Source organism: Papilio machaon, chromosome Z (assembly GCF_912999745.1).
Source record: "Papilio machaon chromosome Z, ilPapMach1.1, whole genome shotgun sequence".
Lineage (NCBI taxonomy): Eukaryota > Metazoa > Arthropoda > Insecta > Lepidoptera > Papilionidae > Papilio > Papilio machaon.
The window spans coordinates 7,372,651-7,516,829 of record NC_060016.1 but is presented as its reverse complement, the minus strand read 5'-3'; the positions used below and the strand labels follow the sequence as shown (position 1 = coordinate 7,516,829).

The window sequence follows — 144,179 nt, the reverse complement described above, 5'->3', positions numbered from 1 at the left end:
TTGATCTGAGAAACGATAATATTTTATTTATTTTAATTTGTGAAAACATACATACCATATGTGTATGTTCCGATATTCGTGCGATACAATATATCTTAAAATATGGTTACCTCATTAAAGGTTAATGACAAGGTTACTTCGAGTACAATCATAGTGAAACCTCCTTTTATTTTACTACGCTTTACCCGATATTCTTGATGAGAAAGAATCCCGATAAGAATGATGGTTGTATTCTTTATTTCTTAAACGACTTCTGTAAAAATATACCAATCAAAATAACCCTGTCCGCAACTCCAATCGCTTTTAAGCAAATTAAAATGTTTACCCTGAAAGCAATCAATTACAGACGTTCGTTTGTTTAAGCGCGATTCACCTTTTCTTACTTCTATTCTTTTGCTTTTAATCATTGTTATCAGGCAATGTTACACTTATATGTTTACTATTTAATTTCAATTATGAACAATATTGTATGACACGTGAATATTATTTATATCATATTTACCGCAAATAGTCATCACAGTATATGTAAAATTAACTTTGACACCCAAAATTGATACAGAAAAAAGAGAAAGTTAAAATTCTGACCTGAGCGTGTTTTAATAATCTTTTAATGTTATACATCAAAAAGTTTCAGTGCAGTACATATCATAGGTAAATGAATATAAACATATAGTCAGATGTATGTATGTTACATTGCGTCGTATTCTCATATAGGTCACAGCGTTCCGAGTGAATTTCCACAGGCATTAATATGAGGCGTGATGTTAGAAGCACTACAAACTGCACAACTTAGTACGATTCAATTTGAATATCATCACATATTTATAGAGGAAAATAACTGTCAACTGAAGACTGACACACTTACGGCCGAATACTGAAATGTTCATTTGAATATATTGCAGCTTCTTCAGTGATTGAGCCTCGCTTTAAACGTTTATTGACTACAACTTGATAACTCCAGTTAAACTCCAAATTCGTACTGTAGTTTCACATTCGCACTCTCAATGTTCAATTACATACCTCAAATTTAGGTTCTATTGAAATAATACCATGCTTAAGGGCCACTCAGTCGAAATATAGAATACAGGTGATCACTACGTGCCATTATGCAGTCAAACGAACAGTAAATAAGTCAAATTAACTTAGGAATATATTGAAAATTGTTTTTGTATCCAAATTAAAAAGAAAATATAATTATATGTTATATATTCCTATCTTGATTCAAACAAACGTTACTAAAAATTGGTTTCTGATACCAACATCTTTGTATAAAGCTTATCGTCATCCCTCTCATTATCTTTGACAAAACAGAGATAACAATATGTTTTAAAGGGGGATTTAGGTCTCAGAAACCTACGGTTAGTACCTTCTTACTTAGGGTTTATTTAAATTTTACTTGAAGCATATACTACGATGTGTGGTTGTGTATATTTTTTATAAAAATAAAAATACATAAGTGTTTTTATAGCTTTGCGTTCGATAAAATATGTAATTTACGAAAGTTTATTGTAGTGTTCCGATGTAAAATATTTTCAAATTGATGGAGTGGACATATTTGTTAAGAAAATTGGCCGCCGCCCAATACTTTCAAATTTAGCAATAAACTAGTTTACGTATCACCTGGCTTTTAGAAATGTTTATAATTATGGAACATAATTTACTACATATTTGTTACACTTTGAATAACTACAGCAAACTATTAACTCAACTATTTTATAAAGGAATATTCACGGAAAATAATTGCAGATTTTTCATACCTTTAAAAAATATTAGTAGAAACCGAAATTAACTTTGCATGTATGCTTCAAAAATATCAATGTTAGTTATTAATGTAACAATAAATATTAATACGAATTAACAAAATAGCAACCGGAATGTTTATTGTTTTGTAATCTAAGATTTTAGAAAACACGGAACGTTTAAATTTCATTATATAAAATGAATTTAAAGGTCATAGCGCATCTTGATGTTTAAAAAACTTGACCTAGTTCGTAAAATGTTACAACGATTTCATAACATTAATCTGCAAATGTTCTGACGACCATAAAAAATGTACGAGTTTGTAATATTAACGTGTGATAACTTTCCAGTCTGTCCTTCAGTATGCTTACACCTGGTCAAAGACCAAGGGTTAAGTTTCTGTCTGAAATTAAAACTAAATATAATACAAGCGGTGAAGCGGACATTAAAAGCACTTAACATCAAATATTTCAATCATATACGCAGAGTACTTGTCAGTACTGACAAGTGTCAAACTAGACAACCAAAATTGTAGCGGTGGCAAATTTTTTTTCGTCAATACGTTTTGGTTTAAAATCACGATTCACTTCCAAACCCATATTGATATATACTAGTGTAAAGTGAGATATTTTTTGTTACAATTTGAAATTTTCGTTCTATTACAATGATTAGTTCAATATAGTGTATACATATAATACATTATTACACAATTGCAAAGCCTCGTCCAAATAGCTAAGGATCCAAGAATTTAATGTAAAAGTTATTGCTTAGTTATTATGAGAAACTTTATATATAATTTTCTACGCTTTGTTAGTTAGACGTTAACAAGTATCTGATTTCTCAATTACGTTTCGAGATTGTATTACATTTCATTTCAACTAAATAATTGACATTGAGAAATTTGAACAAGATACTCTGGATAGAGTTCGAGAAAGTTTTAATAATACTGAAATTGATTCCAACAATGTCAAATTAATTTATAATATTTTGTATTTGATCTAACTAACCACTTGACAAATTCACAGTAATTTAATCATAAAAGGTCAGCCTATTAAAATTATTGTTATGGATGTTATTTTATAATTTGGTGAGTAAGCCACCGGTCGATTATCGGGAGGCTAATTGAGGGTGTTGTGGTTTTAGAACAATTTAGCGGACTTCAGAAATACTGAAGTTGTTTTGATATGAATTTTGGAAAACTATTTTTATTTTTTAAGTACTAATGTTTCGTTGCGATTTTCGGAATTTAGATATTACTTGCACATTGAAATAGACCTTAAGCGAAATAGTCACAATGTTATTTGTTCGGCGCGCCTCAGTTTGTTAATTACATTGGAGTTACAACGAATGTTTCAATAGATAAACACTGAAACTCATGAAAAACTAATTTTCTGTGTTCTTTTTAATAAGTATTTTTTGGCTTTTCCAGCTTTCCAAGCACAAATTAATAGGACTAATACAAGGTATAAATTTGACCGTGTTGTATTTAGGCGGTTTTAAAGTTGCCGTTGTCATGTGGTTATACGGTATTGGAAACCTTTCAACTGATATTCAGTTTTCACTGGGTTTTAAGCCTACACAATTTTGGACTACATGCTGGGCTATGCATCCCATTCTGACGTTTGTAAGTATTCTATTTCGAACTCGAGTAAAATTTATATTTCAGAATTTCTAACGTAGAATTCGACTGTAGAGACACTTCTATTGATACATTCTATCTCGAATTTGTTAAAGAGATTGAAAGGGATGACAATATGGCTGATGATCGGTAAGCCGATTGGCTCGACGGAAAACACACGACAATATGTTTTAATAAATACATATTAACAAAATTGGAGTGTCTGTATGTTTTTGCGTTGCTCATAACGACCTTTGTATGTGTACCCGCAAAGCCACGTTTGTTCCTGGTAATCTCCGAAACGGCTGGACCGATTTTCACTGGACTTTGACGGGAATGTAGCGGATACATGAGTACACATTTTAGGCTACCTTTTTTTAAACCCTTTGCTAACGAAGTCACGGGTGACTGCTAATTTATTAATACACGATTTACTCGAGAGAAATTCTAAGGCAGTGATGCCATGTTGCTCAAATTTAATATTAAATATTGTCGTCTAATATTGATACTTAAATTGTTTAAATTTTACTCATATTTGATTTCAGTTTTTCATTGTCCATAAATTGTATGTTTTAATACATCTTACGGAAAAAGTGCAAATGATACTGGCCAGTACGTGGATCTTATTCTCTTTTTGTTTTGTGACAATAATTCAAATTAAAACAATAGCTAAATTTATTGTTCGAAATGTGAGTATAATGGTATTGGAAATTCATCATTTTGTATGACGTAAATCAAGGGTTCCCGACCTTTTCATGGTCAGGGATCACTTTTGTATTAGGCATTCTTGTAAGCAAGTATTAATATGTATGTAGGTGTAATAAAAATAAAACTCAGTAGGAAGTTTATTAGAAGTCAACTATGTAAAATGTATGGATTTTTTTTTAGGTTATGTTGTCTAATCTAATATATAAAATTCTCGTGTCACAGTTTTCGTTCCCGTACTCCTCCGAAACGGCTGGACCGATTCTCATGAAATTTTGTGAGCATATTCAGTAGGTCTGAGAATCGGCCAACATCTATTTTTATTTTATTTTTTAACTTCGCGCGGACGGAGTCGCCGGCGACAGCTAGTTTTTATATATATTTGCTAGTTCGTGAATAGTAAAAAGTTAGATAGATTCTATTTAGATCAGAAAGAAAACTATCTACTACAAAATGATTATACTTGATAACACTTGTTTCTAGAATCTGGTGGGAGTTTTAAAACCTAGACCAAAGTATGGACCTCCTGAACCTGAGGACAGGGCTCGAAGGCGAAAATTTGACGTATCTACGTTACATCAATATTGTGTTCACCGCTGTTTAATTAATGAAGTGAGTATTTAATATGGGAATCTATATATATATATATATTTATGTTTTAAAAATAAGCTCGACTAAAAAAAAACTTTTTTCGCTAATTAAAATAAGTAATTTTTGAAGTGGATAGTCAATGTTTTTAAATCTTGTTAATTCTTGCACAAATTGAGATGGGAAATGGAAAAATAATTTTTATTTAGTTCATTTGATTTTTTTTTATTCTTTGACAATTTTGCACTTTCGTCCAGAATAATATCTATAGGTATAAAAGAAAATATAAACTTTTTTAAAGAAACTTTTGCTCGTATTTTGACATTAGTTATATTGATTATTTGAAACTATTGACTTTGGAAAATACAACGCATGCTTAGTCAGATAGTATGCTATAAAAACATTGGAAAGCCATTGGAGACTTTTAAATCAATTTCACTTTAAGCCGGCTTTAAATGTGACGTCGGAGTTAAATGCGTTTGCGTGTCCGTTTTAATCTGTTTGTTTGTTTTTGTTAAAAATTTAATAAAGGTTAAAAGCAGACAACAAACAAAAATAATTAAGGTTGTAAGAGTTAATAACGGAGTTGGTTTATTAAAGTTAATGATCTGAAATCTCCGTTCCAAGCGAGAACGAAGTTTTATACAGTTCATAAAGAATTTATTAATTTTACCTTCAAATTAAAACAAATGAAAATATCTCAGAAGAGAACACGGTGATAAGGCTCATCGTACAAAGCAACGTAAATTGTCGAAACTAATATTGTATGGTTGAGTCGCGAGAATATTGTTGTGCGCGCTCCGTACACTTAACATTGAATCGTCGATGCGAGTCGTCTATTCTATCAGTACAGGTACAGGCACAGCGAATAAATGTCAACTATTGTTCCACCATCTGAAAAATTGCAGCGACTTTTCACATGACGATATTGACAAACCTTTTGCTAGTTACCTTTTGAGACTGTCTTTGATGACAGATAGAAATGTCGGCGACGACGCTCTGTGTACGAACCTGACATCGTATTGCGTGAGTCGGTGAGCGATTATTTTCTCCTGGTTTCGAAGTTTTACATTGGCTTGTGTACGAAGCGCTATACTAGTGTTGTGCTAAATTGTTGTAGAAATGTCTATTGAATATCGATAATTCGAATTTGAAACGCAAATTTTGCAAGACAAAACTTTAAACGTTAATAAAATTCATTATGGCGCATATGTCTGATATTTTCTAGTTATTCTACTCATATGTGAAAATAGTCATTCTGTTAATGTTTTTCTAATATTATTTACTTTCAGAGTTCGAACCGTGATAGCCGTAATTCAATTTTGTGTAGAACTGAAATCCTTTCACGTCAGGGCCGATCCATTTACTTATTATTGTTAAGATTTCATTTAAGTTAGAGTTTGTTACTAACCACCTTGGCTTCCAGCATCGAATTTCGCAGAATATTATGTTCGACAAGTTTTTAATGTACTGTTATTATTAAGAGGTTTGTTTGAGAATTATTAGAAAATACTCGTCCGTGTTTCGATACAAACAAAGATTTTGAAGTCAGATTCATTGAAGTAATTTTCACAGAAAACACGATGTAGAAAGAGATTATACGAAATTCTAAGAATTGGGTCTCAATTATGAGTCTGAATTGTGTATTCTAGTAATCAAAATGGAACATAAACAACCAATTTTGGTTATTTATTAGGAGTTATTATATAATTAGAATATAAAAAAAACAATTGATTAATGTAAATTATTAAATAATGTAATTATTAATATATAACAGTGGTATTAGAATGTCATCGTATAATTTATATTAAATGTAGGGGTGAAGATGCATTATTATATAAACGGTAAGCGCAAGATGTTACACGATAGCCGTTGACCTTAAACACTTGTAGTTTATAAAAATTGCATAGAGAAATCTCTACTTAACGGCGGCGTTATTACTTAATATAAAGAATTGTTGTTGCTGATAATGCAATCAAGAAACTATGGCTTAAACATTTTTCCACGATAATGTAATGTATGTTTTCAACAGAGAAAAGGATATTTATTTTTCCTCTAATACAATGTGTAAGAAGCTAAAATTTTAATGGTGGGTTAAATTCCATAAGTAAGACTAAACAAAACTCTAACGACTAATAAAATGTAGCTTACGTATTTATTAATCTACCTAAGACTCTATCGAAACAATGGTTTACCGTTGCCACTCGCTGCTCTCGGAACATGGACGGGTTCCAATGATTTTAATTAGTAAATAAAAATTGAAGACAATTTCTTGTAAAAAATAAAATAAAAAGATCTCTTCGGCGGGGAATCGAACCCCGGTCTCCCGCGTGACAGGCGGGGATACTGACCACTATACTACCGAAGACTTGATAGAACTAGTAAATAAATGAAACATATCAATTACTTCGTGATCCAAGAATGTTTCAAATTTTATTTAGGCACCGTCTTCTGTCTTTGGGTAGAATATAAACATTGTTAAAACACCTTTGCATTGGTATAATAATCTTAAAACTGTTTGAAATTTATTTTATTTTCTAGAGAAAGATGGACAACGCACAGTAACTCATCTACGTAGTAACATTTATTATTTTTTTATAGTAATTGATTAGTAAAAGATTTGAATTGATTGTAAGCGTTTCGCGGTCGAATAAGGTTTTAAAGAACTGTACCTTTTTTGCAAGACTTGAAATGCTTCAATGGCATTTTAATCTTACAACATGTATATTGTATAGATATAACACCTAAAAGATGGTTACACCGTGTAATAAAATAACTAATTCAAAATGATCATTACTTTTACCGCACCATTATAAAGGAAACAAAGAACGAATATCATATGTCCTATTATTGCTAGAACTGTTACAAAACTTTTAGCATATTTTTATTACTTTACACTTTTTTTTTTTAATTGATTGACATTCATAAAAATAGTCTATGATGAAAAAATATCAATAAGTCCGACTGACTTGAATCAATTGCACGTTTCGGAGTTATGATATATTTTTTTAAAGATATTGATACTCTTCATTTTGAGTTTAGCCCTTCGTACTTTGTTCACTATAGAAGTAACCGTAACATAAAATGTTATTGCATTTTATATGAAACAATAATATTTTTTTGCTCGATGTTCATTTTCCTTTCGCGTAAAGTTCCCGCCTAGAAGCACTCTCCGATAATGCACATCATACGTTGTAAAGGCTTTCATGACTTGGACCCTTAGACTATAAAGAAACGGATTAAGCAAAGAGCTGTCGTTGTATTAAATAAATTTGTCGCGGGAGTTGAAGTAAAAATGACTATCACACATGTGCATGTCTTGCTGGCATTTGATGTAAAATTAAAACGTGAACGCAAACTGTCTCAAAATTTAATACACACAAAATCTGCAAACAGGTACGAGCAATTAAAACATGCAAAACAAACAAGATCTCCAAAGCTCTTATGATTTTTTGTTTGTTTTAATCACACAGAGGAGAATGTGCAAGGTCCTGTCTCTTAAAAGTCAAAGTTAGGGCTAAAAAGGGCAAAACATGTTAGTATTTGTCTATCAGCTTGTTCCTACAGTCACTCGTTTCATTTTAGCCCCTGCCATGATTGCCTTTGTCGAATAGACTGACGAGTTTTTGATCAAAATTTGATTGCTTTTCATTCGATTTTTTGGGAGAACAGAGATACCATGTAACTGTGGGTTTCCATTGTCAAAACTTTGAAAAAAGATAACGTAATTTTTATTGTCATCTTTGCCGTAATTATTTTTAAAATATAATTCAAAATAAGTGTACGAACATACATGTGTTAGTATGAGAGGAGCTAATTGCTATGCCTACATTTATGTACTACAATGTTTTCACAAATTCATTCGCAAATTATACCAATAGAAATTTTTGTTCATAGATTAATTATTCCGATATTATTTTATCTGTTTGACATCAATTACGAACAAGAGCATAACAATATAAGCGCATCATTCGAGAGCTTTAAATCGATTTCATTGAAAGCCTACTTGAAATCGGGACGTCCGAGTTACATGCATTTGCATGTAAATTCAGGCGATATACGGACCGCGAACGAAATGCACTCATGTCAAAACTCAAGTGAACTGCAAACAGCCATCGCTGAGCTCTTTTCGATAGCGATCCAAAATGTTTTCGAATTGGAACATCAAATTAAACTTCAAATATTTATTTGAAAGATTTAATAATTTAATGCAAAATAATATTATAACTATTTTACGTTTCCAATAGATTCTTTATTTAAATAAAAATATAATTTTGAACAAATTGACAAGATTTATTTTTAGCGCCAACTAAGAAGACATTATCTAATTTTGGTTACACTATGTCTATTTTTAAAGTTGATATATATCCATACGAAAGTTTTATTTTTGTATATTTAGACAAAATAATGAATGTATATCGAATAAGATTTCATCAGTTATAAAACGTAATAAACGAGTAAACAAGAACAAGTTCATAAGATTCTTTAAATTCAACACAATTTAATGCAAGAACAGATTATTGTGGCACTAACGAGTCGATTCAAACGAGCAACTATTTCTCTCACATTTTCTCTGCAAAAGAAGGTAAAGCAATCGCAAACATGTTTATTTATTTTAATGAGAATCTGTATAAACTTACCGCTATTCGGTTTCAATATTACTGCAATTTAATTTAACAAATAATTCTTATTTAGCTTAACGTATGACGTAGACGAATCGGGTTAGTCCATTTATGTCCCCTGAAATATAACCCCTAGGTTTATTAGGTGTCCAAATATTCCCCCTGTGAAAATTTTAACAACCTTGTTGATTTTTACAATCGCGTCGAGACTTATTAAGTAGCTGTCGCCGGCGACTCCATCCGCGCGGAATTAAATAAAAAATGTTACTTAGTGGCCTATATATGTTCTTCTAGACTATGTTCTACATTTATGTAAATTTTATTTCAGTGAGATCCGTTTAGGAGTTCTCGAGATATAGAGAGATAAAAAAATTACATGACATATATTACCTAACTATGTACTAAGCCGACGCATGTTCGAACTCAAATTGTTTAATATATATATTTATACTAAGTGATTGATTAGAAATTTTGCACACTCGTCGAGGACCTTTGACCATAATAATATTTTGTCTTTTTTGATTTTCTATAATCATTCATCCTCATATAACATTATAAAATTATTGATATAGAAAATAATTGCAAGCGGGGAATTACGACTACAAGTCAATATTCTACAAAATACGTTTGTTAAGTTCTCTACTGTTTTTAGTTTTTCATACTAATTATAATTACAAAAATTATCTTTTTAACTTGTTTTTATTTTACAATTAAAGATATAATGTAAGGATGATTATAAATAAAAATGTAAATAACAAATTGTACTATCAAAACGGTTTCAATGATTTCGAAAACTGAAACTGACGATACTGGTCGTTCAATTGTCGAACTGCAGTGGAACTTGACCTGACTGATGTCTGTTGTATGAAAGATCGTCGGGTACCGCAGAATTGCTTTATTATTTCCAAATTGAAGACTTCAGAGCGCAGTGAAAATTTTATGGAACAAAAGCAAGATGATGAAAATTACTGGTTCATTTATTAAAGTCGTAACTGTGAGCTTCCACTGCTGCTGTAACACAATTTTTTTTCTCTGCTTTTTGAAATGTCATTCTGTTAATATTATCACCGTGGACACTCATAGATACACAACACTGGAAAATATTAGCCATCACATGACGTTTGTGAAAATTAGAGTTGGAATTCCTAATTACCTACAAAAATTTTAGTCTGCTCTTTACGTATGATGTGACGTCATACGTTTGATGTCGCGGCAATTATTATATTATTTTACTGTCAAGTCATGTCAAAAGTTGTTACGCATCAAAATATAAAATAAATTATTATCAACTGTAATACGGTATTACGATGTTCTTTTAGTTATAGTTTTGTCTTTTTTGTATGTTTATATTAGGTTAGATAAGATCATTGTGAGTCATCAAAGATGATCTTCGATGAAGTAACAATATTCATTATGATTAAAATTAACCCAATTTATTTTTGTTTCCAGGAATTCTACGAATGCAATCATATGCCATTGATGTTCAAAAGAAAGTCAAGAGTGGAGTCCATGTCTGAAACAGATACATCTCTGACGAATATTTTTGAATCAGGGGTTATAGCGAGGAAATCATCTGTCGTAATGGATAGCTCTCAAATGCACTTTAACTAAAATATATTGTACAAATTAGATAAAAGTTCTTTAAAAATAAATAGAATATATTCCCAATGGGAACTCGAAAGAGCAATTTTCTTTTCAGCAAAACGATAAGCGGCCCTTGAATATTTAAGTTTTGTGTAGGTGTTAGGCGTTTGTGTGTAGGAGTAAACGAGTAAACGCTTTCTGTATATGTACATTTTGCGATATACTAAGGTTTTAGACGTTTACATGGAAAAATACTATACTTTCATTTGTCTTTGAACCTTACGATTATTAAGTAATAAAAGCATATTTCTTACGACTAAATTCAGTGTAAAATACTTCGTTTTTCGTACGCAAAAACGTAACAAAAGACAATCGAAATTGCGAGCAAAATAATTGTTTTAAAATATAATAGTCACAGCGCTTGCTGTCTATAGAAACAACAACAGCGGCAACTGAGTTTAAAGGCCGGCAGCCAGTTTTCAAATAAAAAGTTTAACTGCAGTGTGCGGGTTCGCGCGTGATTTAATTAATTACTTTTAACTTTTGCTCCAAAATTAAATTTGATATAATAAACAGTTTTGTAACTTCTCGGCTAAGAAATAATATTAAAGAAGATTAAAGTATAATGAGTTAATTTTGCATTCCCAACTACGAATGATAAAACATTCACAATAAAGTGGAGAAATATTATGCTAACGGAATTAAGCCGTAATTTTAATTATCATGTTAACTTTTACTATTTCATCCAAAATGTTTTTAAAAAATCATCTAAAATTTAATAATTTGAAAACGACCTCTATATTAATTTTGGTAGCCCTGACGTTGTGATATTTACATATTCATATTATACAAAAAAACATAAATTCAATTATTCAACGTGTACTCAAAAAAATATATCCATACAATATATTAGAAATTGTTCTTATACCCTTTGCGACACTTAACTATCTAGAGTGAAACTGTGAGCTCTTTTCAGAGACTGGCGAAGACGGAACTTAATGACTTTTATAATTATAACCTTGAAGTTAAAATTTAAAAAGCTGTTTTAAAATTAATTTACGCTAAAAAAATAAAGATAAATAAAACATCATAAAATTTACATGACATTATGAAGTGATCTTTTGAAGAAAATAATGAATCAGTAACATTTTTCGTTAATACGAGTAAATATTCTAAAAAATCTGTGTATGAAAACCTGTTTACCGAGGAAAAGCTACACCAGCGAAAACTGCAGCTTTCAAAGGGGCTTTCAAATAATTGTAGGAGCGGAAAGTAAATATCAAAGCCACTAACATAATATGTGGATACTATTTGTTAAGGTAAAATAATTCCTCACATCTTTTTCATTAATATTGTAGTGTTAAAAAATTATTACAAATTTCAGTAATAAATAAATATATTTATGTTTTCTCGACAATATCATTGCTTAATAAGCAAGATAAAAAAACTTGTCATTACTAGTATTTTTTTTCAAAAAATTAACAATCTTTTTAAGTTTGCTTTTTAATATTACTTATATTGTATATAGGTCTGACTGATTATAGGAAAAAAAAATCGAATACGACTAAATATTGAATACGAATCGAACACCACACATTTAAAAATCGGTAAAATAGTTAAGGCAACAAACGGTTATAATGGAACGGATGGAAAAATTTACATAAATACATACTAGCTGTTGCATGCAACTTCGTCTGCTTAGATTTGAAGAAAATCAGAGTATTTCAATTTGCTCAGTTCCTGTTTAGTGAAAAGCAAAAAGCAAAACTAACCCTCAGGTACGGTACAGTTCCGGGATAAAAAAATAACAAATGCATTAATCTAGATCGAAAAGATGTATCTGTGCCAAACTTCAAATTGATACGTTTTGCTGTTTCGGAGTTACATGGCACTCTAGTGTTGGAGTTTCATGGGCATCCCATGGACGTCGATGTTCACCTCGGTGTTCCCGTCACTCATTTACCCCTTTCTACACTAACATTATAAAGAAAAAAAATTGTAGTTTTGTATGTCAATTAATTTATTATTATTTATTTATTTGTTATATGAAATGGAACAAATTTAGTCTAATTTCTAATTTTTTTTTTTAATTTCCGACTCAAACGGTCTTATACAAAAGAAAAATTTATGCAACCATTCACACAAATGAAAATGCCAAAAATAATGTGAATAAAACAGTAACGTGTTCGTGTGGCGTTCATACTGTGTCGTGTTAGCACCCAGTTATTTCTGTATGTCCGATAAACGCTCTAAACATCGCTTTGGGGTTACTACAACAGTCAGAGTATTTACACTGTAACAATCTACAAAGGCATTGCTTTCTATCGGAATGCATCGTTCGATTTACGCTTAATTGATTGACAATCACAGTCTATATGTTACAAAAGCTGGCATTTGCAGTTCAAACGTTTGAGCTACGAGTACGAGTAATACTTAGAACTGTTAAATTTATTTTCTTATGTTAATAATGACATGTGTAGTGTATGCTTCCTTTTGAAAGATATTGCTGTATATTTATATTTTCTTAGAATTTGAGAATACGTGTTTTCATTGTGAAATAACGAAGCTTTTCCACAATAAACGAAGAATAAAGGTATCTAAATATCACCTAAAAATAGTATAAGAAAAATATTACATTCAATATAAGAAAAAACAAATATAATATTAAAAATGTGCAAACAGTTCTAATATCGTTAAAAGATTTAGCGTACTTCAAATGAAGATGATTCTATAAAATATAAAACAAGTTTATGATCGATTTTTTTTTTATTTTTCCATTGAGTCTAATAAATCCTACTTGTCTTAATTATCTACTGTTATCTGATTTTATTCTTATACATATTGTTCTTTATTACGCTTATTTCTTATGAAAAATATTACAATACTAGCTGTCGTCCGCAACTCCGTCCGCGCGGAATTAAAAAAGTAATAAGTAGCCTATGTGTTCTTCTAGACTATGTTCTACATTTGTGCCGTTCCGGAGATACCTTTAAACAAACATCCATCCATCCAACTAAACTTTTGCATTTACAATATTAGTAAGAATTGAGACTTTTATAAGATAAATTATGTACTAAAATCTTAGTTAACATAGAGCCCTCTTTAATGAGTTGTGTTAAACTTAAACGTGATGAGAACTGTTGTAATTGTAGGTTTCGAGTGCCGTGACAAATAAATTCATGTGTAAAAAAGATTCAACATTATGTTTCAGGTTTCTGTATTCAATAGACCATATCAATCCGACAAGGATCTTTGGCAGTTTTTTTGGCATTGACACTACTTATTCCATTTTTTTTTTTACTTTCACGCGGACAAAGTTGACAGCCAGTTTTTTAATAACTATGTTTAGCATTAACAGATTACTAATAACGATTAGTCGCATGTTAGCTACACAATACCCAAAGGTCCAAAGTGAGACGGGATTTGTGTGAGTAAAAGAGTCATTATAGCTGAAACGCACAGTAACATAAAATCGTAAAATAATGACATTGATGGAAATTTTATCTGTGAATACGTTACATTTGGCTGTCAAGAATAATAATGAAATTAAATGAATTTCCATTCGATTTCCTTTTTTCCAGTGCGGTCGCGGAGGAATATAAATTTTCATGATAACCGATGTTCAGATACACTTTTGTGAAACAGAATTATAGTCTACTTTCTCCGGGACTTAGTCCACGCGAAATCTTAGAAAACTGAGTAGTCTCTATGCTATTTAAGACTGCAATCAATCCCTCTTCCATCAAAGTCTGTTCGACAGTTGAGGAGTTACGTGATAAGAAACAATTCCAAAATACGTTTTTGAAATATTGGTAAGATAATAACATAATAATAATAACCTATCTTTTCTCTCACAGGACACAGTTTAAAAAAATAAAGATGACAGAAAAAGAAACAAACAATAGCAGAAACTAACAAAAAACAAATAGAAGCGATAGCACATGAATGAAATATACTTTTTTAAATAGGTCACTCGTATATCCGGCAATCAATAAACGAGAGGAAAGTGAACGTAATACAAGATGTAATGGAAAGTTATCATTGTTGTTGTGTGCTAGGCACACAAAGTGGACGTTGTGTACAGACGTATTACGTTAACGGATAGACGGCCACAGACGGCGGTCTTCCTGGACAAGCTCATAGAACATTGACTTTGACCTACTTAATGTACTGTCGTATAGGGCGATGACGTTTTATTGAACGCTGTCTATTACGAGTATGACCCACTCTCGATAATTCAAAACAGATGCCGCATGTGGTGGTCTTGTTTGCGTCTGCCGTTTGCGCCTGTCATCTTGCCCACACTGGATGTTTTATTTGCTCTTGCCTAATTATTATAAGGAATCATATTGCCAAAAATTTGGTATTAACCATCTGATTTATTAAGATAAAATTATTTGTTTTAACTTAATTTTAATATAACGATTTCCGATCACGTGATTGAGGGTTCTAATCCCGCCATTCGACTATTGTCGTAAACTATATCCTACCATAAGCACAAGAAATGTTAGTAAATTCACAAAAATCTGCTTATATAAGTAACTAGCTTTTACCCGCGACTCCGTCCGCGCGGAATAAAAAATAGAAAACGGGGTAAAAATTATCCTATGTCCGTTTCCTGGTTCTAAGCTACCTGCCTACCAATTTTCATTCAAATCGATTCAGCCGTTCTTGAGTAATAAATAGTGTAACTAACACGACTTTCTTTTATATATATAGACTAGATATAGAAAACACAATAGTTTAAGAATTCATGTATTAGTAATTAATTTAATATTTAGAGATAAGGTTATAACAGAAAAAATCAAGAAAATCTAAAATATAAGTTTAAAAATACTTCAATCTATCAAGCAATTGTGAGATTATTGAAACAAAAAAGAACACGTCAGATTGCAGTTTACATTAGTTTAGGTAATACTCTACCAATATATTGTAATTCTAAAAATATTACGATTAAATTATGCATGCTTATACATAAATAATACTCATGCAATGTTAATTTAGCAAGTGAATTAATAAATTTAACATGAATATTAATTTATGATGCATGCAAAACACGCAACAAAGTTGTATTTGAACGTAGCGTTGTTATTTCAGAGCTTAGGCAACCTGACGCTAGTACTAACTTTTACCTGTGGTGCATCATACAAATTTACAAATGAAAACTATGTCACCAACGGACGCTGTTAATAGGCTTCGTACTCGTATAATGTATGTTTGAGCAAGGTTGAAAACTTTCAACACGACGAATAATTTCGTTAATATTCATAATTAATAGTAGGTTTATGAGAAATAAAATAGCAACGCAATGGTAGACTCTTTGTAGATTTTAATTTTGAAATACTTTGTTATGTTTTGTTAATTACGTGATATCTTAAGTTCTTTAACTTACGATTTATGTAACGTTTAATTATTCACGCTTTTTACCTTCTTCTAAATGATGTTTCTAACTTCAACTTTCTTACTTCGTTGTTGTTTGTTGTTTCTTCTATAAAGCAAAAGTCAACATGTGGTATGTTAAATTTTCGTCTCGAATTTGGTAAGATCTGGTCCATTCTCCTTTGTCAGTTACTTGAAGTAATTAAAAAAAATATTATCATTATCGCAGTAATTAAACTTTGAAAGTTTTGGTTTGTGTATTAGAGGACTCAAAGAAGGCTCAATACAAATGAGAGGACGTTCTTTAGTTCATAAAATAATAGCACCCGCATCGTACCACGACAAGTGCTAATTGGATGAGTGAAAGTAATTTGAAATGGCTTGGCTCCAGTTCACGGTAAAATGTTTTAATTGTTCTTTATTTCGCATATATCTACAAAGAAAAAACATATTTAAAAATGTTACGATTTCGTTTAAATTTATTAAAATTGTTTTAACCACAGAAAATCCTGTATTGTAAACCTTTCTATAAAATAAATTAAAAATATAAAACGTTCCGTAAAGATTTTTTAATAGAAATAACTTTTCATATTTAAGCAACCTAAACCTCAGTATTTTTTTTATGATTAGATTACAAAACAATTAGATAATGCACATCAGAGAAGTTTTTGCAAACATCTTGAGGAATACAATAGAACTTTCTTGCTTCGTATGTTATTTTAACGAGGCGTATTCTACAAGGCATAGTTAACTAAACAATGCTCATCAACCTTTTTTCTTGAACAATAGCCATCAAGTAAAAAATAACTAAGATTGTTAACGCAGATGTGTAATTCAGTGTTCTCAAATAAAATATGACTATGTGAATGTCGCGGATAATATGTAAATTTTACTAATATAATATTATAAATGCGAATGTTTAGATAGATGGATGTTTATTTGAAGGTATCTCCGAAACGGCTGATCGGATCTTTATGAAATTTGTCAAAGATATACTGCAATTGCAGATGCGTTGCCTACCCTCAATCGACGAAGGAGGAGACGCACAAAAAGAGAATATTTAACCTTCCTATGCATCTCTTCCTCCATTAAATCCACCTCCCCTTCCCATCCTTTCCTTATTTTTAGGAAACGGGGTGGGAAGGGAAAGAAGACTAAAATGAGGCCTCCAGCACCACACTCATCAGACGAAACGTGGAATTGCTTCCACTTCACGCCTGTCTTCTGTGTGGTCGTGGTATTTCACCGGGCGAGCCGGCCAATTCGTGCAACACATGTTATGGTTGCTGGCGTCTACCACTGTTAATGTTAACTTATTAAATAGCCTATGTGTTCTTCCAGATTATGTTCTACATCTGTACCAAATTTTATCAAGATCCGTTTAGACGTTCCGGTGATACCTTCAAATAAAAATCCATCCATCCATCCATCTATCTAAAATTTAGCATTTATAATATTAGTGAGATTAATAAAATGTTCTTTCGAAATAATGGTTTCTTATAATTTATACCAAAATATAATAGACTTGTGTTGGAATAATTGACATGTTTATTCAAGAGATCTCACAACTTTCTGTTGTGGAATACTATAGTTATATCTTATTAATATTATAAATGTCAATGTTTGGATGGATGGATGGATGTTTGCTTGAATTTATCACCAGAACGGCTCAACGAATCTCGATGAAATTTGGCACAGATAATCATAGTGTGAAGTGGTTACTAAGTTATTTTTTTGACGACGATCACGGAGTCGCGGGCGACAACTTAGTTATTTAATAATGAACGTTCATTTTTTTATTTTATACAATAACATAATATACTCGTATTATAAATTTCCAAGTGAATTCAATACAGATATTATTCACTATTACTGTCGAACATGTTATAGAAGACTACACGTGGAATCGCTATTTGCAGTCAACACTTGATTTTAATTAGTTCGGTTCCACGAAGGTTTGAAGTGAGGTTTCTAGCATATTCATATGTACATTGAATGTAATCATTCGAATACAGGAACATTGTTCTGTAATTGATTGATATTTATTTTGAGTAATATTGTTTGATTGAATTAGTATTTTAAATTGTTATTTTATTTCCAAATTTTATATATGACTAGTACCTACTGGACAGTTATTTCTAACCAAACCTTTTTAGGTTCTGTGTTGAAGAAAACACCAGCGAAAGTAAGGATGAGGCAATGGATAGCATAAAAATATTTGCTGTTTTCTGTTCACCCTTTGCATTATTTCGTTACAACCGCCGCGGAAGGCCGGGCGCTAGCAATCAGAGTCGGCGCTCTGATTGCTAGCGCCCTGCGTCCGGGAATAAGTCGGCACACAAACCCGGACGAATTCGTGTACAATACCGGCAATCAAACACAATGTGCACCCTAAATTACCTGCAGTTTTGAATGGTCGCCCGGACTCGGTCGCAGAACTTTGTGTGAAACATATTGTAACAGGATGGTATAAATTTATTAGTGCATTGGTAGCTCTAAAAACAAATACAATGTAACGGAAGTTTGACCGCGATAACTTTGAATATATCCTTAAGCCGGTTATACACCTTCGGTCCGATTATTTAGTTATGTTGGCAATAATGAGAACTGCACAGTTTAACTGACAATTACAATGTTGCCAATGATGAACAGTCGGACTGTTCCGTTAAACTGAAAGTGTGTAGCGGGCTTTACCTGCTTGGATGCATAGCCAGTTATGACCGAGGGTTTCCACTGTTGCTCATACACTGTAAAAAACCAGAGATAGTAATATGTCTTTGTTTAGATGTTTCGGAACAGGAAATTCGCGGTGATACTTTGAAATTGAAAATGCTTAATGTAAATCATTCGAAACTATATACCTACCTTTATTTACTAAAATAACTATAGTAAAAACATTTCAAATTCAGCTTTATCAAGTAGTTGGATGAACGTAGTAAACCTATTTGGAACTAAATACCATTGATTTCGTCTAGATGTAGGTTTAGATTAAGGCATTCAGTTTGTAGTCATACATTAAGCATTGGACTTGAAATACTTACCTCAAACGCTCTCACTGATCTGCTGCGGGAACCTCGACCTTGACCTTTGTTTCTCAGCAAATTATTATGTTAGAGGATTGAGAAAAGCTTTATAACGTTGAAACAAACTACTTTACTATACTCCAACGCTCTGCTCAGTGAAGATGCGGATCTTTGTACAGACTTTAATAAAATATTTTTTAATACGTAACTTACAAGAAAATGAGTTTTTGTTGTATTTTCAATTTTTATTTATAATAAAATGTTAATAAAAAACATCTATAAACTGTAACACACTTAGTAAACATAGTTACGGATTGAGACCACATTAAAATAGTTCAGTATATTTAGACTTTAGACAATACTAAAACAGACACGTACGAATATATTTTTTAAAATGTGACTTATCTTACTAATATTATAAACTAGCTTTAACCCGCGACTCCGTCCGCGCGGAATAAAAAAAAATAGAAAACGGGGTAAAAATTATCCTATGTCCGTTTCCTGGTTCTAAGCTACCTGCCCACCAATTTTCAGTCAAATCGATTCAGCCGTTCTTGAATTATAAATGGTGTAACTAACAAAACTTTCTTTTATATATATAGATGTGAATGTTTAAATGGATGTTTGTTTGAAGATATCTCAGGTACGACTCAACGGATCTTTTTATGAAATTTGGCACAGATGTAGAACATAATCTGGAAGAACACATAGGCTTACACTTATTAAGTTCTTTTTTAATTCCCCGCGGACAAAGTCGCGGGCAGCAGATAGTACAATAGAAATATACTAAAATGCTTCGGTTAATAAATTAGGTTACTATTAAGCGAAAACTGTTATTCATCCAATGCTAGAGCTATTTATAAATTCAAAATTCGAATAGGAATAATATATGGTAAATATAAAAACTCGATACAAAGAGATCGTATAATTCTTTCTACCAATTAATACCTCTACAAGGTTTAATTTTTTGCCACGGCTCAATTTTTGCCTCTAATACTGTTAATGAACGTCGTCATGGAAACTACATTGATGTTTATCATTACGTTCTTATAATGAAATACAAAGCGAGCGCTGAATTTCAGTTACAAAGATTAAGTGTTATTTTTAAATAATTTCCGATTTCATATTAAATTGCTTCGTCTACTGTTTATTGTGTACACTAAGTCTTTCGTTATTGCTTGTTCTGCTATCGCTGGGAAGGGAAAATTTCAATAAAATAGATTGTATTGTTGTACAAACATTTTCATTTATGATACGTTTCGTTTATTTAATATCTGTACAAACTTAATAAGTTATGTTTATTTATACATATTAAATTTTATGACATCATTTATATCAAAATCTTTTGTATATTAAAAACGTATTCAACACAGTCGATGTAGAAAATTATTCTCGTCAGCCTATACTTGGAGGTGACTAGGCGTTAGTAAATCACACTCGTGCAGTGCGGATTGGCTTCACACACATACTTTGATTCTTAGCTTTCGATGTTTTTCTCCTAAAATGTATTATTTATAGGTGGGAAAATTCACTAGTCCACATTCGATGTTTTTCGTTCCATTTGTTGTAACAACGTTTAGTGTTTAAAAATAAAAAGAGATCACTGACTGACTGTGCAGTTCTAACTTCAAAAAATTAAAAAAAATTATGCCCGCCGTTACAAGGTTACGTCGTCGGATTTTGATGAAGTGTCAAATGTGACCTATTAAAATGGATCACCTATAGCTAAAGTTACTCCGTTCGTATTTATTATATATCGAGAGGAAATTTAACCACGTCCACTCGAATTAAAGCCTACGAAACCTGTATCACAAACTACGAAGTAAATTCAATATTCGGCCACTATGTAATATAATATCTTCAATCAAAGCTATTCGACTTAGTTGGAATAGGTAATGGAAATGTTGGTTATACCGTTCCGTACTAGTTTCTATGAAATATGGATCTAAAGCTTAACATCTCAACTAGGAATTTGATGTTCATGTTAATATTCTATAGATTTTACACTACATAAGTTGGCACGTAATGATTAAAATATAAATAAAAAAATGTTATTGGCTGTTTATCAGGGGATTTTGGTCGATATGTAACATAACATGTTATGGTAGATAATTCTCCTATTTTCTCCATTTACGCGCAATCCTTGTATTTTTTTTTATATAAGAGAAGGGGCAAACGAGCGGCGCGAACACCAAAGTGATCATCGACGCCCATCATTGTATACTTTAATTCTAAATATAATTTATATAAGTACATATATTTTATTTTAAATTTTAAATAACTCTCAAATACTTTCTACTACCAGGTTTGGATCCAGGATCGTTTTATGGTAATGGGGGTGCTTTCTTAATTATGCGGGGTCCGCGACCTTTCTGTGCATTTTAGAAAGGTGTTTATGGAATTGATTTGCGCAATAGCACTAATTCAAAAGAAAACTTTCAAAATCACACTAGAATTATATTGATTTGTACAGGGAGTCGAGTCCCTTCTAAACTTAGTTCTGTCTGTTACTTCTGAAACCAATTCTTCTATAGGTGTACTTAGTCAACTGTATTTGTTCAATAATTATAATCAAACCGTAAAAATGTAAAATTCGGAACGGTTTTGAATTTTATGCCTGTAATTTCGTAGGTATATCATGTACATACGTAACTTCATGCCTTGGAACGCTCACGGTGTTGGCAGCGTGCCAAAAGTTCCAGAGGCCATCCAGCGTACTCCAGTTATATATGTACCAAAACTGCTGTAATTAGCCGAATAATTCTTAACTTTATTTATTTAACACGACATTTAAAAATTAAAACGTTAGTTGAAAAGGAAAATTATCTTTAAAAGCCCCGATTCGTCATACACTGGCGATAAAACCTTCGCCACTTGTTTTGGATTAAAAAAAAAAAATGGGGCAAATATTTATTAAACCTCAAAAACATTATTTTTAGATTTAGGGCACATACCGTATTTAGCTTACCGAAATTTTATCAAAATCTGTCCAGTGGTGTCACACAGAGAATAAACAAATTTATTGATAGCATTTGAATTGCTAGAATAGGTTTTTCAAGATTGCGAACGCTTAATTATAGCCACTATGCGGCCGCAATATCAAAAAAGCAACGACCGAATTCCGTGTGAAGTTAAATGCCGCTCAACTCTAAGATTGCAGTCGAGAAATCTTACTAAAGTCAGGCATCTTAGATTAAAATTGTGGGTAACTTACAAAGCATCGATCCGTTAAAAACTATCAAAGTTTTATGTTTTATTCAATTTTATGTTTCATTCAATTTAATTGTGGAATCATTATAAAAAACGAATAAACGTTAGCCATTGTTAAATAATATTTTCAAACACAAATAAAAATTTTAATCATACATGATAATTGGCAAAAACGAAAAAGTTTAGTGTTAGGTTTAGTCTATTTTATTGGAAACGAAATTGACTGCTAGTGAAACAGGAAAATCACCACGCAAAAATATTACTATATTTGTGTGAAAATTTCAGCGTGTTTCAAAAGCATTTGTGAATAAAATTTCACATTATTTTACACGCCAATATCGGCCCTTATGAATGTCATCGGCCCGTGATAAGCTTTTAAACGAGAAAAATACAAAAATAATTGTAAATTTATACCGGCACTGAAGTCATTATATAGAATAAATTAACGGAAGTCGCCCTTAAACTTTGTAAAAGTTGTTGTAGTATTTCAATCGATATTCTCGATCGATACTTTTCAGGTGCGATCGTACCGCAAGAGCGTGGGTTCCTTCGGGAAATCGAAGCAGAATGTAAATAAAAGATGATGCACGCGAAGCCGTGGTGTCGCAGTGTCAAGATGGGGTGTTTAGTGTGTTTGTCGCTCGATAAGACCACTGAGGATCTGATCGTCATGGTGGTGGCGGAAAACGGCGACTGGATTGCGGTCGATAGGTAGTCGGGCGCAAGCGCGAGCCTCGGTAGCGGCAAAGTCGGGGGTGCAGGTTAGTCCGCTGACTGTACCGCGGCTGCCGGCAGCCTGCGTCCGCCCGCCCGCTAGCGGGCGCGAAACATGCACGCGGCCCGATCGCGCAGCGTGCACACGATCCCCCTCGTCCTAGCTCTCGCCATAGCTTGGTTGCCTCACGCGGACCACGCTGCGTGAGTATGACACACTTTCACCACAAATTACACTTAGCCCGCCAAAAACCACGTTGCCACAGCGAAGCCATGTAAAGTTAAAAACTACTTAAAACACTTCAAATCATGATAAAAAATGTTTAAAAAAAAATAAAATAATTGAGACGAATTTTTGAAAATAATTCCCAATAAATTGAAAATTAAAAAAAAACTGTATCCAGTAAAAAAGATCTAAATTAAAAAAATAATCAAGTTTAAACATATTTGTCAAAACAATCAAAATGAAAAAATGGTACTTATAAATATTAGATATTAAAAAACATTACTCCAAATTTGAATTAAACACATAAAATACTTTTATTTTTTAAATAATAATTTATGTAGAATTAAAAATTTCAAATGTGAACATTTAGTAAAAAAAATCAATGCGAAAAAGTCACAAGAAAAAAAAGAAGTTATGAAAATCCGATTTTAAAAATCTGAATTATAAAAATAATCTGAAAATGTAAATTAATCGTTGAACTCTAAAATACCGCAGTGTAAAATAAATAAAAAGTTGATCAAGAAATATTTTTCACTAGAAATATTATCAAAACCCGCAAGTATCAAAAACCGCAGCACGGCTGAAAATAATCGGGATAACGGGTACAGCTTTAAAAATATTTTAAATACATTTAATCCATCATTAGTGTGTGTAAAAACAAACGTTTGATCTCCTTTTAAAAATTAAATTCTTTAACTTTAACATAATCGTAAAATTATATCAAGGGCATTAAAGAATGGAATCACACAGAGAAAAATTATATAAGGCAGCACGTTGCCAAAGCTGCTCTTTGCTACTGTATACTCTGCATTTCTATTATCGAATAACTGTAGTAGGAAATATTTCATTATGTAAACGCTTATGTTTATTTCTATATATAACATGTATGAAATGTGCACGTAATGTGCACTATTGGAGGAATTTATAATCTTGCAAAAAAAAAGAAATTAAAAATGGACTCCACTAATGTTCTAGTTATAACACTTCGTATAGTAATTTACGCTTTAACTGTAATGATATGGGCGGGAAACATGTGCAGTGAACGGTGGAATCCATTTCGTTATTACTTTGCGTGTTTCGTATAAAAATAAATCTGAAGAGATCTCGTCAAGCGATCTCTGTATCTTTGTTGGCTCTCACATTATCTAAAGAAAGTACAATGTCAGTTCCATTTCATAATTAAATGTATTAACGCTCCGCGGCTAGGTTTCCCAGAAAAATAATAGTTTTTCACAGACAATTTTTTCGCCCCACGTATATTTTTGGAAAACGTTTTCAATTTTTAGAAACATACGAAAGTTGCTTGAGTTTGATAAGATTATTCAGATTAATACATTAATCGTAGGATTTAGTTAAATTAAATATAAATCCTTGCTATTATTGATTAATAATTGTGTCCGACTCTTTAAAAAATACTGCTGTGTTAATAATGACATTGAAATCTTTAATCTTTATTATTTAAATGTAAACTCCTAGTGGAAGGGTCTTTATTAAATGTTAATTAAAATATGATAGTATCTTAAATGATTTATAAAGATAAAACAAAATCTATAAACGTTTTAACCATAAAATACCAGACGGGGCAGTCACCCGCACTCCGTTCTTAGCTAGCGATTTCAACGTCCAACACACTTGATTGATATTTGGTTTTATTTTTCAGCAATAAAAAATTTAATAATTGAGATCTCTATTTTTTTCTTATGCCTTTTTGACATATTTCGATACCATTCGATTTTGATGGTAATCGATTGACAGTGAATCGGGTATACAGTTTATGTAAATTACTTGTTTGTATACAAGTGTACTAAAAACCTTCAAAAAATCTATCTTCTAAATATATATATATATATATATATATCTATATATATATAAAAGAAAGTCGTGTTAGTTACACTATTTATAACTCAAGATCGGTCGAACTGATTTAGCTGAAAATTGATGGGGAGTTAGCTTAGAACTAGGAGACGGACATAGGAACTTTTTTATCTTGTGTGCATTTTTTTTTTATTCCGCGCGGACGGAGTCGCGGGTAAAAGCTAGTATAATATAAAACGGTGTTTCAACGGACATTTAATGTGGAAATGTGTAGCGAAAGCATCTCGAAATGCCGGTCAAAGCACTGTCTTTAAGGTGATGCGATGAAGTAAATCATAATAGAAATTGATATATAAATCTATCTCCGCCTACTCCTCTCGGTAGAGAGCATGAAGGCATATTTTATTTATTATTTTTATCTTAATTTATCTTCCTATAAAGTAAAAACTCTATCAATGCTACTCATCCGAATTCAGATGTAGTTTGAAAATGTCAATGTCAACTAGTGTTTGACTTTCATACTAAATTGTTGAAACAACATTAAAGGAGAGAAATTCAAATATTTGTTATCACATTCCGCAAAAGCGACATTGACTTTGACCATGACGAGGATGCTGCATATTATACACAAAATAGAGCTTTGAATTCTCCGGTTTTATTGAAACTAAATATTGCTGCGTTCCCGGTTTTCAACGGAACGAACACTTACGTAATTGAAGTACTATTTCTGTTAATTCCCTAGAATTGAAATATTCCAGTGCTTTGACCGGTATTCATGGTCACGGTTACACTAACAGAAATGTAAACTTCAACTTTTTAAAGGTCATGGATGAAAACTCGCACCTAGTATACGGATTTTACAGTGCTCAAAAGGTTTTATTTGACGTGTGCAAATATAAACGTATAATATTAAATTAGCGCTGGCGTTTTTTACCTTTGAATGTTGTATGCAATATCGATACGCTTATAAACTTTATATGTGAACTTGACGTCAATAACGTGTTATTTTAATAAGATCCGGATTCATTTGTCACAAGCTCTCATTGTTGTTGCTGTCTTTTTCAGGGAATGTAACGTATTAGCAGAGAAAGTTCATAACGTCAACAGAAAGAAAAAAAGACAATTATCTAACTTTTAGTTAATACGACCTCTGTACAGAGATATAACTGGGCTGCTTTAACTTAAATAAAAAAAAAAACATCCGGCGTATTAACTTAGACCAAGTAGTATAAGTCGGTAACAACAATTCAAATAATATCCGTCGGTTAATAACTACATAAAAAATATTTTATCTAATTTTATTTGGTACTAAGATGCTTACGGTAATATCGATATGACTTATCTGCGTAACAATTGTTATCCTTAAGCCTAAAATTATTTCAAACCTTTATTGTAAATAAAACCGATATGATTGCGTACGCTGAAAGACGCGGTTCACACGGATACAGCGTGCTATGCGAAGAAACACGGCGCACGTTGTAAGTATATGTCGTATGGAATATCGTGAACGCCGCGTGTATATTCTTCCAAAATTTGTTTATGCACTTTTCTGAGTAAATAGGCATAATCACGCATTCACGTTGGGTCGATGACTTATCGGCATCGGCGGTATGCATATGCAACCGTGACAACTGCCTATGAAATTCATTTATCTTATTTCTTATTAATGTTATAAATGCGAATGTTTGGATGTGTGTATGGATGGACGTTTGTCAGAAGGCTCCAGATGTGCTCCAGAACGACTGCATGGATAACGCTGAAATTTAGCATATATGTAAAACATCGTTGGGAAGAAGACAAGAGCTACTAATTAAGTTAATTTAATTCTGCGATTACGGAGTCGCGGTCGACAGCTCGTTCATATATATTGTTGAATGTAGCCAGAAGCTTTCGCGGTACAGTGACAAGAGTCTCATGTGAAGATCAAGTGGTTAAATAACGTTTTAGTGCATACTTTAGAAACAGGGTAGTTGATAAATTGTATTTTAAATCAAAATTTAAAAAATTTAAAATCTATAACTAATTCAATTAAAAAGAGAGAACAAAATTAAAATGCAATCTTCAAAGTCTCAGACGGGAATGCTGACGTGCTAAAATGCTCTTAGATAAATATCCGGAGTTACGACTTGATCTCAAAAGGCTTTAATTTTTCCATTATATTTTCTGCAAAATAAGTTCAATTTCAAAACAGCAGAGTTGCTGAAAATGGCTGTTATAAATACATCTCATGTCTGGCACTTGTAGTGAAATCCCACTACATCGTCTTTCTACTTTGCAAGTACAAGCACTTCCTTTCGATTAAAACAATTTTTATCAAAATCGGAGCACCAGGGGCGAAGCGTCGCGGTAACACAGATAAAGAAAAAACCAGTCGAATTGATAACCTCCTTCTTTTTGAAGTCGGCTAAAAAGAGGATTCTTTCTTCACTCACTTTCATAACATTCACGTCAACGCAGAAAAGAGTATTATATTGTACAAAAGCATATCGTTATACGTAAACGCTATATTATTAAAGTGATGCGTAATCCTCTCAAAATGTTACTAATTCTCAATAGATAAATAACTTGTATATTTCCATGCCTTTGAAGTTCCGACTTTGTCAGGCATCGATAATAAACAGTATTTTCTCACTTCAAAATGGGTCCAATAAACAAGTATTAAAAGCTTTTTTATCGGACTTATATTTAGAAAAGTTATTTTTTTCTTCTGAATTTATGTGCGCTGTTATCCTGTAAGATTAATTTGGCTTTTAAATTTAAACATAAATAAATTTGATTATTACAAAAATCGATTAAAAAAAAATTATTGCCTTTTTAATTTGTTACAATCGTGATTCGAAAAAGGAAACATTCATTTATAAATGATTCAACTTACGTCAATGTCGTTCCCAATACAAAAGAATCGATCCAAATTTTGTATTCATGTTCTTAACGGTTTTAAGAGGGAAATTCCGAGGTTCCTTCATTAAACGTTAGCCTTTGCAAGAGCCGACTGGGAGTGAGTGACCTTTATTCGAAAATTCCCTAAACATTCTAAGCCCCTATTTCATACAATTGGCATCATGGAAGGTTAACTATTTTTAATTAGTTTATGAAGCTTTGACAAAATAAAGTTAAGCTTAAGAATTGTTTTATAAATATTATTTTTGTAAATTTATGAACTTGTTTTAAAAAAATTAAACAATTTAATTTAAAAAAATGTGCAATGTTTCTTTGAAATTAATAATTTCAATAAGTCAACAAACATTTACAAACTGCTTAATATCATTATAACATATTGCAACACTAAAATGTTAAACAATGTGAAATTGATTCTATATACGAGTATATGTGTAACGAAAACCTTTTTATAAAATTCTGACATAAGTGAATGTATGGCACGCAATGCCAACACGGTATCTGGAGATAATACGACTAACGAACGAAATGTACATTTTTCATTTTTTAGCTTACGTTGTAGTTATTTTTAATCACGTTATGATTCCCATGGGAGATCTGAATATGGATACTAACGAATTGCACTATGCCGCATCAAAACATGGACTGAGTTACAAAATGTAATCTACATTTATTGTCAGTAGTATCATAAATAAAAATAAATAGTAAATGACCATTTTGACAGATGACAAACCTCGTAAATGAAAAACTATCACGTTTTTGTTTACTCATTGTAACATCATCGACAAAGTTTGTATTAAAATTTGTGCAGCATAATATATGTGTGTGAAGTTACATCTATTATAATTATATAGAATAGAATATATAATAGAAGAAGAATAATGAAGGTGTATCACGCACTGCACATACAGAAGGATTCTGACGTCAAAAACATTCCGTTTTTCATTTGCGGTACGACCACGAATAGAGGTACCACTTCAAAAAATATATATTCGTGTAAGTAAAAAGGAAAGAAAGAAAAGCGAATAGGAATTATTTTCCCAACTTGATTGACATTGACGGCAAGGGTTTCTTTAAGAAAGTTATATTGATATGTGACTGAAACAAAGAAAAAAATTGCCATTGCCATTGTCTAACGTCTTCAAACTTGAAGAAAACTAAGACAATAAACTAAATACAATTTTTTATCTTTGAAAAAAATCAGATGTTTTTTACTCAAAGCAATTTTTTAATATATCTTGAACACAGACCGGAGATGTTCTAAAAACCAATTTCCGACAAATATCGGAAAGCAAATTTAATAATTTGGTTCATAAATGTATTGCGGAGTTGTTCCGCAGCGATAAATATAAACTTTCCTGCTTTAAAAATGCTTGAAATTAAATATTTTCGATAGTTATAGACTTCATTTCAAAAATGTAACTAATATATTCTACTACTATATTATTTTTTTTCGTTAGTAAAATTCCTGAAAATGTATTATTATTTTACATTTATTACCAAAAATTTGGAAATTAAAAAAAATAACTATACAGATTTGTAATAAGTATTGTCACGGAACAGTTGTGATTTCAATCGATTAGTTCAAATTAACAAAAACAAAAATAAATAAATAATGTAAATTAATAATTAATTATTAAATGACTTGTTTGTAGAGAAATTTGCAATGTATAGTTGCACAGCCTTTATCAGGGAGTTTTACCATTTAAGTTGCGAAGCAAAGAGCAATTTTATTTTCTTGTTTACATTTGCGTTTGGGATAACAGTTAGTCAACTCCCACTGGAATGTACGGGAGAATCTAAAGAATATTTCTCAGTTCTCGTATGTTTTTTTACTCATTTACCAACCAACTTCAGACTTTAGAAATCTTTTTAAAAACCTTTGGAATTATATAAATACTAATTTATTAGAATTATATTTCAGTGTATAAATACAATTTTTAACTGTACAGAAATTTATTTAATAGAAATTTTTTAGACATTCATTTCTGCACTTCATTGGTTGTCACTAGTTTTTAATTGGATATTAACATTTAACTTCACGTAAATTAATAATTAAATAAGATGTTTTATTTATAATTATTAAGTAATTCTTGTATCAATATCACAGTTGGCACATATATAAGACTATTGAACATTGATCTATTTCCTTTTAGCTAATGCCGCAACGCGTAAAAGAAAGATAAGTTTTTCCAAATAAAGATCAAGTTCGAAAGTAACTCAATATTACTTAGCTCTTTTGTTGCGGGCTTTGGAGCGAAGCTTAAAAGAGAAATTGATTGTTTTTTAAGCATGATGGATTACGTGCGAACAATGTAATTTTTGCAGTAGTTTGTTACCGAGACGACATTTAACTTCAACATTAATATATACATTTAACAAAAAAAAAAAACAACAAATAGTAAATGTTAATAATTAATGTAGGCTTTATTTATTACCTAGTTTTTTTTTCGTGCGCACTAAGTTGCGGGCAACTGCTATATTAACTAAAGAAAGCTGTATCCAAACAACATGACAACCATCTTAATAACTTGATATGGATATATCACTAACAAAACATATATTTATAGCTACGTTCATCGATATAGTATATTTTAGTAAAATAATTTATTTTAATTTTAGTATATTAATCATGCATAAGCTAGCGTATACGTGTAAGCTAATGCAGCTTTGTTATTCAGAAACTGCGATCGAAACTTCACGGTCACGATGTAAGCGGATTACAAAAACCAACAACGGAAGCGCTATATGGACTCTATACAAAGAGTCTACGCTGTTTTGTTAATGTTCACTTTAAACCGTATTACTATGTATTTTCCGCGCATTGACATTGTTCTTTTTTTAAATTTCAATTAGCAAAAACGTTGTGCAAAAATATTACGAATATTATGACAACAGTTTAATGACAGGTTTTGAAGGTGTTTCATATCGATTATGAATCAAACTCAGGAATCCCGTCGTAACAGTTATATGAGATCTTCAATCAACTAGACTTTCTCAAATTATATTATCCAACTAACTTAATAATATTCATAAATTATTTGGTCTTTTATGGTAAAATTGCTATTTTTCTTATTTCTTTTTTATCAAAAGAAACTATTGGTTATAACATTCACAATCCGAAAAAAAAACACATTAGGCCGAGTTTTATTGAAAAATAACCCATAGTAACTAACACAAGCAATTATTTTCAACTTATAACGAGCAATATGCAAAAAATATTGAAATAAAATTTTTTAAACTTAAAAAGAGCTTAGTTCTTGAGATTGGCATCGAAAACAAATAACGATCTGTATTCATAAATTCAGAAGAGAAGAGAACAAGAATTTATAAGCCGGAGGCGAGTCAAATCTAAATAATATAATTAGCATTTTAACTTATTAACTGTTCCATTTAACATTTAAACTAATCCGCATCATAGGTGTTAATTGATTGGTATTACGTCGGTTCTCAATTGAGCATACGTGCTTATAACTGGCAATAATACGTTAAGGTTTAGTAGTTACAGGAATTCTATCTTAAATGCATACATCACCTATTAATGTAGAAACACGACTGGGAATATAAATTGAATACTTACTTCTGTATATGTACGGTACTTTATATGTTTAGAAACATGTATACAGTAGTCGGTAACGAATACACATAACAGTGTTAGATCAGAGTATATCGAGATATAGATTTATATGAACACTAGCTTTTACCCGCGACTTCGTCCGCGAGGAATAAAAAAAATTCACACAAGATAAAAAAGTTCCTCCCCATCAATTTTCAGCTAAATCAGTGCGACCGATCTTGAGTTATAAACATAAATAAATAAATAATAAATCCTTGAGTTTTATACATAAATCATAAGTTTAGAAATAATCAAGATGTTCGATTCTATTAAATTTATTGATATTCTCTATTATTTACCATTTACCATGTACTCCTTGAATCTGTAAACATAAATATTGGTCAAACGTCTTATGAAATTGTTAACAAACTACGTTGATCTAGGATCTTAACTTTTACGGTCAAGATAAACTTGAGTCAGCGTTAAAGTTGAATTGAACCGAGATCGTCGAAATTGAAAGTTAGGAGATTGAGTTTCCAGGTTCTTTGAGCTACCGTTTGTAGCCCGTTCTAAGCGATACCAGTTTCACACGAGGACGGATCAGTGTTTCACTAGACATACTGTAAACCGTATTTCTCTATCTCAACGTGGATTTCTAAAAGAAAAATCTCCGTATAAAACATTGTTATCTCTGTTTTGTCAAATATAATGAAAGGGATGAGGATATGTTATATACAGAGATTTTGGCCTCAGACACCAACGAACACTGCGTGCGTTCAAACAGTACGGCACTGTCTATTACTCTACTTCCATGTGCTGCCCACGTGTGAAACTCGCATTAGCGTCACAATGCTTAAATGAGATAATTTATTGAACTCAATATAGACCCATGTAATGAATAACGAGAAGATTATTTTGTTGGTTAAAATAAAATTGTTGTTAGACTAAATATTTAGTTTAATGTTTATATTTTTCTCCCAAGTGAAATCCCAACGAAGCTTGCGAGGAAGGTCGGCCGACCTTTGTACCTATGTATCAAAGCCTCTTACATCTATTAATAGATCTAAGAGGTACAAAGGATAAAAGACAAAAATACAAAGCTTAACTTAAATTTCAAAATTTTTAATAAAAAAACTGTTCTATCAAATTGCAAACACCTGATATTACTTTGATATAAAATTATGACGCGGGTATTTTTGTGACACACAGCTTAGTAAGTTTTATTTTATATACAAGTGTTTGCAAAATTGTCTGACATTCTGAAATTTCCTTTTTACCACGAATAGACTAAACCTCTTATTTACTGTGCGTTTCTCACATAATCTCCGTTTAAAACATATTGTCATCTCTGTTTTGTCAAAGATAACGACAGGGATGACGATATGTTTCAAACAGAGATTTTTATCGCAGAAAACAACTGTTAGACGGATAAAATGTACTTTAATAAGTTTCGTTAACGGAAAGAGATACTGAGGGATCACTTGTAAAAAAAAAAAAATCCTCTCATTCTGTGATAAAAATCAGGAAAAATAATATTATACTCTATAATATCAGTATGTATCGTTAGTCAGAAAAATCTACACGTTTAAAATCCACATGCTATTAAAATATTATTATTGGATGCTGGTTGGATATTATTTTTTATATATTTGCTCTAGATATAAAAAAGCACCTGAACGAAAGAAATTGATATTTGTATCCAGTATTTCAGTACGCTAGCGAATTCAGAATATTTGAATTAATGCAAATCTATTGGGTTGCAGCAAATGCAACACAAATTAATAAATTGCTCTATTAAATTTACAACTTCGCTTGAGAGTTTTCATTCGCAAGCAAGAATTTTTTTTTGTAATTATTTTTAGTATCTAAGTTTCAGTTAGATCTCATGAAATACTTCAATTTAATTAACAGTTACAGTTTCAATTACGAAAAGAAATACAGTTTTATTCATTATTTAACAATTAAATATCATCTACTAAAACCCGGTCAAAATTATTCTTCTTGCTGGAACTGTAGTTGTATATAGAACATGGCAAAACACATAGGTTACTTGTAGGGTTTTTTTCCGTGCTTTCAAATACTGTAACCTACTGAAGCCTATTTGTTTTGCCAAACTATGTTCTACATCTGTGCCAAATTTCATTGAGATCCGTTAAGCTGTACTGAAATACCTTCAACCAAACATCCATCCATTCATACATCTATCTAAATATTCGCATTTATAATATTAGTAAGATTGCCTTTGCTTTGCACGCTTTATACAAGTTTATAGGTCAAGGTTAATGAAAGGAATATAATTTTCCACCTTTGTACTATCAAGTCTAGGTTACGGAGAAAGTGAAGAGGGGTAAAGTTGCTCGGGTTTGTTGCATGAACTTGAAATACGGCACCTAACACGTGTCTTATGCAAGTCGGGCGCGTCCCTGACGTAAATATGATGCGACTGACGCTTTCAAAAGAAGTATAATGTAGCTAAAGTAATTATATTTGTACTTACAAATAAATTTATAATTAAGAAAACACTGGCAAGCTATGAATATTACTTCGTTTTTAATATTTTGTTATCCAATTAGGTATAATGACAAAAGAATTGTAACGACAATTTTTTTTTTAATTGCTTAGTTATGTTTTATTATTCTGTTAACAATTTAAAAATGACACTGGCTATTTAAATTTTCTTTTCTAATCTTTTAAAATTTATATTGAATAAAAAGTAGATGTAAAGTGTTAATAGAAATGTTAAATATAGAAAGATATAAGTAAATAACATATCTACCTATTTTATTTTACTCGCGCAGGAGATTAATACGTTGTTATTATCTACTGGAGGTTTCAACCTTGTTTCTTTGAAGTGACAACAATTCGCTGACGGCCACGTGCAAGGAACTAAGCTGTACAAAGTTTAAGTACGGGATTATGTCTTAGTTAACGTTATAAATGCGAAAGTTTGAATAGATGGAAGTTGGGCTTTGAAGAAGATGGATGCAGTTGGCTGAAATTTGGAACACATTTAGATTACAGTCTGAAATACCGTATAGGCAATAACTGTAAATAAGGTTTTCTTTTTTTTTTCATTTAATGTGATAATACTTGCGGGCGAAAGCTAGTTATAATATTCTATTACTTGATGAACTCGACAAGTACTGTAAAATTCAAAACGTCATAGCGCAAACAGAAATTTCTGTTAACACTGAGATAGTACTTTGTATTTAAGGCAGAAATCTTTTTTTACGTTCTTACAACATCCGACCGAAGTTTTATCAAAATCTGTCCAGTTGATGAACGCAGAGAGGGCAATCGTACAAACACAAATTTTTATAAAGATAATTTTTAGGTCCGTAATAAACAAGTAGCGTAGTAATGATTTTTTAAGGTAACGATACAAAGTTTTAATGTATACATTTAAAGAGTAGAACTTATTTAATTGAATAACATTACAAAATGACATTGAAATTAAATTTGAACTCGCAGTCGTAATACAATTTCAAAATAAGTAATTATGTAGCTTTAGTAATAAGGGATTTTAATTTGCCCATTAATATAAATTACGTAATCATTTCATTTTCGTGATATAGTAGTTAATCCTCTTATCTCTTGCTTGCTTGTATTTAGTCGTTAATGCTATTAAATTTTTTTTGTTATAAAGAAGGTTATCACAAACGGCAACGAAGAATTTTTTTAATGTTATTCAAATTTTTTTATATCAAAAGTTGGCAAACCAGCAAACGGCAACCTGAATTCGCCGAAATAGCGAAGCGACCGTTGCCCATAGACACCCGCAAATGCAGATGCGTTGCCTACCTTTAATCAACGGAGAAGAGGACGCACAGAAAGAGGATATTCCCCTTGCTATGCGTCCCCTCTTCCGCCAAATCCACTTCCATTTACCATCCTTTCCTAATAATAAAAGGGTAGGAAGGGAAAGAGGACTAAAATTAGGCTTAGGGTTTATTAATCAAAAATTCGTTTCCTGTGACATTGCTTCGGAAAACATTATGAACTCTTTGATTTCTAAAATACAGTAAATTGATTTGATAACTATAAATATGTTAAAAAGAAAACTAAATAATACACTTTTTCATGACTAGTTGATTGAAAACATAGTTGATACTGCCCTTGATATTATTAGCTAGAATATTCTAGTTATTAACATTTTAAGTGAAATGTTAAACTATCAAGCTGCGCATGTTCAGTTCATTATTAATTTAGTTTATCGGGACGACGACAGTTAATTTTCAATGAACGATATTGTATCCTAACGTTGCAAGTTAATGAATTAAGTTATATTTGATGATGTACGATATTTATATAAAAGCTGTGATCATCTTCGTACGTGTTGCAAAATTGTTTTGAATTTTTTTGTAATACAATCAGTTCCGTAATCATTGAAGTCATGGTTAAATATTGAGACCAAAAGATTTTAATTCATTTAAAATGGATTAATAGTAACAAAACTCCATTGTAATGGATTTACATGACCACAAATATTAAAAACGTTTGCACGAACGCTAAAGCGCGTGGTCGCAAACTCTCGCCGAGTTACTTTTCCACGTGTTCTGGATTACCGGGTTCCGTGATTAAAGCAATACTCCTGTCACGAAGTTTGAGCAACATTAACTTTTATCACGGAGCTACTAAAATCAAGCACAATGCAACTGGCAATTTATTAGGCTATGCTAATATAATTCTGTGATCGCTAGCCTTTTATTAACCTATTTGGCAACAATATCTTCACGAAGTTTCCAGCCGGCGTGTTTTAAAATAAAGAAATTCAGTTTCAAAAGAATAGTTCAGTATTTATCTTTTATAGTATTTTGTTTTGCAGCTTGTTTCGCAGTTCGGACTGTCGTATTGCAATGTCACGTAAAGTGAAAAATAGTATTAAAGCATAGTTAAAAAATTTCATTAAAAATGAAATGTCGCCTTCAGCACACCAAACTAAAGTTTCATAACTCCATAATAATCATTTAGAGATTTTCGTTGGCTCTAGTGTTAAGCTGCAGATTACAGGTCAAGTGCTTAACCCTTTGCAGGTGCAATGCGTTTTTCGCATTTCGATTTACGTACATATATCCGACGTTCCAGTGACGGAAAACATCTTGATGCAACCTTTACATATCTGCAAAGAAATTCAAATATATGTACCTATGTGTGCAGTCAGCCAACCTGCACTGGTTCAGAGTTAACTATGGCCTAGTCATTTGTAACTTAGCGTAGGTTCCGAACCACTCAGTGGAGCTACCCCGAACCCGTCTGTCCTACCTTATATTACATTTATAGTACCCACTGTACGGCGCTAATGAAGAATCATACATTATTTTTTATTTCTAATAGAAGATGGGTACCTAATTCTCTAAAAATAAACATACCACGAGCATTTATTGAGTATTATGAGTACATAAATATTGTTTGTAAAATGCGTAGAGAAATCAAATAGAGCGTGGGTAGTTTAAAATAAAAGGAAGTTAAATAAAATACCGAGACTCAAGGTGAAGGTAAAGGTAGTGGTTAAGCATGAATTATTACACTCGGTTTATTTCTTAGAGCCTCAAGCAATAGCTAGTTTAATAATAGTATAAAGTTGCTGTTACTTGAACTCAACCTTTAAACATAATAATTTTTCTCGTTCCCTTCATATATTTAAAAAAATTAAGAGATTGCATTTAATAAAAATTTATTGTTATGTTTTTGTTACAAAATAAGTTAAATTGGCATAAAGTCTATCCAGCCAGCATTATAATCACGTAGTTGTATATTTATGCATTACAAAAATAATTTAAATAAAAACTTGATGAAAATGACATTGTACTCGTAGTTATAGGAAACGGCTAAACGAATTGAAATTCTACTGGGAAATGAATGTGGAATAATTTTAATACAGTTTGACCGTGAAATAAATTGAAGTTATCGCACAAATCGGATTAGGCGTCTACAACAGATCGTGTGGATAAGTTTTAATTACGTCGAGACCGCGTTCATATGCTACGATGCACTTTCTTGATTAGTTGTTAAAACAAACCTCTCCCCCGCCACCCCGACGGGTTGTCCGGGTTAATCTCCTAAATGTCAGACGAGGCATGAGACGACTTATTTTCTATGCATAATATTTCTCCAATGATTTAATTTTTAACTGCCTTTGCACAAACTAGTAAGATTAAATTATTGTAAACTTTTTAAATGTTTGTTTAAATAAACGTACATCGTTTGTTAGTATTTGTCTTTTGTGAAAAATAGAGTATGTTTTCAAAGAATTTTAAATTTAATAAAATGTAAAAACTAAAGTAATCAACGAGCTTAAAGCTTTTAAACATTTACATATTTATAAAATACGATGCGAAATATAAAATTGTTTTTCCATTAAAAATTAAATGAAAAATATTGCATTAGCTTAATACCGTTTGAAAAAAGCTTTGATCAATACTTATTAGCAAGTAAACAGAATTAGTTTTAAAGGTTTGTTTATATAATTTTGAATACAATTTATATATAGCAAAAGATCTGTTACGTGTAAGTTTTCTATTATTGAGAGGATTTTACTTTTCCTTTACTATTTTCTCGATCTAAAAGTGCAATATTGCACAAAACCCATCCATTCAAGATGAACAAATCTAGCAAGTTACATCGGCTGTAAAAATGAGTGGATAGACGTTTTACAGTCTGTTAAATCCTATCGAGCGACTAAAAGTTTCTAGTCTGCGCGGTTTCTTAGATTTTGGTTTCAAATCACATAAAGACTGTTACTCTATACATTGGTAGAACGCATCTAATAGATTAAATATATTAATTAAATAATGATGAACGATTAATCGTTAAAAAACAATTAATTAAAAAGTTAAATATAACTGTAGGTTAGCAACTATAGTTTGAAACCAAATATTGATTTCGGTAGTAAAGGTTTAAATATATCTAATTTAAGTGATTTAGTAAATTTCAACATGTACTATAAGCGGCACGTGCCAAAGGCGGCAAGCAATCGAAAACCAGGTTAATCGAGTATCAGACTAGGCGTTTAGTTATTCCACAAGCATCGGTGGTTCTGTTAAAGTTTGTGGAATACTTGATGCTATATGAGATGGCTTTGTATAGGCGGATTTACTTTAATCAAGCTTTATATGTGATTTATGCATCGTTATAAACTTTATATTTGAATATTTTATGTTTACGTAGATATAAAGTTTATAAACCTATTTCAATCGAAGAAAATATTATTCGCAAACATTACGTTCGAACTAGACAAGGTAATGATAATGATTTTAAGAAGGAAAAAAAAATATTTATGTAAAACCAAACAGACGATGCGATGTAGTATGTTAGACTTTTCGTATCGGTAGTTGATTTAAAATTAAAAAAAATCCACGTTGTTATTAGTGCTGCATAATTTATTATTTAATCTATGAACAACTTTGACAAAAATAAGAAGGTTTTTCTAAGAATACAATTCTTCTTTCTGTGTAATATCTGTTTTATTTTATAATCGGTCGATAAAATAATGTACGCAATAAAATTTAAATTTACCTTTTATTTATTTTTTTACAGAAATATTTCATTAAATTTTAAATTAAACGGATGACTTTCAAGTGTCGGTTCAAAGTCACTAAGTGAGTCTTCACCATACTTATCGAGCTCTAAGTAAGGATGCCTGTATCGAGGGCCACTTCACATTGCAGTCGCTCCGATTAACGTTTTTTTTTACCGTTTTCGATTAAAATATTTCAAAATTTTTATAACAAGATTCAACAACTTTATTAGTCTTTTATCAATTCGTTTTTACGACCACATTGACATACAAAATTGCCGTCTGCAGACAAAGATTAAGTCATACAAGTACAAAGTATTCTTTTCCTACGAGTTTAACTTTGGAATAGTCGATTTTCATTCAACGTTTGTCGTTTCACGTAGTGGTTTATATCCGTTTGAGTGCAGACATAAAGAAATATTTAGAATTGTATCCACTTGACTGAACAGCCATTCAAAGGCTGTGAACACAAATGCACCTGTCTAAATCTTACAAAGCCTTACGCTTATGTGAGGCTTCGATATTCCCTATTCATGTATCACATATATCGAATGTAAATTCTACAAGGAGAATTTGATGTTCTCTTCATGTGGATTTTCATTATCGAAACACATGTTTAAAAACATTTCAAAAGAACAGTTATCTTTCACTCTATTTTTTTAAAACAACAATATCTTTTAATACAAGTGAAGTGGAATTAGGCAGTAGAATTTCTAGGTTGTTTTTTATTTTTACGCAGTGAATTTAGTTGGATAGATTTGTGATTCCAAAAAATATTAATGTTTTCATACATTGTATTGCGGTTACCCAATCAAAATAGACATCGTTTTGCTACAATCTTGTTTGAATATGTCTGATACAAATATAAGGTATCTAACATAGAGTTAGTAAATGCGGGTGTAAAGATTAAATGTACCAAGCGGTGCCTCTATGATTGTTGCTAGATTTATAATTTGTACAAATCTAATCCAAAACTTATCTTGTTTCAACAGAGACGTTCAAGTCAGCTAGATGAGTTTATCTTGTCAGAGAATTAAACAAAGAGCACTCTATTAGTAGTTGCACCTTTGTTATTGAACTAGTAAAACAATACAGCTTCGCATTTATGCATATAGGCTTTTAAGGAATGGCTTTTAAGCCGCATCATTTTTGCATTTATCAACAGATTCTTTTAATTTGTTTAGAAATTTAAAAAAAAACTGCTTTTTTTAATATCTAACAAATAAAAAAAATAAACTTTTTCTAAAATGTTTTACCTATTTAAATGAACAATAAGTGACAATGTAATAGTCATATGGATCTATTATCTCACTCACTCACTCATGATAGAATTGGTATTAAATTTCACTTTCATTAAGTTGATTGACGTGCAACAGAGCATAAACCGGGAACACTTTCAATGAAATTGAATCTGATGCGTTTACCGACCATTGATGAAATATTGACGTAACCCTGACCTTTGATATATTGCCATTTACAAAAGCATTGAACTTTAAATAAAAATACGTTAACGTATTTAAATCGGATTTTTGTATTTTTAATAAAAGTATCGTAAATGTGACAATAAAACTACACTTTACATTACTGTATAAACTTCACTTTTGTAAGTTTGTGTCATCATAGTTATATGTAACAAATTCTTAGGCCTTAGAATCCTTATGTAGTCTAATCTAATCTATTATGTTAATAAAATTTGAGTGTATGTTACATCGAAAAAAAAACATATTTCGTACAGATGGTGTATTTGCTTAGCTGATAACGAAAAACCAATTTTGAAAGTTTTTATCCGTCTCTTTGTATGTCTGGAAAAACTCCGGAACCGACTTTGACGGACGCTGATGTACGCAGGCTTATGGCTACTTTTTTAATTCTCCTGATGTAGTCGACCGCAAGTGTGCAAGATGATTGCCAAGTTGCCAATCAATTTCTATGATACTTTCATTTGCAAAAATGGCTTTATTAAGTAGCAATTACAATTCCAAAGGTCAGGTGTCCTACAAAGGTTACTTGCGTTCAATTAAAAACCCTATACCTGAATATTATTACTGAAAATTTAATATAAATTGTTTTATAAATAAAGTTGGAAAGACTAGATATTGAAATTAAATTGCTGGATTGACAGACGAAATAATTCATAAATATTTATTTTATTTTCATTTGTAACTTAAAATGATTTTTATGAATGTACTAGCTGTGCCCGCGACTTCGTCCGCGTGAAATACTATTTTGGGTAGCATTTTTTTTTTTGAGCTAATTATTTTATTTAACCAATGTGCTATGCTTTGATGTATGTAGAAGAACATAGAAAGAGGTGTGCCCGGACCGCGCCAAATGTAGGTCCTGGGTCTCTGCCTACCCCTCTGGGTTACGGGTCGAGAATTATGTTGTTGTTGTTTTTTTTCTTTTTTTTTACTTAAACTTATAAAAAATGCCAAAAAATATTAAACTTACAAAATATTCACATAAACATCTTCCCATCCAAATTTTCATCCCCTATTCCGTTTTGTTACATTGCAACCTTGAGGGTAAAACTTTTACAAATTTCAAATGTCATATTTATTTATATCAAATCAGCAGCCTAAAAAATAAGTTTAAAGCTTCTAACTGCAAAAATGACGATACTTCCATACAAATTTCCACCCTCACTTTCAGCCTCTTATAACCCTTTTTTCGCGTTAAAAAAGTAGGCTTTGTCCTTCCTCAGGTTCTAGACTAAATATTGGTAAGGGTAACATCAAAACATATTAAACAAAACATTCACCAAAACCTTACATATTGCCTAACAAAATTTCATCCCCTATTGTTATTTAGCACTCTTGGGGGCAAAATTTTTACAAAAATTTAATTTCCTATTTATTTATATAGAATTAGCAACCTCAAAAATAAGTTTCAAGCTTCTAACTGTAAAAATGACGATACTTTCATACAAATTTCCACCCTAACTTTCAACACCTTACAAACCCTTTTTCGCGTTGTAAAGTAGTCTTTATCCTTTCTCGGGCTCTAAACTAAATATTTGTAACGGTAACAGCAAAACATATTGAACAAAACATTCAACAAAATCTAAAATATTCCCAAACAAAATTTCATCCCTAATTGTTATTTAGCACCCTTAAGAGTAAACTTTTTTCAAATATTGAATATTAATTTCTTTATATCAAATTAGCAGCCTCAAAAATAAGTTTCAAGCTTCTAACTGTAAAAGAAGACAATACTTCCATACAATTTTCCACCCCCTCTTTCAACCCCTTTTCGCGTTAAAATGTAGCCTACGTCTTTCCTCAGGCTCTAGACTAAATATTGGCAAGGATAACAGCAAAACATATTAAACAAAACATTCACCAAAACCGAGCATATTGCCAATCAAAATTTCATCCCCTATTGTTATTTAGCATCCTTGGGGGTAAATTTTTTACAAAAATTTAATTTCATATTTATTTATATAGAATTAGCAACCTCAAAAATAAGTTTCAAGCTTCCAACTGTAAAAATGACGATAATTCCATACAAACTTTCACCCCCACGTTCAACCCCTTTCAACCCTTTTTCGCGTTAAAATGTGCCCTATGTCCTTCCTTAGGCTCTAGACTAAATATTGGTAAGGGTAATAGCAAAACATATTAAAGAAAACATTCAACAAAACCTCACATATTGCCAAACAAAATTTCATACCCTATAGTTATTTAGCACCCTTGGGGGTAAAATTTTACAAAAATTTAATTTCATATTTATCTTTATCAAATTAGCAGCCTTGAAAATAAGTTTCAACCTTCTACCTGTAAAAATGACGATAATTCCATACAAACTTTCACCCCCACTTTCAACCCCTTAAAACCCCTTTTTCGCGTTAAAATATAGCCTATGTCCATCCTCAGGCTCTAGACTATCTGTGTACAAAATTTCATTTAAATCGGTTCAGTAGTTTTTGCGTGAAAGCGAGACAGACAGACAGACAGACAGAGTTACTTTCGCATTTATAATATTAGTAAGGATTCATTTTATGTCGTTAATGAATTGAAGATGAAAATTAGAGGACAATAGCTGAAAAAGAAAACTAATAACAATGTATTTTATATAAAATCTTCCTAATTTACTTTTGATAAAAATAATTTTATATACATGAAGTTCAGAAAAAATATGTTAGATAAATTACATTTACACTTTAAAATTAAATCTTACAACCGGTATTAAAAAGGAACATTCACAATAAAAGAAATGCGAGCAGGGCCTTGAACTGCATTGCTAGTTTCACACGTGGGTGCGAGTGTAATGCTAGTTACAAAACAGTAAGGTAAAGCTACAGTGCATTAATACAAAGGATGTATGGACAATAAATTTAATTTATCCCACCTACCCTACTCGTACGTGTTCAGTACTGTCCCCACAGTATAAGTGTGCGTTTATATGATAGCAGTACTGAACTGTCCTACTGCCTTCCTATTCTGTCCCTGTGTAAACGTAGCATCGGGTATAACTGGTGATAATATTCTGTTCGCGAGCGGATTAAAATTTAAAATTCTCATTTCCCTTTACAAATGGAACAAGTTAACTTTGCCGCGCAAAAAGCTCATAATTTAAGTGATTCAGGTAAAAGAGCGGGAGTAAACTAATCATAGCTTCATTTAAAATAACATTTCGAGTAATCTTGTGTGCTATTCGCAACAAATTTATTTATGCTAGTTATCTATTTCAGCCGAGCTTAACTCCGTAAATAACGAATGGAAATTTCTTTTAAATATTTATACTAATGGAATGAGTTTTCATTTTAAGAAACTCGGTGATTTCGAGAACCGTTACTTTCTATGGTGATTCACGGTATTAAGTGATTTGTCCTATTTTTATTTATTTCTGCGTACATTTGCGTACCTGTGTTAATGACAGATTTTTATGTTTTGAGTCTACGATTCTCAATCATATTTGCCAGTAAATGGCTTTTTGCAATTTTAATATAGTATCTGAGAAAGTCAGTACATAACTATTTTTTATTATGCTTTGACTCTTATCTTCTAATCAACCGCATATAAAAGTATACACTAGTGACAACAAAAATTCACAAAGACTAGGGAAACTTGTCAATTCGTATTTTCGCGTTGTGTGCTACTGCTAATGTATTATTTTCAATAGTCTAGTGTTCGTGTGTATTATTATACAAACCGTATTCAATGTTGTCCGGGGAACAACAGTTAACATTAACCTTTAGGCCTAATGTTATATTTAGGTATACGCTATCTTACTAATATTATAAATGCGAATGTTTAGATGGATGGATGGATATTTGTTTGTAGGTATCTCCGGAACGGCTGAACGGATCTTAATGATATTTGGTATAGATGAAAAACATAGTCTAGAAAAACACATAGGCTACTTGTTAAGTTCTTTTTTAATCCCGCGCGGACGGAGTCGCAGGCGACAGCTAGTAGACTCATAAATATGTGAATCATAAATCTTTTACTACATTACTGCATAACTGTTATATTAATAAAAATATAAGAAGAAAAAACAAAAGAATCTAAAACTTTGATAATATATTCACATCCAAAAAAATTTCACCGTTTCATTTGCCAGTAGCATGGTTGTAGTTGCCGCAATAAAGCTAGTCTACTCAACTAGCATACAATAACTATCGTATAGACGTCAATATCAGCTTCGTGTTAACTATGTTGTGGATTTGCAACGCACCTCGTATTACGAGTATTTACTTTAACACGTTTCTATTCTCCTATATTAATAACTAATATAAACGTTTTAATAAATTTATAATGCAAAAGTTCTTACATAAAACATACAGGACACGTGAAGATGTTAAAATTAATCGATACTTTCATTTTTAATATGGTACAAGATATATTTGGGTAGAAATCTTTGTTTATATTTAAAGGTGCCAAATGATCGAATATAAATCAGAGAAATTATTAATAACCATTACAAAAAGCGTAATGAGAGGTAAAAAGTAAGACATTTGATTGTAAAAATGTCAGTGGGGATTTTCATTTAATTTCCCATCGACTAGTTTTTATTACTTTTTTGCAGAGACTGAGATTCCTTATCTTAAATCTTCATTAAAAAAAAAACTAGTTCCATTATCCTTTTCTTGTGACAGATTATAATTGTTCAAACTTGTCTTATAAAGATCGAATAATGGTTGATTTCAAAAATGAAATGTCTTAACTTTTTCTTATCTGTGGAAAGGCTTATTCAAAAAAGAAGAGTAGATTTTCTCGTCTAATAGATTTTAAAATATAATTGGTTTGCGCAGTTAGATCACGTTCCTTTGTCATCTTATTTCTTGTCTGCTTGGAAGGTTAATTCTCAATTAAATTTTCATTGTCACTAACTGTCCATCTGGCAATTTATAGTAAGTTATTTTCCTTAAAGATTAAAGTTGTTCCGTTAAGATGCAAGAGTCTTTATTAAATAACTTCGCATTTATATAGTCGACCATTATGAATATAATTTCAAGAAACAATACTTGAATTGGTACCTCCAAATAATGTAGATGTTTTTTTGTGTTTTGTAAACAGTCTCCAATATATAAGTACAATTTCTGAGCTTTTCTCTTTTTTTGCGTGCTTCTTTATCTTTCGGTATCGATACGATTATTTTTTTGATTGTAATTTGTTTTTTGAGATTAACTTTAAAATAAACGTTCATTTTATTTTATGAGGTTCAACTGATAGAGGTAACTAATGTTGACAGAAACTAAGGTTACAAAACTATATATAGGTATTATTGTATATTATATAAATTTTTACACTACCACTACCTTTGAATAATGGTTGAATTAAAAAATAGATAAAAGAAGATCAGTGAATTCGAGTTAAAATATAAGATTAAAATGTCTATAAGCACTAACTAAAATCTATATCGTTAAATACTTCTGCATTTTTCGCACTGACCAAGTCAGTATAAATTCCGTAAAATGTAGGTTAGTATGTTCAGTGGCATCGTCTGTTACTATCGTTAAAAGGAAATCGTGACATGTGCGGAACTAAATAAAGCTTGTATACCGACATCAAAGCTGTCTCGTAAACGACGGCCTTTTCCATGTATCCAGAAAATTTTAACAACATTTTCACTACTACTTTAAATGGTTCAATATGATTTGGACAGTATTTTTGTATTCTACAGCTGTTACAATTTATAAAGGACTAGCTGTCTCCCGCGGCTCTGTTCGCAAGGCTTTAGAAAAAACTTAAAAATTAACCTATGCGTTCTTCCAGACTATGTTCAATATCTGTGCCAAATTTTATCAAGATCCGTAGAGCCGTTCCGGAGATACCTTCAAACAAACATCCATCTAAACATTCGCATTTATAATAATTATTATGTTATAGGCGTTCATAATTAAATAAGACATGGTAAAGAAAAAAAAAACTTCTCTGATTCTGGTCTTTAAATTTCCGATGAATCCGCTATACGTAATATAATTTACTTTGTTTTTAATACAAATACTGAGAAAGGTGATTTATCTACTAAAATAACATGTACTTTACTCGATTAACAATAATTTTACAATAGGGTACAATACTCAGAACTCTAGTTAGATATATTTTATACTTCAATTCCGAGAAGACAGAAACCGAGGCAGAGTTCAATGTTGTAGTACCGACAATATCATGTTCCTATTCTATATTTTACGTTCTCATGGAATTGAAGTTGTGTACAGTACTCAAGAAACTTAATAAAAAAAGTAAAAGGGAATAGAAAGTTATAAGAAACCAATGACTTTTATATTTTTCTGAACGGGTTATAAGAGCTGGTATTTGGTGCCTAATAGATTTTTACCATTTTGACGCTGATTTTAGCGGCCGATAGTGATGTTGGAAACTCAAACTAATTAGATAGAATTAGCCTACAGTAAAAACTGATACTTAAGTTGGAACGAAGCAAAACAAGCGATAAAAACAATAGTGAACATTTATGATGTGGTGATAGTATTTTCTTCACAAAAATAATCAAGCGATCAAATCGCACAAAAGCCCGCTTCACCTTCAGTTTTTACTATATAATTCGACTTTACAGTCCGTATCAAAAGATTGTAGCGTGCTTTAGAATCCAACAATCTTAACGCATACTGTTGGTTTCCATTGCATAAACATGTAAAAAAACATGTTGTTATCCCGCTTATTATTTTAAAAAAGGAAATAATATTATAACACTCATGTTTGGAAATTTAAAAATCTACAACAACAATTTAACAAAGTCAACAATCATTAATTAAAATAATTACATAATGCAATATATTACTAAAAAATGCATTTAATTTTAATTGTATTCGACAAAGTTTAATTTGCCTACAAAATGACACCTCAATACGATTGTGAGGTAGGGAATAAATAGACAGACGCTTTCACCGTTGTTCGTGTATTTATCTCACAATTAAACATTGCGTATTCTGTTTTTCACTTAATTAAATGTATTCGCACAGAGAATTCTACTTAATTGATAGGCGGCCAAGCGTTTTACTCTATTTTTTCTTCAAATTTAACTTCTAACAATTGTTTATCTATTATTTAATATTTATTCAGTCTTATTGTGAATGTTAAGGTTTATATAATTTTTTTAATATTATTCTTTAATATTTACAATTAAATTTTTTATTTTTATTTAATATTTTTTACTTATGATCAGAATTAACGATTCTAGATTTCCAAGCGAGAAAATGTTACCTGTCTTAGCATACTTTATGCCATGTTACCTGTCTTTGCGTAAAAATCCGTGTGTAAACAACTAAGCAATGGATTCCTGTCTCCTATCAAACTATGTATGCATAACATATAACAAGCTGATACAATTCCTATTGTTAATCGCAGTGTAATGTTAATTCAATTAATATTATAATGTACGTTAATATACTAAGCGTCATTCTGGTATCGTGGTCACTTAAAGGAATACATTTGACCTAAATTGGTCAGTATAGACTTGAAATGCTTAGTAGTGCGGAACAGTATTTCATGTCAGTTCACCGCTCATAACTTTATAAGGCACAAGTTCGTTGCCACGTTTAATTTTTTTACCTCTGGATCGGGCAACCTGAACTGTAGCTTTTTCCACTTCACTTCATTCAACGTAAAGTGGCTCGATCGTTGATGGTAAAATAGTTTTCTCGTTGCATGATTTTGCATTTTCAATGCATTAATCTCGGTAAGGGTTTCGCAAAAATATTTTCGGTGATTCCGAATATGATGTTGGAATATAGTATGGTAGAATGGGATGGGATAGTCATCGTTTAAAGTGATTGTAGACGATTTTTCAAAGGTAATTCATGCTTCATAGGTTACCTGTTTATTTTTATCCATTTTACTATAGCGCATTGAGTTTTTGTACACCGTCGCACAAAACAATTGAAGATCAAAATAGAATCTATTGAACCATTAGATAAAATGTGAATTAAACAAGACAACATTTCATTGCATTTATTTAAAACTTGTTTTAAACTAAAATAAGTGATTTTGCAAGAAATTGAATTATCACTTCTAATAAAAAAGGGAATTGGAATTTTTGTACATAAATCTTCTGTCGTGAAACTTCCATTATTTCAAATTGCCATCACTTTCATTTTATTTGACAAAACAAATAAAATATGATTTATAGAAGTTCCACGGCAGTGGAATTCTACGGTTACGCTGTGAAAATTTTAATTGAAAAAGATAGAGCTTAAGAATTATTATAATGTTAAATATGATCAGTTATAGAAAACACGTTGACGAAATAAATTTAATTTAGAGTTATTTAAAATAGGCATCGTGGTGGTCGTTACCTCGTTTGGTTACTTATAACCGATAAATACAAATTTAAAAATAAATAGGACTTCGGTATGCCGTTTATAGATAATACTATTGTCTTGCAGGGGAGCTGGCGGAGGGGGAATGTTCGGAGATGTCAATATATCAGCGATTTTAGATTCACTCAGCGTCAGCTATGACAAGAGAGTGAGGCCAAATTATGGAGGTGAGTTATTATTTTTTTTAATTTAAATACTTAGACTTTTTTGAGGTTTCCTTGAATCCATTTCAAATAAGATGGAAGCTTGTGCAATTGCAAAGATATGATTCATAATAATAGTTGGACAGAATTCGAACCCACGATCGCAAGAATGGTAATCCGTACCTTTAACTAATAGTCTATAGATGAGGTATTTTTTGAAATATTTTAAAATTATTACTTTGGAGATCAGAAGGCATGAAAGAAGATCGCATGTAGCTAAGATGCGTATGCTAAGATGGATGTGTGGTGTGCCAAGAAAAGATAAAGTTAAGAATTTGTATATCAGAGGAAATTTGTAAGTAGCGAGAAATTGAGGAGCAGAAGGTTAGCGTGGTTTGGACATGTTACGCTTAGGGATGATGATCACATAGACAAAAAAGTAATGAGATTGAATGTGGATGGCTATAAAGGTAGCGGAAGATAAAAGAAATTATGGATGGATTGTGTGAAAGAGGACATGCGTTAGAAGGGAGTGAATTCAGATAAAACGGCTGATAGATATGTATGGAGGAGTAGTACACACTGTGCCGATCCTCTATAGGGATAAGAACAGGTTGATGATGTATAAAATAATATGTTACTATGTAATTAAATATTGATACCAGACAAAGAATAGTCTAATAAACAATGTGTTTTTCATATAAATTCATAGATCAACATTTTTTCATGATTCATAATAAAAATATTTGGTCTCGGAAAGCAACCTTAAGAAGCAAACATACAAATCTTTTATAAGCGATATTTAATCCTGTTTCTTTCCTGTTTCATTTCTTAAGTTGCTTTCCATCACCTTAATTAACCGTTATGTAAAAAATGAGTAACCCTTCTTTTTCTACGTGTTTGTGGTTGCGGTGTTTCCTTTCAGAAATCAAATTAAAAATAAATCAAAACAATACTTAATTAACGGCAAAATATAGGTTAATACTCGTATTGTTAATTAAAATGTATCCATATCCTAACGACTAATTAACTACTTAGACTTGATAAACACAATACACATTTTGTACAATCTCAGAAATCCCTGGTTTTCCACTTACAGAAAAATTGTCTGATTCCTTGCAACGAGAGAAACTCTCGCTTCTCCTTACAAATAACCAATTAGGTATAAGTGAGTTCCGCAAACAACGGAATAAAAAAGCACCACTGATCGACCTTTTTCATATAGACACATTTAAAAGTTGCGCTTTCTTGGTTACTGTTCCGCGTCGAGTCTCAATGTGAAACGTCAACGAACGTTACTTTTAAGGTGGAACACCGCTAGATTCCCCCATCATACTTATAGAAATTTGTAAAAATGAGATAATAACAATTAATTTGTACAGTAATTGTATACAATGATATTTATAACAAATTAATTGTTTTTTTTCGAATTACCTCAAAAACTACTAATCTAATTTAGCCACTAGAAAGATTTTTAGCAGCGAATAGTCTTGACTACCCAGGAAATCTGTAATTTGTTTATGCATCAGCCCAAGAAAAGCTAGGGTTTGTGCTCGAAATAAATATGGAAGTGTTTAAAGAACTTGTATCCTGATGTTAAATGACAAAGCAAGTAGTTGAAAAATAAACCGTTACTACTATAGTTTATATATGTCAGCTCATCTAACATGGCGGGAATCGAATAATAGACCAATAGATTACAAATCCAGTCCTTAACCACTGCGCCACCGACGCTACTACTTAGGCATCAACCTACTTATTCTTTGCTCGAACCCACGCCGTAATTGGAAGGAAGCAGAGACACCGTCAATTTAATAGGCTAGGTGAAAATTGAATTGTCATTGATTTCGATCCGATCAATGTCTGATGAAGATTTAAAGGCGATCGAATATAATTTATTTTATTATAGACAAAATTTGACCTATAAATATTTAATTTTAATATGATAAGCATATACTTCTTTATATTTAACCACTGCGCCACCGACGCTACTACTTAGGCATCAACCTACTTATTCTTTGCTCGAACCCACGCCGTAATTGGAAGGAAGCAGAGACACCGTCAATTTAATAGGCTATGTGAAAATTGAATTGTCATTGATTTCGATCCGATCAATGTCTTATGAAGATTTAAAGGCGATCGAATATAATTTATTTTATTATAGACAAAATTTGACCTATAAATATTTAATTTTAATATGATAAGCATATACTTCTTTATATTTTGGAACAATGCTACATTGCTCCAAGGAAGTAAGCAAGAGGTCTACTGTATATGAACATTTAATTTTAGTCAATTATAAGAAATAATGTAGATGTTGTTGTAATGCGATTCTAATTGCAGTGGCACATCTTCCAGTAAATTACTTTCGGCAGTAAAACAATAAAAAAATCTATATACAAGATTCAAACTTACTACTATAGATTAAATATAAACCGTATTATGGATACTTCGACTGAAGCTAAATGTTATATTTAAATTTAATGCATAAATTAACTGCGCTGTTGAGACGATAAATTGGATGGATCCGTGCATCTGAATTACAATAGAAAGTCAAAACTCAAGAGGAGAAATCTTGACGTTAAACTGTTTGAATACTTGACTAGTTTCATAATTCGATCGAAGTGAGTTCATGATAATATTATTGATAACTTACTAAAATTATAGCTTTTGACTGAATTTGCGAGTTTTTTTATTTTGTGAAGGGTAAAATAGGGCAAAAGAAAATGACTAAATAACAGTTGAGAAAGGATAGGATTCCAATAGCTACCAAGTTTTGGTCATTTGTGATACTTGACGCACGTTCTTCCCTTACTCTGTCAATTGTAGGTAGGTAACGCATTTGCAATTGCAGATCTCTTTGGGTAGCGATCACTTCGCTTTTTAGGCGTATTCAGGTGGCCGTTTGCTCGTTTGCCACCTTATGATAATAAAAAGTATATCTCGAATCAATCTAGATCACTTCTTAGAACTCGGACACAGACAGAAGGTCAGCAACAAGAAGACGGTGAGTTTAGATTACAGCCAAATCGTATTACATTGAATAAAAATGTCAAGTAGAAATAATGGGTTCAAGCAGCTTAAGTACTCTTTGGTCCAACGATGTCTTATTACTTTTTATTAACATCGTCGAGATTTCTAAAAGAACACATGACTCAAGGTCACAGTTGAGTAGTGGTTGATGTCACGGCTAAGACAAAGTTATTTACGTGTGATGTAACCGATGTAACGTTTCAGGACCGCCCGTGGATGTGGGAGTCACCATGTACGTGCTTTCCATCAGCTCCTTGTCTGAAGTTAAAATGGTATTTAAGTGAACACTTTTACGTAGATGGTCGGTTAGTGCAAGAAGCGAAGAATTTAGGATAGCTACCCTCGGTCGATCGATGGACCTTAGTGATATTAATATAACGTTGCGTAGTCCTCGTTCGATCGAGGGAGCACCGGCGCACACGTCATCGTCCTCTGGTTTGGTTTTCACGGCGCAAGGAACGAGCGCGACTCACAATTGGGCTTGATTGCAGGTCCGCCAGTGGAGGTGGGCGTCACCATGTATGTGCTCTCTATCAGCTCCGTCTCCGAAGTGCTCATGGTACTCGCCACTGTCAGCTCACGCTTGTCTCGGTCGCTGCGGTGTCCGCCGCTTGCCGCCGCCGCCGGCGCCGCCGCGACCGAGCAGCCCCAGACACGAGGCTGCGAGCATGCCGGCGTTATGGAGCAGACAGCCCGGGCGGTGCACCACTAGCTTTCATTGTCATTTATAAAATTGTATACTGGGAATATATATGCATAACTTAAAGTATAATTGGCCGCTGTGGTGCTCTACTCCGGGTGTGTCTAAAAATAAAATAACTACATAATAAAATGTATATCTTGCTAATAAGCATCTCTCCAAGCAAGACACTGTCATAAATTTGCTCCATTGTTGTTATTTTGTTTAAAGCTTTTTATGTTTTTGAGTAGGTATTTGTTGTGACTGTGGATCTTACTATTGTCTCTCAGATTGGCGTATAACACACAAACATTGCCATTCGCCTTACTGTTTCTTTTTTTTTTAAGTAGTCTTGCTATGAATGTTTTTAAATGTTTAATTGTATCGTTGTCACGAGAGTTCCGTTTCGACAAGGAAACTTCAATGTTTTGTTTTAAATTCTTCGTTTGTTTTAAAATTCATTATTAATTTTGATAGTTTTAGGGACGTTTCATAACTTTCAAAAGATTCCCGGCAGAATTTATACCGTCGCGTAAGAAATAAATTATGGGTAAATTTTAACTAAGGTGTGTTAAAATCAGTTGACGCGGAGATACCCTTGATACCGGGTTCCAAATCATTATTTTACGACCAGGGTGTATGACCCCTAGTGGAAACCAAATCAAGGGGACTTTTAAAGTCACTTCAAGACGTGACCGGACAATAGGAAATAATATATAATAATAAATAAGATTTAGTTAGTATCCATGCAATTCTCATATACGATCTTTATTGCTACTGAGCCATATAATATTTGGATTTAACATATATTATATGTATGTATTCGTATGTACAAATAAAAGATTTAAGCATCCAGACAGCCCTGAATAAGTTTATTAATACAATAGAAATGAAATTCATTTTTATTTTGAAGTTTTTTTGTTTTCATTGTTTGATTGCCCTAGGCCCCGGGTCAATAGCAACTTGATCCGCAATAATAACTGACATCATGAATGAAAATAATTTAATTGTTATAAAATTTAACAATCAATTATTTTATTTACAGAATTGAAAGACTTTGATTGGACGTTTTTTGTTTTATATTTTACAGTATGAAGTCAGATATTTTTTTGTAACATTTCAATTAATTCAAATATGGGCTCGTCTATTTACTTAAATCATATCTAATAATAAAAAATAACATTAATTCTGCTTAACTCTTAATGTTGCCATGTTTTAACTAAAAATTTTTTTATTTCATAAAAGAATATTTTTTTAGGATTTCACCTTGGACTTCTATTTCCGTCAATTTTGGACCGACCCGAGGCTGGCGTATAAGAAGAGACCCGGAGTTGAGACACTCTCTGTCGGATCGGAGTTTATACGCAACATTTGGGTTCCGGATACTTTCTTCGTGAACGAGAAACAATCTTACTTCCACATTGCAACTACTAGCAACGAATTCATTCGCATTCATCATTCTGGATCTATCACTCGAAGCATAAGGTATATATGATTATAGAAAAAACAATATGCTAAAGCCATCACTACTAAAAATAACACTACTGGATTTAAGTAGTCTATCTTTTGTTTGTATTCGGCTAAATTAAACTTACATTTTAATTTTACTTCAGCATTCTATTTTGTGTTCTTTTCAGACTGACTATCACCGCTTCTTGTCCAATGGATTTGCAGTATTTCCCTATGGATCGCCAGTTGTGCAACATTGAGATCGAAAGCTGTAAGTTATTAGTGAAAATGAGCGACAAAAATATTCAATATAAGTTGGCTTAACTTAGTTAATTTTTTTTAGTCATTCAAATTTTTAATTTAGTACTGGCTTGATAAGACAATATTAAAATTGTTTATACCATGATTCAATTCTATATACCATATTATGACCCAATCCGCTTTTATTTTATGTAGACCAAATTCAAATCAAATTGAAATGCTTGTTGTTTTTAATGTACAATTGCGATGCTATCATTTTACACATCACATTTAGTAGTTGAAAGAGTATTTCACTGTTACGGATATTATTAAAAACCCAGTGCGATGGGTGCTTATTTTATCGTTCCATATATCTGCATGGTACAGTCGGCTACACCATGCGGGACATCCGATATAAGTGGAACGAGGGGCCCAACTCAGTGGGTGTTTCGAGCGAGGTGTCACTACCGCAGTTCAAGGTGCTCGGTCATCGGCAGCGAGCAATGGAGATCTCCCTTACCACAGGTATCAAGCACCGATGCAAATATCATAAGCCTATAAATAACTCAGCTAACGTCATGGGTACGTGTGTTCGCGTGATTTAACTTGCATGCAACTCACAAGCTTATCGGCAAGTCAATCTAGAAATTAACTACTGGTTGAGTTCGTTAATCGACTCGTTAGAGTAACATTATTAACTTTAATGTTTTTCTTTTATAGGAAACTACTCTCGTTTGGCTTGCGAGATTCAGTTTGTTCGTTCCATGGGCTACTACTTGATTCAGATCTACATTCCGTCTGGCCTTATCGTCATTATATCTTGGGTGTCATTCTGGTTGAATCGGAACGCAACTCCGGCTCGTGTTTCTCTTGGTGTCACCACCGTCTTGACCATGACTACGCTGATGTCGTCTACGAATGCTGCCCTACCTAAGATCTCATACGTCAAATCTATTGACGTATACCTTGGAACCTGTTTCGTCATGGTCTTCGCCAGTCTTCTAGGTAACAATAGAGGAATAATGGTTTAATTGTGTATTGTTAATATAATGGTTTAAATTTTATATGTCATGTTTAATAGTTAAATTGTATCAATGTCACTGAATCGTGATGACTTTTTTTACGATGATAGACAAGTACATATTTTGTTATCTTAAGCGCATTATGCCTGGTTTATATTGTGCCATTACAGTAGGAGAGTAGTGATGGACAGGCATGGACTTGTATGGGCTCACTGGCGCCAGTAAGTGTTTAAGTTCTGCCAGTGGTATGGTGGTTCTTCTCTACTGGCATAAATTAAACCAGGCAATATTTTTTTTATTAAAAATGCATTGTAACTTCCGTATATTGAAAATAATGGAGCGTTACTTTTTACATTAATTTAATGTGTTACCTATATTTCTATTAGATATTGTCACATATTATTGAATAGAAATAATGCTTTGCGCTCTTGAGTGTCAAGTCAAATTTTAAAAATTATTTTCGTTACAGAGTACGCCACTGTCGGCTACATGGCTAAAAGGATACAGATGAGGAAGCAACGATTCACAGCTGTTCAGAAAATGGCTGCCGAAAAAAAGATGGCAATAGACGGACCCCCTGGACCATCTGAGCCGCTGCCACCGCCGAGGACGAGCACTCTAACCCGCCCGTTGCCCCCGAGTCGCTCTTCGGTGAGAACTTGTTTCAAATAGTCCATCACTTTTTCGTACCAAAGAACATAAAACTACCTAAATTTTAGTCTTACAACCCCCATACGCAGGAAGTCCGGTTCAAGGTGCATGATCCTAAGGCGTATTCTAAAGGAGGTACCCTCGAAAATACCATCAATGGCGCTCGCGGCCCCGCTCCGGTTCCACCACCACCGCAACCTGAGGAAGAGCCTGTCCCACCTCCGCACCTGGTGCACGCTTCAAAGGTTTGTATATATATCTTACTTTGTATATATGCATATAATGAGCGAGGATTAAATTACATCATATATATTGCGGTGCGAGCTTGTATGTAGTAACCGCAATGCGATGGTTTAATTAACTGCCTCTAGCGAATTTTGTGGGAAATAGCTTGACGCGCTGTAATGTTACATTAATTATAGAAGTCAAGGTAAACAAATTTTACAGGGTATCAACAAACTACTGGGCACCACGCCATCGGATATCGACAAGTACTCGCGCATCGTGTTCCCCGTATGCTTCGTATGCTTTAATCTCATGTATTGGATAATTTACCTGCACGTTTCTGATGTAGTGGCTGACGATTTGGTATTACTCGGCGAAGAAAATTAAATACAAGTACTGTCAATCGATCCGGCGATTCCAGCATGTTACGATATTAGGATTTTAGATCAATCTATATCTTGTATTAGAAGAAACTGCTTTTTGTTGATAAATAAATAGAAAAACGCAAAGTTTTCTTTTCACGTAGAATGAATAAATATTAATAATCCTTTTTCTAAAATAAATGGCAATTGAAAAAAAAAAACAAAAATATGAAATGATGTGTTCTATTCTACAATTTTAAAATACGTTTATTATTATATAAATCTGTTTTTTTTAATAACGTTTATTTATATTGGAGATAGTTAAGAACACTTTAAACTACAATTCCTTTGACAGAATTAATTTTTAGTAACATTTCTTTTTTGTATATAAGTGTTTCTTTTTATTAAAACAAAGACTTAATAAGTGTAATTTCTATATTGAAAATAAATCTATACTGTAGTTTATATGTTAATGTATTTAGATATTTAGGTCAATATTATTTCTCTTGACATTATTAAGAAAAATAGGTAGAATTAAGTCTATTGTAAATCTTTGTCATCTATTTTTAATGGAACTACTAATCATTAACTTAACTTCTATAGTGCGTTTCAATCATAATTTCAAATACGTTAACTCAAGAATTGTTTTCTAGAAACCAAAAAGAAATAATGCCAGTAACAGTATCGTAATAATTCGATTATATATATTATCAAAAGATTCCTAACTAGAAAATTAGTGAAACATCAGAAAACATTTCAACAAACATTTAATCATTTTCCTTCCCAAATGTAGTATACATTATTTGTATATAGACTCGTACGTGTGTAACTTGGTAGAAGATTGACGACCATGGGTACATAAGTAAGGTTCTATTGTAAATACATATTTATATAGCAAATTTAGAATAAACTAACATTACCCTAGTTATATAAAATATTTCGTTCAATATGACATGTATACACGGGTATATCACTATTCAATATAAAATTTAGTGCACTGAACACCTTTTCTACCTATGTATTGATAATTCAAACGTTTATATATTTATTAAAACAAAAACATACCTAACTATCAACTTGATATTCACTGTTTTAATGATTATATAATAATAATTTATATTACATTATGTAAACATTAGTATGGACTATTAGATAAAAAAGAAGATAATTAATTCACATTTCATAGATTCATATTGTATATCAATGTATGTTACGAGAAATAGTATGTGTGTGTTATTTGTTTAACATTTATCATTTCAATATTTGAACGAATATAACAATAATAATCTACGAATAGTAATGTGACCTTCTTTAGGACTTCTGAGTGTTAAGATATCATTTATATTGGCCATGTCTAATCTAAATAATAGCGCAAGTAAACTACTAATCAGAAATGACCGAATAATATACTTTTTAGCAAAAAAAATGAAACAAATTTTTAAATTACTAACTTTCAAATGGAAAAAGATTTAGTTGAATTTAAAGTAGTTATATTAGTAACAATTTAATAAACATATAAATTACAATTGGTACTAGGAATGAAACTTCTTCTTCAGATCTTGCTCAATGATATATAAAGTATTAGAAAGTGTAAGATGTGCAAAAAAGTAACTGTTTAGAATTTGTAAAAGTTAGAGTAGGTACATACTTTAAGAAACATTTATTATTTAAATCTTATTTTGAAAGGACAAAATATAAAGAAACTAAGAATTTACCTGCGAATTATTTTTCTAATAATATTGATTGTCTCTTAAATGAGATTATAAATCGATTGGTGTTAAAAGTGGTAAAAAATTCTTAAGTTTCAACGTTGTGTCCTTACATGATAAATAATAATGTAAAAAATGACCTTTCTAATCAAATTTACTTTTTTTTTTGCTTATATAACATTGAATCAAATATACCGTGAGTTTTCACGTGTGTCTTTAACATATTATGTTTTTTACTCTCTGTACGAAAAAGGAGATAACTATACTATTGTGTACAAGTGTTTCTTTAGTTGCCACTTACAGTTACTTATTCCAATCCTAAGCTTAATACAAACATCTGAAGAAGATCCCAGACCACTTCTTAATTTCAGAATATCCCTGTATAATATTAAATTCAGAATTTTGTAATTTTTAATTTATGTGTTTGATAACATACTAGCATATGTAGATGTTTTTTAACTTCAACCCGACCCAATCAAATGTTGACCCTGTTATTTTGCTCTCAAGTGTAGTTGATCTTAAGAATATCAATAGTTAAATTTGTGTGCAATATAATGTGATCAAAAATATTTCGGGCTCTTGGACAGTGTTCCAGTGAAACTTGGGGCTAGTTTCTTCACAGATTTAATCTGGAAATAAGCTAAACAGCATTTTATGGACTGCTCAAAAGATAGAAAAACATAATGTTGTGTTGAATAGCTGTGATGGAACATCAAAGTTGATACTTCAATATTTTCAAAAATACTTAGAGTGTAGATACGTTGTCTGGATGGATTTGTCAAACCACAAATGGTCGAAAGCCAGAAATAGTATTGTTATATCCATGTTAAGTTTGTGTTTTGAGAAGAGAAGATTTAAATATTGTTACATATTAGTATGCAGAGTAATGGGCCCTGAAAGGATTTTATTTTTGGGTTATTATTGTTGAAATCATGTAAGCTATTTATAAATAAATATAAAGAGTGACGTGTTATTTTAACATTTGGATTCGTGTTATATCGCACCTAGTTAGTAAGTAGTTGTGTAGTGTAGCTAACGTGGGAGCGGACGGAAAGCGTCAAACAATAAAATCCGGGATTCAAAGTTAATGAAAAGAAATCTCGTATCCATACTACACGCTTATCGTCCGTAAACCTCGCTGGCGAAACCAAATTCTAAATCACACTTAAATAAAATCTAGTAACATTTGAACTAATTATATTGTGAAGTAAATAAAAACTAGAGAAACTAATATAATTAATTAAAATAAGTATTTAAATAATTGAAATCAATATTAATATATACCACATTTCGTAAATAAAAACTCGTAAGAATGGAGTGAACGCGAAACTTTTTTATAAAGATTAGATGAAATACTGAGGAGAGGCATGTCTTGACGGTTTTAAAAACATAATAAACAAATATATAAAAGCCGTATTGATATAATAAATCTAAACAAACGTCGATTAAATACCATTGCCCTTTTAAACATTTTCGACAGTAAATGTATGGTGTTATGTACATAATCCCTATTGAAACCACGTAGCGCATTCCTTGCAATAAAGCATTCTAATAAAATATTACTTTTCTAGAATTATAACGTCTGCATCAGCACACTATCATGCCAGATTAAGTGTAAGTTATTATTTTTAATCATAAACTCTATCTATAATATATTCAAGAATGTAGACTATGTTATTGTACTGTGAGAGTGAGTATGGAAATATATACGTTAATTTTTATTATACTGTATGTTTATTAATGTAAAATATTCTTTAACCTATATGGTGCCAAAATTTTGGGCTTTACGTTTTTGTAACGTTTTAATTCTTGTTACTCTTAATATGTACTGTTTTTAAGATTTTTTTCGAGTTTATATATGTTTAGCGTTATAAAAAAATTACTCGAAAACTTTTATTGTATTTGTGTCGTCCATAAAAAAATTATATACATTTGAATGTTTGTTAATTAAATACTAAGCATATATTATGGTTTCAGGTTGTGTATGTAATAACAGTATTAATTTTAAAAATAAGCGTTTATTATTATTATTAAATTATTTAAAAAATTATGCTCGCATGTTATGTTAAGAAATAGTTTATTGTGTCATAGAACCTATTTCAACACGAATTATTTCGATAACTTTGTTATAATTGTAGCGAGAAGAGATTCAGATATAACGTACATTACTCTAGTATTTCCCGTAACGTTGCACTGATGAGGCGTGTTCCGATACTATCGCAACGGAGAGATGGAATCGCGCAACAACTCGAGCGATTTGTTGGTCGATATTTACCATCGAAAGTAAAAGTAAATTTTCCGCTTGAAATCGAGGTCGCACCACGCTGCTTTCAGCATCTTATTGACCTGTGCGAGCGAAACAGAGATACATATAAACTTACTGACGGAATCGTAGACGATGTTGTAGTATACTGGAATCGTTTTAATGTCTATCAAATATTTATATATCAAAATGGGATTATGTGAAATATTGACGATACTTCGTACATTAAAGTCGCTTTTACATATGGAAAAATAATAACATTGGATTTTACAAGGACCCCTGAAAGTATAATATAATTTTATGCACATTTTTTTTGTAATAGCATCGAATACCAAAGAAACAGGATAAAGGATAAAATGATTATATCACCAAAAATAAGTTTAGACGTCGATTGCAGTTTTTAGAAATAGCCTTGATATTTTATACTTGCTTTTCTGTAAAGTTCAAAAGTGGTTACTATTAACGTGTCCTGTAATTTACAGACGACCTTTAAAATGCGTCTCTTACCGAGTAGCTTTAACTAAGTACATAAATAAATACACTAGTATTTATAATTAATTTGAAGTACAAACTCAGTTCAAAATATTTTAATACGCATCGCATATATAATATATAGAGTCATATTTATGTAATAAAAATTTTCATCCAATTTTTGTAGTGCAATTGCTTTCATTATTTGTAGAACGGTTTTAAATGTCTATAAATCTAATGGTATAATTTTTCACGATATTAACTTTTCCTTAAAAAAGAAGTATCATCAGTATGCTATGTATTATCCAATAGAAGTCGTAATTAAAAGTGCAAAATATATAGAAGAGAAAAACATATTTTATATTGAATTTACGTATGTACCTTTGATGAGAATTTTTTCTTTATAATTGTCAAGTTGTGTGTGCACTTGTTTAAATGAATTTTTACTTGAATGTCAAAAGTTATGTTTAAAAAGGTAACTGTCTGTAGTATCTCATACTTTCTTGAATCAAAATTTTGTGGTATTGGTGTGATTAATGATGTTGCTCAAACTGATTAACTTTAAAACATTGTAGAAACATTGTACGAAATTTAGTTCTGTGATCCAATAAATTATATGATCAATAATAATGTTTCATTTAAATATAAAAAAACAATTTTTAGCTATAAGTGCTGCCATATATTTAGTTTTAAGAAAGCAAAATGGTAGCCGTAACATTTGCAGTCGCACTAAAAATGCTGCAGACAGCACACCAACTTCTCGACGCTATCGCTGTCTAATGCTTGAAGGTATCCGCATACCGTATCTCTTAGTATACTAACTACTAGAATAATAATTGAAATAAACTAAATTCTGTGTCGTTGTTATCCTTGTGTTTCCTAACTTCAAGACTTTCAAGCTTAGTCATTGCATCAATGTGGAATTAAAAGTTTGTCAATTATGATATGCAAATGTGCAAAAATGTCAATGAATTCAGTTCACATCTGAATTTAGCTATCAGCAAAATTTTAATACCCGGCTGAACTCCGCAAAAATGATAGATCTATTGTAAGATATATATATTTAACGTTTATCATTTAACTATTGTATATTTCAATAATACAAAGATAGTTTTCGACAAATTACATCGACTAGCGGATCACGCGCTGTCAACTCATTGAAGCGAGACAATGTTTATCGAAAACATATTTCTATCTCACAAAGTACTTCGTTGGACTGGATTGGACGTTATCCAAAATTTGATGAAGGATTGGTGGATTAACGATTACTTTAATGTTACTTATTTCGCTCGGTAGAAGTTTTTTTAAGTTTATTATGCGTTTAATTACTTGCATTGGTGTAGGTAACATTTGTATAAAATATTGATGAGTACCGCACATTGAAGAGTATAGAACAAACGGCCCACAAAGCTTAAGGTTGGCAGAGTAATAGGTGATACATAGAGGCGGCAAATTTTTTATAAACGGATATATTTTGACTCAGTGATTAAAAGTCCTTTTCTTCATGGTTATAAATAAGTACATAAAGTTATTACTAATTTGTATCCTCTATTCAAATAACTCGTAAACACTATGTAATGTTGCTTTTGTTACCTTTGAATAACAACCTACTTTCTAAGCGTTGTTTGTAAGTTTCAAATAACAAATCCGAAAGAAGGTAAAGTAAAACAATATGTGAACACATTCCCTTATAAAGAATTCACTAACGTTGAGAAGAAGTACGTACTCGGTATTTCAAGTCTCAGTTATTGCTCCCTTTATTGTAACGTTTTGGTACATTTTATTTATTTTTTGACCTAATTTCGAAATCTCAATGTCTTTGTGCCTGCTTTAAATAAAACCTATTAGAGCCTACCAAAAATAACATACTTTGCAAATATAATTTTGGTGAGATACGAGGGGAGGTCCAAAAGTTCGCGGAATGAAAGGGTTGTCAATGAAATATAACAATAAATTTATTTTTCCTTTTCAATATAATCACCCTTAAGTCTAATACATTTATTCGATCTATGAATTAATTTTTCTAAACCATCGAAAAAATATTTTTTGTCTTTGGCCTCAAAATGGGCCGAAATTGCCTCCTTCACTTCATTATCGTCGGAAAATTTCCTTCCCCTTAGCTCTTTTTTTAAATTTGGAAATAAATAAAAATCGCTAGGAGCCAGGTCTGGACTGTAGGGTGGGTGAACAAGTGGTTCGAACCCATGTGTGTGCAGAGCAGCCATGGCAACTCGGCTCTTGTGAACCGGCGCGTTGTCTTGCAAAAGCAACACACCCTTGGCCAATTTTCCTCGACGTTTTTCTTTAATTGACTCCTTTAACTTTTCTAATATGAGTGCGTAGTATTCTCCGGTTATAGTGGTACCTTTTTCTTTATAATCAATGAGTAATATTCCCTTACAATCCCAAAAAACAGTGGCCATCAACTTTCCCGCCGATTCTGACACCTTGAATTTTTTGGGAGGTGGTGTACCCTTTTTGTGCCATTGCATGGACTCCTGTTTGGACTCAGGTTCAAAGTGATGAACCCATGTTTCATCTCCAGTAACAATCCGCTCCAAAATCTGCACGGGCTCGTCTCCACACAACTCCAAAAAGTGCTTAGACGCGTCGACGCGCTGCTGTTTTTGAAGCGGCGTGAGCATTCTCGGCACCCATCTTGCACTGACTTTTGTCATGCCCAGGTGGTCGTGCAGGATACGCAAAATAGTTGTATCTGATACTCCAACAAATGCAGATAATTGTTTCTTCTTCAAACGTGTGTCTTCGAGTACAAGTTTTTCGACTTTTTCGACGATGTATGATGTGGTGGCGTCAGCTGGCCGCCCAGAGCGAGAGTCGTCTTCAATTGAATCTCGACCATGTTTAAAAAGACCATGCCACTTATAAACCATTGTTTTACCAGGGCACTGATCTCCATAAACGGCTTCCATTTCATTTAAAATGGTTTGAACGTTTTTTCCTTGCTTGGTAAGGAATTTTATCACAGCGCGATGTTCAATTTTCTCCATAGTTGCAGTTTGCTTCCGGATTGACTTGTTCAGCAGGCGAGTACTCGTAAACGAATGGCACTATAGGGTTGAAATGTTATATATATACTAATTATGAGTGCCCAATTAGTATGACACTAAGCGAGCTACCCTATCCCCACTCCATCCCCTCCATTCCGCGAACTTTTGGACCTCCCCTCGTAATATTTGCTAAGAGTCAATAAAATAAGCCATCGTTTTAGTAATGACTAGCTACGGAAAAATTAGTTGCCTATGTGTTCTTAACCCTAGAACCGTACCCATATCAGAATTTCATTAACAGTACCCTGGGGTACAGATGCACCCCAAAAAAAAAACGCATTTACTAAAGGATAATAAACTTTTATTACAAAAATCAACATACATATGGTTTTTTACATTAATTGAGTCTTTTTTATCACAATTGAGGTAAACTAAATAGGAACCGTTAAATAATTTTGGCATATTTTGCTTTGGTGCTCATTACAAATGAAAGATTTGCACGTAGCACATTGTGTGCGCGTTTTCCAGTCCTTGGACCGTGGACAAAAGGAACACCTTGCAAATTTTGAATTTGAAGGAGTTGCCACAGCTACTGGTCATTTTTTTCCTAAAATACCTCCAATACTTATTTGTAGGGACGTTGGCAAAGTTTGGTACTGAAATCTTTCTTCCAGGTGAGGTTTGATGAGATTAAAAGCGAGAGTCTTCAGGTAAGTGCGCCTATTTCTGAAATCTTGCTAATTAGTGGCAACTGAAGAATGCAGCAATATCATGGAATTAATTCCCACAGTATAAAGAATTCCATAGAATACACAAAGGCTCCAACGCCGAGTTTTGCGGGATACGCTGTATGTATGACAAATCTGGTCAATGGATCAACGCCACCCTTTGTTTGATTATAAAAACTTATGATTTCTGGCAAATTCAAAGCCTTGTCTTTATCTGCCTCGAAGTGCATGGTGGAAAGCATGAGGACGTTTTTCTTTTTACCTTTGCTAAGCTTTGGAGGAATATATGAAAGCAGAGTGAGTTCATCATGAAAAGCAAACGAAAATCTTCAATAATTTCATCTAGTTCATCTTCTAGCTTCTCGCCTAGAACAACACCTTCCCCATCTTCCGTCGCCAATAAGATATTTTCAATTTCGTTTTCATTTAGAATACGCCGTGACGCCATCTGAAAAAATAATGATAACAGCTATGCGAAAAAAATTGTAACTAAGAAAGAAAATATCTATGTAAAACAAAAAAACACCAACTTTTAGCATATATGAAGTATCTACATTACGTTGTGATTTTTTTTACACTAATTCACATCCAAAACAATAAAAAAAACAAAATTATAAAAAAAACATATATAATCAAATACTTACGTTAATAGTACTCTGGGGTACTGGTGTACCCCACAAGCAGCGTCCAAAGACTTGTCCCTATCAAAACCGCTGTCCAACTGAAGCATCCACGCTTCTTCCCGCCCTGCGTAAATACCCCGGCGCGCGAAGCAAACAGTCGAATAGAAAAAAAGTTATAAACGATTTAAAAAAAATAAATCGATTTGTACCCCAGGGTACGGTTCTAGGGTTAAGGACTGTGTTCTACATCTATACCAAATTTCATCGAGATCCATGCAGCTGTTCTGGAGTCACTTTGTAACAAACCATGCAAACATTGGCATTTATAATTTTATAAGTCTATAGTGTGTCTATACTATCTTCGTAATATTTAAAAAAAATTACAGACTACGTAAAAAATTTCAAGTGAGCTTAAACTGGTTCTTTTTTTTATAAAAATAGACTATTACTCTACATGTAGATTACTTATTAAAAATAATTGCTAATTATAACGCTCAAGTAAATTAAAATAATTTTCATATTAAGTTAATTATGATGGTTGAATTATTTAATAACGAGCGTCCCGCCTCGGTTCGTCCGGGTGGCAAAGTACATAAGTTTGTTCTATTTTTTGTCAACATAATTAGTACGTATTCCGGTGATGTCCCGTCTATTAAGACGAAAAAACAAGAGTAAATTTCGATTCCGCCTATTGTTTGTTATCGTGATATCTTCTTAACTATTTGGAATTATATTCTATAAATCTATCAACAACAACTTTAATCTACATTGAATTCTCCTAATCTAAAGTATTTTAATTTGCATGACATTAAAACCAAAAAATACAAATTAAAGCCAAAAATGAAAATTTTTAAACCTTTTACAAATACGCGCCTTTATACTAAATTTAAATTTAATATATAGGCAAACAAACCGATATAAATAATCATGATGACTAAAACCATATGTTAATCCGCTTCAAAGAGATCTGAGTACGAGACAACCATATCTAGGTTTCACTACGTCACTATGCGGTAGTACTTTGTCAAAAGTTGTCAGATTTGTGTTGCGGTGAAGTTGCGCAAAGTTGAATTTCAGGGACAACCACGTGCTCGTTTAGCTTAAAACTACATGGTAGCGACATCTATTAATAAAATAATTCAAATTTGTAAAAGCGCCATCTAGTTCTTCCTCATGTAAACATTTATTCATACATGTATGAATAATGTTTATGTATGTCCAATGTACATACATTGGGCAAATAAGCGAGACCCATGAACAATCTTTGCAACTTCATAAATGATTGATTTTAAGCAGTATCATTGGTTTTAGAAAACCACTGAAATTTTCGGAAGCAGACTGCACAAATCATATGCAATGCGAACGGTTAGGTATTGATGGAGTTGAAAGTGTCACGCTTTAGGATCCCTTAATCACACTACCTTCTACATCACACTATCGTTAAGCTGTATGGAAAACAACGATCATCATCATCATCCTTCTCTTTTCCATGAAGAAGATACGAATGATAACGATATGAATTTTAAATATCTAAGTGTAATCTTTTAACATCAATTTAAACCATCTTTTTTAGCTACCAAAGTGAAATGGTTTGCCGTGATAAACAATAAATTTGAATTTTGTACAGTGACTAAAAAATATCAATCGAATTGAGAACCTCCTCTTTCGAAGTCCACCATTTACCACCGATACCATGCATTTACATTCATTATATACTTTTATATTTCTGAATGATTACATTGATAGAATGTTGTTAGGTTGTAGGTATAAATAAAACAATTTAAAATTCCATGTAATACAGAATAACTTTAATACTATTCTATGTTAAATAGGTAGACAGTACTGGAAAAATAAATATTACTCTCATGCTTTGTTATGAGTCACAGCATCTTCTGCTTTGCCCAAATTTCGCTGTGGATCTTTAAATGATTTATATTTACAAAATACACAATTTAACAACACCGTGTTTATATCAATAAATGTGTCATGTTCTTAATTTTGTAACAACTATGAATTTTTATTTACTTACGATATTTTAATATGATGCTTTTATAATCAGGTATGTTAATTTGCAATCTTAATGGGCATTTTATTAGCTATTTACAAATATGTAAAGCATTAAATTCGTATGAACTTTATTGTGAAGTTGCTTAATTTGTAATTGAAGTGATCGGTGTAGATATTAAACATCAAAACCATCAAAAAAACATTCAAAATAATAACATCAAATAGTCTAAAGACAAACGATTTTACATAATTATTGTTAGTTACAACTATTATTGTTACTATATGTAAGATTCTTTATAATATTTGTCTTGTTGATAAGCATTACCTAACAGTGATTGATACAATGCGTTATAACTCACGCGGTGTTTATTTATCTTTTATCATGGTGGAACCTCACCTACAATCCATAATTGGAGACATGTAAAAGTATATCTAATTCAAAAATCAAAATTATTTATATCACAGTATAAGAGATTCGTTTGATATTTTCTTAAGAAAATTTGTACCACTTTACTGTTTTTATTACACGAATAGCCAATCGATATAACGTCCTTACCGTTTGAGGTACTTCTTAACTAAGAATCAGAAGCTTACATAAAATTATATTTTAAATAAACTAAAATAATAAAAGTAATATATTTCACTGTTTTCCTTAATTTTATTTATATCTAAATTTACAGAATAACCTCAGCAAGCAAGGCGCAGCGCAAGGCATCGATTACAATGATGTACTTCCTCTTTAATACAAACCACGTCCTTTTTAATAACAAACATTAATGTAAATGTGATTGCTTTTTACTTAAGAAAATATCCTTAGAAGGCATATTTATCGACACCGAGATAAAGATACATTTCTTAAAGCCCATGATATTCACAGATATTTGTCTGAATGGTTATTTCAGCTATGTGATAACCAGATACCATTACTCAGTACATATATGTAACTTTAAACGTACATAATTTTATTCAAATGTAATATAAATACCTACTTATGTTGTCTTTATCTTTAGTCTTCGGCAAAAGTGTGAAAGCTTGTTATATTGCTGAATTGATACGTTATACGTCCTTAAACTAAACTTATTCTATATAAATGTCTTCTATGGGGTAGGCTGTTTCTATAAACTTTTGGTAAAATCTCTGGAATGCTCTCCTGTAACAAAATTAAATTGTATTATTTTTTTAAGAATAAAAATCTATTGCCTCTAAGCGTTGCATTGGACAGGATTGAATCAAATTTGGGTATTCTCAGATCATCAGATTTCATCATTAGTACATCTGACCCAAATAATTTTTGGCTTAGGCAATGTCCACATAAAATCAAAAATAAATCATTTTCTATATGAACAGTGATGAACTTCTTTATCGATTGTCTTTGACTGAATGGAATGCAATTAATTATAAGTAATTACTAATATTATAAATGCGAATGTTTAGATAGATGGATGGATGGATGTTTGGCTCAACGGATCTTGATGAAATTTGGTACAGATGTAGAACCTAGCCTGGAAAAACACATAGGTTTATTATCTTTTTTTTTAATTCCACGTACAGTACGACAGCTAGTTAGTTATACAAACTAGACGTACAAAACACACAATAATTAATTGGCTGATATGTAACGTAACGTAACATATGAAGTGACAAATGAACATGAACATAGTAGTGCAGTTAATTATTAAAGCGATGTCTTTGCAATGTCTTATTACAATGAAAACGTGGAATTCTTAAGTAGAAGTGACTCATTAGTTATTGTATAGTACGTGTAAACAGTGTTAATTATGATTTATGTATAGTTTATTACTAAATATTAATACGGATTTTTTCTTTTTGTCGAACTTAAGATAAAGTTTTTCAACCAAATAAAATCATTTTCTACTTTAGGTTTAACAAGAAATTACTTTTTAATACATAAATCAGTGCATATATAAAAAAGTAGACTTGTTCTATATAACATTTTGAAATTCCTAAAAATAAATCTCTTGTAGAATGAAACCAACAAAAATCCCTTGTTGAAATTCTTCAGTTGAATTATTTACTTAACTTATAAATTAACTTACCCAACAGATTCAGCTACGGGTCTTGTGGATTCCATCCCTCGAAAAACGTGGCATGCAAACCTTTGTGAAGTCGGATGTTTAGTGATGAAACCAAGATATCTGTGGTCACGCGGGTGGAATGCGCAGAAAGAAACATTCTTCAATGAATAGAAGTAATCAAGGCACGGTCCCTTCACTCCTTTCTGTTGGTTATTAGAAAAAAGATGGAAATATGAGTAAATAGGATATTTTTAGAAGGCAGTGCTGGAATAAAAAATTGTTAAATTGCGTCAACGTACCGTTTCAGGTCTTGTACGATCGACCATGCGTAAACCTTGGTCAGAAACTTCCAAAATACACGTCTGAGTTTCAAAATCTCCTGTGTAATCTCCAATAATTTTTTTAACTGCTTGACATACAACGGCTGTACCTTTATGCGCCGAGGTTTCTACTGATCCCATGTACCTGTTCAATTTAATTTACATATTAATATTTCTTAATGTGCAGCAGGTCGCTTAATTTTATGTATACCAGCGGGCATGGACATCCAGTAAAGTAGAAGAACTGAGAAGAAAGGGTTACGGTTATTTTCCAAAGAGGTATATTTGTGAAGGACCTTAAGTCGTATTGATTTGAAAGTACTGCTGAAGATTGATTATTTCATAACAAGGCTGACAAAATTAAACTTACATTGTACCTATGTATTATACTTACCCGAGAAGATATCTTTCTCTTTTAATCTTGACATTAGCTGGATCAAAATCATTATATTCCATATCCACGGCATATGCTGATGGGAATATTCCTTGCTGCCCAGTCCTTAAATTAACTCCTGGAAAGAATAAATAATAACAAACTGTAGAAAATTTGTTAGTAAGTAATAATAAATATTCCTACATTATTTACCTTCAGACCATAAATCTTCACACTCCTTTTGAACGTAAATGGGGTCTCCTATTTCTAGTTCCAGTTCATCATGATGTCTAGGATTAAATTTGTATAGGCCTCTGTGGGTCGCTTCTAATATCTCTAGATGGCTGTGGGGAACTGTCGTCATATTGCCTGAGTAATTAGTACCACTGATACTGCAGCTTGAGGTTGGTGATACTGAAATGATGTAGAAAATTATAATTACGTACTAATAAGCGTGTGATTGTATTAAGCTCAAAAACAGTGAAAAAACACAAAGTTGCAATGCTTTTGGAATTAAGCATTATTAATAGAATCACTCAAAAATAACGTTGCTCCAGTGCACAAACACACGACTACATGCGACCAGACCAAAGCCTGCTAATATCGATGCGCTAGTTGCAGTAAAAGGCAAGCGTGGCTTACAAAAGACAGCTTTAGATGTGAATACGTAGCCAATTTTTAGTCTAGATGTTAAAGGCTAAAGTGTTTTCTATTGGCATGAAGCGATGATAATTTAATTATTTTGTTATATACCCCAATTTGAAGAAAATTGGTAAGCATCCACGAATTGCACTGAAATAATTATTATTGTTTGTCTAAACATAAAGAACACTCTGAAACCTACATATAAATGAAACATAATAAAAATCTCATTGCAATACAAACCATTTTGTTGAAGTGGTGTTGGCGACAAGCTTTTTGGGCCGGTATCTATGGGTGAATGGGCAGTACTGTGACCGCTGTCTACATCCCCTAGACTTTGCAGTCTTTCTGAGTCTGGACTGGAGTCTTCGTCTAGGAGGTATCCGCACTTAAGTACCAACAGAGGTCGACTTTGACCTCCTGGGCGAACTATGCCACCAGATAGCGCCCCTAATTCATCTGCCAGCGATGCTGGCTGATTTGAACCCATGACTGTGGCTGAAAAATTTATTACCTCATATTAATAAAGCCACACGAAGACATAAAGCTTTCAAATACATAACAGAATTCCTGTAAATATATAAGTAAATATGGTTTATTAATAGAAGAAAGATCAGCCTAATAGAAGAAGAAAGAATCGAACTCGCATGCATTTGTCCGGTATACTGTAATCTGCAGCTTAAACAGCTTGACTGAACGATTCCCATACTTTGCCAGAATGCAATATGTATTCTGATATTATGTACATTTGTTTTATATTTCTTTTTTAATTTTAAAGTTCTTAAATTGATATTTTGAAGAATTCTTTTGTTTTAACAACTCTTATGTTGCTCAAGAAAAAGATCACGTCAATGTCATGTATAAAAAATCTAGATAATGGTAATGAATTGCTATTTTCAACTGTTATATAACTATCTTAAAGTATTTTCGGACTCTGTTCTAACCTACAGCTATATAATGAGTTTTGTCTCATGCACTCATACTACTTTACGGGAGTAGGAAGAGATTCCTATGTGATAACATAACCCTGTCTTTCCACCAAAACTCAGGGTATCTTACGAAGATTTACCCACGATACGATAAAAAAACAACTTATGCTTACATTAACAAAAATGAAAAGAATATTTGAATACAAAAATTGAAACGAAAAAGTAAAATTATGAAGCATAAAGCTAAGAACAAAATAAAATATAAGCGCAAAGCTCTAGTAAGGTTACAAAGTATTAAAAAAATTGTATTGTCAGTGTATCTCCAAATTATTTACATACAATAAAATAAATTCAAAAGCTTCAAATGTACTTATAATACTATGCAAATAAAAGAAAACAAGTTTGTGGAATGTTTTAAACAAACTAATCTTGATTATTTCACATTTACTCATGTACAGTATGTTTCAGTACATACTCATGTACAGTATGTACAGTACATGTACAGTATGTGTGTTCGGTACATAGTACTTTGACTATTCTTGCTTAGCAACCTATCAGTAATTTTTTAAATTCACTCTTTTAACATGACATATCCTTTTTGCGAGTACAAATCTTTCGTGGTTTAATTACCTTTTTATTCTTTTGTAAATTATATTCAATAATAATTATTTTATGTAAATAAAAAAGGTAAACAGGTCGCTCATTACTGGTTAAGCCATTATATACTATATTTGCTAATCAATTTTATCATCATGATCTATCAGTGTAAGGATAACATGATGTTATCCTTTAATTTACTGAAATTGATGACATAAAATCGTTCAAAAATAGACAGTACCACTATTGTGTTATACCTAACAGATTTTTTTCGAATAAATAAAAAATATTTTGGTAGTAGTCTTGCTAATGATTAACCTCATATATTTAGGATAGTTATAGGTTTTACTTAAACGTTGTATATTAAAACGTTTAAATTAATAACATATACACTTTAATACAAATCGCAAACGCTTAACAATGAAGAGACATAGTTACACGTGTTCCTAAAAATGTCTGAGCATCAAAAATCGCAGAGCGCAGAAGCAAAATGTAAAAATAACGCCAGCTTCCCACATGACCTTTACCTTAACCGGGATTATTTATATCGTAACAAAGTATAAATAAATAATAATAACTTACATTTTCTGTTCTTTGGAATTTCTGGAAGTTTTCTTCGTTTTCTTTCGCCGTTGGTAAAGTTTTGATGTCTAGGACTGCATTGTGAATCGGTGACGTCGCCTTGGTTTGCGGCCGAGGCATCTGCAGCTCCTGTAGAGCCGTTTACCGTTTCGGCATCTCCAACCCCCCCTTTATCATCTTCTGGTGAACCATCACTTTTAGATGAAGGTGACTCGTCCACCAATCCCACATTTGGCACCAATCTTAAATATTTCAAAATCAAATCTTATTTATTAAATATTAAAAAAAACATGTTAAAATTTAATATTAATGTTTTTTTTTATTAGACGAGTCGTCATTAGGTTAAACATTCGCATAACTGAAGGGTGCGCTGCGGTTTTTTGTTATAAATATAAGAAAGATTACTTACGAGTAAAATGATGATGGGGCTTTGATGTGCTGTGGTAATTTATCGAAAACTCGACGAAATTCTTCGAACTCGCTGTCAGCCATGTCGCTGTTACACTTGATTCTCAGTCAAAGAGGGTTTCGCATGCGCGCCCCTGCGCCCTTTTAAGTTATCGACCGAGTTGTGGAAATTCTAAAGACTTGAATTGACTTCACGCATGCGTCAATGTCCTGCGCGCGCATCCTTTAACTCGCCATCCCCATGTATATTCGCACCCTTCGAACAAACGGTCTTCGATCGTATATTTTATGAATCAACGTATAATCCGTCAAAATCAAATTCGAGTTATGACTATACGTTGTCAAGTCGATCACTGTATGTATCTTGGCGCGTTTCAATTTTGACACGTAACTTTTTGATTGCTTATTGTTGTTTGATAACCAAACTAAACTCAAGTTTCTTTTTTACGTTTAGTTAGTAACTAATAATTAACTCATTACGCCATGGGTTTTATTTCAAGTTCATTTTGGTTATACTTATGTTTCATATTGTAGTTTGCAAGAATTAGTTTTAATGGAGAATTTTTCGTATTTAATGAACCATTACTATTTATTAACAGATGTACTAGTAAAATTATATAATAAATAAAGTCGTAAACGTCGTATATAATATGTACGAGTTGTAAAAAAAATCATTCCCATAAAACATTTAAACAGATAGTAAGAGTTAAATTGTAAAAGATAGAAAAGAAAAACGAACTCTTGGATATCTTGTTTTAAAAATGGAATGTTTGAATAGTTAGGCGTCTCTGTCCACTATGGAGTTGCCAGTGCGAGACCTAAGAGCAAAATAAACAATCTAAGTCCCTCTTCTATCTGCCTCTGTCATTCCGACTCTTAAGTACACTTCAACGAAATGTCTTTTCTTTCATAAGAAAATGACAATTAAATTACTATCGCATTATTACTTACTATTTACATTCAAAGAAAATGTGTGTAATGTTTTGAAATAAAATTCTATTTCGTATAATTGAGTAATTGTTATTAAAGGAGCTCTAACTGCTACGAAGTGTAGCAATCATAGTTGCAATCATTTAAAAATGAGTATATTGATGGTACTATATGTATATGCTATGATGAAGAACATATATACTATGTGATGAAGCAAACAAAAACTATTTCATTTTATAAAGTAAAAGATAAATTTCCTACAACCTTAATATAAAAGAATAAAACAGTAACGCTACACCTAATATTAACCTTCTTTACAAACTAAGAGTTAATATTTAATAACATAAACCAGTTAAAAATATTTATTACGCATATTACTCATAACAAAGTTCCAACACAATAAATTTTAACAGCAGAAAACACCAGGTAATATAACAGCACTTTGGTATTTATAATTAATAAATTCTATGAAGTAAGATAAAATGTTTCTGTTAGTCAATAATACTTCGATATTTTGCTCTTCACCTTGACATTGCATCCAGACCCTCTCCCGACCTTATTGCATGTTTTGAAAGAGCAAAAGCGAGATAAGTTAGTGTGAGTGTGTAAATCAAGGGCAAAACAACTATGAACTGTTCACTTTATTCAATTCAAATTAGTTTGCATTCAGCAATTTGGCTTCGAATAACAATATATAAATGATATAACACTAGTTATAATCCTATTTTAAAATCAAAGGTTTTTGGTAATCATATGTTAATACTACAATAGAAAATCAATAAAAATCAAAAGAGTGAAAATTTTGAAAATCAGAAGCGGAAATCAATTGCCTCAATCTGTTTTGGCTGTTATTAAAATTACACGAACTGTTTCTTAATTGCTTTGAATAAATAAAATAATGTCTGACTGTATGAAAATCGACAAGTTAAAATAAAATGCTTTTTTGGCTTTAAATTAAAAATGAAAAAAAAAATCTTAGACACAATCTGTTTTCAATCCATCTCAGGGGGGGATGAAGGTAATATTGACATACAATAATAAACATTTATTCATTGCAAGTCTGAAAAGAGCTTGGAGACGTCTCGGGGGAAATTGTATTAAAAGCTCCGTTAGTAATCAAAGAACGTTTGAATTTCGCATTGAATATGATTTATTCATGATTTAATTTATTACTTAGTTTGCGACTTTGAATACGAACAAAATTATTCTTTTTGCATTAAGTTAAATCAAGATTTTTATTTCATCTAACTTTCGAATTTATAGTGTCTTTGAAGCTTAACTGGGCCGTTAAAAGAAGCGCTGCTATCGCGGATAGTTCAGAAAATATGAAAATCGTACATAGTACACGAGCATGGAAAATGACATAAATAAAAAAAAATAAAAGATAGCTACAGTACAAGGATCTTCTCACACTTTTTTGAAATAGACAGGGGGGCATTAGTGACCTATCTCAATTTAGTTTGACTTATACCAACCGGGCCAGATAACTTTGTCGCTCAATAACCTTACTAATATTATAAATGCGAATGTTTAGATGGATGGATGGATGGATGTTCGTTTGAACGTATCTCCGGAACGGCTGCTTGGATCTCAATGAAATTTGGCGTAGACGATGAGCATAGTCTGGAAGAACACATAGGCTACTAATTAAATTTGTTTTTATTTTATTAGGGGGCAATAGCTAGTACTGAATAACGTTGACTAACTGACAGAATTAGAGTCATCAAATGGATCCACACCTGGGAGCACTTTAAAGTTGACAATTAACTTTATTAAATACTAGGCTTCATACATAGCGTTTTTTTTAGGAGGAGTTTAAAATAACAGTAAACTATTTAGAGCACGGAACTAAGGATATTCATCGTTTGTCGGAGCTATAACTTGTTTGTTAGGTAAGTCGTTACTTTTTGCCAGATGCATGTAATTGTCTGGGCGGGTGCCAAACGGGTGGCAAAAAAGTTTTGAAATATTTAACTTAAAAGAATTTGTTGTTTTCTTAAATCTAATATATAAAATTCTCGTGTCACAGTTTTCGTTCCCGTACTCCTCCGAAACGGCTTGACCGATTCTCATGAAATTTTGTGAGCATATTCAGTAGGTCTGTGAATCGGCCAACATCTATTTTTTGATTTTTTTTTAACTGAGCGCGGACGGAGTCGCTGGCGACAGCTAGTATTTTATATTCACATACAATAAAAACAAATAAAGGATGCACGCATCAAAAACCTTACAACGCAGGTAAATGAATAAATGAATTTCATCTTCTAATAAAGAAGATTTATAACGCATGTTTGCTTCAGATGATTGAAAATTTGTATGGATGTCTGGTTGTTTGTTATAACGTAACTCCAAAATGGCTGAATAAATCGGGACTAAATTTAGAGCAGAAATTGATTACAGACATATAGAACATATTGTTTAATTCAACGCTGACGAAGTTGCGGACGTCATTTATTATAGATAAAATTTATAACTACGAGATCATTGTGATAAAGCCCTCATGTTGGCGTAGCGTGACTATCACAAAAGAACAATCCTCTTAATGTCCTTATCGTTTTACAGTATACGCCTCGTTACACTATTATTGTTCTCAAGTCTTACAATGCTTTTAATCTTAAAATATTTTATTCAGAGAGCAGTAGCTCATATTATTAACCTACCAGTATAGTTATAAGGAATACTAAAACCAAAAACTATTAAAACAAAAAAATAACAATTTTGTTTATACAAAGAAAAAAAATGGGACCCATCTGCAAGCACTTTCTTTCGATTGAAATATTTTTTATCAAAATCGGACCACCAGGGGCGGAGTTTCGCGGCAACACACATAAAAAAAAATACAGTCTGACCTCAGAGATGACCTCCTTCTTTTTGAAGTCGGCTAAAAAGAGAAAATTTTTTATTTTTTTTATTTTAACTAGAATCTGTTATACCTTTAAAGTTTAATAGATATCAATAGTTTTCTTTAAATAGTAATGAAAGATGAGCACGTTATTAAACCCTTTATCCGCTTCTTTAATATCTGAGTTTACATTATATAAACATATTCTTATGGTGAATGGATAAAAGTCGTGTCATTATTAACTCTTTACTGCTACATCAAGATAATGTGAGATGTTAATCAACGACGTTAAGAATTACTAACAATGACTTTCGATACATTATCTATCATATTTGATTTAAAAAAAACAAAGGCTACAATATGTATCAATGCACGTTGCTGAGCTTTGTATTTATTATAATAGTAACCAAACTTTCAAAAAAACCCGTGATGGGATGAAAAAAAAATCAAAAATTATTATGTTCTCTCTGTTTATCTTTACTTGTATAATGATTTAAAAAAAAATAACTAGAAAGGGTAGGATAATGTTGAAAAAGCCATTTTTAATGGCCTGAATAGCTACGATTTATAAGTTTATACAACTTCAATGTGATAAAAGAAACGGAAAGGTCTTCGGGATAATGAATGATAGGGGATGCTCTTTTCGCTAAACAATGGTAATAAATACAGTGACTTGCACGTTTAACACCCGTTACCCAACCACTGTAGGTAGGTTCTCCCTGATTTGTATTCTATGTTCTCTGAGCTAGTGTGAGTGCCGCCTTAAGATCAGACGTAAGGATTCAAGGAAATCCATGTATGAAATTACATGACGGACAAAGTAATAGCAATATTTCTCAGTCATAAAATCAAAGGTACGTGAAGGTCTTATACTTATAATTACACGAAAAAATATAATTTACATTTTATTTATTACTTTGGATGAATTTAAAATTTATGAAATTTAATTTAATCCAAAACCTGATACATCATCAAATGATACACGTGTTAACTATAATTTTTATTGCAGAAATTACTATTTTATGTCAATAAATCTCATAAGCGTGAACACCTCCTAACGGTCTGAGAAGATTTTTCAAGTTACACCGAACACTTGATTCCGCCAATCAAATATACCCACCCTCCGGCAAGTCTCCCGCGCCTGTTCTCTTTATAAAGGGAACGGAGGCACTAGTGAGGCGCAGTTTGTCTCTTACCCTTGCAGCGACGCATCCCTTATTAGTCAAACATTGTTGCTACATTTAAAGTTTAGCATTGATATATTACGTACTAAACTTTTGACTACCAATCGTAAAAATGAGTGGATCTGGAAAAGGGTTACTCGGCTTGTGGTTGTATAGAAACGGTTCAGATTGGCAGCTTAAGGATGAGGCACATCATCCTAAGCTTGAAGATACTCATCGTCATGTTCCTCATCCTCACGAGGGAGAGAGGATTTCCGTAATTTTTACTCTAAAAAACCAAGTGGGAGGCCTCGTAAAAGTTCTATCGGTCTTCCAAGATTTAGGAATAAACGTGCTTCATATTGAATCCAGGAAATCTATGACGGAGATATCCGCTGTTAGTAACATTTTATAATTAATAGATATTATTTTATACATGTATCTTTATTAAAAGAAATTGTTTTAGTCTGATATTTTGGTCGATGTTGAATGTGATCCTCATAGAATGGAGCAATTAAAGCGAATGCTCAAACGGGAAGTACAAGAATTCGAAGTAGTTGCTCCACAGATGGGCGAGGACTTTGCACCACCAACACCACTATCGGCAGCTGCTAGTTTTGGTAAACTACTTTTCTTTATTAAAATGACAATGTCATGTGCTAAAGGGTAATATGAATAGTTTTTTTTTAGATTTTGGCGAAATGCCGTGGTTTCCACGAAAAATTTCAGATTTGGATCGTGCTCAAAACGTACTCATGTATGGATCGGAATTAGATGCCGATCATCCAGGATTCAAAGATCCGATCTACAGGAAACGCCGAGAGCACTTTGCTGCTATTGCTAATAATTATAAATAGTGAGTATTATTATCATTTATTACATTTCTTTGAGTGAAAATAAGGAAACTACGACTTCGGTCTCCATAATTTTGTATTGTATATCATACTTATATTATAAATGCGAATATCCGGAACGGCTCTACGGATCTTGATGAAATTTGGCACAGATGTAGAACATAGTCTGGAAGAATACAAAGTCTATTCTGATGTTTGTTAATGCCGTGCGGACGGAGTCGCGGTCGACAACTAGTATATACATATATTGCATTGAAATAATTCTAGTTATTTATTTTATTAGATACCGTCCTTTGCAATATTTTACAATAGGATATTTTACACTATAATGTGCAATATTTCTGCGATAAGCGAGTCCTTCTACGTTATTTGTTTTCATTATTCTAAAGGTTTTAATAAATAATTTATGTTATTAATTTTTTTTGTGTTCCAGTATTATCATTCCATTTCATTTCTATATCTCCTTTTTTGTATGTTATTATTAATTTTGGACTTTGACAAAATTACAGTGGTCAACCCATACCAAGAGTACAATACACGGAGACAGAGATCAAAACTTGGTAAGATCTTAATATAATTTTATTTTCTTTAATGAGTAAATTAGTACTTAGTTCTACTAATAAATTAGTACTAGTATATAGATATTGTTAATAAAGCGAATATTAAATGACATTTTGTATTCCATTCCATTTTAAATAACATAAATAATTCTTAAATAAATCTTAAATAACTTTTAATGTCTAGTGAATGTTTAAATTAAACATTATTTGTTTTCAATATTACATAATATAATCATTTGAATTTTATAGGGGGATCGTCTTTCGCGAATTACACAAACTGTACCAGAAACACGCTTGCGTTGAATATTTAGAAAATTGGCCGCAACTTGTTAAATATTGCGGTTACAGGGAAGACAACTTACCTCAGGTATAAACAACTTGTAAATATAGTTACAAAACTAGTTAAGACAACGCTTGCAATAATTATTGTTTCAAACACAACTCGAGTTAAACGAGAAGTTTGATAAGGTCAGGTCACATGAATAGATTGAAATGACAGTTTGACATTAGTGAACCGAGAATAGGTAACCCATTAACTATCTTAGCGTATGTCTGAAGTTAACTTAAATTTGGTTTAATGATTGCTTCACATAAGGTGATAAAGGTAATGAATTACTTCGTTTTTTGATTATAGCTGTCTAAATAAATAAGATGAATTGTGCTAAAGCTCAAGTAATTTACTGTATTTTAAGTTAGTCAAAATTTTAAGGAATGGCGTATGTTTATGTTTTGGTTAGTATAACATTTAAAAATCGATTTTTTTTTCAAATGACTAATTTTAACACTTTCCACATCAACAATGTATCTGAATGAAATTTTATATTTATTTTTTACAGCTGGAAGATGTGAGCATATTTCTAAAACGTAAAACTGGATTTCAATTGCGTCCCGTTGCTGGGTATCTATCGCCAAGGGATTTCCTATCCGGTCTAGCTTTCCGCGTTTTTCATTGCACGCAGTATATACGTCATTCCTCCGACCCCTTTTATACACCGGAACCGTAAGTACAAACACTATTACTAATTATTGAATATTGCATGTATATTTTCACCTTAAAGCTTTTACAGTCGGTTTCTAAACATTTGCATGAAAAAATATTAAAATTCCTAACATCAAAAAAATAAATTTTGGGGTTCACCTAATATTTATAAGTTTTATTACATTTTCTATTATTTATCGAATTCAAGGTGGTCAATTTTTTTATGGTAAACCTTTAATGATCTAGATATATTCAACTAAGTACTGAGAAATTATTTCCCGTGTTACAGTGACTGTTGTCATGAGCTGCTCGGCCACATGCCCCTATTGGCCAATCCAAGTTTTGCTCAGTTCTCTCAAGAACTCGGACTTGCTTCGCTTGGGGCATCTGATGATGATATTGATAAATTGGCAACGGTAAGTGGACATCGTAATATTTTTACAAAAACATCATCATCATTGGAAAAAAACTATCAGTTCAGTATACGTCTCCACTGACGGACTCGGAGCCTACCCTAAGTAAGGGGTGACTAGGCAGTAGCCAAACACGCTGGCCCAGTGCGGTTTGGTTTACTTCACACACACCTTTGAATTTATTCGCAGATATGTGCAGGTTACATCACAATGTAAGTACGACCGAGCCCAGGACCTGCAGATTGTCGTTGTTAACCTCTAAGCCACGATCGCTCTTTCAAACAGCAACAAAAAAATATTTTATAGATAAATTGTCAGATTGTAATAGTCAGCCAGCCACTACACATTAAAAGGGGGTTTACCCTAACTCGATTTCCCAGTGACTCATTCCTTTCAACCATGGAAAGGTAAGTAAAGTAAAATCAGTTCACAATCGCGGCTTTATCAATGCAAGAAGTACGCCTTAAGAAAGAAAAAGAAAATCAAAGATGTTACAATATACTATTAAAGAATACAAACGGATAAAAAAAAGTATTAAAACATTTTCCTATTCAATTAGTCACTAAAAACTATTTATTCTTACTAATGTTTGTTAGAAGTTGTCTGCAGAATATCTATGATTCAGGATATTTATGAAGTTTGGCATAGATGTAGAACGTAGTCAGGAAGAAATACATAAGCTTCTTATTAAGTATTTAATAATTCGGAATTTCATTGACTTTTAGTTGTTAAAAATGTTTAAAGGCTATCGATATAGATAGATAAAATATAAAAAAACCTAGATATCTCTGTATACAGTTAAAGGGAAGAACGTTATTTAAATAAATATTTTAAAATATGAATTACATGTTAAAAACATGTACACCGTAGTATATCAACTTCTATTATGTTTCGGACACAAACAAAACGTTGTTGTAATGATACATGGAATTAAAGACTCATGGTCGTAATACATTTCGGTTCGGACATTGAAATATAACTATTGTAATGTAAACATTGCTTAAAGAACGAATGTTTTATTTACATCAACTATCAAGACGTTGTATTTATCTTTCTCGATACTGATTTATTTTCGTTTTTAAGTAACAACAGCTTTGAAGTAGGTTGATGTAATAAAAATGCCACGACAAAAATGTATTAATGTAGACTAGATCTGTTTATCTAGAGAATGAAAAGTGTAAAATGAACGAGAGAATTAGGATGTCCCGTACCGTCTGAACTTGAGATCGTGACTAGAATACTTGTTGATTGAAACAATAAGTCGTCTGATAGGAATACTCATAGAATTCTTTGAACGTTTTGAGTATCGGAATTCTTTTTTTTTTTTTTTCATTTTTCATTGTCTTGTTGGCGAAACTTAGACGAATTCATCGTATAAAATAGATCAAATGGATTAAAATAGAGGTACATAGTATTAATTTTATAAAACATTTTTCTTTCAGTTGTATTTCTTTACTGTGGAGTTTGGGCTATGTCGCCAATCGGATGGTTCATTCCGTGTGTACGGTGCGGGCTTGCTGTCATCTGTTGCAGAATTGCAACATGCTTTGGCTACCCCAGAAAAAATAAAGCGCTTCGATCCCGACGTGACTGTTAATGAAGAGTGTATTATTACATCATATCAAAATGCATATTACTATACCGATTCTTTTGAGGAAGCTAAGGAAAAAATGAGGTAATTAAACTCGATCTGTTCTAAAAATCAACTAATTTTAGATATTTAAATTAGTAGTATTATTTATAAACAAAATTGAACTGAAGATTTTCTAGACTGTGTCCCATTTAAGGAGTCATATTGAACATAAAAGACACTATATTTTGATGATTTACTTTATAGAAATTATATGTAAAAAGGAACTTAGAATCGTTTATTAATGTTCCAGATCCTTTGCCGAAAGTATCCAACGTCCGTTCGGAGTCCGATATAACCCATACACACAAAGCGTCGAAGTACTGAGCAACGCGCAAAAGATAACAGCTTTAGTTCGTGAATTACGCGGAGACATATGTATTGTTTCTTCGGCGATTAAAAAGATTTCTGCTCAGGACTCTACACTTGATGTGGAAACGATTGCTAATATGTTACATACTGGACTCCAGGTAATCTTTGGACAAAAATTACGCCAATTCATACGTGATGATGCCAGATCTTGAAAATACGTAAATACAATTTGGTTTATAAATGTTACATATTTATAATTGATTAACCTTCAATGTAAATATGTTCATTGTCCCGAAAGCAAGAAACTCTAAATAAAAACACTTTCTTACATAATAATCGAAAATGTTCTCACCGTCTACGTAATATCAATAATATATCGATATTTATAAAGTTATGTCCTTCACCATCAATTCAAATGATTAAACATGTATTTTGTTGGTTAAATTTCGGTTAGAAACAATTCTGTAGACGTTACTTGCGTCATTGTTTGATAATATGTCTAGCTCGTTTATTTCGTGCACCTAAATAAAGCTGACTAGGTTATTTCAGTATGAATTTTCTTGTTTGTGACATTTTTTCACATTACGTAGGCTTTTTTAAATTCAGCTTTCGTTAATATATTAACTAGTGCCAATAAATAAATTCACGTGAAGATACGAGCGCAATTATTCACAAATATCTTTTTCGAATATATTCTTCGTACTATCAATTCGAAATATCAAAGTTTCGATACTGAAATAACGCAATATTGAATGATTGGATTGTAAATTTGAGTCTGGAAAACATACAAATTCATACAAAACTGAGCCAATTAAACTATTATCAATAGATGAAAAATAGAAAGCTGTTTCTGTAAGGAATTACATGCTCCATTTTAGATTATTTTATTTTATTTTCTGTTACCATTTTACCAACTAGTTCAGCGAAGTATTCGTTGAGAATTTTCATTTTAAAATAGTTTCTATATCAAGTTGAATTCTATTAAAAAATTAAAAGAAACTCCAGTAAGTAGAAATGCTATTCAAATTTTATATCAGAAGTAATACGATCCAGTTTAAACTGAATAAATAGAATATTTTTAAACTTTTTGCAATCAACCTTAAAAACTTTTTGCAAACGAAAAGAACGAACGATTAATTATTTAAAATATTCAAAATTTATTCTATAAGAACTTTCTCAATTTACTCTCTCTAGCTGATATTAATTATTTTTAAACAAAACATGTAAATAAATTCAATACAAATTCTGCGTTTCCGTTGATTGACGAATTTAAGTACGATGTAACCAAATATCTGGATTACCGATAAGCTTTCCGATTTCGAGAGCACCAAGTGACGTAATCGTTGTCTATTAATAAAATTATCGGCAATGACTAACGATGTGAGCGCATATTTAGCGATCAGATAGTTCGATTATAAACCCAATCATGCTGTGTGATTTAATATCACACTTCCTAACATAGTTCGCGGTTTGACATTAGGAATTCTAAGAATTTCTATGAAATGAACGGTATTTCTTATGAAATAGCGTTTCCATTATCGTAGGAGATGAAATTTATTTCTTATGTGAGTATTGTGCAATCTTTTATTCATTACTAATTTTTATTTCATTTTCAGGTTAACGAAAGAAGTCCGCAAAGCACATCTGGAGGAAGTTCGCCGAACTCTGAACAAGGCAATTCTTTAAAAAATGAATCATTTAAATAAATATCTTGATAAAAATCATTTTTACGTTTACAAAATGATAAATGTAATTTCTAGTCACGCAAATCAGATTCTTATAATTATAATTCATAGATTTCTCTAACGTAGTACTAATATAAATTACGAGTACATGCTAACCACAACTAATAATGAAATAAACTGTAGTTATACGTAAAAAAATAATACAAAGTTATTGTATCATAAACCTTCTACTCGTAAAATAATTGAGCATCGCACTCAATAAATTCAATTAGCTTAAATAACTATCGTAATTATCGTACTTGTGCTTGTAGTGATTTCAAAATTAGTAAAGCGTTAACCACTTGTGAAACATTAAACAATTAAATTTGATTTTCTGTAATTTTATCGTATGAAAATTTGAAATGTAAATACAAACACGCCCATCAGTGTTAATCATATTATTTGTAAGTCGTGGAACTGTAATTTATTTGCGTTTAATGAATGTTGGAAAGAACAAATAGTGTAAAAGTAGAATATAAACGTAGATCTATCTCTTGCTTATAATTATGTTATATTTACCATTGTTTATGAAGTAGATTATTAGAATAGTTTCACCCAGTAGTTTGCAATTTCTTTAAGAATCTATATCAAAACAGTACTTTGCCAATATTGTAAACTTTTATATATTAACCCACTGTCATTATTGAGAGTAAAAACGTGATAAGACGATGCTATTTGATACATCGCAAAATTGTTTAATCAACAACAGTAGGTTAGCGGAAACTCTCAGTTTTTTGGTTTCCATAGATCTATCAAGCTTTATTACGTCTTGGACTCGCGTTGCTTCTTATCTCACGTACACGTTGCTTATCTCAGGAATTAATAAGAGTAGTACTATAAGATACAATCTTTATAGTGGCTCGTGTTAAGTTGTAAATACTTGTCTTCGCAATAGCGTACCATTTTTGTTCAGCTCAGACATATCTTACATCATCCCTATATCTAAGATAGTGCTGTACGGAGCGTCTCCTAGGGAATTGTGAGCTGATATTAATTTTGGTACTGGCATTAAAATAAAAAAGTACTTTTAATTAATTTTCATATTTACTATGAGCCAGAAACAAGAGTAACCTTGAGACGTGTACCTCGAGCGTGTCGTGGACGCGGATGGTTGATAATAATGTCTACAGACAAAATTGCACCGAAGGCCAACGCCAACATTTGCCAATAGTTGGTTACTAACAACAAAATCTTTTTAATTTAAGCATTAGCCAAATATATTTGTTGCTAATATCAGCCCGCGCCAACTACAGCGTGTATATTTATTCACAGTAAAAAGAACTGTTTATATAATTTTAGAAATTATTGTTGCTGAATGATAACTGTATTATTTTAATCAACTAATTCTATTTTTAGATTCGTTGTAACTAGAGTATGAAATTTTAAATATTTATCAATGAATATCTAATATTATAATGTTAACGTTTATAGAAATTCTAACTAGATGCTTTAAATGTAAACCTACCTAATTATATGTTTCAGGCTCTATATAAATATTATATTATTCCAATTAATTATATTAAATAATAACAGCATCAATAAGTTTGTTTGATTACTCTAAAAATTTTAGTTACTTTTTTATACTACGAGTTTATCAAACGAGTAAGTATACCTTCCTTAAAGGTCGGCAACTCATCTGCGATTCCTCTGGCGTTGCGGATGTCCATGGGCGTCGGATCAAATAACTTTAAGCGGTCCGTTGCTCGTTTGCCCCCTTCTCCTATAAAAAAGGAGTAACCTGAATCAGGAGCGAATGCTACCCATAGATATCTGCAATTCCAGATGCGTTACTTATGTTGTATAAAAAAATCTAAGTTTACTATGCGTAAATTCTCAAATCATTTGCATACATTTTGCTGTATATTACAAATATCATGGTAAATATTTTAGCTCAATACTTTTCTTTAAATAGAATCTTGAGGCAGATAGCAGTAAAAAGGTAGAAATCTTATTTAATTTGATTGCGTATTTCTACTATTACTAAAACTAAAAATCTTTAATAATGAAGATCACAGTTTTAATTTTATTGTGTACGAAATTTACTTCAATGAAAATCTCATAGTTTTTTCTTCCATCTGTAACCGAAGTCCGCTAAACTTTTTTATTATGCTTTAAATCTGTTGATGGTACTTTTAGAAAGGTTGTTTGTTTAATATAAAAACAAAATACGATGTTTCACAGATTAAACTAATATATTTTGGAACGTTCCCAGCATGCGGAGTGTAAATTATTAGTATGTAAAAAATTAAATGATGAAATAGCATCCGTTGGTTTGAGTTTATCTTGAAAGAGTTCTGAAGTACGGGAATGGTTTAGGCATGTTGCCAAGACTCGTGGTATTAATTTTTAAACTAAAATAATGCAATAGATTGGAATTAGGTCGTGCGGCGGTCGAAGGGCTTTGAAGAATATTTTATCGTTTAATCATATGCATGACTGTGTAAATATTTTAAGATACAAAAGGAATGTGCAGCTGCAGAGTTATTAGTGGACGTGTAATAAGTGCTACTCAAGACAGGGGTTTGCTGCACATTTCTGTATAAAACTCGGCTCGAAACTAGTCGGTGCCGACACCGGATATATATACGTGAGTGTTTTAGCCATTCCTATATAAGTTAATGTATAAAACAGTTATATTTTTAAGGATACAAGGGTATACAAGTGCTAAGAACAAAGAACAACGAGGTGATCATCAACGCCCATGGAAATCATTCGCGGTACTTTTACAAAGAGCATGTAGCAAATAAATAACTGAATAACAACATCTGTCAACTAAGGTACTCGCGGAAACGTTAATACGAATTTCAGAAAAAACTTTTAATTCACTTATTGGGAAAAAAATCCAAACAGTCGACTGAAAGGAGATGGTGCAGGACAGGCGGCGTAGACAGTCTTTAGTGTCGGAGGCCCAGACTGATTTTAGGGTTGGTGCGCCAGCGGAGTAAGAAACCATTTTAATAAACTTTAATTTAAAATTACCATTATGTTTTCAATACTTATTATAAATATGATAACACAAGGGAAAAGCATCAACAAGCGATATCGAAATATCCTTTTTATTATTTATGGTTTGAAACACATCATCATCGACAGCCTTTATCTGCCCACTGCTGGGCATAGGCCTCTCCCAATGCATGATTTTCACAAATAAATCAAGTATGTTTTACTGTTCTACAATCTGCGATATGCAAACCCCAGATGATCAGATCTTCAATTATTTTTATGGAACTTCAAGATTGCAATTCCTACCTTGTTTTACAGAATGCTATCCAATCTAGCAATATTACTATTCGAAATTATTCCACGCAATAATACCTTATTCCTATCGCTTCTTGATTTGTTTTATTTGCAAGAAATATCTGAAATGTTTTTTAAAGTCTGTGAGTATATTATTATGTCGATCGTATGTAAATTAATTAAAACGAATACGAAATAAAAACAACACTAAAGAAGAAATAAAACATCTGTAAACGTTTTATGTTGGACTTTCGCTTCTTTTATGGTCGGTTTATCGAAATGTGGGCTATAATAAATAATTATTCTCTGCGTTCATCTTTATTGCCCGGTCATGATTTGTTTTAATGTGTTTTAAATTTCTCTATGCAGTAATCGTAATATTATTTACTTTGCACAATACTTCTAAATAAAACATTAACTATTATCACGGATACAAATTGTATAAGGCCCTTCGTACACAAGGCAACATAAATCTTCGAAACGCGGAGAGTTTAGTCGTTAAGCGACTTATTCAATACAATGCCATAAAGGTTCGTACATAGCGAGCGTCGCAGACATTTCTATCTGTCCTCGCCAAAGACAGACGCTCGCAACCCGTTTATCAAGACCGTCGTGAGACATGTCGCTACAATTTTCAAGATGGCGGAGTAAATTTATACAGTTGTCATGTAGTCGCTATGCTTGTACTGACCGAATAGACAACTCGTGTCGATGAGTCAACGTTGTGTGTACAGAGCGCGCGCAACGCTTTTCTCGCTACGCTACTATACAAAATCAGTTTCGTTGATTTACGCTCCCTTGTGTACCAATGCCCTAAGTAGTTGTTTCCTCTTTGTTTTGGGAAGTAAGTATTCTGAGATTAAAGATAATTTCACAAAAAAGTGACAAAAGATAAAACAGCGTCGATTTTGATTTACATAAAAAAAATTGTAGACCTAAAAATGTTTGAATAATTTAATTATTTATTGTAGTTAGATTTATAAGGCCAAAAACATGTAAGAAGCTAGTGTCCTTGGCAATGCCTCTTGAATTTAATTATAGCTCGTAGCGTATCCGTCAAAATCGTATGAAAGTTGGCAAGTGACCGAATGGACGCAGTTTTAGCTATTGTTTAAATTAGTTACAAATAATGACCACTTGTTAAGATCTTTTGTTAATGTTAAAAAAAGGAATTAAAATGAAAAGTAATCAGAAATGGGATATCGACAATTAATCATAAAAAGATGTAAGCATACGGCGATTTTGTGAAAAAAAACAACGGACAAGTGGAAAAACGAAGTATGACGTACAAAGGGAAAACGAATCGCAAGGGACAAGTGGAAAAACGAATGGCAACGAACAAGTGTGACAAATATAAAAAAAAACAATCTTACTCATATTATAAATGCGAAAGTTTGGATGGATGTATGGATGGATGGATAGATAGATGTTTGTTTGAAGGTATCTTCCGAACGGATCTTGATGAAACTTGGCATAGATGTAGAAAAATTTCTGGAAGAACACATAGGCTACTTATTACGTTTTTTTTTAATACCATGCGGAGGGAGTCGCGTGCAAAAGCTAGTATAATGAATAACTTCAAAAATAATAAAATATAAATAATTCATAAAAGAAAGATCAGTGGAATATTACTCAATAAACTTTTCCATCAATATATTGACTTCAAAGAATTCAGATCCAGTTTGTGTTTTGTTAAAATAAAATTATGTTTGTACCTGTGAATTTCACTATCGAAACACCCGTAGAAAAACATATTACTATCTCGGTTCCTTCAAAGAAAACGAAAGAAATATACGAGTACACACATATACAACCCGGAACGCTATAACGGAAAGTCTCAGTATCATTTATCCGTAGACAACTGTAAATACATTCAACTATAAAGCCGATTGTACCAAGATGTAAATAAAATTTATTTATAACATCGATAAAAACATTTATAGCATCATCATTATGTTACAGTTCTACATTGGTATGAACAAAAGCTGCTAACCAAAGATTATTGCGTTTATATCAGTTAGGAAATATTGAATTTAATAAAAAAAATACAAAAATAAGTATATAATAAATTGATAAAGCCTTCTGTTAACATGATATTCCATTCATAATGTTCTACAGTTATGATTCTTCTTACTGTTAAAATGAATTTGGAATACGGATTACAAGTAAACGTCTTCATTAAGAATATATAGGTCAGTAGAACTGGGGCCTGCATTGACAAACGTTGTTATTAAAGCTTTAGAAATAATGATGTTTGTCGACACGTGTTTAATAAATAAAATCACGGTAAAATGGAACATACAGACTTGTATGCAATATAACGCAAATATCGATAATTACATTTTAATTTTAAAAATATAATATAAATTATTTAAAATGTATTTAAACATAATTCAATTAATCATTTGTCATTTACCAATTAAGTATATAAATTCACCTAGAATGCACAGGGGGAAAACTTACATACGTATTAATTCGATATTTTTTTGTGACATTAATTACCGTGTAGTATATAGTACGTGGACAACATTTGGCAGCATTCATACCGCTTTATTAAAAAATATAATACACATTCAACATTTAAGCTGTGTACAATTTTGATAATAAGAATAAAACCATCATCTCCGTGGCTAATACCATACAAAATATAAAATTAATAAAAGCATAATAATATCTCAGATAAAATTAAAAATAAAATGAATAATGAATATATGATGAAGGTTTTGATGAAATAGGCCATGTTATGAATTAATTAATATGTATAGAATAATTAATTAATGTTGAGAATATAATGTAGGTGCGGCAACGAGAGTATCGAAATGTTAGTGACGAGCTGACGAGATCCAGCGGGGAAGCCGCAGTCGCGTCCAGCGCCCGTCCCGACGCCACGCCGCGCTGCGTCGATGCTATCCGAAAATCGATATTATCGTAACATTGACGTATACCATTTTATTGCTAAACGTAAACATTTTACGGCTGTTTAAAAAGTTTTACTGTGACGTTCTTTAATACATCACTGTAATTCTCTGCATCCTAATTCTAATACATTTTATCAACATCTGTGACACTTTGTTCAGTTGGTAAACACGACGCGATTTTACCAGCTGTTTCCATATGGTATAAAAATATATATGTTAACAAGTTTACAATGAATTTAAAATTACAAATGTTGAGAATTGGTAGTACCGATATCTAAAAACATGAGAATTAATATTGTGACTGTTATTATTTTACAAATACAAAGACATTTTCGTCGTAAGAGCTAAATGTCCAGTTCGTACAGCGTCCAGCTTTTTAATAAATTGCGTAAAATATGCTTCAGATATGAGTTTAGTATAAACAGACTAGTGAAGGTCGTGGTTTGCGTAGACAACGCGCCGGGGAAGTTGGCAAACGAGGTGCGCGCGTCTCTCGTGACGCGGCGACTTTTCCGCGAGCCCTGCGCGTCCGCCGCTCTCAGTCACCACCGGTAACGCTCGAGGATATGCCCGTGTTATGGATTACCAATGCATCGTCGTCTACACCGTTATCAACATTGCACCGCCGCGTCTCACATCGCAAGCGGCCGATCTATCCAACGGATGCATTGCTTGGTTCAAAAATAAGCTTAAAAGGTTAGTTTATAGTCTTATAAAGAAAATCAATTTGAATATATATAAGAATAATTTTTAATTTATAAATACAACTAAGTACCGAAGTTTTTGCCATAGCACTATTTGTTTAGTGTTTTATAATTATTATAATTTTTATTCAAATTGTCATCATGACTATTGGGTAAATAATTCAAAAATAAAAATAATAACTTCGTCACTCTTAAGTAGCTTTCTAACTGAAATATTATGTAACTTTATTTTATAAAATGACAGTTTTCTTAATAGAAAACTTGATTTCAATATGCAGTAAAATCAGGCTTTAAAACTCTTTAACCGAAGAGCATTAGACGAGTAGTTCAAGACGGCCACTTAATTCAAGTGATTTAGGCTTCTTAAAAATGAAACTGATGACTTAAATATCGACTTATGAAGATTAAATTAATGAATAGAAACATAAAATTCCAAGAAAATATTTAAAAACACTTGTATTTTTATAAATAGGTGTAACTATAATAAAATACAAGAAAATAAAATATAAAGGCCACATAAAACACTACAACGTCAAAAGGACCTTTGATATAAAGCCAGATTAAGAAAATTGCGTGCCTTATTATAAACGTGATAAAAAGCAGTGTTGTTAAAATATAAAATTTTACTTTTTAAAAAGAAGCATTTCACAGAAACTGGCTAGGACTAATTATTTTGGAGGTCGATTACATAACATATGTTTTAATAATCTGTTTTTTTTTTTGTTTTTAGAGCAGTAGCAGTATACCTCGAATCGCTTAAACTAACTCCAGGGAATGGATTTGTACACGGCACTTTAGCTTGTGTCTATTATAAACAGGGTCTTATAGACCTGGCAATAGATACCTATAAGCGAGCTATAGAACTTCAACCCAATTTTCCTGATGCCTACTGTAATCTTGCTAATGCACTTAAAGAGAAAGGTCTTGTCACCGAGGCGGAAGATTGTTATAATGCAGCTTTGCGTTTATGTCCATCGCATGTTGATACATTGAATAATCTCGGCAATGTTAAAAGGGAACAAGGAAAAATTGAAGAGGCAACTGCTTTGTACATGAAAGCATTAGAAGTTTTTCCTAATTTCGCTGCCACGCACAGCAATTTGGCATCTTTATTACAACAACAAGGTTAGTTTTGTATATAACAACCTAATTTTGACGAACTTCCGAATACGTAGATTAATATTGTAGATCCCATATCCGTTATTACCATGTAGTATATGTTCTTATGCCTTATTGAACCAGATTAATTTTCTCTTTATATTTAGCGTGTATGTTAGTTTGATTTAAAATAAATAACTATTAACTATTTCAGGTAAACTACATGAGGCCTTAATGCATTACAGGCAGGCTATTAACATACAACCAAAATTTGCTGATGCATATAGTAACATGGGAAACACTTTAAGAGAATTACAAGACATAGGAGGTGCTTTAGTATGTTTCAAAAAAGCGATTGAACTCAATCCCACCTTTGCTGACGCATATTGTAATTTAGGAAGCATTTTAAAAGATATGGGTAAAATATCGGAAGCTATTGCATGCTACGAAAATGCTTTAAAAATAAAGCCGGATTTTCCTGATGCCTATTGTAACTTAGCGCATTGTTTTCAATTGATATGCATTTGCGATTACTACGATGAACGAATGAAAAATATAATAGCAATTGTGGAACAGCAATTACTTTCAGAAAAACTACCATCGATTCATCCTCACCATTCCATTTTATATCCATTATCAAACAAAGCGAGAAAATCAATTGCAGAAAGGCATGCTAATTTATATATAGAAAAAGTAAAAATGGTCGACAATCCTACTTTTACTTATAACGTATTAAACGCTGGTCGAATACGTATTGGTTACGTAAGTAGCGATTTCGGAAACCATCCTACATCTCATCTAATGCAGTCTATACCAGGATTGCATGATCAATCTAAGTTTGAAATATTTTGCTATGCTTTAAATCCAGACGATGGTACAACATTCCGTAGAAAGATAGTTCAAGAATCGGAGCATTTTGTTGATCTATCTCAAATAACGTCCAATGTAGAAGCAGCAAAAAAAATTAATAATGACAATATACACATTTTAATAAATATGAATGGTTATACTAAGGGAGCAAGAAACGAAATTTTTGCTTTAAAACCAGCACCGATTCAAGTTATGTGGCTAGGATATCCCGGAACTAGTGGCGCAAATTATATGGACTATATTATAACTGACGAAACGTCGTGTCCTATATCTGCTGTTAATGATTTTAGCGAGAAGTTCGCTTACATGCCTCATACTTACTTTGTCGGTGATCATAAGCAAATGTTTCCGCATTTAAGAAAACAATACAAAGTAAGAATTACTGATGATGAAATGACTGATGATATTAAAACAATAATGAATGTACCAGAGAATGTGGACATCAATCAAATGTTTCTTGTTAGTGAAGAGAAGCATTGTATAACATTCGAGAACTTAAAACCAATAAATATAGTTGAAAATATATTATACATTCCGAAACAAGTATCTGAAATAATAGTAAATTCATCTTTAAACAAGGTGGTACGTTTATTGATAATAATTATGTGTTGCCTTAAAAATTCAAAAACTAGTTTAATCTAATAATTGTTTCTTACAGATTGATGTAAATGGAAAAAATATTTACAATGGTAAATTAATAAATGCTGGTAATGAAAGGATGGGATCAGGACAGGAAGTTGTTGACAATATAATATTTTCTTCAAGGAAGCAATATGGACTTCCAAATGATGCGATAGTTTATTGTAATTTTAATCAGCTATATAAGACTGATCCTAAAATTTTGGAGACATGGGTTGAAATACTAAAAATGGTGCCAAATAGTGTTCTCTGGCTTTTAAGCTTTCCACCTGCCGGTGAACCAAATATCTTAAGATATGTACAGAGCTTAGGTAAGAGTGTATGTGTGACTATACTCCGTTCTGTTATTAGCTTGTCCTATTAATTCTGAAAGGATTTTCTGCCTACCTTTCAGAGTTATGGGAATGCATATCCATTTTATTTAAATATCTGCTTATTATTTTTGTAGGGTTATCCCCCACACGTGTGATATTTTCTAAAATAGCATGTAAGGAAGAGCATGTTCGGAGGGGTCAATTGGCTGATGTATGTTTAGATACACATTTGTGTAACGGACACACTACAGCAATGGATATTTTGTGGGCGGGTACACCAATAGTTACGTTACCTGGGGTGACGTTAGCATCACGGTATGATTTTTATACTTTTGAGTGATAATCTCAAAATAAATTTAAAATGGTAGACCAGGTCTTTGTTTTTTCTTAGCTCCACCATTAAAGTGTTAACTCAATCGTTTTTTGACTATTGAAATTGATTACCTATCATACCTATTTAATAAGGTAAAGTTGTTTATTATAGAGTTGCTGCCTCGCTGTTAAAAACCCTTAAATGTCCTGAACTAATTGCTAAAGACAGAAGCAATTACGTGAATATTGCAGTCGAACTTGGTAGAAATAAAGATTAGTAAGTATTTAGTTGTACATCTTACTAATATTATAAATGCGAATGTTTAGATGGATGGATGTTTGTTTGAAGGTATCTCCGGAACGGCTCAACAGATCTTGATGAAATTTGATACAGATGTAAAACATAGTCTGGAAGTACACATAGCTACTTATTATGTTTTTCTTTATAATTCCGCGCTGAAGGAATCGCGGGAGACAGCCAGTACCTATACGTAAATAATTATTGATATTAATGAAAATACCAATGTAACTGCGTAGCGATTTCTATATGTTTTACGATGGATCCTGAGACCAAAATCTTCGTTTAAAATATAATGTCAACTCTGTCTTGTCAAAGATCATGACAGGGATGACGATACATAGATTTTGGTCTCAGAAACAAACGTTTAATATCTTTAATGCTTTGCTGTGTTTTATTACGTCCGTTGTACTTAAATGACTGGTTTCTGTGTTTTTCATAATTAAGATCATAATTCTCATCAAATGCTGCGAAAGTGTATGTTATATTACAGTGTTTTAATACAATTTGAACGCCTGATAGTCTGTTCAACAAAATTATATTACCAGGCCTTCTCGAAGGGGCTGCTGTTTTGCGACAGGCTATTATACGTCCGAGGCTATATATAGGTTTATATAGTGATATCATTAACATCATTTTATTATGTCTATGAAAACCATATTTAATGTTGAGTTAACAGAATATACTTAGGGAGACTGTGGATAAGAAAAACTAATCAATGGTTGCCCTTTCTTCTCTGATTCGTTTTATCTTTGCGAATATTCACATTTATTTTATTGCTATTTGTCGCAATGTTCTTGTTTATTCTGACTAACTGATTGACTGATTTATATTTTTTTAGTCTCCGATATGTTCGAGCGAAGGTTGCTGATGCTCGTTTACATAGCACTTTATATGATTGTAAATATTATGCGAATGGATTGGAATCATTATATATCAAGATGTGGGAGTTATATAAAAGTGGAAAAAATGCCATTAATTTGAAAGCATTCCAATAAAAATTCATAGAAAGCGGATTTGCTTATGCAAAAAACCAAAGTGAGCAATATTGTCTTGTTTTTTTATTTTTTTATTTAAGATATGTTTTCAATATAATTATAGACCCTATAATTAGAATGTCGGATCCAAAAGATGGATCAATTTATTTAAGAAAAATCGTAGAAAATAATACGTAAAATTGAAAATTTGTTTTAGGTATTGGTAAGTGTTGATTGTGTTTATTTATTTTTTTACAATTAATTTTTACAGATCTGGATTTCATCAGGGTTAAAACATACAAGTATACTGGCCATTTTAGTGACTCGCCGTCCAGAAACGTCCATTAAAATAGAAAACTTACGTTTTCACTTGTGTACTGCATTGTTATGTAAAAGTGAAATCCAAACAAAAACAAAAATAAATTTAATTTATAATTAAAATTTTACTTATTATATTTGTGATGTCATTTATGTGCACTGATGTATATTATAATTATAAACACAGGGGTTTTTCATCAAAATAAATAAAACTTCCTGAAAAATGGCTTTATTTTTCCTTCGAAACTTTACATTTTAATTATCATTCATAAGTATACAGATAAATAACTATAGTGTAGCTGACTGTAATAAAATATAAAACTCATTTACATTTTGATAAACGAACCTATGAATTGAGATATAAAGAGCTAAAGCGAAACAAGAGAAATTGCTTACATAAAATCTTATTAAAGGCGAAGGATATCTTCATGGAAATTTAAAAAATTATATACAGTCTTATATAAAGTAATATTTTATAAATTTAGTACAGTAACTGTAGATTAAATCAAATGCATAAAAAATAAATTAACAGTGGTTCGTTATTTATTATTCAGCGTAACGCATGTTCAAATTTTGAACAGTTTTATTATTTCCTTGATGGATATGTGTGTGCACGTAGATTTAAAGTATCGAAACAATTATACAGTGTACATTGTACAATAATTCTTCATATTTTTTTTGGAAAAACTGAGACAGCAATATTTTTTTGCATTATGTTTCGCAAGTGGAAACTGTGATTGTGAATTACCATTAAAACAGCTGTCGTTTCTTCGTCATTTGAAGTTTTAACAAAGGTGCACAATTGGTGTGCTAATATTTAATTTAAATATTAAAGAGGTGAGTAATATAATAGGATAGAATAATTTAAAAGAAAGCATCCATCACTTTATACTTTGACATCTCGACAATCCCGATATTTGTATATTTTGTTACTTTTCAGAGCATCGTTGTATTGTGCCTATTTATCTATTTCATACTACTATAATAATATGACAGTACCTAAAATGTGTACCAAATACACACTATTCTACATTATTCTAATTATCGATTTTCTTGGTGTTTATCGTAAAATGAGGTAATGATTTCATTTCAATAATAATATATAATATCTTTTAACAATGTTTAACAAACAGCCGTGACACTGTAACACATATATCATTGTAACATAACTTTTAACTTTATGATAAAATTTAAAATAAAACAAAGAGGATAGCGAAGATGATCAATTTAGAAATTGTTTCTTCGTGTACTTTTTAATGACTTTAATAAAAAAATAAATAAGACAAAGTCTGAAATAATAAAATGTATTATTTTGGTCTATCTGTCTCTAGCTTTTACTCTTTGTGATTGTTAGTTTATCTAGAAATCTATACCTTTTCCTACGTTTGTAACAATATTTCCCATTTAATAGTACTATACAATAATTGAGCCATTTATTAGAATAGACTTTGTTTATGAAGAAGTGAAACTCTACAAATGATGCGCAATGTTAGTGTAAAATTATATCAATTATTAAATTTTAATGTGGAAAATATAAATGTAAACTAGTTTAAAGTAAATTAGAATTAATAGTTATTATTAATACATTAATAATAAACATAATAAATGGCGGAATAAATAATTTAATAATGGATGCTCACGATTCCCGGGAGTTTTATCACAATTTTTATTTGTCCATATTACGCGTAACTTTCTTTTTAATAAAAATATACGTAATTATTGCTAAATGCTTTTATGTGTAGATATATAACGATACAAAAACCGATTGTAACTATAAGGCATTATTTAGAATATCTGAAATGGTGTTTATCACTTCTATTGATATCTTAACAATGAGCATATTTTATTCTATGGTTGCTATTTCTATTCCAATCTAAATTGTTTATATTTTTCCTGTTTATAAATGTCGGTTAAATGTATAAAAATTTCATTATGTCATTAACATTGTCTAAACTATTTTATCAGTGTACCAAATTAGAAACAAGTAAATCCTTGAATCTTTTATAATAACCTTATTATTTTATACTCGACATATAATAATAAATCAACAAATACAACATCTATAAAATGAACTACAAACGTTAAAAATTTTAAAAGCATGGTAAATATTCTTGATTAAATATTACTACTAAATATATAATTTTTTAATAATTTCAAATCGTGTATAATTTGGTTTTTTGCAACAGCTATAACTTCATTATTTTAATGGAACTCATAACTATGAATTACTATGACATCACAAGAAAATAATTAAAAAATAATATTACATTTTACTGTAATAATATGATTTATGACGATTTACTGTTAATCATATGTTGTACTATTCCTTACTTTCTATTAAATTGCTATGAATTATTTGTAAATTTCAATATTAAGTCCATGTCCTGAGGAGTGTGATCTAATATTAATAAAAACATGCAATCTTACTTCGACTAATAATAACTTTCTAGCGTTTCTTACAAATCATAAAACTAATATCCATAATATTAAAATTATAATCAAAGAAAAACAATTGAATTAATCCTTAATTTAATTAGATCACTCCTCAGTTCTCGTTATATCCTCTAAGATAAATGGAATTCTAAATTTAACCTTTTAAAAACTATATATAAAATTAGATTATCCGTGAACATTATACCAACTAAGTAGATTTAAGGCATCTCCTCAAAAATGATTTTATTTATATAAGAATTTGTCTTTTTTTATTAACATTAAATGCACAAAATAAGACCACTTTGACCTCACGACTATAGTATTGCATATTATATTTATTTTTTTGTAATTTTCATATTGCTTTTGGAAACTTTGGTGTATACTTAGGCTTTAATTTAATTGGCGAATTTTATCCTAATCACATTGAAAAGCAAATGAGACAAATAATGAAAATTACTTATTATAAATGTTGTAAATACTTTTACATATAAACGGTTAATTAAATACATTCAATATATGATATAATTCAAAATAAGGAACACATTTTTTTTAATTACCCAATAAAAAATACATTAAAACATTATTTTTTGGAATGTGCACATAATATAATAAATGTAAATAAATTTGTTTAATAATTAATTATCTAAAGAGAAATCTTAATCCTATTTGTTTCGCACTTAATTACTAATCACTAAATAATTATTTTAGAATTTCGTTACAGAGACACAAATCAGAGGTTGCGTCTTAATATATCTACTTTGAAATACTACCGGCGATTCTTATTTTAATCTTAATATTAATTTCTTAATAAATAATTTAGAATATATTAATGAATTGCTTTAGTTAAAAATGAGTACACTTAGAATAGAGTGCTAATATCATATCAGGATTACAATAATTTAGTAGATGCATGGTCACTGTAATTCTATGTTTTATTTCTACATTCTTTCGGATTGCATTTTTAAAAGAATTTAAAATATCATAATAAAACGTATCCTTTTTTATGTTTTGTTATTTTATGCAAATTTTGAGATCATATTTGCGAAAGCATTTTATGAATTTATTTAACGAAATTTAAATAAAAGAATGCCTTTATAGATAATTCAACTCAAATTGGTTATTAGTCCCTTCAGCCATTTTATTTGGATTATATATTACAGTATTTGATCGACAAACAGCTAGCGCCATCTGCCAAGATGAGTTGAACTACCTTAACAATATTGTTTAACAATTCATAACTCTGATTTTAACAGTCAATAACGCACAACTTGTAACGTTATTCTCAAAATATGCATCGATATAACGATATAAGTGTTCGTCAGTTCTCTTTCAGTATCTAAATTATATCTAAAATTATACTACAATCTCAAGTTTCGGGTTCTTATTTCGTATTAAGCTTCACTAATTTAAATGTGTATACTTCATTAAATATTTATTGTAAAAATTCTAATATCCAAAACGATATTTCTAGCACTATCTTTGGTGTTCAATGGAATGGCAGTGTATTATTTACTATTTAGTATTGTCCCAACAAATAACTGACTTAAACCTTGATATCATTGTAATTTTACGAAACCCACATTAATAAAGAACTGTCGTAGCTGATGACAGGAGCGCTGCACATCAGATAATGAGGGTAAGTGCTGTTAAAATGGGAAAGAAAATTCCCCCTTCTTATACACATAGAGGTGACTCCACATAACATAAGAATTCATAGAATTAACTTCCCATTCCAACAGCATATGTACAGTTCCAATGCTCAATAGATTGCAAATACTACAAGAGCTTCGTAAATTACACTAGCTAGCAAAACAAGCTAATTCGTCTAGTTTTACTAATATAAGTTAAGCGTTGCATTGGCTACTGTGCTATACTAATCTAATGTAAACAAACGCAATGTTTGAAGATACAAATGCTAATAATTTAGTATACTGTAAATAATTACACTTATACAGTCCATTATAAATGAAATATAGATAGATAATAGATGTTGCTTCTACACATTCTATGTATTTATGTTGATCTTTTCATTCTCTTATTCTAAAGCTAAAAACTAAATTTTCAGTTGTATTTACAAATCTCTCAGTCGGATGATTATATAGAAGTGTTTATGTACTTCTTTCGAATTCAATTCCAGCTATGTTTATATTTCTATCACTTCTTTCATTTGTATCGTGTTTAAAAGGCAACATAGGAGTGATGTATTGAGTGTTTTAACTATACTTTGCGGTATTATTATTATTTAATTTTGTGAAAAATCCTTGTATATTCAGCGTTTTTAAATATACTACTTTATCTACAAAGAATATAGTAAATTGAAATCTACATTTGTTTAAAAAGAGAAATTTTAAAATGAATACATGTAAAATATATTCTTTAAGATTAAAATAAATGATTCGATAAGCAATTGATTTTTTTGATGATTTTCAAAACGTCAATCATGTTGCATGCATAAGTCTAGAATAATAGAATATGTAGCTTTCACCTTATTATGACCATGACAATTAAATTAAAATGTTTCAAGAGATCTATGGAGATGTGTATTTATAAATGCCGATTATAGTTAAAATGTAATAATATTATGAAATTTTAAAATAACGAACATGTCATAATTTTTAAATGAAATATTAAAAGTATTAAAATTAAATCAATTCACATGCATTTATTTTTTAAAAGCATGATTAACAGCTTAATGGAATCGTATCATAGAAAACAATTTTATATCAGGAAGCTTTGAAAAAATGTTACAACAATACGAATAATCTGTTTCTATTTAAAATAAATTCCTAATATTATATTACAATATGAAAAATTGCAAACAATAAACAATCGGCAAACTTTAAGATATGGTGAATAGAAAACTAACTCTAATTATATTCAAGCAGAAACAGTTGAGCATCAGATTTATGTTACATTTTCTTTAGGTTACTTCCACTTACTTTACCACGTAAACTATAATAATTTGAAACTCCGATATTCGATTCAAATTGAAAATGAACATCAAAATAAGGGGTACATATATTTTGCCTTTTTTATCCACACTTTCCTTATTGGAAAAAATAACGGAAAGGGGAAAGGACTGCCTGAAGGTCTTTGGTTTATCATTTCACATGAAATTGGAAAAACTTTTACTTCACGCCAATATTCTATGCAGTAGTTCAGATAAACCAAAGTACGAAAATGTAAATTCAGTCATTAATATTACTGTAATATTATTTGTTAATAATCACTTATGAAAATTTTATAATTAGACCCAATATTAAACTTAAATCGGAAAACTAGTTTCAGATTATTATATTAAGCTGATGGAAAAATAAGTGGATATGTAATATTCCCCCTCTATTTATCCTCTTCCAGAAGAACCAAGTCGTCAGCCACGACGTCTGACACGTGCAGGTAAATGATCCAATACATAAGATTAAAGCAAACAAAACAAACTGGGAACACGATGCGAGAGTATTTGTCGATGTCTGATGGTGTCATTCCCAGAAGTTTGCTTATATCCTGGAAGAAGATAATTAAAAATATTAACACTAATTACAAATACAGCTATCGTCGCAGTCACAACTACATTAATTAAATAATAACGCAACTTACAAATATGTAAATACGCTATCGCTTAACTTGAAAACTTTTAGATAATTATGAATTTGATTAATTAATTAAATAAATAAAATAATGTAAAAGTGATCAATTATAACATTGAAATTTCATAGTAAAATAACATTTGCGTGCGCAGAGCTCATACATGGTTTTCGCTGGCATAAGTTTTTCGCTTACAATTATATTTTTAATTAAGTGTTTTTACCTTGCCAGGGTGAAGAATATGCGGGGGCGGCCCTGGATTGTCCTCTTCGTTAGTTCTGCCTCCGTTGATTGTATTCTCCAATGTACCGCCTTTCGAGTGGACTTTGGGATCGTGGACTTTAAAACGTACCTCCTGAAATATTTTGTCAAATGTTTTGTATGGACTAGATCTAAGTTTTATTATTATACCTTATCAAAATACTTACCGATGGTCGTGCCGTAGGACATCTACTCATTGTACCGATTTTAGACAGCGTATGGGAATCCCCTACCGGTGGACAATCAACGGGTAATTTTTTTTCTGAAGCAATTTTTTGTATTGCAACAAATCTTTGTTTTCTCATTTGTATTCTTTTTGCCATATATCCCACCGTCGCGTATTCTGCAAAGAATGAGAGTCTCGTATAACAGAAGTTCTATAGCAACAAATTACAATTATCCTGATTTACAAAGTAAAAATAGCTATAGATAATTTCGCTTTGCAAAGAAATAATATCTGATTATAATAAGTCGCATTGGCAATTAAATATATAAAATTAGCTTCGCTTTGCGATTTAGTAATATATTTCACTAATTAATATATATTTACCTAATAAACTTGCGAAGACCATGACGAAACATGTTCCCAGATATACATCGATTGACTTGACGTAAGATATTTTCGGCAGAGCGGCGTTAGTCGAGGACATTAGTGTAGTCATTGTCAAAACGGTGGTCACACCTAAAGCTACTCTCGCTGGAGTCGCATTACGATTCAACCAAAATGATACCCAAGATATGATAACTATCAAACCAGATGGAATATAGATTTGAATAAGGTAATAGCCCATTGACCGAACAAATTGTATTTCACAAGCTAATCTTGAGTAATTTCCTGTAAGATATTAACATCGTTAATATATTCATTCGAAACATTAAAAAAAAATAGGGCGTAAAAATCAAACCTCGGAGTACAGAAGAATAGATAGTGGCAACAATTATTTTTTATATAATCTTTTACTTATATTTATGTACCTACGTTACGTAGTACTACAATGTTTAATTTAAAGTAATTGGGGTCTATTAAATAAATTTAAAGTACTTAAATTGATTTTACACACCACTCAGTGTTTAGTGCAAAAGTACAAAAGCAGGATGTGAAAAGAATAGTGACTGTTTCTGTCCAGTGTTTCACGTACTATTAATCTCAACAAGTATTAGTAGTCTCTCGTCGTGGTAATTAAATCCCCCTTAATTACAATACCTGTGGTGAGTGAGATCTCCATTGCTCGCTGTCGATGACCGAGCACCTTGAATTGCGGCAGCGACACCTCATTCGAAACACCCACAGAGTTGGGCCCCTCGTTCCATTTGTATCGGATGTCTCGCATGGTGTAGCCGACTGTGCGCAGCGGACACATAAATAAAATACCCCAGGCCCATTGCAATGGGTTTTTTTTAACTCGAGTCGTCATTCGGTCGGGGTTTGTCTATGTAATCGCGGAGATCGCTGATCGCGCTTTTTTGTGCGATTATTGTATTGTGTTTTAGCGTGTGTGCTAGTGCCGCGGTAACTACCATCTGCACACGGGCTGAGGGAGACGGGGTCGGTGGCGGAGCAATATATGGATTGTGCTAGGACGGCAGGCTATGCGATTCGTTACCTGTGGTGAGAGTTACAACTGTAGCTCGCTGCCGATGACCAAGTACTCGGAACTGTGGTAGTTGCACTTCATTACTCATGCCGACGCTTGATAGCCCGTCTTTCCAATGGTATCGAATATCTCTCATTGTGTACCCGACTCCGGAGACATGCCAAACACACAAAACGCTATCACTTACGCTGAGAAGCACCGCGTATCCCGCGCTCGCGCAGCCGCGGCCCTCGCGATTGTCGCGGGCGAGATAAACGAGCGGAATCGAGGTCCGCCCACTATTGGCCGCGCACCTCGAGTCGGCTCATAGTGGATGATAGAAAAATATAAATCTACGTAGTCTACCTACTGAAATAAGGAAAGTGTAACGCGAAATTAAAATAAAAATTAAATTTTTAAGTCACATTTTACAGAAAAATTATAAATATTTACCTAACGTAAATAGATTGGATAGGAAAGTAGTTACAAACAGTAAATACTACATGCACGTGCTGAATACAATTGATAAATATGCTGTGAGGAGCGAAGCAGCGGTAGTAATGCGGGATGAGAGGATGTGGGTGGGCGCAGGCGGCACGCCAGTGCCAGCTGCAGCGGCCAGGCCTGCGGGCGCCGCCGAACCCCGCCTCCGTCGGCCCGCTCAGCTATCACAGCATCGATGTCTCACAATCCTTTCTTTAGCTTTATGCTCGTGAGGACAAAGGCTTACTATTTTACGAGTCTGCCTTCTGCGGGTGCTGTATGCGAGAAGGAGACGTTCCAACATATGACAACACGAGGGAAACCACAGCACGTGTCGACCAATAAATTGTACGCATGTGCTCACAGGTTATCCCTGAGTAGCATCTGTGATACAAACAAGTGATCACAACACAATATCATTAAGCCTAGTGATAAGTTGCATTGTGATAATAATTAAATCAATGGTTGCTTTAAGTGAGCTCACATAATGTACATTTATCATCATTAAAATATTGTTCTTTATTTTTCTATCATCGTAATATTATTATTAGGTATACATAATAAGACTAGAATTTATATTCATACTGCATGATATATTGTATAAAACAAACTCTTGCACAATAACATAAGACACATAAAGTGGTATTTCTCTAATTAGTTCAAATACCACACAAGTTTCGTAAAATATAATTAGACAAATTATGTATTACAATATAATAAAAATATTTTAATAGTGAACAAAATTTACTTCAATTTACTTTAAAACGTAACGATTAAATTTATTTTTCCTTTGAAATCTATAAGAAGATACTTACAACTCTCGATTTCTATATGACATAATTGTCTGTCCATTGGAAAGTACTGGAGATTCATGGGACATGAAGCTGTGATTGTTAACCTGAAATATGTCATAATAATATTAATTTCCAATTATAACATGATACCTCGTATGAAAAGCTTCAGTATACTTTTAATTTTACCTTATACTTCTGGTAATAGAACCAGAGTGATGGATACGAATAAATTCATTACTAGTTGTTGCTATGTGAAAGTAAGATTGTTTTTCATTTACAAAGAACGTGTCAGGTACCCAAATATTCTTAATAAATTCAGAGCCAACTGATAAAGTTTCTACTCCAGGTCTTTTCTTGTAAGCCAATCGTGGATCTGTCCAAAATTGTCTGAAGTAGAAATCCAAGGTGAAGTCCTGGGAAAGAAATTAATACTTTAAAGTTTGGTTTTTTATCTTTTTAAACTTGTTATTTTTTAATTACGTTAAAGCTCCTTCGACTATTCAAATCAGAAGTTTTCTTTTATCATAAGAAATTCAATGGTTACTTGTAATTTAGATAGTAAAAACTGTTAACTATAAAAATACATGACGTCAAAATCTAATATCGGCATGCTTCGCTTTTTATCACATCTTTTAAGTACGTTAAATTTGGTTTTAACGATATCTCGTATAATAAATCCTAAGAAGAAATGTTTAGGATCTCGAGAATTTTTTTTTTCGTTTACTATAGACACGATACGTTTACGATATAAAACACAGTACTACATTCAATAGATAATTTAAACAGTAAGCGTGAAGTAGTTAAAAATGTGCATAGTGTGTTGTATGGCGATCTAATAAACACATGTGAATTCTATTAATGATCGGGAAGTTATGTGCTTCGGTGATAGGTTAGGATAATGTGAGCGGGCGACAGTACAGGTGGGCACCCACGGCTCGACTCAAAAGGCAGACCTCACCTACATGAAGCGGTAAGCGGTTACCTATATTGCTTGCCCGAACAATGTTTGGATCAGGTTTGTGGATTATGATTGCGACCCGATCGCAATTTTGCGACTTGCGAATTCAACAATTATTATCCTCATGGGTTATGGGTCACGTCTCATTGTGACCTTCCCAACCTCGATTTGGTTTCCACTTCGGGGTCCTTCACCCAAACGTCTAGTAGCTCACACAGAACCCACTTTGGAAAACCGGATTTTTTTATCTTGCCAGGAAATTCAACGGATTATAACTTTATCAGTGTTAACTGCACTGATTATAAACCAGGGCTTAACTCATCTATATTTAGGTATAAGTACCGACTTCGGACCCAGGGGATCTCTCTTCAACGTGGATTCACTAACTCTATAGAAGGACCCCCGACGGGTCTGAAACTGTGGCGGTATTGAGACCAAAATATATGTGAATAAAACCCTTATCTATAATAGTGTAGTAGAATGTCTCACAAAAGTTTTAAGTAAAACTAATATCGATTTGTTATAGCAGAAACCGGTTTTCCAAGTTACTGGAGAGAATAAAAATTTGGCAATGTTAATAGGTACACAAATACGAACAAACACAACAAACTACAAATGATTCACAATAAAAAGAACAGTCGTCGCAAATCCATAGATTGATATATGTATTCACTGTTCATAGGTATTTTGTTCGTTATTACTTGTACTTATTTATTTAAATAAAAACAGTTATAGACTTTTTTACGGAATATTAAAACCTGAATGAAATCGTCTTGGGAAGCAATAAGACCCCGTGGCCTACATCCTAACTATTTATCTTTGGACTTACGAGAACTGCTAAACACACAATAAATTGTAAGATTTAACTTATTGCAATTCTTATTATGAACTAAAAAAAATCTCAGACGAACTAAAGACATTGAGTGAATAAACTAAAAGTCATAATAAGAAGGCAATTGGGCGGACGACAATAGGGCGTTTTGCTCCAGCAAACGCGGACATGCTCGCAGCCTCGTGTCTGGGGCTGCTCGGTCGCGGCGGCGCCGGCAGCGGCGGCAAGCGGCGGACACCGCAGCGACCGAGACAAGCGTGAGCTGACAGTGGCGAGTACCATGAGCACTTCGGAGACGGAGCTGATAGAGAGCACATACATGGTGACGCCCACCTCCACTGGCGGACCTGCAATCAAGCCCAATTGTGAGTCGCGCACGCGCCTCGCGCCGTGAAAACCAAACCAGAGGATGGTGACGTTACCCATCCCCGGAGGGCGAGTGAGGGTCATGGGGGCGCAGAGTGCGTGCGGGCCGCGTAACGTTGCGTGGCCGGGATACCGCCGCACAACATCACACTCACACATCCACGCAGATCATGACGATGCGATCATTAAGTACGACTACATAGACGCATCGCATCGAGCCTATTACTAAAATTGCGATCGAACCGTGGACACGGGTGCTACAATGAACGGTAAAATGCTGGTGATTGCACTAAGGGACAAAATCTTGCTATGTATGCGTTGTGTCTTTGATATTGCTTTGAAAATAAGATACCATTTTCACTTCAGACAGAGAGCTGATGGAGAGCACGTACATCGTAACCCCTACTTCCACGGGTGGTCCTGAAAATGATATAACACATACACACAACATGGTGGATGTTATTTTTATATGATGGCTTCTTCACGAAGAACTGCCAGGCTGTTAGGATTTGTTTATTGAAGAATAATAATATAAAAATTTTAGGTTTGTAACGGAGGTCTTCTTAGCGGATGCAGAGGCAGAGGCGGAGGAGGGAGGGAATATTAAATCGTCATTTATTAAACAAATTTTCGTTCTTACTCTTTGGCTATCTTAACTTGTTTAAATAAAATTCGATGGTTATATGCATGGCAAATTTAGCACAAGTTTAGGCGTCGGTACATAGTAGACTATATTGTATAAAACTTACTACTAATTAAAATTAAGAAAAGGTAAGTTATATATTATATATTATATATGTATAAGTTATATATGTTAGTTACTATTATACCAACAGCTATTGGCCTTCTCAGATTCCAATTTTGTGGAGGTTCTTAAAATATAACCACTAAATAATTTTTCACTTTGGTACTGAACTTGATGTCGCTGATAAGTGCGAACGATTACAGCAAAAACTTTAAGGTCTAAGGCTCTTTGATTAGTGGAAGACGACTTTCTGTATTGTAATGATTTATTACCCGAGTGTCGGCTCCTCTCGCGTTGTAAGTCAACGTAAATGAACCTCCGTTACAACTACGAATAAAAAATACACAGTAGGATGCGGATGCGGAGGTAGTTATGATTCCCTGCGGAGGTTTTGCACTTGCGGAGGTGGAGGCGAGCTTCCGTTACAACCCCAGAAAATATGTTTTAAAACATTTAGACTGTTTAGATATAACTATTAAATATAAAATTAAAGCAATTTCACTCCATCTTCGTCTTTAGAACACGGAGCAACGTAAATTAATGGCGGCAAGTTACGACTTCATCCTCTTTATGGCTTTTATTTAATATTAAAAGCGAGATGAGATCAAAAAGGTACAATAGTTATTACTTGTATAACTTTATTAAATTATTAAATTTTACTCAACATGTATCTATTCTGTATCAAAACGTAAGAAATAAAACAATACAAAGCTGACAAAAATAATATAGAGTCTGCTGACTCAATATTACAAAATATAGCTCCCCTGTTCTTTACCATCTATCTTTTATCTCTTTTATGTAACGGAATGTGCCCGTAAGTGACGAGTTTTTACAATATAATTCTTGATTGCAGTCTAGTAATCGAATCTTCTATGGCCTCGTAAGAAGTTTCCTTTCCACATGCAAACTTATCAAGAACATTATAAATATCTAATTATGTTATGTAGGTATATATTTGTTTTCGCGTCTGTATAATAGTAATAAATAACGTTTTTGTTAATTACAATAGTGTAATAACATTGCCTATCATTTTGTAGAATCGTATTTAAAATTCTAGGCGTTAGTAGTTATGTAATTTGGTTCGTTCTTATCGCGAGCGCTGAAGTTCAACGTAGTTTTAAGTAATAATGAGTGAAATAACTTATTTTACCTCGGGCTTCCCCATTTAACTCGGGTTCCTTTCAGTCTTTTTAACTTTGCACCTCGATGAAAGATCGTATGACGCCTCTAAAGAATCTTATTGCAAAGGCATGAAATATTTAAAATGCTTTATTAGAATGTTTTACGTGAAATAACTAAAAAAATATTTTCTCCCATAAAATATTTTTGTATTGATTTAATATTTTGATTCGATTTTAAACATCTCAGTTATTTGGAAAACTCATGTTTAGGTAAAATGATTACTCGTTAGTTGTTCACTTCAGTATACAATATTTTTCATTATTCCCAATATATCAGTTCACAGGATTTAGATGTTTAATTCAAATTTTTCATTCCTAGAAATAATATGTTTATGTAACTAACACTAAATAATTGATGTAATTTTTAAGTTAAAAAAACAGTTTTTCTCATTTGACATTGTATTTAAAAAAAATAAGTTATTGTTTAATTTTATCGAGAACGGTTTCGTAAATATGAAAAGGTAATAAAATATGAAAAGGTTCGCTAACTAGAGGTAGGTACGATAAAGTTCCCTTTTGCTGATGTAAAAATCATTATTATTTAATGAACAAACGTCGACAGTATTTCACTTTTGTAATTATACTCGTATTCAATGTTTATTTTAGTCTCATCCAGGATACTTTTAGTTATTATAATTAATAAGCTAAAGCTTTTATTTTTCGTAAACAATAGATAATTAACGGTGAAGTATGCGGTTAATTTCATGGAATTAATTAGGAGTAAAATAACAAATTATTTTAATAGTATGAACGATAACATGAACACGCCTGGTTAATTTTCAAAGTTGCTTCAACTCTTCTATTTTACTAAAACATTGTTTTTGTCCTATCGCACTACTTACTGTTTACGATATTAGACTTATAGAAAATAGTCAATCAAAGTCAAATTCTATACTAAATTTGATTTTATACAAAACTTTGCTGAAATATTTTGAATTGTTTAAGGAAATATTCACCAAGAGCTCGTTGCTCCTTTGGTATTCACTATTGGGCGTAGGCCTTTGAAGAACGCTAGCGATTGCAGAGACTGAGCTGATCAACTATCTTAAACCGTTGAAAGAATATTCACTAAACTGAGAGTACTATAGGTACTATAGGTACTCTCAGTTTAGTGTATATCATATTGCATATGTATCATATTAACTAGAGTTTTATGAAGATCGGCAGTATTATTTTTTATAAATATTATAAAACAAATTCACTAACCTCCATAGTTTGGTCTTACTCTTTTATCATAACTTATACTAAATGAGTCCAAAATGGCCGATATATTGACGTCTCCGAACATGCCACCACCGCCGGCGCCCCTGTAAAAACACACATCATTAAGGCTATGAAAGTAAACTTAAATATAGGAAGTGGAAAAAAAAATGGCTAAACAACGTACTGAAAAATGTATTATTTTAAAGTCAACTTAGAGCCAAATGTACTGCCTTGCCCTTGTCTCTACGTCCAGCTCCCTACGGAGGGTCGGAACAGTATGCATTAATCTTCCATGCATTTTTTCTGCAGTCATATCTGAATTACGCATATCTTCTTTCACACAATCTATCCATGCTTTCTTTGGTCTTACTCTACCTTTGTAGCCAAATTCAAATATAATCAATTTAAATATTTCTTTTATTTTAAACATTAAAAGCAAACAAAATGTCATGAAATGTGTGAAGTTCACTGCTTAGAATTTAGAATAGAGCACAAATACTTTGAGAATATTGAAGATTTTGCTCCAACTAGTTAAAGTGTTAAGGTTGTAGTGCTTTTCATTATTCTCTTTAGTCGGACATCTGAGAATTTTGACACGAACATTTTGATTACCCACAAATAACGCTTTTGTACCGCTGTTGACTATTTATTGTAAGTGTTAAATTTTAACAGTAGCATTTAACTCGTATTACTTTCTTCTTTCTTAACATGGAAATTATATATTTTTTTACATTTGTTAACAATTCATTTGTAAACCATGTGATAAATTCTGATGAAATTTTAGTAGAATAGTTAGTTTTAGACAGCCAAAGAGTTACGACACATTCATTTGTTATTTAAATATAAAATAATCACTAGATTGTTTTAAAGAAAATATTTTTTTTTTTGTAAATTAATAGATATTTTTTCCAAACACGAATGAAAAAAATACGATTCAGTAGTGTTATAATCAATATGTTATATTCAAGGGAACAACTACGAGTATAAAATTTAAAAATTAATTGTAGGTAACATTAAAAATAATACTGTGAATAAATTTCTCTCGCTTTGTGAGTTGCTCGTTATTCTCCGTATTTGGCTTATGCTTTTCGTGGTTTACGGACCGCCGTTGAGCGAGGGGTGGGACGGATTATAGGGGCCGGTGAAACGCCAGAAGCTTCGCCTTTGTTCGCTATATCTCGTTTTATTTATTTCGAACGGCTTGTAACAGTCTTTAAAACCTTGCCAATTATTGGCGATTCAACTAAACATTTGCTATCGACGGAACAAATGGTGTTGCTTTACACAAAGACTTATAAAGTGGAACTCGACAGACGAAATGAAATTCTAGAATTTCATTCCGTCTTATTATTTGTAACAATTTAATATAAATAGTTCCTGACAATTCGATTTCCAGCTAGCCTTTTAATGAACACTGTTGTTCTCCATTAGATTTTTTTTTTTATTTCATGGGTCATTTAAAGAACTCTAAGCTACGTATTGTAATTTGATTTTTTTTATGTTAGATATATGTAAAGTATTATAAACCAGGTAAATATAACTATGAACAAATTAAGAGATTATCGAATCAGGAACCAAAAGAACAATCGGCGTTTGCTCTACCTCATAAACTTTAATATATGATGCTTATTTTTGTTGAGCAATATCTTTAAATTCACAGTATAGTTCAACTTTGAAATTCGACTGCATTTAATCGATACATTGTTACGTTGTAACATTTCTACAGAGTACTATCTTTAAAGTTAATGTCCGAAGCGTATAAACTTTTCGTTACTACAAAAGCTTTGTTTAAAATTTTAAAAAGCAACTTTCACCAGTAAATGAAACTTACAAAAGTTTTATTAGAACGGCAATATTAACATTTCATTATTACACTGTTAGTATAAATAATCGATTTGCAAGTAGCCCATAAGTAAAATTTTTAGACAATAATAATTTAATATACTTGATATAAGGTAAAAGCTTCATAATTAGCTGCCTAAAAAATCATTTAAATAAAATAAATCTACTTGAAACATACATGTGTGAATTAATTTCAGTTATTATGAAAAATCTTTTTTTTTGCAACTGAATCGATGAATGTGGTGTTTAAAAAGAAAAAAGGTCATTCACGTTATTGTATATCATTACAATATTGCGCACTGGCAATATTGTAACGATATTCAAATCTTACTAATATTATGAGTGCGAATGTTTACATGGGTGGATGGATGTTTGTTTGAAGGTACGAGTATCTTCAGAATGTATGTGGATCTTGACAAAATTTGTCACAAATGTAGAACATATTCTGGAAGAACACATATGCAACTTATTTAGTTTTTTTTTTTTTATATTCTGCGCGAACGGAATCGCGTGCGACAACTAGTATTACAATAAATATGAAATCGATATATTAAAAAGTTAAATTAAAGCAATTGTGTACTCGTAGTTCTAACTTAAAAATGTAATAATATTTATTTTGTGCCTGATGTTACAAGTTAAATTACGTTATGGAGATAAGTTTTCATCTAGTATCAAATGTGATTTATTAATCGTGGGTATCTGACACCAAAATCTCTGTTTTAAACATATCTTAAGGTCCTTCAAGAAGCGAGCGTATCACCATCTCAAAGGCCGGCAACGCATCTGCGATTCCTCTGGTATTGCAGATGTCCATGGGCGTCGATGAACTCCTTAGTGTTCCCGCTGCTCGTTTGCCTCCTTATATTATAAAAAACGTCATCTCTGTCATTATCTCTGTCAAAATCATCATCATCATCATCTCCCTGGCCTTTTTCCACTCACATGGGGTCGGCACACAAGGTTTTAACCTTAAAGTTTTGGCTTAAGTTTTTACGGCCGGCCGCCTGCCTGTCGCCAACACTACTTGGGAGGAATTTCTTAAAATTAAATAAATAATTCAAAATACAGCAAAAACAAAAATGAGTAAGAAAACATTGTAAACATAAAAACTTTAATCTCTGTCAAAATGGAGATAACAATATGTTTTAAATGAAGATTCTGGTTTCAGAAACCCACGGTAAATTGGCCCCACAACTACAACTAACTACATAATATTATTAATTAGAGATTGCATTTGAGTTAAATTTCAAATGGGACGGAATGTTTAGTTAGACGCTTATAGCATCCGTCCTATCAAAACTGTTTGCAAGTTTTGCAAGCATTTCGTATATAATTATAAGTGTAGTAATATCATGAAATTGAATAATAAAGTAGAATAGTCTCGTTATTTAATTCGTACACATACTAATAGCCGCCTAAAAGGCTGTAACTAGGCACATAACTTCAAGACGAATAAAACATAATCAGTAACTAACTAAAAAGTAACTTATACCTGAATGAGTACTACCCTCCTTAGGTATCTATAATTTTTTATCCATCTTTCTTGTTTTTAACCAACAATCTTTCTTACAAAAGTAGTTTTTAAAAAAGGCTTTTTAAAACTCGGTAAAATTAATAATACGATCTTTTGAATAACACCCAGCACGAGAATAACCAAAAAGAAAAAAGTTGAAAAATCTCCATTTTGAAACTCAGATATTATGGAAAGACTTTACTTTTTAAATAATAAAAATGAGAAAAACGTTCTCATTAACTAAACTGAACTTCAAATGTTTTCCATTAATCATTGGACTTTATTCAAGTGATAATTAAACTTCCGTATGCCCCGGCAGCTTCCGCTTTTCTAAGTTCTAGGTAACTTGCTACTTTAACACAAATAGTTGCACCAAAGAAGGGGCCACGAACAAGTCACTTTTAATGTAGTAAAACATAGAGAAATATATTTAATGTTACATTTTCCTTATTGACTAAAATTACATTTTCATATTTTCTAACAATTTTAAATTATACTCGTAGTAACAATCAAATTGAAAAGTAACAAATATAATAATGTCCCTGCTTTTTTAAGCTGGAATTCATATAATTCAGGTCTACTGTCCCTTGGAGCTGTGAAAAAAATCAAACATCGAAGCCATCGTATACTGTAATCAATAGATACAGCCGATTATGCCGAGAATTTTCACAAATTTTTAATACAGCATCTTAAATTTGGTAGTAAGTAATGTCTTAGAGCACAGATAAAGGAAAAATTGCAAAAACGGTACATTTTACTTATTACCTACAGGTTTGTACGGAACATTCGGTACGCGAGTCTGCTTCGCACTTGGCCCGGTTTTTTTTTTATCTCTAAGTCTTTCTTCTTTCCAATTCTATTTCCTCTATACATACATCTCATTGGGGAATTCTGTGTCGAGTCGAGGTACCAAGTGTAAGTACAACAAAATAGCTATCATAAAAAATATATAATATTATAATAACTTCTTTGATTAAATAGTCATTAAATACTATATCATTTTATTTATTTACTATTTGTCTTTTCTCAAGTACATTAGTATAAGTTACATTTTGAGCATACGGAGCAACTTGCAGTAGTGAAATGTTTCGATGTCTATTAAGTATTCATAGATTGCGCTAGTAGTCAATTACCATAATCCGGCACGTTAATGTAGAATGTCATATAATGGTATGTTGATGGAAAATATATTATGAAATTGTATACATGCACGTATCAATACACGAGATGAATTTGAAATGTACAACGTGTAGGTTTAAAGGAACTTAAAAATATCGTTTCGACTTAACTGGAGGGTTTCAAAGCTCCTTTACTTGTCGAAATGGCAGTTGAATTTCCGGCCGCAAAATACTTGAAAAAATTTTACGCTGGAATAAATCTAACTAAAATATTTTCAAGCAAAATCATTTCATTGACCGTAGTTTAAAGAAAGTTTCGATAAAGGATTTCTGTGATTAATATCAAAAATAATTTATTAAGTCTAGAATTTTCTATATATAAAATACTAGCTTTTACCCGCGACTCCGTCCGCGCGGAATAAAAAAAAATGCACACAAGATAAAAAAAAAAGTTCCTATGTCCATCTCCTAGTTCTAAGCTACCTCCCCATCAATATTCAGCTAAATCAGTTCTAAATCAGTAACAACTTCCTAAATAACCAAAATCTTGACCAAAACAAAAATAGTAAGTAGTGGTTAATTAACAAAATGTAAAATATTTCATTTTTTTATTCCTTGGTTTGTGTTGTATATAAGACGTTTTTCTATTTTATTCAAGATATAATTGCCTCAGAGAGTAAACGAATTAAAATTTTATCGTTTAAATCGATAAAAAATAGAACTTTTCAGAAAGTCGAGTGTTGCCGTATAGAACGATTTGTTGTTGAAGTGGCATGTCGCGAAACTTTGCCGTGTTTGTAAAGAATTATTTATGCTGTGTGTTCAACCACCTCGTCGATTCAGACGAAGTATTTTAGAATTTTATTAAAGTGCCTTTTGAAGTAGTTTTAACTTTGTATGACTAATCTTTTTTATTTGGCTCCTTATCTGAAAGACAGTGATTTTGAATGCCTCAATTTATTATGTCCTTTGTACATTTATGCATTAGATTACTAGCCTACGTCAAATTTGTTTAAAAATAATGAGTCGTCTGATGTTCTTTACTCTTTAATAAAATAAATGTTTCTTATTTTGCTTAAGACTTACGTGTTAGACCCCAAATAAAAATCTGCTAACAATATAGAGGCGAAAGTTGCATTGTAAAATTAAACAAAACGCTCTATTGGAAAATATCCTGGCGTGGATTATAAAATGAGCGCCGGAGGTCATAGAGGCTAATAATAGTGAGACTTTATATTAAAATGCTGAAGATATTTTCTTAGTACATGCCTCAGGCCACTTTATTAAGTCGTTTTCTACACTTATAAAACACTTTATCGTACCGTAGTAGTCGTGTTATGCGAAAGGTATTTTATCTTTTCTACTTCACTCTTGGTTACTCTTAAAATCTATTACTACTTTTTGCAAAGTGTGTTTTATTTAACTTAAACATATATTTATATATATATATATATATATATATATAATATATATATATATATATATATATATATATATATATATATATATATATATATATATATATATATATATATATATATATATATATATATAAATAAATAAATATATATCAAAAAACACTGATTATACCATTGCAATAACTTCAGTTCAATAGCAGCAAATTAATTCAATAAAATTGTTTAATTTTTTTGCATTTCGTCTAATTTTAAAGTTCGCTTTCTAAAATAAACGTTAAATAAGTATGAAATTTTATTAAGGTAATAGTTAAAATGCTTTTCTAGCAGAAAATAAGCGTTAATTTATTGAAATAATAATATTTGAAACAGTAATTTAAGCCACGTTTAACGGGAACTGACCGCGGGCCGCTTGACTAAAATGTTTTCAATAAACAGTTCCTGGAAACGGTGTTGCGCAATGTTGTTATTTTGAAGCCTTATTAACTTTGGTAATTGACTTTGATGTTACGTTTAATTTAAGGTGTTAAATTTAACTCAATTTAATTTTATCGTAAATGTTTAACAAATACTGCAACATTATCGGTAAATTTAGTAGAAATTAAACAAGTAAAAATCACAAAGTTAGAAGTAGTAAAAGCAACTGCGGCAGGGACCTAAGTGGGTAAGCTGGTATCAGTTTTCGTTCCCTACTATATTCGCACATCTTTGGCGGTTTTATTGAATTTATATGGGAGAAAATTAGAACTGTGCATTGGTATCTAATACTTGCAGATTATTCCTTTCTATATTATGTATCTTACGCGAAACGCTTTTCTAAGCTTATATTAATTGATTAGGAAATACATGATTGGGATACAGGAGATTGTATTAAAAACAGACTGTATCAGTATTATATTTAACAGCAAGGTAACTATTATCAAACAACAATTTTAGTTCACTTGATGTAATAACAGAAAAAAATTATTTCGTATTTCATAAATTTTATTACGAAAATTTCGAAATGAGTGAGTCTTTTATTACAGTATATTCCATTATCTTCCATGAAATCAAACCTGTTAAAACCGATTTCAGTACCCGAATTCACACTTTCATGATTAAATATTTTCAATACATTTAATGAAAATATTTTATATTTTACAATTGAATATCAATTTTATTGTTTTTATTTCCGAGTGTGTAAATGATTTTGGCAATGAATTATGGACGTCAATAATTCAAACGGAAATGTCTTCATACGTTTTAAAAAGAACTGTTTCATTTTTAACGACTGTGTAACTTTTTTGTAACACACTAATTACAGTTTTTTCTTGTGATCTATTGTTTTATATCTATAAGTTTAGTAAAAGTTTAGACAGAAAGAAATCGGTAAATAAAATAAAATAGGTTGTTACTATTATATTTGATCGTTTTTGAGATCTGTAACCTTAGTGCCAAACCTAACGATCGATCTATCTTTTTTATTGCAATTAAAGTTTATAATAGTCAACAGTATCTATACATAAAGTATTGAGTTCATGCAATGAACAGTGCTATGGTGAACACAAGTGAACTAGGATCATGGGTCACCCGTCTTCTACATAAACTGTTGAAGGCAGGATTCTTGGAGGAAGGAGATACTGCAGAAAGCACAATAGATAGCACGCATAAAGCAGCGGACTTGACACAGGCTGAATATGACGAAGTGGTAGTTTAATATAACGACTTCAACTAAAACTCTAACTGTCGCATATAAACAACTTTCCCTTTCAGTAAATCTGTTTGAGTATCGATGTCAAAAGTTTTACATTGATGCTCAGTTGGCTTTCCAATGACCGCTGCAATGCGAGAGTTTGGACAGCGCCTAAAAAAGATTACATAGAACTTTTGCGTGGCGCCGATAAATCGAAACCACACTCAAAGGATTGATTTATTGAGAGTTTTAATTGAATTACATTCGATTGCGTTCGCTTTTGATTATTGTTTCCATTTTTTAATACTTACATTTTACAATCAGGTCTAAAATAAAGTGCATATTCCTTCGTAAAGATTTATAAGGAATATATCACTAGATATGTATATTAGATTTTTCACACTGTCGCTATTCTGAAAAAAATTGCAGAATTTATTCGGCCAGGCAGCCTCATTGAAATTGCAGAGTGGTCCTAATTGCACCGCCGTTTCGCTATGAATAAAAGGCAAAATATTCTGCGTAAGATTATAACGCTATTTGAAGTATTTAATGATACAGTAAAAAATAATTATTTCTCAGCATCTTATTTTGTAATTTAATTTTGAAAGTACTTAAATAAAATTTGATAGAACAATTGATCTTAAAGAGTATCGATTAAATTTAGCCTTTTGAGTTTAATACGCCCCCAAATTTGATAATAATTGTAAAGTGTCTTTGTAACTGATAAATCGGATTTTTAAGAATCCACCAATGCAAGTAGTGTCAATTTATAATTATTAACGCACCAAAGTTCAACGCTAGAATACCACGAAGAACAATACTAATACTATAATGAAAGATTATAAAAGGAATAATATTGTAAAAGGAGATTTAATTGTTTGTTTGTTTGCATTGAATTGGCTCCGAAACTATTGAACCTATTTGAAAAATTATTTTACTGTTGGGAAGCCCGGGCGAGAGAGGCTATTTTTATTACTATTTTTGCGTTGTGTCACATAAGGTTGCGGAGGAGTAATGCTAGTCATCTTCGTCTTCTCACCCTTTTCCTATAAGTAGGCTATGGAAAGGGAAGGTGGATTTGATAGAGGAGGGGACGTAATGGAAGGAAAAATATCCTCATTTAAGGCGTTCCTTCCTGTCAATTGTAGGCAGGCAACAAATCTGCAAATGCATCTGCATTTGCAGATGTGTCCTCCAAGTTGGGCTAGCAACAAAATGAAGCCATAATTTAAAGTTTATAAAATCTTGTTCGCCGACTCCATGTGAGTTACATAATAGTAGGGAGATAATGATGAATGTTATATTATCATTAGCTTTTTTTGCAATTTCATTAGTCTTAAAGTCAATTTAAAAGCCTTATGTTGCCCTTATTCGTGATCTAGAAAGAACGATATAAAAATAAAATCGCCAACATAGTGAGTAAAAATGATTTAATTTTAAAACATACGAAACAAATAAATTTTTGGTACGCCTGTCCAATAAATGGTATACTGACACTATATGATTACAGATGGATAATTTTATCCGGGAAAATGCAGATGTGTAATAAAAATTCATTGGACGAAAGGTAAAAATTTAAAACTTGAATTCATATTTAATTTTTCGTATGGTTTTAATTTATTTATTTTACGTTTGGTGATTGCATGTTTGGAAAATAAATAACTAATGTGTTATTTTAACAGAACGACCATGACATATTGCAGTTGAAACACGGTTACACTAAAACATGTTGTCATCTTTGTCATGATATTTTATTGTATAGAAATTTCAACAGTCTAAATTCACAGGCACAGTTGCAAAGTTTAACGTTGCTTTTCAAAATATTATTTAATATATACTCGTAAAATTCTCGTGTCACAGTTTTCGTTCCCGTACTCCTCCGAAACAGCTTGACCGATTCTCATGAAATTTTGTGAGCATATTCAGTAGGTCTGAGAATCGGCTATCTATTCTTTTCATCTAATTTTTTTTTTTTAACTGCGCGCGGACGGAGTCGCGGGCGACAGCTAGTAATTTATATAACTGTACATTCACTAAGTGATTAAAATATGTTTAAATGTCTTTCCTAACTAATACAAAGTATTTTATGACTTTATTTTTAAGTGAAAAAATACTCAAGAGCAATTAGTTAAAATTGAACAAAGTACAAATATATTTACACTTATTTGAAAAAAAAATCACAATCTCAACATAATACCAAAGAAGTGTCTTGTGAGTTCTTGTGAGTAGTTTGGTTGACTAATGACTTTTTCAGTTGTGTGAAAAAAGCTCCCTATTTATAAAGCTTCATGCTATTGTGCCGTCGTTTTCGGTACCAAAGTGTAGCGTTGTATATTTATTTTTCAAGTCGTTGCCTATTTCGTACACGTAAGGCATACAAATATTCCTACGATTTTCGTCTTCATTCTTTTATCAAGAAATTTTCCTTTGTTTTAATTTTATTTAGTTGTTATTATAAGGCAGAATATGTGCTAATAGTTTTGATAAAAGATAAAGTTTACAAGTATTGTGTACTTGCATGTACATAGTTAAATTTCACATAAATGGAGCGCATTGCAGAAAAAAAAATTATGCAATCCTAACAAGAAACGACAAGTTTTTTTGTGCTTAATTTCATAGAGAATATTGAATTTTACGTTTTTTTATGTATTTTTACTAAGATTTTTCAAATACTTTAAAGGTATAAAAATGGATTGAAAGTACGAATGTAGAATTTTTTCCTACCAAAAAGACTTGAAAATTGACACAAACACTTTTCATTACAAATATAATCAGGACAAAATGACTTATAGAAAAAAAAAAAACAACTATACACCTCAGTAATAGCAGTATCTGAAAACAAAACAATACGAGGCGCATTTAACATAAAACAAAACATTTGACACGATTTTCGTGTTTCTAAAAATAGACACGGTCCTAAAGCAAGGGCGTAGCTCGCTACCGCGCAGGGCAGTATTTGAAATTGGCATCTCAAGGGATTTTTGCACTTATTTTAATCAAGATGCGGTCCAAAATTCCACGAGTCGAGTAAAGATGATGTATCTCAGCTCTCTCGAATCAACGGGTCCTTTGTCAATGACTTCATAAATGTACGTACAAACGGAAAAACATTATTCGAACTGATTAAATCTAACGTCATTTACGAGTTATTGTATTAGGTGGAAAAAAGACTTAACTATGTATTTACGGATACAAAAGCCAGAAACGTTTTGCGCAACTCGGATGAGCATAATACGCTAACGTAGTTATTTTAATCGATCCTTCACCCAATGCTATGCGGGCCGTGTGAACATCCGAGAGATGGGACAAACAATTGAAAGGGAATCTTACGAATTATTGTAAAAGCTAACACTTCACAAAGGACTTTTTTTTAATTAATACTTAACACGAGAACGCAAAATAATTACACTTTACTATTTTACCTTCTTCAACTTTTACCACAACGATTGAGTCAATATATTATTCATTGTTCAAATAAAAAAGTTGTAATTAGTACAAAAATAACTTAGACAACTTATAGAATAACCTAATTTTAAAAAGCTACCGACGTTACAAGGTTATAAAACTATTTCACGAGAAACCTAACTGCATAAAAGTCAATAATATTAAATAAGTGTAATTAAATATCTTTAACTGTAAAAATATTAAAATATAATCCCGTACTCGCTCACTTCGAACGACTTTGAATTCAGTAAAATTGCTGATGAATCAATTTCCGGAAACCCGTTCATTTCTCGCGTACGTTTGAATATCTGATCCATTTTTAATAGAAATTTCGATGTTCATACCAACTTTAATATTTTATATATAACTAGCTTTTACCCGTGACTTCGAAAGCGCGGAATAAAAAAAAATGCACACAAGATAAAAAAGTTCCTATGTCCGTCCCTAGTTCTAAGCTACCTCCCCATCAATTTTCAGCTAAATCAGTTCGACCGATCTTGAGTTATAAATAGTGTAACTAACACGACTTTCTTTAATATTATAGATAGATAGATAGATATGCAAAAATGGATGGTATAAACATTTACTAACTCAAAATATCATTACTCTGTTAAAACTGTAACACTCCATGGAATTAATGTTTGGTTTACATTAAGCCAGTACAGTAGGACAGTGGCGCTGGATATCCGTGCTGACATACAACTGCTATAATGTAAATTGTAACTGGCGCCAGTGAGCCAAAACAGTTCATGCCAGACCAGCACTACTGTACAACTGGAGTAGTGTAATGTAAATCATGCACTATAATATTAAGGTTAGGCACTGGCTCCTCAATATCATTTCGTCACTATTTACGGTAAAATGCTTAAGGTTTTTTTTTTTTTTTGTGATAATGAACAATTAAATTCAATTTTCTGATTCATTCGTTATTGTTTTTTACAATCCCTTGAACGGAAGATATGCCTAGACTTCGTCATTTTATTAAATTTATTTTACAATTTCTTACTTCAAAAGTCATTTCGAAACGGTACAGTGTTAGTGCCCTTGAGGTAACTTACTTTTGAAGAAGTTAGGCGAAACGGTATAACTTTGACTTTTCGTCTACAATTTCTACTAATTTTGAGGCAGTTTCGCTTTAAGAACTACTTGAACTTTAAATACATCTTCTTATATCCAAAATAAACCCTATCACACTGTTTATGCATACGAGTTTTTGTGGTAATCTTAGTAACTGAATAATTCTCATAATTTCTCTGTAATAGTCATTCTCCTACCTTGTGAATACTTTTATTGAGGCCACAGGAACAGTTATATTTCTAATCTTATCTTTCTAGTTTTAGTTTATAAAATATTCGCCTAAATATTGCTATGTAAAAAAATGTAAATTATTAAAAGTGTGATAATATTGTAAAATCCAGAAAATGTTGAAATATAAAAGCCGATAAAATCATTAACTCAATATTGACTTTTCAATCAAATGTGTATTTGAAGGCGAACATTTAAATAAACAATAAAACAGTTGCTGTTTGCGATTCACCGTGTTCTGGCCGCCAGAGGCTATTTGACCGTTTTTGCGATCAAATAAGAAATCAGTTCACCACAAGTGGTCAGAGATTTTTACTTGAATAACTTTGTGATTTTTTTATAAAATGTATTGTCGCACTCATGTAAACAAACATGTTTACAGCAAGTTTCCGTTCTCATCTTTGTGAATAAATAAGTTACTATTTATTATTCATAATGTGTTTTTTAAACAATAGTTTTCGAATAAAATACGACTACAATGTACACGTTGTATAAAAAGATTATAATTTATACAAATACATGTTTAAAGAATTTAGAATTTGGAATTTAGTTTAGAAATATAAATAATTTTTTCGTCCATAAAGGTTCTATTGAATAAATCATCACTACATCAACAGTTACAATTTTGCCTAGTAAATAGAGACTAGTATACTCGTAGTTAATTCGTGAGTAGCAACTATGGACTAGTTAGTCATGCAATTAAACTAAGATAATTACGCATGTACGGCTGGTGTACCTAACCTAAAACTAACCTGTGTGTGTATAGGTCTTATATACACATAGAGCAATCAGATTACTACAGTAGCCCGGGAATTGCGAGACTACTTACTGTATTTGTACATGAGAATTGTCAATATTTTGTACGTTAATAGCGCATAGGAAATTGCTATTTAAATAGAACAATGGACCAATTTATACGAGTAGGTAATTTTGGCGTTGAAATGTAGAAATATTAACGAATCAGTATAGATGCATTAAAAATAAATTTATATAGACATATTTAAAACCCAAAAATTTGTAATAGTCCAGTCATTTAAGCTAAAATTAGGTAAGAATCTCGGAATTCGAGATACCCAGCTGTAAGTCTGTAAATACTTGTATATTGACACCCTGAAAGTTGTCTCAAAACCTACATATGGTAGGATGTAAGCAACTATTGAATTTCAAGGTCAAAGGTTATAAAAATCGGTTTTTCGCGCTTTTTTTGGAAATATCTCATTTCCTATGGGTTTTTTGCTATTTGTATTTCTTTTCAATAATGTAGAATACAAAATTCTCTACAAATTTTGTTTAAATTTTTTTTTTATACGGTGAACCGTTTTCGACATAGAGGGCGGAGAGCGCGCGGTCACAGCATCACTTCAGCCTCCGGTCGAAAACGCGCCATATAGTTGATGAACTATCAATAAATCAATTATTATAAATATATTTGTCAAATTAATTAATTACTGACAAATTTGGATGAACTAGCTGCAGCATTTGAGGAAGAAAATTGTTCGGCCCAGAAATTATTAGAGAGTGGAACTCAAACCTTATTGGCAGTCTATAATGCTCCGAAATCTGTGAAAAGTCTCGATCATCTTCGTTACATGCATTACGTCAAGTCTACAAAACTTAATAAACCTGTGCAGCTTTCAAATATTCCACCAACAAGTGCAGCTGCTCATCAACATTTCAACCGTGTATATTATCAAGTTCAAACTTGGTTAGGACATGATTTGGAACCCCAGGTATGTGGTTGGGCAATGCGACACGATTTTCTGGAGCCTATCATGACAATTTTACCACCTGCTCCAGAAGATTTGCTAAATACAATTTTCTGCAACTGCAAGAGTGGCTGTGGTTCGCGATGCGGATGCAGGAAAGCGGGCTTGCAATGCTCTTTAACTTGTGGCCAATGTAATGGGCAAGCTTGTCTCAACATTCAGAGCGACATTAACGAAGATGGAACCTTTGACCCAGAAATCATGGAAGAACTTGAGACAAATGCCGTTGAAGACGATAATGAAGACCAGTTTGAAATTTACCAGCAGCCAGAAGACGACGATGAAGAGGAAGAAGATGATTAAAATTATAAATTGTAGTTTTTGTACCCATTATTCCATTTTTTTTTTACTTTCAATAAAAATTAATGTATTCAATGATATTTTTTAATGAAATGATTAATTCATAATTTATTTGTTTTTTTTCATCATGTAAGAAGTTATTAATATTAATTAGGTTAAAATTCAAATATAATTCCTACATTTTCATTAACAATTCTGCAATTACATGGGCAGGTAAGTGTTGTTAAGTAAATTAATACTGAATAAAATGTGGATAAGTTAGGAAAAATGATAAAATATAATATAAAAGTTAATAAAAATTGACAAATATATTTATAATAATTGATTTATTGATAGTTCATCAACTATATGGCGCGTTTTCGACCGGAGGCTGAAGTGATGCTGTGACCGCGCGCTCTCCGCCCTCTATCTCGAAAACGGTTCACCGTATAAAAAAAAATTTTAAACAAAATTTGTAGAGAATTTTGTATTCTACAACATTGATAAGAAATACAAATAGCAAAAAACCCATAGGAAATGAGATATTTCCAAAAATAGCGCAAAAAACCGATTTTTGTGACTTTTGACCTTGAAATTTAATACTTGCTTACACCCTACCATATGTAGGTTTTGAGACAACTTTAAGGGTGTCAATATACAAGTATTTACAGACTTACAGCTGGGTATCTCGAATTCCGAGGTGAACTTACTAAAATGACTGGACTATAATACGAAGATAAGAGAATGAAATCAATGAAACAAAGGAGTTATCATTTTGGAAACTACATATAAAAGTTTGAACTTAATTTAAAAATGGCTAACGAGATTATTATTAAAGTTGAAACAAATAGCGCATGCATCTTTATCATTGAACCGGTTGAATCATTCTGGAGATACCTTCGTGTGTGAGAAACGTCGAAACTCTCCCATTTATAATACTAGCTTTTACCCGCGACTTCGTCCGCGCGGAATAAAAAAAAAAAAGAAAACGGGGTAAAAATTATCCTATGTCCGTTTCCTGGTTCTAAGCTACCTGCCCACCAATTTTCAGTCAAATCCATTCAGCCGTTCTTGAGTTATAAATGGTGTAACTAACACAACTTTCTTTTATATATATAAGATTAGTAAGATAGTAAAGTATATTATTATTGAGATAGATGTTACTTGCATGTGACATAGCTATCATAACTAATTTCCATTCCCTTGAGACACTGAAGTGTTCTTCTATAAATAGACAAAACCACAAATAAACATTTGTTACAATTGTATTTACTACTAAATACACGTAAGCTCTTGTTTTCCTCAATTTCATCTGAAATGTAAAACAAAAGTGTTTCACTGGTAGCTTAAAACATTTATACTGAACACAAATTTAGATTTGAAGCAGTGGATTTTATAAATGTACGAGTAAAATGTACGGAGAGACAAAGCACGTTCACACTAAAAACAAACTCGTAGTCTGTCTATTTCAAACAAATGTTTGTCAAAGCTGAAAATTTCTCTTTAGAAGCATAGTACGTATTATATATCATGAAGTAAAATAATTCATAAAAGAATCTAATATTTTTGTATGTATTAAATTACTAGCTGTCGCCCGCGACTCCGTCTACGCGGAAGTAAAAAAATATAATAAGCAGCCTATGTGTTCTTCCAGATTATGATCTACATAGATGCCAAATTTCATCGAGATCCGTTGATTCGTTCTGGAGATACCTTCAAACAAACAACCATCCATCCATCCATCCAAACATTCGCACAAATGACTTTGCATGGTAGTCGAAATGATTACAACAGACCATATAAAACTACTGGTACTGTCTAAAGCTATTAAAATATTTCTATACGAAATGTGAAAGCTTTGTGAATATCGCGTCAAATAAAAATTCTCTCAATTTTATTGTCTTTAACTCGCCTTCATTCTTTTAATCTTTGATAAAACATAACAATATAATTAACTAACCTCATTTCGCGAAGCGGGTACAAAATTTCATCGAAAATTGTTAATAATTGTTCCCGTTGGGGAAACGTGTGAACATATGCAAGATACTTGACACTTTGCATGTTACACTTGAGAGCACAAAGGAAACCGGTTAGCTAACAAATGACAGGTGTTCTGAGAATATTGAGTATTTGAGTCATATTATTTATCGGGAATGTACATTTTATTGAAAATTCTAACATAAATTGTATAAACAAAGAAGCAACATCAACAACATCATTTAAAAAAACATCATTTGTACTATTTTAATTATTATTATAGTGAAATTTGGGATTAAAGATTTGACAAAAAACTATCACAGTGGAATTTTTGATGATGTTGAATGAATTGAATTTCATTAATGAAAACTGCCCGTTGAATAGAATGGAATATTATTTTAGTAGTGTTGAGATTGTAAATTAATTTTGCTCGAGAGATTGAAACCTTTTATTAAAGCTGATATGAATAAATAAAAAAAAAAAAAAACACAAATAACGCAAACAAAACCAACAGGGGTATTTCTTTCATTTTGTATCTAGAATTTTAACATTGCATCATTTTAAATTTAACAGTTACAATCCTTGCTAATATGATAAATGCGAAAGTAACTCTGTCTGTCTGTCTCGCTTTCAGGCCAAAACTACTGAACCGATTTAAATGAAATTTGGTACACAGATAGTCTAGAGCCTGAGTAAGGATATAGGCTACTTTTTAAAGCGAAAAATGGGTTGCGAGGCCTTGAAAGCGGGGGTGGAAGTTTGTATGGAAGTATCGTCATTTTATAGGTAGAAGCTTGAAACTTATTTTTTAGGCTGCTAATCTAATAAAATTTTTGTAAAAGTTTTAGCCTCAAGAGTGCAATATAACAAAAAGGAATAGGGGATGAAGGTTTGTGTAGGATTATTTTCACTGTCTATTTGCGAAAACTATTATATAAAAACAGAGTTTTCCAGTTAAATAAAAATTAATAAACAAACACGTAGGACGTCGGTTCAGTAAAATAATTAGCCTAAATGATTAAAATGCTGTACGAAGACAGTATTTCAAGCGGACGAAGTCGCGGGCACAGCTAGTACAATATATAATAACTATGTCTACCTCTAATTTGAATTTGTGGCAAGAAATATTCAAAAAAGTGTTTATCGTTTCACTGTAGATTACTATCGGCCTCGCAATTAATTGTACACGTATATTAAAGTAGCACATTAAATGGCTTCAAGTTTTACGAATAATAAAAGCTTGAGTATTGTCATACAAACGCGATAAATGGACGTTAGTCATCAAAGGATTTTCCAGAATTTTAATTATTTTACGAAATATTGACAAATTTAGTTCCAACACGACAATTCGCAATAATCCTTTAAGTCGTATATATGTTTAGAAAGTAGTTTTAAAGAAATTTTAACAAACATGACCAACCGTAAGTGTACTTTTGTAGTCAAAGAAATGTATACTTCAAACATACTTGAAATTTCTTCAACATTTAAACTCCATGTTTTGAGATACATTTGTTAAAATTATAGTTGAAAGTGCATAAAGATTCCTTTGTACAAGTATGTGCGCGGATTACACTATCAAGTGTTATTGCTTGTTATTTGTGCTTGATAAAATTTGAAGATTGTTAAAGTGAGGTTACGTAATGGTACCAAAAGGAATCGCAAACAACAAAAGGAAAGTTTTCTCTTAATGCAACTTTTAACTGTGAATACATTGTTGTGGTTAGGTAAACATTCTGATATACGAGTATATATAGCGCTTTGTAAGTCGCCATGAGTGCTAGACGCCATTTTCTTTTAAAAGTAATAATACCGGCAGTGCGCTTTGAGTACGCTAATGAAAAGCCGCTCCCATACCGAAACCACTATGTAGGGCACGACCGCTTATGCCTCCAATGTGTTCTTACACTTAAATAGAACTTTGCGTGATTCGATGAGGCTGGTCGCGTGAGCGCGCACCTTAGTTGTACCGTGTATGCAAATACGAATAGTGAACTATTGGAGCAGACCTTCGAGTACCTAGAAAAACAAAATAAAATCCGGGTTGAAATGTTTTTATTCAGCAACGGGGATTTAGAATCGCATGCGAAGGAAAATTGCTCTTTGATTTATTCTCTTGCTTAATATTTTCTTTCGCTTATAATATACACGCAATGGTTAACATAACGTAACTTGTACATTAAAAACCTCATTTTATTTTGATAAATTACATGATATTTTAAAGTGCGGGAAAGCTTGTTGTAAAAGTAATCAGTATGAGTTTAGACTAAATTTATTCACTTCTAGCTACATGTTTTGATATAATTGATTTCTGTCTGACTGGCAGAAGGGTGCTTTTCGTGGGTAAGGGATTTGATAAAATCAAACAATCCATGAAATTATTTCATTGCTTCATTGATTTTGACAAGTGAGGTACAAATTAAACTCAGTAACACCGGCTATGTTTTACTTTATATAAAAAGTTAATCTCATATTCGCTAATTAAAAGAGAACCTACAATAAATTTACTACATGAATATTGCGGCGTGTACAATGAAGGTAAAACAAAGTAATTAAACGTTGCAGCCTTGCAGCGAGCTATTAGAAAGCGACCTTGAGGGGTAAAGCCCTATTAATAATGTAATGAATTAATCGCAAACTCAGCACGTGGCCTTAAAACAAATGCAGTTTCTTTACGTACTATTAATTGTATTTTAAATACAACTTATTAAGATTGAAAACGGGTCAATCAATAATATTAATAGATCTATTGCGCTAATGAAATAGACGCAACAATTGTGATGTGCATTGCAATAAAACGGAAAAAAATAATTGTATAAAATCTTAACATATTTCATTTTATAACATAATAATAATAAGTGTTTAAGTTGCAATAATGCTGTGGATGAATATTAATTAAATTACTGGCCACCAAGAATTCACTAGAGAAATATAAAAAAAAAAACACCAAGAGGTGTTGAGGTGGGAATTTAGTACAAGATGTGAAACAAACAGCGTAACAACGATTTATTTGTGATGTTGCATATGGTACTAGGTTACATTTCTTACAGTAACTAATCAGTAAAGAGAGGTGGCTCAGAATTTAAGCACTTGACTTGTAATCTGCAGTTCCTGGTTTCGCATTTAACCACGTACTAATGTGTTTTTCGATTTTATATTTACATATGTACATTTGTCTGTCGCTGAAAGAAAATACCGTGATGTAATCTGCACCTCACCCTTAACTTCGGTTAGGCTCCGAAGTGTTGTTGTATAGTGAACTGATGACGATGAACTAATATTCTAGTCAAAATTAGATATCATTTCGGTATGATGAACTAATATTTTTCACTTGTTCAAATTTATTTTTAAGTTCACACTTCTCACTAATATATACAGAGTGATGTTTGTTGCCACCCAGTAAAAGTAGTAAGTATTAAAAATAGATTTTTTATAAAAATGTTTATTAATAAAAGGCAATGCAATTTTTTTTTTCTGTATCGAAAATTAAAATATGTATAACGACAGAGCAACGACCTTTCGCGAACCGATTTTAAAGCGTTGTGAAAAAATCCAATGCACCCGAAAACTATTCTCCATTCTGCAAGATTAAATATTTGTATAATTAAATTAATATAAGTATTAGTGAACACTGAAATATTAATTCAAATGCATTTTATATAGTATTCGATGTAACGTCAAAAATGAACAGGTAACACTTCAATATTGTACATTTTCATTTTTCGTTCGTCTGCTGTCGAAATATGAAAATGACATCGCTTGATAGTAGTCAATGGTCGAGCGGCTTTCATCATCACATACAATCAAGCAGAAGCGTTTAAAATCCCCCGAAATTCTGATAAATTTTATCGTGCACACTTAAATTCCCGAACTCCATGCAGACGAGCTACGCGAAATTTAAATTTCAATAATGAATTTTCGTTCACGACAACCTTTCAATTAATCATTGGAAATGTATATTTACAGGCTTTTAAGCTTTAACATTTACCTATATAATAGTAGTTTAACTACCTATTTAATTTAAATTAACTCTTATTTTTACTTTAATTTTGTTTGTTAAATTGCTTTACCTACATAGATAGTCTTTTGTTTTATTATTTGATTGTTTATGCACCGATATTTTATATACTTTGTGTTTATCTGTAAGTGTAATTACATGTTGCCTGAAACCTATTGTAGTAGTGTCTTAAACAAATGTAAGAAAACATGTACTCTTGTTGATGAACCAAATAAATATATAAATAAATAAATAACAAGTTTTCATTATTAACCTCTTATGACATATTGATTAAATATGTTATACAGACATTTTGGTTCCTTATATATTGACACACTAGCTGTCGCCCGCGACTCTATCCGCGTGGATTAAAAAAAAATCTTAATAAGTAACCTATGTGTTCTTCCAGACTATGTTCTACATCTATAACAAACTTCATCAAGATCCATTGAGCCGTTCCGGAGATACCTTCAAAAAACATCCATTAATCCATCCGTCTATCTAAACAATCAAATTTATAATATTAGTAAGATGTAGACAGAGATAAATGTGGTTGAGGCTCCTTTTATTTTGAAATATAAATAACAAAACTATTCTATTTGACGTTTTTCTTATCTTCGTTCAAATATAAAATATTTAATATCTTTTCACAAACTAAGATCGACGATGATTTAAATCGCTGTGTTGTATTATTTAATTCAGCTTACGGATGTCGTATTCAGTACTGAAATTCGCTTTGAATACCTGACTAATACACTCAATAAACCCAACCACTTACTGTAAAGGTGATTTAGTAAAGCCAATCCTTACTAGCATGAAATATTTATCGTGATTGTAATAGACAGGTGATTGAAGGTATTATTAAGTTAGCTGTCAATTATACAGCTCGTAGTGGGAATATGTATGTGTTGAGATTTCACAATAACCTAATACATGTTATTGCAATTGTTTGTTAACGAGTGATTGAGTACACAATTTCTGTGTTGATTATTTCAATAAAATTATTATTTTATGAAAAGAAGGGCAGATGAAAGCTGATGATGACAATCTTGAACATGATGATAGCGAATTTTCACTCCCACATAAATATACCTTTCACAAATATTTACAATAAAGATATTTGTTTTAATTATAATAAAAAAATACATAAAAAAGTACAAGTGGAAATGAAAAAAAGTTGTAAAAAATCTACAGGTGATTTACTTTTTGTCCAGCAAACGTAATATAATAATGTAAAAGTATAAATGTTTATTGCAACTTGCAAGTTTAGAATATAAAAATGTAAGCAATGAAGCATATTATGGAATATCACGCAGAAGATTATCCGTAGCGTGCAGAAAATGGCGTAAAATTATTATACAAGTGCCGCTCAAAGGAACGCCGCGTGAGCAACGCTTTTCATTTTAGTCGATACAAAATATGCTATGCAAGGAAGTGTTTTAATGTTTTACAATTATTTTAACAACGTTTAGATGATCTGAATCATATTTTACTTATTTTCAACATCCTTGAGTTTGCATTTACTAGTATGAAAATCTTGGCATATAATTCGAAACAATAATTTTTTTATAAAAACTTTGTAAGTTATACTTTAGATAAATAAGTAAAATTAAATTATGTTTATCTACCAACATCACTTTCTCGATTAAGTGCAATCATGTCTCCAATATAAGGGCCTCTATTATAAATCTTGCAGAATGGAGAATAGTTTTCGGGTGCATTGGATTTTTTCACAACGCTTTAAAATCGGTTTGTGAAAGGTCGTTGCTCTGTCGAATGGCTTGTTTTTTTCATTTTGGCAATAATAGGTTCTACGAAGTACGAAATGTATGGTGGCCGACTATTTCCAATTTCTATTGTTACTGCGCTTGGTTCATTTTTCTGCTCTGTTCTTTGTTGACTACATATATCGCACATGGACTAATGAAATGTTTGTAAATAGAAGGTTTTTTAGTCTAATGAAAGAACCATCATCATCATCTTCTTACTCACAATAATCAAACAATCACATCTTCCGTTACTCCACGCATCTATCTTAATATACGCATTTCCTCCACATGTACCAATTTCTATTAAAGTTAAATTATAGACAAAAGCACGAAATCGCAAGCAACAGCGTGTTTTGCGTATGAATAATAATTACAAATTTAATATGTTATAAAAAAGTTCTTTGATTTCATATACATTTCTTTTTGGCAAGATTTGAATAATTCAAATGTTTGACATTATTTTGATAATTAACGCGCTTGACGTTATTTTGACTTTGGCATTGCGGCACATGCTGTTCAGCTTGTTATTTAAGAAAGTAATTGAAGGTTATTAATAAAATCTGCTTATTAACATCTATAAAACAATACAGTAACACGTTAGCTTGAACTTCATGCTTCGTTTATATTAAATAGTTGTAGGGTACGACTATATCTTCCCCTATGGAATGATGTCAGTGGAAGTATACTGTTAGAACTGTAGTTAAGATAATACCCCAGAGTAACATTTGAGGTAAACGAGTATTTCAACTCACATGCATATCCCATCAGTGACTAAATTTTCTAAGTCGAAAGCCAAATAAGGCAGTCATAATATGTATATAAGTAAGCTAATGCCACTCATTCGTAGTTTATCTAGGCATATTGTGGAAATTAGAAAAAAAATCCATATCAAATGAATTCACTCACATAGTGAGGTCTAGCAATATTTTGTTGAGGTTTCTTTTGTGCAGTTAAAGTGTGGCGTACTATAAAAAGTGTGGAAACACATCACTTAGAAGATAAGTTCATTCGATATGCAATTTACTAATAATTACAATTTGCATAGGCATATTACGAACTTGTATTGACGATCGATCGGCGACATAAGACGCGAATTGTGACCAAGCTATTGCTAATTTGAAAATAATTTCAGTTTTAGTTAAAGTCTTAATTATGTGCACGCTACTAAATGTGTTATTGTTATTTCTATGAATTCTTGACTTATTACGAAATGCGCAATGTAATCTTTTTTCCTCAGCTTGACGTTTCTACTCAAGACTTTCTTTCATACCACAATAGCACTTCTTTGAATTAAAAATAACTGTGGCGTGCAGTAACAAATAAGATCTACCTTTGTACTTGATTATGCTATTATATTTAGCATAGTTTGTAATTAAAGCTAGCAACGTTACGAGAAATAAACTTATACATACAAGTAAATTTTTGAGCCAGCCAAAAGGTAAACAAAAGGAAAGAGAAATGTAAAAGGATGCCTTTTATTTCCATTACTGTGCACGGAGTAAAAATTTTAGTAATGTATTTTTGTTCAAATTCGGTTTCACATTTTTAAATGAAAATACTAAATTTAATGTTTGCTTTTAAACTAAATGCAAATTCAGCTAACATTAAAATTACTTTATTTAAATAAGTTAATAATGTTTTTTAAATGTTTTATGTATCGTTTTAATTAGATAAGTATTATTTAGTTGAATAATGAGAGCCGACTACCTCTTACAGCGAGTTGTTCTGCACGTAACCACAAATTAGACCGGCTGCGTCCAGACTCATTAGACATATGTGAAGTCTGTTGTTTAACGCTACTCAGTTAATGAAACTTATGTAGTTAGTGCTTAGAATTGAATTTACTTTTAAATTTTATTAAATTTTAATATAAAACACTCTTTGTATTTATATCATACAACTCTCTTATCTTGCAACATGAATTTGGAATTCTTAATATTTGTAATATAATAATTTAAAGCTTTTTTTTTTAAAGTACAATGTCTCGCCGATGTGTTAGGCACAAATTTGAAATTTGAAGAAGATTTCCTTACCTTGACTGTACATGTTTTAACAGGATGTTTTGAAACATGTTCTGTGTGGGATTGGAGCTAAATATATTTTCAGTTCTTTTGTCCTTAAAACGATAACTATTTCAATGATTTTTCCTTTAAAAGTTCATCATAATATTTTAGGTAAAAATTTACCCACATAGTTATTATTATTATCAAAATCACTTTTAAGGAAATAATTTATACGCAATAAGAATAGTAAAACTTTAAATAGATTACTTTACGGGAACGAAACGACCTTCGCCATAAAGAAAAACTAATTATGGGCAGATGTTACTTTGTAGAAATCCATTAAAATAGAGAAGTAGAAAAAGTTAATTTGTTAAGTGGCGAGTCTTAACAAATACAGTCCAGTACTAGAATTTTTTTATGACTTCGTTGCAACTTCCATTTGAATCATTCACAAACATCAGGATCAAGCCATTTTATTGAATGAAATTTAAGGTTTATCGACTTTTTATGTTCATTTACGTGAACTCTTTATTCCTTTCTTTTTCTTTATTTGATTTTATAGGAAGAAATTACTTTTTTAAATGCACATACTAATGTTACAAAGGAAAATATGTTATTCTCGTTTGAAAACTGCATTAAATTAAAACATTTTCTCCGGATTTAAAAAAGAAAATTCTAAATGATTGTTTTGGTTAAATTATTGTAACAATTGTCTATCGAGTTATTCAGCTAGATTTGTAGTAATGTAAGTCCCGGTGAGGCGGAGCAAACAGGGTGGTGCATCGAGCAGGCGGAGTCGCCGTCGTCTAAGCTAAACAACTCTATTGGCTGCTTTACAATGCCACGATTGTGTATATGAAAATACATATTAATTTAACCAAAATCTTTAATAAAATTGATTTTATGTAGATTATTATTAAGTATTAAAACAGCGTGGGTGGCTCAGGGGTTAAGCACTTGACTTGCAATCTGCAGGTCCTGAGTTTGAATCCCGCCATTTACCAATGTGTTAATCGATTTTAGAATTACATATTTACTATTATCCGCGTTCGTACGGTGAAGGAAAACATCGTTATGCAACCCGCACATATGTGTGAATTCCCGGGAGAAAAAGACAGCAACGCGGCTCTTCACCCGTCACGTTCCGTCTCCCGAAATGGCGAAAAGTGGATTGCAGACGTTCATTGGCCACACGAAATGGACGTCCGTGATATTTGCCTACTTCCCTCGATTACAGGCGTGAGTTGTGTGTATTAATAGAGGGTAAAACATAGGAAAAATGGCTACAACGCTGATTAAGGTGGACATTTGATGAATATTTTGGTTATACATTTAACTATGGAAGAAGGACTAGAGGCAGATCACCCAATGTTAGGTAACGACCACTCCTTTCATATTTCTGTAGCAAAATATCAAACTAGCTTTTATATAGAGAAGAAAATATTAATTGAGAAAAGAAGAGAAAAAACGACTTATGTCACGGCTACTTCATTTTTCCGAAAAAGCGCAGAATCAAACACTTTTAGTGTTATTCTTGTGTGCCCTCATCTCTTTTCTTAAATTACTAAACAAAATATGCAACTAAACGGTCTGCAAAGAAACAAACGGTTGCTACGAACGGCTACGATATTGATGTAGCACTTAAATGCTTTCTCCTATTCATGGAGTTACGGAAATATTTTGAAATAAAATTATTTATTTACAAAGTTATCGATATTTTGATCAATTCAAACCTTTCGTTTACTGTAGATTTAAAGAAAATCTGGCTCAAAGGTAGTATAAAGAACTAGCTAACTCTCTAAAAGACGCCGTCACATAATATCGGCATCTGGCACGGGTATTGAATTTCGCCGTTCTAATAGTTACGTTATTCACTTCCCATCCCATTTACAACGCACTTGCATTTTTCTCTACTATTTCGACCGTAATATCATATCATCGGAAACTTTTATATTCTGAATTGTGGTTACTGAATTCACACATTATTCATTATATCCTGTTTGTGAATAACAAAAGACAACTTTAAGCTGCTACGTTTTGTGTAGGTAAAGTCTAACATTCTGCTATTTTACTCCTGACTAATACCAGGAACAAACCATTTCAAACTTTAATAGCCTGTTAGCTTTAGTAAATAGTGCAGCACACAATGTGTGCAAGTTTTAATAGATCAGAGTTGTTCACAGCAGTTTGAATGTCTCTACCAAGCAAAAGTTATTAATGTTTGATGTTGATGCTGATGGAAATTTTTATTACATATTTACGGTAATAAGGTATAAAGGTATATGTACAAAAATTCTATAAAAAGATAAACAGAAAGCGTTGTTAATGTACATTATTCTAACAAATACTATTATCTTGAACTTATGTACAGATACGTGGGCGTTTAACATCATTTTTTTTGACTGAATTATAGATTTTCTAAGATGACGTAATCTGTGTTTTTACACTGCCCCCATATGTTTTAAATTGTATCGCAGGTATTTTCCTGTATTCATTCTTATATTGTTGAAATGAATAAATGCGTGTATCTTTTTAGTGTACGTGACCGATAACTACATTTGCGTATTTTTTTTAAATAAAATAAAATTTTCGAAATATGATTATATAAATCTGAGACTTTAAATTATCTATTTTAGTTGCAACATCGAGTCGGAGCCACTTCAGAGCTTAATCCTACCGCAATTTTTTATGGCTCTCGAGGCACTTTAGTCGAGATTTCGTACATTAACAATCTCACGGTAATATCGTGCAAGAGGCGAAACTACTTTAGATATTAATGATATAGAATAAAAAATTAATTTTTCATAACGCGATTAGATTATAATTGGTTCTTGTTATTAATTATTTCAAATTAATTTATAATTGAGGCAAGACAATATAGCGGTATTATAAGAATTTAAGGGCTGCATGTTAACATGACATGAGGAGTACTATATAATGAAAATAAATTAATTCCTTTTTTAATTAGTGAAACTCTCGCGAAGAAACAATATTGTGTGGAATTGTTACGAGTACACCGAATTAGACTACCAAAAATTTAGTAAAGTCAAAGATAATCTATTAGTTTCAAAATTTATTGCCAAATTTAAACTTTTTGTAAGAAATGGGGGCAAACGAGCGGTAGGAACTGCAGATGCGCTGCCGGCCTTTAAATGCGAGAAAGACCCTAAGTCTTAGTTGGTTTCGATACAAGTGTATTTTATTGACGTTTGCCAACTGCGTTTGACTAACGTCAACTGCTACAGGCTCAACGCTAACGATTCTAAAAGGTAGTTATTCAACAGAAACCGCATAAGTACGTTATTTGCGAGAAGGTGCAATTATTGATGTTATTATTATAAAAAAAAAACTTCTAACGTATTGTAAATATGAAATGCTTTCATTAGCTATGTCGTAACTAAACATTGTGATACTAATACAAAATATAAAATATACGTTTATTATTTTATTTGAAATTATAAAGCAATATTAAATTAAAGCAGCATTTCTTTTATAAACACGTTTATATTACCTATATAATAATGTAATTGTAAAAAAACAACAGTATTTTATTAACAAAGCTATTTTTCCACTTTCAGTATGTAGCGGTTGCGGATTGTAGCAAAATATTTTATTAACAATTTGCATATACTTTAAGCCAAATATGTGTCTATACTTTGAATAAGAAAAATAAGAAATTATAAATATTTGAAGGTTGAACCAATAATAAAAATATACACTTGGATTCATAAGGAAAGAAAATTATGATCGACCAATTACTGTTAAAATTTAAACTATTCTTTTAAAAATACTGAATCGGTGATCATATTTATCGTTTTATAATTATTTAGTGATTTCTAATATGTGAAAGTTAGTTATAATAACAATAGAGTATTTAAGCTTTCTTAGCATAGTCCTATTAAATATATTTTTAAAGAACGTACTAAATTATATTGTACGACATTTCAGCCAACGTATTCACCCCAAATATTTGTCGAATCGATAAAATCAAGTCCAAATTTACGCACCGTGCGTACGTTTGTGTAAGGAAATTTTGGTAATCCGCTGAACCTTTTGCGAATCCAGGAAAAAATAAATTGTAAGATTATCGCATTCATAAGAAAATCAAAATGATGATTTCAGTGGAAGAAAAAAAAATAAAATTATTTAAAATAAAAAATATATATTTCACTAGCAGAAGATCCGCAAATTGTCGTGCGTAAATACGAACGTACTTTTGTAACATACTCGTAAAAAGACGAAGCTTATAAAAGTGAAAATTATTGAAAATATTTTGATTCGACTCTAAAAACTTATTTAAAATATAAAATCACACATCGCTTCACTTGTTAGAAGTTTTAAAAAGAAAATTTTCAATGTAAACAAAACTTTTAAATAGTTTTTAAAGTAGTTTTAAACCTTTTTAATTCACATAATACCTTTTAAATATGTACCTAAGTAACTTTAACAATTATTTTAAGCACTTAAAATATTTTATTTTAAAAAAGATCGTAAAATAAAAGTTTTGTTAAAGTTTTAAAAGTTTTTTTTAATTTAGTATTTTAGGTTTTGACATGGTTTGTAGTGTTTGTATATGTGGGGGGTAATACTCACGCGACATGGTTGAGTTGCGGGAGCAAGGCAGCCGCGAAGGCGAGCAGCAGCGGCACGCCGCTCATGGCACGGACGGTGAGCGCATTGAGGCGCGTGCCTCGGCTTCGTCGCCGCTGGTGTCGTACGGCAAACTGCCGAGCGCGTTCGGCTCTGCGACGCGCGCCGCGCCGTTTCACATCGATCGCTCCATGACCCGGCCGACACCGCCTGTCGCTCGCCCTATCGACCAACGCGCCGTCGCAGCCGATGCGACGATACTCGACTAATAATTACGCGGACTATTCGAATTAAAACTTTAAACATGCGCGCGATCCTTACTTTTGGACCTTTAGGACAGGACGAACTACTTCACAACCGACCATGTTAGAACAAATGTAGCTTAAAGTTTACTTTAACAAGTTTATAAAAGTTGACAGCCGCAGTATCAGAAACTTTTTACAACTTTTCGCGCACTTTTATTTGGTATTTTTTTTAAAGTAATAAACACAAAAATTTTATTATAAAAAATAATGTTTGAATACTTTTCTTAAAATAAAAGTTTGTTAATTGAACTTTTCCTTTTACAATTGGCGCGTCAAAGTTTCAAATATTAAAAAAAGGTTTTTTTCAATGACTTTTGGTTCTCAGCTTATTCATAGTATTTTATAAATCAACTTTCTTCAATTAACTTTTCTCTGTCTTATTTGAGAAAAGTTAATAAAGCGCAGTTTTGCCTGCGGCGTGTAATGCGCATGCGTACAAGACATGCCGTCACTTTTCCTTATTACTCTTACTCGTATTTGATATTTGATAAACACGTTTGGAAACTAATGGAATCCATTAAACGGCATTCTATTAGTTTGAAAACTTTGTAAGGAGTAAGTTTATAAAAACTCAAAATAGATTTATCATTTCCATAAATATATTCAAAATAAGTAAAGTTAAGAAACTATTCTCGCAGTTAGTCGTAAATAAAGTACAAGTTTTATAAGGGTATTTTTTTCCTTTGGTGTTTGGAAATTCAATCATTTTTATGATTCTTGCATTTATTGTTATTACTCGTATAATCAAAAAAGTAGCTCCAGCAGGTCTAGCTCTACGGCGTCTCGCCAGCGGTATCTGCCGATAGGTCGGCGGCCAGTCGGGGTCCCGAGGTACGCTGCTTTCGCTCCCCCATCCTCATAAGGTGGCCAAGTCATCGGAGTCTGTAAGCTTTGGCTTCTCCTATGATATTCGGCTCAGCCACCAGCGTCTCGATTTCTGCATTGTAGCGGGCTCTCCAGCTGCCGTCTTCTCTTTGCGTTGAGCCCAAGATCTTACGCATTATTTTTCTTTCCGCTACCAGAAGCATATTAAGGGTCAATGTGGAAGCCTCGCAGCCATACATATGAACACGGTAATACTAACTGCTTAGATGATAACTTAAATACTGTTGGAACTGTTTCAATGATCCCTTTCATTAAGAAGTTATAAATAATACAAATAAAACCATTGTTTAGAAACATAATAACTTTTATCCATAACATTTAATATTTACTGATAAATGTAGTGAACCGACCACTTTTTCATTCAGTTAAAATAGTATCAATCGAGTTCGGTTTGAATTTATAACATTGTGTTAGAGTTCACACTTCCTCGATTATAAAAAAGCGACGAGTAATAAAAAAGCAATTCGCACGAAAAGCCGATTTCGTAACTTTTTAATAAACAATTTCACAGGGTTGAATTTTATTTCATTATAAGATAAAGTATATTCGATGGACAATGTTATTTTGCTACATTTGAATGCCTCTATTTTTTATAAAGCTCCTAATATTAGTTGGCGCTATGTATATACATAAAATATTGATTTATAAAATATCTATTCATACATACAGTTATATACAAACATATTTTCAACGTTTAGAGACGTTTATAAATATTTTTTTCTTTTACAAAAATGTAATAAAAAATCTGTTGACCTCAGTAGAATTTAACTTAAATTTTTTTCTTTATTTCTTTAGATGAACTGAAATTAAAAATATTTAAACCAAGCCGCTCCTTTTTGCACTCGTTAATTCAGCAAATGTTTCACTTTTTCGATGAGGCGAAAATATGTTTTTTTTTATATATATAACTTTATGCAAGCCAATACAGAGTGTCTCCGCGAGTGTCATAAATCGTTATTCCTTTTGTAAGTTTTGGACAAGGCTATGTTTCCTTAATTGCTCTCTCGTCGGTTCAGCGTATGGCGAGTGGGCACTTCACCTTTGACAGCGGCGTCGCTGTGTGCCGAACAACACGAATAGTGGCGGTTACAACTCGACTGGATAGCATGAATATATTAAATCATGTTACTGTATCTAAACGTTATGGCAGACATACACGGACTGTTTTAAGCAATCGCGTCTGTAAAAGTATGCATGTTTTAGCGGTGACTATGAACTGCGTTCCGTGTACGGCGGAATTTATTTGATATGTAATCTTTCTTATTGTATATTGATGATATAAATTAAACGTGTATTATAATCTAAAAGTGCAAAAAGTTTCCGCATACTGCAATTAAATAAATACACGGATATAAACCTTCCTTGTAGACTAAGCTAAATACATATCTAACTACTGGGTGGAACATAAACTAAGAGATTAACCTATTGGTAATTATTGTGCTCTGTAAATCAGTCCAATTACACTAACAACTTTGAAACATACACATTGATTAATCATCACTAATAGTGTTTGCTTTGTTGATTGGTAATCTCAGATTATATATTCTGTTTTGATGTTGACTCTGACCTACTTGGTTTTTATGCAGTATGTTAAAATTACTTTAAATTATGTATATCAGTTTTATTTTGGTTAGATTGAACTATGTCATAATATATTAATTCCGTTAAAATCCTTTAAGAAGTAACATGTCTAGTTATCTAAAATAATTGTTTTACCTTTATATTTAAATTTCATAATGATCTTGATTCATTTAAATTAAACTCAAAATGTTTAAGTTGGAACAATTTTCTTTTCAGTCCTTAAGTGTCTTTTCGGTTTGAAAGTGATCCTGTTAGCCACATCTACCATTAAACATGAACACGTGGCAGTCGGTATTTTTATTAAGTATATCAATTTTTTTAGTAACTAGCTAATGCCTGCGACTCCGTCCGCGCGGAATTAAAAATAAACCTACTTAGTAATCTATGTATCCTTCCAGACTATTTTTTATGTCTATGCCAACTGTCATCGAGATTTGTTAAGCCGTTCTAGAGAAACATTTTAACAAACATTCGCCTTTATAAGTAAGATTTCATATTAGTTACATTACATTTTGAAGATATTAGGTATGGTCAATGAAAAAATTGTCTTTGCTTTTCCTTTGCAATAGGAATTTCTAATTTTAATTTAAATAAAAAAATAGCCACATCAAGAACGTTTCTTTGAAGAGTAATTGCCCATTTCATATTCTGATTGATGTCAGATTGTGGCCAGAACACGCCGATGTGTATAGATTTAATATTTTAAATATCCATGTTGGGTATTCGATACCTTAAGGAAGATTAAAAATAGGCTTATAACTTTTGTTTTTACGCTTATTTTATAAAGATTTTTTTTTAGATAGAAGGTTTTCTTGGCTCTTAATAACCTAAGAAGCTCTGCTAATTGTCTGTGATATTAGAGATAAATTATCCACAAGTTGGCTCATCATGCCAACAAGAAAGTTGCTGAGTGCTCTTCACTGTTAAGTGACATCTTCAATCAAGTACCCAATTATTATTCAACTTAGAAAAAAAAAATGACTGACATTTGAACGATTTACTAGAATGTTATAAATGGCTAGCCTCGATTCTTTTATATTATTTTAGAATAAACCGTAACCTACTAAGTAAAAGCTTGTCTCTCCGATTTGTGTAGAAATATCATTGTTCATAGCTGTTCTTAACTTTGTAAGACATATTTACCTTAACCACTTAAATCTGTTTTTTTATTGACAGCCTAATGGAAATTTATTTTCATAAATGTAGTCCGCCTGAATATGCTTAGTACTTTTTTGTTGGAGTCACAACATAGTATTAAACTATCAAGATTTTAAAATGATAAATAATGCAGAGTACCATTTTATCTTCAAACAATGCTTCTCGAACAACATGCAAATATGCAATTTTGCCAGAAGAATTCACTGTCTTTTGAAATAGATATTTTATAAATCCGGTTAAGCTGAATATAAAGAATATATTTTTAATCTGTGCAGACATAGAGTTTCAAAATATCTCAGTAACTATGTCAAGACCTCGGCTTACATAACAAGCGGAAGCGGCGACTTTAAAATCTATATTAGTCCAAACTGCGCTGCAAATATAACTTATTGAATATATAAGAAATAAATTCATTCAAAAGATTTTTTTAATAAATCGGTTTATTTTCCCATAAAATATTACATTTGTCACTAAAGTTAAAGATCTGTACCAAACAGATTAATCTAGATTTGACCCAAATAAAAAGATAAAGTTAAATAAAACAAATAAATCAATAAGCTTCACGCTCTACCGGA

At 31.7% G+C, this 144,179-nt stretch overlaps 5 protein-coding genes and 1 non-coding gene across 6 annotated transcripts; 3 read left to right on the top strand and 3 right to left on the bottom strand.

Moving 5' to 3' along the window:
• Positions 1-6,947: 6,947 nt before the first annotated feature.
• Positions 6,948-7,019, bottom strand: Trnad-guc. Its single transcript has one exon. It is a non-coding gene; the product is annotated as a tRNA-Asp (tRNA).
• Positions 7,020-23,255: 16,236 nt separating this feature from the next.
• Positions 23,256-56,881, top strand: LOC106717046 (gamma-aminobutyric acid receptor subunit beta). The gene is made up of 10 exons (XM_014510733.2): positions 23,256-23,387; positions 49,045-49,145; positions 52,359-52,426; positions 54,092-54,318; positions 54,471-54,553; positions 54,910-55,047; positions 55,243-55,527; positions 56,014-56,195; positions 56,264-56,440; positions 56,643-56,881. The coding sequence occupies exons 1-10, from the start codon at positions 23,299-23,301 to the stop codon at positions 56,805-56,807; spliced, it is 1,515 nt and encodes a 504-aa protein (XP_014366219.1). The 5' UTR covers positions 23,256-23,298; the 3' UTR covers positions 56,808-56,881.
• Positions 56,882-68,246: 11,365 nt separating this feature from the next.
• On the bottom strand, positions 68,247-73,610 carry LOC106717131 (JNK-interacting protein 1). The gene is made up of 9 exons (XM_014510851.2): positions 73,483-73,610; positions 73,074-73,315; positions 71,209-71,463; positions 71,077-71,115; positions 70,537-70,737; positions 70,345-70,462; positions 69,930-70,095; positions 69,652-69,833; positions 68,247-68,744 (listed from the first exon to the last, which is right to left on the bottom strand). Exons 1-9 carry the CDS (start codon positions 73,563-73,565, stop codon positions 68,672-68,674), a joined length of 1,359 nt encoding a protein of 452 aa, XP_014366337.2. The 5' UTR covers positions 73,566-73,610; the 3' UTR covers positions 68,247-68,671.
• Positions 73,611-78,549: 4,939 nt separating this feature from the next.
• On the top strand, positions 78,550-84,870 carry LOC106717008 (tryptophan 5-hydroxylase 1). The gene is made up of 10 exons (XM_014510694.2): positions 78,550-78,813; positions 78,883-79,036; positions 79,107-79,272; positions 79,780-79,830; positions 80,080-80,197; positions 80,667-80,830; positions 81,099-81,225; positions 82,665-82,897; positions 83,106-83,322; positions 84,781-84,870. Exons 1-10 carry the CDS (start codon positions 78,550-78,552, stop codon positions 84,868-84,870), a joined length of 1,584 nt encoding a protein of 527 aa, XP_014366180.2.
• Positions 84,871-91,317: 6,447 nt separating this feature from the next.
• Positions 91,318-96,309, top strand: LOC106717321 (UDP-N-acetylglucosamine--peptide N-acetylglucosaminyltransferase 110 kDa subunit). The gene is made up of 7 exons (XM_014511166.2): positions 91,318-91,739; positions 92,478-92,872; positions 93,060-94,294; positions 94,374-94,665; positions 94,803-94,983; positions 95,153-95,257; positions 96,120-96,309. Exons 1-7 carry the CDS (start codon positions 91,621-91,623, stop codon positions 96,274-96,276), a joined length of 2,484 nt encoding a protein of 827 aa, XP_014366652.2. The 5' UTR covers positions 91,318-91,620; the 3' UTR covers positions 96,277-96,309.
• Positions 96,310-102,344: 6,035 nt separating this feature from the next.
• LOC106717045 (gamma-aminobutyric acid receptor subunit beta) lies at positions 102,345-139,794 on the bottom strand. Its single transcript, XM_045685983.1, has 11 exons — positions 139,679-139,794; positions 110,992-111,092; positions 108,212-108,279; positions 105,890-106,116; positions 105,725-105,807; positions 104,457-104,594; positions 104,057-104,194; positions 103,403-103,687; positions 103,020-103,195; positions 102,815-102,946; positions 102,345-102,510 (listed from the first exon to the last, which is right to left on the bottom strand). The coding sequence occupies exons 1-11, from the start codon at positions 139,741-139,743 to the stop codon at positions 102,346-102,348; spliced, it is 1,578 nt and encodes a 525-aa protein (XP_045541939.1). The 5' UTR covers positions 139,744-139,794; the 3' UTR covers position 102,345.
• Between the last annotated feature and the right edge of the window lie 4,385 nt (positions 139,795-144,179).

Excerpts from the sequence above, each read along its gene's own strand:
- LOC106717045 (XM_045685983.1), bottom strand. The coding sequence starts at position 139,743 with ATGAGCGGCGTGCCGCTGCTGCTCGCCTTCGCGGCTGCCTTGCTCCCG. Across the intron at positions 104,595-105,724 it reads TCATATAGAAATCGAGAGTT|TCGGGTACACAATGAGAGAT; the intron begins GTAAGTATCTTC and ends ATGTCTCCGGAG. Across the intron at positions 103,688-104,056 it reads GGAGATCTCACTCACCACAG|GAAATTACTCAAGATTAGCT; the intron begins GTATTGTAATTA and ends AATATCTTACAG.
- LOC106717131 (XM_014510851.2), bottom strand. The coding sequence starts at position 73,565 with ATGGCTGACAGCGAGTTCGAAGAATTTCGTCGAGTTTTCGATAAATTA. Across the intron at positions 70,463-70,536 it reads TGAAGATTTATGGTCTGAAG|GAGTTAATTTAAGGACTGGG; the intron begins GTAAATAATGTA and ends TATTCTTTCCAG. Across the intron at positions 68,745-69,651 it reads CCCGTAGCTGAATCTGTTGG|GAGAGCATTCCAGAGATTTT; the intron begins GTAAGTTAATTT and ends ATTTTGTTACAG.
- LOC106717008 (XM_014510694.2), top strand. The coding sequence starts at position 78,550 with ATGAGTGGATCTGGAAAAGGGTTACTCGGCTTGTGGTTGTATAGAAAC. Across the intron at positions 81,226-82,664 it reads ATATTGATAAATTGGCAACG|TTGTATTTCTTTACTGTGGA; the intron begins GTAAGTGGACAT and ends TTTTTCTTTCAG. Across the intron at positions 82,898-83,105 it reads GAAGCTAAGGAAAAAATGAG|ATCCTTTGCCGAAAGTATCC; the intron begins GTAATTAAACTC and ends TTAATGTTCCAG.
- LOC106717321 (XM_014511166.2), top strand. The coding sequence starts at position 91,621 with ATGGATTACCAATGCATCGTCGTCTACACCGTTATCAACATTGCACCG. Across the intron at positions 91,740-92,477 it reads TTCAAAAATAAGCTTAAAAG|AGCAGTAGCAGTATACCTCG; the intron begins GTTAGTTTATAG and ends TTTTGTTTTTAG. Across the intron at positions 94,984-95,152 it reads GGGGTGACGTTAGCATCACG|AGTTGCTGCCTCGCTGTTAA; the intron begins GTATGATTTTTA and ends TGTTTATTATAG.
- LOC106717046 (XM_014510733.2), top strand. The coding sequence starts at position 23,299 with ATGCACGCGGCCCGATCGCGCAGCGTGCACACGATCCCCCTCGTCCTA. Across the intron at positions 23,388-49,044 it reads CCTCACGCGGACCACGCTGC|GGGAGCTGGCGGAGGGGGAA; the intron begins GTGAGTATGACA and ends ATTGTCTTGCAG. Across the intron at positions 49,146-52,358 it reads AGTGAGGCCAAATTATGGAG|GACCGCCCGTGGATGTGGGA; the intron begins GTGAGTTATTAT and ends GTAACGTTTCAG.